The sequence below is a fragment of the Leptinotarsa decemlineata genome, unplaced genomic scaffold (genome assembly GCF_025532065.1).
Source record: "Leptinotarsa decemlineata unplaced genomic scaffold, Ldec_3_MD MMD2_tig00026314_RagTag_RagTag, whole genome shotgun sequence".
NCBI classification, from domain to species: Eukaryota; Metazoa; Arthropoda; class Insecta; order Coleoptera; family Chrysomelidae; genus Leptinotarsa; species Leptinotarsa decemlineata.
The window spans coordinates 18,253,530-18,391,560 of NW_027412684.1; the positions used below are offsets into that span (position 1 = coordinate 18,253,530).

At 34.5% G+C, this 138,031-nt stretch overlaps 8 protein-coding genes and 3 long non-coding RNA genes across 19 annotated transcripts; 4 read left to right on the top strand and 7 right to left on the bottom strand.

The window, feature by feature from the left end:
• The first annotated feature begins 376 nt into the window (after positions 1-376).
• On the top strand, positions 377-29,468 carry LOC111502204 (G1/S-specific cyclin-D2). Its single transcript, XM_074181429.1, has 4 exons — positions 377-883; positions 1,427-1,642; positions 10,823-10,979; positions 28,548-29,468. The coding sequence occupies exons 1-4, from the start codon at positions 686-688 to the stop codon at positions 28,826-28,828; spliced, it is 852 nt and encodes a 283-aa protein (XP_074037530.1). The 5' UTR covers positions 377-685; the 3' UTR covers positions 28,829-29,468.
• Positions 29,469-29,610: 142 nt separating this feature from the next.
• On the bottom strand, positions 29,611-34,894 carry LOC111508984 (lipase 3). Its single transcript, XM_074181428.1, has 7 exons — positions 34,753-34,894; positions 33,519-33,708; positions 32,721-32,835; positions 32,422-32,668; positions 32,184-32,339; positions 31,881-32,111; positions 29,611-29,845 (listed from the first exon to the last, which is right to left on the bottom strand). The coding sequence occupies exons 1-7, from the start codon at positions 34,891-34,893 to the stop codon at positions 29,687-29,689; spliced, it is 1,239 nt and encodes a 412-aa protein (XP_074037529.1). The 5' UTR covers position 34,894; the 3' UTR covers positions 29,611-29,686.
• Positions 34,895-35,161: 267 nt separating this feature from the next.
• On the bottom strand, positions 35,162-37,836 carry LOC111508982 (tRNA (carboxymethyluridine(34)-5-O)-methyltransferase alkbh8). Of its 2 annotated transcripts, none has more exons than XM_023164643.2 (4): positions 37,667-37,836; positions 36,459-37,559; positions 35,637-35,786; positions 35,162-35,588 (listed from the first exon to the last, which is right to left on the bottom strand). In XM_023164643.2, exons 1-4 carry the CDS (start codon positions 37,769-37,771, stop codon positions 35,166-35,168), a joined length of 1,779 nt encoding a protein of 592 aa, XP_023020411.2. In that variant the 5' UTR covers positions 37,772-37,836; the 3' UTR covers positions 35,162-35,165. The 2 variants fall into 2 exon arrangements, with proteins under 2 accessions (XP_023020411.2, XP_023020412.2); XM_023164644.2 differs by having other exon boundaries at positions 37,663-37,801.
• A 2,276-nt stretch (positions 37,837-40,112) lies between these two features.
• On the bottom strand, positions 40,113-62,432 carry tho2 (THO complex subunit 2-like protein). The gene is made up of 22 exons (XM_074181430.1): positions 62,297-62,432; positions 61,588-61,753; positions 61,394-61,525; positions 61,217-61,332; positions 60,856-60,989; positions 60,415-60,668; positions 60,039-60,358; positions 58,186-59,013; positions 58,015-58,132; positions 55,045-55,389; positions 54,405-54,986; positions 52,514-53,041; positions 52,395-52,452; positions 51,268-51,376; positions 51,028-51,211; positions 50,770-50,965; positions 48,745-48,779; positions 40,959-41,114; positions 40,717-40,795; positions 40,571-40,656; positions 40,443-40,501; positions 40,113-40,269 (listed from the first exon to the last, which is right to left on the bottom strand). Exons 1-22 carry the CDS (start codon positions 62,380-62,382, stop codon positions 40,239-40,241), a joined length of 4,602 nt encoding a protein of 1,533 aa, XP_074037531.1. The 5' UTR covers positions 62,383-62,432; the 3' UTR covers positions 40,113-40,238.
• A 470-nt stretch (positions 62,433-62,902) lies between these two features.
• LOC111508981 (uncharacterized) lies at positions 62,903-64,030 on the top strand. Its single transcript, XR_002722591.2, has 2 exons — positions 62,903-63,111; positions 63,164-64,030. It is a non-coding gene; the product is annotated as an uncharacterized lncRNA (long non-coding RNA).
• A 1,579-nt stretch (positions 64,031-65,609) lies between these two features.
• Positions 65,610-102,781, bottom strand: Bap170 (Brahma associated protein 170kD). Of its 8 annotated transcripts, none has more exons than XM_074181602.1 (17): positions 102,078-102,781; positions 101,918-102,011; positions 89,008-89,105; positions 87,125-87,276; positions 83,337-83,555; positions 81,639-82,868; positions 81,291-81,540; positions 80,566-80,647; positions 78,391-78,627; positions 76,680-77,007; positions 74,896-75,684; positions 71,922-72,498; positions 70,070-70,235; positions 69,812-69,991; positions 69,479-69,577; positions 66,383-66,474; positions 65,610-66,322 (listed from the first exon to the last, which is right to left on the bottom strand). In XM_074181602.1, the coding sequence occupies exons 1-17, from the start codon at positions 102,167-102,169 to the stop codon at positions 66,208-66,210; spliced, it is 4,800 nt and encodes a 1,599-aa protein (XP_074037703.1). In that variant the 5' UTR covers positions 102,170-102,781; the 3' UTR covers positions 65,610-66,207. The 8 variants fall into 8 exon arrangements, with proteins under 8 accessions (XP_074037703.1, XP_074037699.1, XP_023020403.2 ...); XM_074181598.1 differs by having other exon boundaries at positions 78,454-78,627; positions 80,239-80,647; XM_023164635.2 differs by having other exon boundaries at positions 69,497-69,577; positions 80,239-80,647.
• Positions 102,782-105,964: 3,183 nt separating this feature from the next.
• Positions 105,965-110,812, bottom strand: LOC141485231 (uncharacterized). The gene is made up of 2 exons (XR_012467105.1): positions 110,161-110,812; positions 105,965-107,040 (listed from the first exon to the last, which is right to left on the bottom strand). It is a non-coding gene; the product is annotated as an uncharacterized lncRNA (long non-coding RNA).
• Positions 105,993-109,698, top strand: ArgRS (arginine--tRNA ligase-like protein). The gene is made up of 6 exons (XM_023164633.2): positions 105,993-106,134; positions 106,213-106,362; positions 106,848-107,643; positions 107,823-108,067; positions 108,125-108,373; positions 109,124-109,698. Exons 1-6 carry the CDS (start codon positions 106,093-106,095, stop codon positions 109,649-109,651), a joined length of 2,010 nt encoding a protein of 669 aa, XP_023020401.2. The 5' UTR covers positions 105,993-106,092; the 3' UTR covers positions 109,652-109,698.
• Positions 110,813-111,198: 386 nt separating the features above from the next.
• LOC141485229 (WD repeat and FYVE domain-containing protein 3-like) lies at positions 111,199-135,251 on the top strand. The gene is made up of 4 exons (XM_074181542.1): positions 111,199-111,342; positions 129,783-129,934; positions 130,307-130,418; positions 130,907-135,251. Exons 2-4 carry the CDS (start codon positions 129,880-129,882, stop codon positions 131,196-131,198), a joined length of 459 nt encoding a protein of 152 aa, XP_074037643.1. The 5' UTR covers positions 111,199-111,342; positions 129,783-129,879; the 3' UTR covers positions 131,199-135,251.
• On the bottom strand, positions 113,667-127,974 carry LOC111508977 (guanine nucleotide exchange factor for Rab-3A). The gene is made up of 8 exons (XM_023164634.2): positions 127,642-127,974; positions 121,357-121,981; positions 117,017-117,212; positions 116,261-116,403; positions 115,041-115,255; positions 114,279-114,378; positions 114,124-114,190; positions 113,667-113,916 (listed from the first exon to the last, which is right to left on the bottom strand). Exons 2-8 carry the CDS (start codon positions 121,960-121,962, stop codon positions 113,840-113,842), a joined length of 1,404 nt encoding a protein of 467 aa, XP_023020402.2. The 5' UTR covers positions 121,963-121,981; positions 127,642-127,974; the 3' UTR covers positions 113,667-113,839.
• Positions 135,252-135,401: 150 nt separating the features above from the next.
• On the bottom strand, positions 135,402-136,283 carry LOC141485233 (uncharacterized). Its single transcript, XR_012467107.1, has 2 exons — positions 135,954-136,283; positions 135,402-135,891 (listed from the first exon to the last, which is right to left on the bottom strand). It is a non-coding gene; the product is annotated as an uncharacterized lncRNA (long non-coding RNA).
• Positions 136,284-138,031: the final 1,748 nt, after the last annotated feature.

Below are 138,031 nucleotides of genomic sequence, written 5' to 3' on the forward strand. Positions count from 1 at the left end.
GGTTTATTAATCTTACTTTGAGCTAACACATCGATCACTCTGTAGAAATGATATCTCAAACAGGTTTAGTTAAACGGTAACAAATTCGAATTGTATTATTATTTTCCATACAAACTCATTCAAGTTTCAACACTTTTTATTTTTTGATAAATTCATTCTTTATTCCCAACCTGTAGGAGACAATGGAGTATCTATTCATATTTGAGTTAAAAATTTTTATATAAAAAACCTTTTTCCTAAAGTCGATATACCTACCCTACATATGCCTCATCCTTTGGCAACTGAGAGATTATAAACGGCAAAATATACCTACCTACAGCTTGTGTTTGAACATAGCTGGTTGAACGGAGATACAAAAAACTCATCAAAGTGACATAATATTCCTGAACATCAAACAAAACTTGAATCTGGCATGTACGACTCGAACATCATATAAAAAAGCAGCTGTAAGAATATTACCAGCAAGGCAGGTAGGATAAAGACGGGCTTCGCAGGATTCCCGTAGTCCAGGTGTAATTGAATTCGAATGCGCGTGCGCAACTCTTGGATTCTCGGAACAAAACTACTTGTTGCCCTTCGTTGACTAGTCAGTTTGTCTCGCTCTCGAATTAGTGCATTTAGCTACAGGAGTTCTGCGGCAACGTGTTAAGAATTAATATTTATCGTGTGAAGTGACATTAACAATATGGATCTAACCTGCAATGAAAATTTCTCGAACAGTTGCACTGCCGAAAGGGACGCAGCAATCTTCGATGATTCGCGTGTTATGAATAACTTGCTCAATGACGAAGTATTTTCTATACCTAGTTGTGATTATTTTCAAACGGTCCAGAACGACATTCAGCCGTTCATGAGAAAAGTTGTGACGACTTGGATGCTGGAGGTAAGAAAAAAGAGATTGTTTTGGTTCACAACTATAAATACGCGCATGCTAGTTAGACAGTTATACGTTTTTTTGTGCAAAATTGTTTTCAAAACAATAACAGAACAGAAAATAACAATCATCGACCTTATGTCACAGTTCCTTTAATTTTGCTACAGGGTTTGAAATTTTAGAGAATTTAATTGATTGCAACATTTGAGATGTTTTTATTATAGTAAAGTGAATATGGAAGGTTCGAAATTAATATAAAAAGTATGTTTGTTGACATTATTGCGATGGAATGAGATGTGCTTTAGCATAGTTTAACAATAACATTTCTATTTTCTGGGATTTTAGATTGATTTCCCTACATATTTAACATATTCTATAAATATTTCGCATACAAAGTTTTCATAAGAATTAACGAGGTCTTATCCTTTAAACTGCGATTATTAGTACGAATAATTGACATTATTTTTATCAATACTTTCAAACACGTCCTATCAACATATGTGAGAATCTGAACACGTTTTTTGTGTTTTGATTTCGATGTATTATCGACAGGTTTGTGAAGAACAAATGTGCGAAGACCAAGTCCTTCCGTTGGCGGTCAACATCATGGACAGATTCCTCTGCGTGTGCGTTATCAAGAAGCAACAGCTGCAACTTCTTGGAGCTACCTGCTTGTTGTTAGCGTCGAAAATGAGGACTACAAATTTTCTACCAATTGACCTGCTTTGCGCCTACACCGACTACAGTGTCTCCTACAAACACATATTAGTGAGTATGAGTTTGATTTTCAATGTATACTTTCTCTATTTCCTCAGAAAAATCTATGGGCAATAGGTCCGGCGATTTTGGAGACCATTTCTTTTTTCCGTTTTCTCTTGACAAACGCGTGGTGACAATACACTAGGCTTACACAGAAACGTCTATGGGCTTAGATTTGGTCATTTTTGAGGTCATTTCTGGGTAAATTTTCGTTATGCGGACACCCGGCGATTTTGAAAAAACTTTTGACTGTACTTACGTATTTTGATGCGTAGATTACGAATCCGAAAGAAAAAAGCGGCGCTCTCCCTTATTTAAAAAGTTACGACCCTTCAAAGTTCAGAAAAGGGCAACTTTTCAGCCTTTTTTTCACTAAATAAACTATTTAAAAACACATGCATTTATTCACTAGGTCACCTTTACACCTTATTCGTCCTTCTTTAACATTTTCCACTTCAATAATCAACATTTTTCTTATAAAAATGTTAAAAAATGTACGGAGCTGCTTTTTGGTTACATATCACTGTATTTTACGTTTTTAAGGTTAATGATATGGTTGGTACGACTGATGCAGTCCATATTCCTGAAGTAATTCAAATGTTTTTTACCTTCATTCTTTAGATCGTAAATTGGTTTTTGGTGGTGTATTACGAATTTGAAATAGTAGGCGACGGCAAAAACCAACCGCTTTTTTCTGAAATGTCACTAGTAACTAACCTAAAAATAGAATAATGTCACCAGGAGAAGCATTCGTTTTTAAATTAAGTTTTTTATAAGAAAAATGTTGATTATTGAAGTGAAAAGTGTTAAAGAAGGAGGAATAAGGTGTAAAGGTGACCTAGTGAATAAACGCTTGTGTTTTTAAATAGTTTATTTAGTGAAAAAGAAGGCTGAAAAGTTGCCCTTTTCTGAACTTTGAAGGGCCGTAACTTTTTAAATAATGGAGAGCGCTGCTTTTTTCTTTCGGATTCGTAATCTACGCATCAAAATACGTAAGTACAGTCAAAAATTTTTTTCAAAATCGCCGGGTGTCCAGATAACGAAAATTTACCTTTATCTGATAACACTGAAAAATATTCGGGCTTTCGGTCTGGTAAATATGGAGGCTATACCCTTTTGATGCATTTCCATTGGCATTAAATATGGTGATTTTGGAGGACATTCATTTCACCACTGTTCTTTTGAGTACAAAGCAAAGTGACAATACACAACACGTTCTTGACTCACACACAGAAACTTTTATGGCCTCAAATGAGGTCATCTTGAGAACTTTTCTCTTGATGAATGTATACAGAGAATAGACAATACCTACCATTTTTTTCATTTTTATTTCGATAAATACGTGATGATAACAATAAATTTGAGTAATATCAAAAATATATAAGCATTAGGTATGGCCATTTTGAAGACCATTCCTTTTCAAATTCAGAGTTAGGTCAGGTGACTTCGGAAGTTATTTCTTCCAAGGAAAGCCCGATGACAATACACCTTAGGTACTTGCCTTAGACAGAAGCATTATGAGTTTTCGTCTGATCATCTTGGGGGCTATTTATCTTTCACATTTTCTTTTGATGAATGCATAGGTTCTAGGCCATTATATTGAAAAATATGTCAGCCTTAGGTCTGGTGAACGAAGAGATATACTTTTTAGATTCCGGATGAATACACACAACTCTATAGGTATCAAGCCTGGAATTTTTGGAGGTGGTACCTTTTTTGATTCGTGTTTGATAAACAACAAACAAATCTATGGACCTTGTGTCAGGTGACTCAGGAGGCCATTTTTAATGGATCTTCTAGTAATTTATTTGTTCTAATGTAAACGTCAGTATTGTTGTAGGTGCTACTCATATCGTACCTTATCGCAGCCGGCGATAAGATTCTTTTGTGCTAACCCAGTGCCCTGGAACTTGAATTAAAAGTAATTTGCGTCGACCTAATCTCGAAGAAGGCTATCGGATTATTAAGTATATCATCTTACCTGCGTTCGCACAGGATGTAAGGTGGGTGGTCACCCCTTCGTCGGGAGATAGTGAACCAATTTGCGGTGTGCCCCTATCAATTTTTCGAGGAAAACGACAATCAAAGTAATGTCGCGACCCGGGGCACGCGGGCCGGGTCGAAAGATCTCAAGATACGAGTCGGAACGAAAGATTATTTAAATTTCCGGACGTGTAGCTTTATTGTTGTCGCGCGGCAGTCTTGATAAATTTGTTACATCCTTCCGTTCGTGACGTCAGGCAAATTGAGTTGTTGGGGATTGATTTGTGAGAAAATAATAGCAGGATATTGCGGTGAAAACCGTATATACCCGAATGTTTTGTGGATAGTTCATTCTGATCAATTGTCAAAGTTTGGAAGACCCTATACAAAGAAGTAACAGCCTGAATTGAAGTTGCACAAAACCCCAATTTTGTTTGTAAAGTTTTCGGTTGGGATTTTTCACGACATTGTCGTAAAATATTGAAATTACGGTGATGTATGAACTCAGGGGACTTATACTATTGTAATACCCTCTAGGAAATGCATGAAATGCAAATGATGAAGTTGTGAACCGTGAAAAAATTCTCAAATACCTCCGAACACATATAGTTTCGTATCCAGCCGGTCTTTTGTACTCGGATGCCGATAATTTAAGGACTAGTTCCTCAGACGTATCCTTTAGGGGAGGCGCACCGTGTAAGAAGGACCTCAGTTCCTGTGGCACATCCTTCCTATCTGTATTCGTCGATGAATCCTTTGTCCTCATTTGATATGTATATCGAAGGGAAGACGAGCTGTCTGTGGATTCTGTTCCGGTTTTTTGACCCTTTTCGCCTGCCTTCCCCCTTGGCCCGTATCGGAATCGGATTTTCACAAAAGGGATTCTCACAGTTGGGGTGCGTTGCGTAGGTCCATGGGAAATTTGACTAAAAATCGTTTTGCCGATTCAACCACCTGCTTTCGAGTTCTCACACTTTCCGGGGAAAACGTGAATTGAATGATTCAGCGCCAGGAGGAGGATTCTTTTTCACAATGAATATCGCTCGTTAAGAAGCGGGGTTTTCTAATATACGGGTCGACTGTTTCTGAATTGGTATTAATTTTAATGGCTTATTTTGGAGATGGTTGTGGGGCCGTTAATTTGATGTATTGGTTTATTTTCGAGCAGTATTGAGCATATATATATATATATATATATATATATATATATATATATATATATATATATATATATATATATATATATATATATTTCCATAGGGAATCTTCTTTTCGACGTTTAAGTATTTGCGGAAATATCGAAGAGCGTCGTTGCTGAGAAAAAAATGCAGAAACTGATACATTTTTAATTCAAGGGGGATACTTTTCTATCATAACCACAACCGAATGTTCACTTTTTTATTTTTATGAAATAGTGAGTAGCACTAAGAAACAACTCTTTAGCAGAATAGCCCCACAGAAGCAGTACAGTTTCAAATTCGAATTTATGATCTACTGGACTTAGTTCTATTCGTATTACATAGTTATTATTGATCTATGAGGTATCTACGGAATTAGAGGAGTTGCCCTTGAATGGTGTAATTCCTACCTGTCTGGTCGAAGTAACACGTATAGAAAAAATAGCAATACTCTCTGAAGAAGCGAACATGACGGCTGGCGTACCTCCAGGCTCAATACTGGGCCCACTCTTCTTCTTGGTGTATATCAATGATTTGCTGAATGTCGAAATATCTGGACATTTTACAGTGCATGTCGATGACACCACCATAATGTGGCCTAGTTCTAGTTTACTGTCCTTAAATGAAATAATTCTTAATGAGGTCAACGTAATCTACACTAGGAGAAGAGTCAGTTGAGTACAAACGTCATACAAAATTCCTGGGTTTGCACATTGATAGCAGACTGAATTTCGATAATCAAATTGAGGCTCTCAAAAACAAACCAGCATCTGAACGAACGAACGAACGAACTAGGACCGTCCAAGGCAAACTTGGTTTAACATTCAATAATCGAATCTTACCTGCGTTATATGCAATTGCCTTCTGGGGGGTTAGAAGCAACTACATACAGGGCATTTTATTTCAACAAAAACGAAAAATACGGTACATGTATTAAACAAAAAAAATCGAGATTCTTATCGACCATCATTTATTATGGCAGCAGTAGCATTATTTATATTGGAAACTGCATGTCTGACATTAACACATAAACCCATTAACAGCCATCCAATTGAATTATAGTACCTACTTGGAGGACACAAAATATTAGATTAGGTACCTATTCTAACCTCAAATCTTGTCAAATACTCTCTTATTTACAATGGTTATAAAATATTAAACTTTCTACCACTGAAAAAGAGGGAAATTTAAAGCTCAGCAATTCAATTCCAATACTAAAGTTATATTGTGTTAGTGTAATTATCTTGGTCTGATGCAGCATTCGATATGATTTAGGTACCATCATTCATTATTTTTTTACTAATTCATGTTCTGTCATACGTCTCCTTTTGAATTACTCCGGTTTATCTACTGACTGTTATGTATGTAGTAGAAAAACTACAAATATCACTCATATTCTCATTGGTGAAAACCACCTTTGTCATTGTGCTTTGTTCTCGAGCGCCATTCTAATTCACTGCCTCTACAGATTCTTTCGAAATTGACATTCAAGTCTGCAAAACGTCTAGACCTTATGTAGGTTAGTGATTTCACTTATCTTTGTCGTCTTTTTCACTGCATTGAACTAGCGTACGATTTTACACTTCAGCAGCGAATAATATAATACAGTAGTACCCCAGAGCGAAGTCTTTGTCGGAAGAAATTATTTTCGATGAGTCCTAGGTTCTCGAGGTGTTTGAAAGAAATGATTTTTGTTCTTGGTTGAGATAGAGAATTGATAATGGCAAGGCTTTGTCAAGATTTTTGACGATGTTAGAGACATTTTGAATTTTTTGAATGAGTAAGCGAAGTGTTTCCTAAATACGTTCGGCTAACTGAAGATTTTTCAATACTTCAAATTTGTGACACTGAATCACAAGAGGCAGCCATTGATAGAATATAAATACACCCAGAAAAATACTAGTGGGGGAACAAAATTGTGGAAACGGATGTCATAAAGAGATGAAAAAAAGCCATGAAGCTTCAGTGATTTCTGGAGACTTGGAGGGATTTGAGACGTTTTGCAAGCAGCCAAAAACCAGTACAATAACTTTTTTAAACACGTTTATAGAAATTTTTCCTAAAAACTTCTGCAGCAATGTAAATCAAGGGTAGGCAACAGCGCTGATGTTTTGTTGATAAACGAAAGCTTTCGACTGTGTAAATCACATAATACTGCTGGAAAAGCTCTTGAGAGGCGTTTACAAAATGTGTAAAACTGTTGTGCTCCAAGTGAATTGGATATGCAAACAGGAGTAGGTGACCCAAAGCCCTATTTTGAGGCCATTACTATTTTTAGCGATGGAGATCTCCACATAAATATTTTTCGTGGCCCTCCTCAGATAAAAAATTGTGTTCATGCAAATCCATTGTTTTTTCAAGTGGGAAAAAACAAAAACAAGGATTTTACTTTTCTAGAAGAAGATATCTGATTTGATGCTGGAAAAAGGCGCCATTCATAACAAAAATTCTACAGAATTTTTGGGCGGAAACATAGACCAAGACCTTAAGTTTGAGAACCATGTAAGAGCACTGGACATGAAATTATCATTGGATTGTTTGGATTATCAAAACAGTTGTTCAACTTAGTCTTTCCCAGTTCGTTGTTAATAAACGATAAAACCACCATTCCTCCACAGCTTCAATATCTGGAGTAATTCTGCCTGTAAGTGTATTTGCAAAAACTGCGAAAACTGTAAATTTTCCAGAAAAGTCAAAATTTGATCGTTAATGTAAAACCGAGAGTAGGTTCAAATATAGAACCCTGCGGAACATCACAACTAAAGTTATTTCAGATTTTCTCAACTTCACATCTCAGTTTTAGTTTAATTATGTTTGTCGACGAAATATTTCCTTCTTCTCAGAATCATAGTGTCTCTGTCGTATTTTTTGGTCGATAATTCGGCTAAACGTCGTCCAATTAGTGAAGAAGGTTCTGCAAGACGGATCCCTTTCCAACGACATCCTCGGATGGCACTTTCAACGGGCCGTATCCCTTCGACTACCGTAAAATTAGTGCCGCTCGAGTGAATCCCCGACCGCACCGCCGTTTTTCTTCTTCCCGGACTTGAAACAGATGCCGGGACGTCTTACCGCCAAAAGAAACGGACTGACCATCTTGAGCACCCACCGTTGCCATCACGAATTATCAATTACCCGGCTACTAATTATCTGTCACCTAATAACTATAATCCCTGGAATAATCATCGATCGACCACAGGAATGTATCGGCGTATAATTTTCTACTGGTAATCGACATTTCCCACGATCATAAAACTGCTTTGCATCGACGACCCATGGCAAGGCGATAAAAATGCTGGTGTGGCCCACTTATCGGGTTTAAAGACGAAATTTAGTCGTATTCAGGGACCTGATTGTTACTAATATAGAAATAACCAGAGTTAAGACACCTTTCAGAAATGTACGCAATATTATTATCGTTACATCCATTATTATTACGATTTTGAGGTTAGAACATAAAATATGCTTCAATTGGTTATCATATCTTACGGTGAGAAATTACTTTCGAAGGAGTCGTTGTCTAAAAATTCCATCGAAGACGACGCAGTTTTTAGAGACAAAATCAATTGATATTTGTATAAGATGATTCGCTTGTAAAGTTTATCATTGAAATCGTCACCTGAAGTGAGATTATGTCTCCAACGAATTGATTTGATAAATGGTGTGTGAAACAAATCAGTTTTGTTACAACAGCATATCGTTATAATGGGTTTTTGATATTAAGTTACGAGGAAATGCATGAATCATTTGCATACACATACATATATACACAATGTTTTATGTACTTCGAGTAAAATCATCTCTGATGAAGTGTAAACACATGCATTTGTTGATTGATTTACCATTTATTCGTTAGTCGTTACTTTTTGAATTTACTAGTCATTACGAAGAGTATATTGACATTTTTATAAAATATTATTACAATAGAGATAATATGTAAAAACAAATGAATGTTTATTACAGTTCTTTATGGCAATCATCAATGTTTTCCTTGATTTTGCGTTCAAATTATAACACCAGATGTCGCTCCTTCAATAACCTGAATAATTGAAATCTAACGTTCAATACTTCAACCATTTCAATTAACTTGTAACTTAAAGTATCCAAAACTGTATTTTATTCCACCTATTTTTTCCCTAACACTCTCAAGTTTCAAAATTTGTTCAGGAAAGGTGGAATGTTTATGTTTTGATAGAAATGTTTCTTCAAATTTTTATAAAATTGAAGAACACAGTGATTCATAAAAAGAAACAACTCGTTTCAATTATTAATATGGAACATTGCTGCCAAGGAAAGCAAACAGTCTCAAGGTTCAACCTTGGGGCCTCTATTCTTCATAGTATATGATAATAACAATTTCCATTACCTAATACTCGTTAGGTTCAACTTGCTCGCAGAGAAACTCTGACATTTATACCTATTAAACAATCAAGACGCAAAAAATTCTCGCCACCACAATTATATTACTGTGAATCAACCTGGGCGTTTTTTAATTCAGAGATTCAGCACGTAACTATGAATATTTCCTTCTACAGCGAGCTCCCGCGGAAAGAGACTGTAGGATAGATAGTTTAGTACGTTCTTTTGGGTAAAGTCACATGAGTCATATAATTTTTAGCAGAAAATAGTTTTGTGAATGGATCGCTTCAAATTTAGGCTATTGACCTATGACGTCGATGCCTAAAGACCAATTTAATGCCAGAGATGGTCCAATTATGGCATTTTTTTAATACCGGGTCATACATTCAATTTTTCAGGATACTGAAAGGACTCTATCTAGCTCTACTTCTAGATTCATTCCGATTGGAAGTTTCAAAATGTCCAACCGGTACGTAGAGCAGCAAAACTGTTATTCAATAATATTTTCAGTTATAAATCATTTCTGTCTGAACAACCGGTCATCCCCTGCAGTACGATGTCCACATAGAGGCCAGTTCTTGTAAAACTACACAATCACCAACGAAATTTCCTCCCTTTCGCCAAATTCCCTACCAATATTTTGGTTTCTATTATTCCAGGAGAATCATTTTTATATTAATATGGTAATTTATGTTTTCTTTGCGCCAGACACGGCAAGCTGTTACAGTTACGTCTAGGCCTTTTGACCCTCAAGAGAATCCCCAAACACAAAAGTATCTATGAATACGTAATTTGCGAAAGAGCGCCTAGAAGAGGGGTCAATTAATTTCGCCTTGTAAGCTAGACTAGGCCGTGCACTTGGCGCGGCTTTTTCTTCCCACAGACTCGTTTCTGGAGAATTGTCGAGAGTCCTGCATTGTCTCTTCACCCTTTTTCGCTGCACCCTTGAGACTCTTGTCGCGGAATATGATGGCATTCTGATACTGTATCGGTCGTCTATAACTGGACGCCATAAAATTTGTCACAGCAGCGAGGAACTGACCGCTTTGCGGTTGTTGTTTATTGGGGGGTCGGTTCGAGATTCGTGACACGACGTCATTAAGGGATGAGGAGGTTACTCCTTTCCCATCATTAGCGTTATCTTGTCAAGTAATTACCTATGGGAATTCCGGGACAAGTATCGATCTGCTCGTTAGTCGGCGGTATGTGCAACTTGAAATTTGGCACCTGATGGTGGGATGATTCAGTTGCGAAACATCTGTCTCAAACTACTTGATCTTTATTTTAAGGAATACATATCATTTCAGTGGTTATCGAATACTTATAGAAACTGGTCCAGATGTATGAACAATGAAATTAAAGGGTATTTCACTCATTCGGGATATTCCTCACAAAAATGTATGTGAACCAACTAATCAAAAATAATTCCAGGGAAACAGGTACTTAAAAGGTTGAAATTTGTAACAATGGCCTAGAGAAAATCTTGCGAAGTTGACATTTTGAAAAGAGGCTATTAATGAGGTCTTATTTTTGTCATGAATAAGGGTTCGGTAGATTCAGTTGTAGTTCCCGGATTTATTTCAATTACTGGATACCTAGTAGTATACTAAGTTGGTCCTTTGCCATTACTTTTTTATTTATATTTCAATCTTTTTTATTTCTTTTTTAGAACTGGGAACTCTTGGTTCTCTCGAAACTCGATTGGAATGCCTCCGCTGTGACCGGATTCGATTACATTGACCAAGTCATAGAGAGGTTTCCGTGGGGCGCTGAGAACGGTTTGCTTAGAAGCCACGCACGGACCTTGGTATCGATCTGCTATACAGGTAAGTCTTTCATAGCAAGGTTTAGCGAACATTTTTTTATTAGAATGCATATTGCTTTTGAAAACATTTCAAGATCCAAAAAAGAGAAATTGAGAATGTCACCCCAGAACCACCCCATGTCTTATTGGAATAACAAAGTACGCGGTCTTTCGAAGGGGTTGAATTCAGGTGGCTGATTCAAAGGGTGGTCCTGAATAATTTTCGAATATGTTGAATCAAACGGCACCTCAAGAGGCATCGAGATGGAGTTTCCAATTAGAGTGAACACGTTCGCTATCGTTTGAATGGTTAAGTGAAATAAAATATGAATTTTCAACATTCAGCAGTAAAAAAACGGTTATCAATATATATTATATCATAAAATCAGGAAACGGAAAACTATTTTTGGCACTTTTGTTTAATTTCATTTGGTATCTATTAGTAGTATTTCACTTAGTATAACTGAAATAATTCTTAATTGAAGGTCATCACAAGAAAATCTGCAAATAGAAATGTGTAAGATCCTATTAAATATAACAACAAAAGTACACACATCGGAAAAGTCTAGGGATATTTTTAAAAATGGCAATAATTTTTTTTCAGATCGCTTTATGGAAAAAAAAGGTGACGGGTGATTATTAAACGAATGTAACTTACAACAAAATTTATTAAATGGTCAAAAATACTGATTGCGCATATAAGCAAAACTAAAAAAAAATATGGCTCTTCTTTGGCACCCCAAAAAAAAATCATAATACAAAAAAAATTGGAATTAGTACAAAGTATGGCCTCCACGCTGGTTTATTACGGCCCTACATCTATCGTGCATCGACAAAATGAGATTGTCAATGTCTTGTTGAGGTACATTTGCCCATTCAGCAATTAAAAGCTCTCTCAATTGAAACGTTGTGTGAATGTTCCCCATATGCGGAGTAATTCTTCGTTGAAGCATGTCCCACACATGCTCGATGGGATTCAGGTCCGGTGATTGTGCTGGCCATGGCAATACATCAACTCCTTCGTTGGTGAGCCAGTCAGTCACTAGACGCGCGACATGTGAACGAGCATTATCGTGCATTAGGTGGAAGTTTTCACCAACAGCACCAGCAAACTGACGGACGATAGGTAGAAGAATGGTGTCGAGGTACTGTCGAGCTGTGAGGGAGCGATTTGGAAAAACGAGATCGGTTCTGCCGCCGATCATGATTCCGCCCCATAGCATTACTGTACCACCTCTGTATGTGTGGACTTCCTGGACGTGTCTCAAACGTTCATTATTTCCAGGTCGTCTCCACAGTCTTACTCGACGAGAATCTGGATGAAATCCAAATCTGGATTCGTCTGTAAACAAAACTGTGGCCCAATCATTTGCATCCCAGTTTTGATGTTCTTGACACCACTCTAATCTTCTACCGCGATTGCCTCTCGACAAAGGTGGACATCTAAGTGGCCTTCTGTTGTGGAGATCTGCTTCATGCAGTCGATTTCTGACAGTATCACGACCAATGGTTACCTGGTACGTCTGCTGCAACACGTTAACCAACTCAGGTGCTGTGAGTGTCGGTTGTCTTCTTGCGGTTAAGACCAAAAATCGGTCTTGAACTGCAGTTATAGCGCGTCCTCGCCCTGGATGTTGTTCGGCTGGACTGCCAGTTTCACGGAAACGCCGCCACAATCGACTGATAACACTTTGGGAGCCCCCAAACGAAGAGCTACATCATTTTGTCGCATGCCACCTTCAAGAAGCCCTAGAGCTCTATTCATCTCAGCCAATGGTAAGTGATGGCGTTCCATGTTAAAGCACAATATTTCCAGTTTAATTGCTGAGCAAGAACTGCATAGAATGTACAATCTCGACACTTTCAGATTATTCATTTTAGCCGAAAACCTACAGTTTGTAAAAATCTTGATAATAGATTAGTTACCGTTTTTGCAGGCTTTGTTCAACCCATAGAAATCTACAGGGTGGTCGAGTGTACCAATTTAATCGAAATTAAACGACCTCATGCATTTATTTTTATGATATTTAGTATGTTATAAAAATATCCCTAGACTTTTCCGATGTGTGTATAAATTGAATACCCTGAAATTCCTTGGACTTTTCTCATTGCTAAGAAAACCCCTGTCGTGTGTTTTAGAATTTCCAATCAAGTTTTCATCAAAACTGAACCTTTTCAACAATTTTTACAGGTTATTTTCAAGTTTAATGTCCGGGACCTTAGCTCGCGATTATATATATATTTTTTCCCAAACGCACTCCCTCTGTGTTTATCGGTATCGAAAAAACAACACGGCATCGCAATTTATCTACTCCGTCATCTCCAGCTGCTTCGAGGGCCTAATCGAAGCCCTACGTGCTATATTTGTAGAGGGTGTCAGGCACGGTGGACACACACATTACTCCACATCTGTCTGTCATTGGATTGGATGGAGCGCCTGTAGGATTCATTTGACCAAACAATAATTAGCGACACAAAAAATATGATCTGCTCTCATGTGTTATATCCCTAGTGCACTAAGTTTAAACTGTTTAAAACGTCACAAAATGTGTGCAAAGCCACAACTTTTTCAAATTTTACCAGGCAAATCACTTGATACAATGAATTAGATAATATTCGCAACTTTTTCACAAAGTAAAATTCAATGAGCCTTTTTCCTGAGAATAGTACAGCGAACGTGTCACGAGAGGCAGCACTAGTAGTAGGGACAAACATAAACTATTCACATGTAAAACAGTGTTGATTACGTAATATTAATTCATTATTTAAAAATATAAATCTGATATAAAACATTATTTTGTGCTAGTATAATGCCAAAATGCCAACAAAGCATTGCTGTTTTGCGAATTGTACGTCAGATAATCGATATCCGGAAGAAAACGTGTTTTTATACCATTTATAAAACTTCATAATAATGAGGTAAGACGTAAGAAATGGATACATGCTTGGAGGAGAGTGGATTTAACAGTGTAAAAAATAAATAAATATTTATATGTGTGCTCTAAACATGAAATGAATAGTAAATTTTCCATAGTTAATTACCATTGATTAAAATGATATATAACCTCAATCTTTTATTAAATTATATTTATTTATTATATTTGAATACATTTATTTCATATTTGATTGATATTTCACTCTGAAATAAATCTGAAATGCATAATTGTTTTAAATTTCTTTTATTACAGTTTTAATCTACCGCTACTCGTTTACTAGAGTCTGTAACTAACCTGCCTATTAATTTTTCACTATTTTTCCAGTTACTTTTAAATTACGGCATGCAAGAAAACGTTTTAATGTTACAACATTGTTATCCTTTACAGTTGCAAATTTTAGTTTTGCTCCAGGAACATCTGTTAAAAACATTTTTTTTCAATCGTACTTTACCATGTGTTTATATGAGGATTATAGGCAGTGTTTGTCCCTACCGAACTAATAGCACTGCTAGTCAGTGATTTTTCATTAGGTATTTTCAAAAACTCTTAATTTCAATCAATGTGACTACGCAATAATTTGTAACAGCTGCTAGATTCCCCGCTTAATTATTCACCGCCCATTCGGTCCAGTATTCACTCCAGTTGTCGGATTCCTGCTGAAGACTGCAACGCGTTGGACCAGTTCTGCGTCGCGTTATGCATATTTTCGTTCTTTTTTTTTTTCATTGTCGAACAAGAGCGGCGGGCAGCAGATGCTCTCTCGCATTTACTCCGGTACTATGTACACTTTTTCATTGTGAATTTAATCGCGTGGTGATGTTGATTTTCACCAGGTGCGTTCTCCTGCACATGCCGCCTCTTAGCAGGACTTTTAAATCGCGGTCGCCATTTTTAAAGGGACTCTTTGTTTTGGCAGTCGCAGCCACGTGTTCGATTCTGTAAAGGGGGATGCTGGATTTTAGGAAAAACTAGTTGAAGCTGAATATCTGAACAATGCTAACTACCGCATTATGTTCCTGTAATATAATTGTTTTCAAACACTTTTCAACTATTGATGGTAGAAGATCACTCTTTGAACTTCATTTAAATTCTTGATTAATAAAAAAATTGATTCAAAGTAGTATTTCTTTGTTGGTCAGGTGAGATTCACAGTGAAATAAAAAACCGTGACAGCTTCAAAAACTGTTGTATTAATGAAAAATGCGAAAAATGAGAATTATTCAACAGATATCAAAATAAAATTGTCAAATTGATTTATATTAAGAAAGAGATTTCTTTGAAAAGAGGCTGTTACCGACAAAAACTTCAAAAAAGTCCACAAAATAATTTTGAATGACTGATAAATAAAGTTGATCGAGATAGCTGAGGCTCAAAAGATAACACATCCACAAAGTACACTGAGAAAAAAATATCGCATTATTATCTTTTCCATTTACCGACTCTGCACACCTACCATTTTTCAATATGATACGCTAATTGACTGAATTAGTAAAAAAACAGAACCGTCCTAGTTTCTTAAACTGTCTGAAGGGGTGAAAATAGGGTGGAAATATTTGAAAAAATCGTAACATGGAAAATCGACTTTGTACGCCTACAAAATTGAGATATGTTATTCCTGATGATCTACTCGACAGGAAAAACTTCACGTCATCGTGTTCCAGGCCGTCTGAGGGGCTGAAAATGGGGTGGAAAATCGAAAAAATCGTATCTTCGAAAATTGAATGAGTGCACCTACAAGTTTGAGGTATGTTTTCCATCATGATCTATTCGACAGAAAAAAACTTCACGTCATAGTTTACCAGGCCGTCTGAGGGGGTAGAAATTTCAAAAAATCATATATTTGAAAATTGAATTTGAACACCTACAAGATTGAGATTCTCCTGATGATCGATTCAACAAATAAAAACGTGTCAGAGTTTTTCAGTTCTGAGAAGACCGGAAACTTTTGCACCATATTAGTTGTTTAATGTAATGAATTGATGAATGTTAGTGTAATGTATGTAGGACTAGTTACTTCGGAAACAGTCTGACAACGCTGCAAAGTCAGTATCTTTCAGATGCCTCAAAGAAACATATCAGCCTCTTGATTTTCATAAACCATAAAACCAAAGCAAAGAAGAACATTAGAGTTAGAGTAAAAGCATGTTTTTGAGAATATTTTGCAATATTTATTAATTATAACAATTGTAACAATCTTGTAGGTGTACAAACTCAATTTTTGAATATATGATTTTTTCAACTTTCCACCCCATTTTCCCATTTAGTAACGGAGAGTTATTCAAATCTAATTGATAATTCAGTAAATTACCTGAATTCCTGAATCTATTGATTTGTAAACATTCTAGAAGATTGAGTTTTAAACTCTTCTCTTCTAAATGTAACACATCGTATTCATGATTGATCTCATGTCCTTTTGCTGAAAGGTGGTTTGCAAATGTGGAATTGGTCTTTCTATTTACAAAACTACTATGCTCTTTAATTCTTTGGTAAAATGTTCTTCCTGTTTGGCCAATATACAGTTTTGGACAAGAGCCACAAGTCAGCTTATTTACTCCTGATCTATCCGATACCGAAGTTTTGTTTTTATTGTTTTTAATAAATTTACTTAGATTATTATTCGTTCTGTAAGCTAAGTTTACGCCTTCTTTCATCAAAAACGGGCAATATTCATGGTTGGTTCACCCAAATATGCCAATGTCCTATAAATGACGTTATCGCATCTTGAATATGGGTAGATCAGGTCCATGGCTTGCTTTTGTAGATTTTTGGAAAGAATGGCGTTTATAATATCTATCTTATAACCGTTATTAACCGCGATTTGTTTGATCAAATTCAGATCTTTCTGTAAATCCCTATCAGACAGTGGAATATTCAATAATCTGTGAAGCATACCTACTATTGAATGCAGCAACTTTATGCTGGTTGTGTAGAGGAATTATGTATGATAATGTCCGTATACGATGATTTGTGGAAAATTGCAAATTCATATTTATTGTTATTTTTCGTAATGGTTAAGTCAAGGTAATTTATTGAATTATTTACCTCTCTCTCGGTGGTGAATTTTATTGACGGGTGGTAAAAAATCAGGTACTTGAAATTCAGGTACTTCAAATTGTAGAATGAGGTATATATATAGCATTGAATGTGTAGAATTAGTTTTTAAGACACGCCCGAGGAAGCCATTGTATGGCGAAACACGTGTTGCGTTTTTGTAAAACTGTCTAGTGAAAATCACACAGGAAAGTCACTAAATATCATCACCAGTTGACAAATTGCTACTAGCATTTACACAATAGCTCCCAATCAACTAACTACCCAGATCGTTCGAAGCTAATCGTGATGGTCCATGTTTATTGTGGTATATTATTAAGATCGAGGAAGCTGCATAAGATCCCGATAATCTTACCTGAGGTCCTTGGTCAACAAAGGACGACTTTTCATCGAAAGTGAATGAAGCGCGCGGGCGTCTCCAGACCATCTGACGCTCGCCAATAAATCTCTTCTCGCGTGTCTTTGTATCCGTCTGAGGGTCATCGGAACAATCGGTCGCGCATCTCCAGACGGTATTGTTCCTCCAGGATTCCTGCAGCAGTAGCATCTCGGAGCGGGTCTCGTGCGCCCCGACCAGGTGCAAGAAAGGAACCCCGTCGGAGCATTGTTCGCCGATGAAAGGCCCAGGCAAAAAGTCTTTACGAAATGCATTCGGCCTTTGTGCGATTATCGCAAGACGTCTAATCGAAGGGAAAAAACTCGGGGTCGTTTACTTTTACTACCCCTCGACCGGTAGAGAAACTTCAATTGTGCACCGCGAGGACAGGATATTTTTCTAAGGGTGGCTCTGCGAGCTGGTTCGCCACCCTTGAAAAAAGTCTACCGTTAATGTTTTCGTCTTCGTTTTTCGTGCATATGTCGTTTTGTTTGCCGTTAGATTATCCCTAGATATCGGGCTTTTTCGTATACAGATGCACGATCTTATCTTCGGCTTTCTAATGGGGCCCCAGTGTCAAGAAATTATTCGGTCATTTCGAACTGTGAAGACGTTTCCGTGTTTCGCGGTATCTCGCATTTGGATCGTTTGGAAATTAGTATGCATCTCGTGTCGTCCAATTTTTTTTTTAATTACCAACGAACGACAGATTGATAGTAATGTGATTATTCTTCGTGTGGCAACACATATAAATTGACTTGGACCACATACATATTTAACTAGTTTAGCCCGTCAGGCATTCCACTACATTTATTGTAGGAATTCTATCTCAATTAGAATAGTTTTGAAACACATTATCTATAAAATACCGGCAAGAACAATGTTCAGTTTTGTTTTAATGATTATGTGTTAATTGATTTAGAATGTTACTGTAGAAAAGAATAAACAGAGTTGACAGTTGTTTTTCTGTCAGATATTGTCTAGTTTTGATTTCAATACTTTAATTAAATCAATTTCTTGGATTTTAAAACGAATCCATACAGGTGGAATCGTTCTTGATAATTCTTTGTTAATGTGAGCACTGCTGACTTATTGAAATCAGATTGAGCAACAGACCACGTACACATATCAAACCTTCAACCAGACAAGTCTAGGTATATGGTTAACGGCTTCAGGAGCTTAGGCCTCTTTCACTGCCTGTGACAGTTTTGACAGTATGACACAGTTCTGATCAAGACAACGGAGAGTTGAGAAGATCACTGTCATCTGTCAAGCTCTCAGTCAATTCCCAATATACCCTTTTTTGAACCGTCTAAAAATAATAAGTGTTCAACACAAGTGGGACATTTTGATGACGTTTACATGCCTGTGACAGTTTTGACAGTATGACACGGTTCTGATCGAGACAACGGAGAGTTGAGAAGATCACTGTCATCTGTCAAGCTCTCAGTCAATTCCCAATATTCCCGTTTTGAACCGTCTAATAATAATAAGTGTTCAACACAAGTGGGACATTTTGATGACGTTTACATGCCTGTGACAGTTTTGACAGTATGACACAGTTCTGATCGAGACAACGGAGAGTTGAGAAGATCACTGTCATCTGTCAAGCTCTCAGTCAATTCCCAATATACCCTTTTTGAACCGTCTAATAATAATAAGTGTTTAACACAAGTGGGATATTTTGATGACGTTTACATTTTTTGTGCTGTTTCATAGTAAAATGCTCTATTAACATTTCATCAAATGCAATCAATATGCTTACCCCAATTTAGATTTGTTTCGAGAAATATAACGTCATTTTCAGGTTGAAATTCATCAATTACACAAATGTCTTGTGTACATTTTTTTTCTGAAATGAAATTTTACGGAGATTATGAATTTTGTGCGAATTGGATGAAATATGACGAAGGTATCAATGATAAATAGGCAATAATTATAAAGTATACGATTAGTTGAAGTTTGGTGTTTTTGATATTTCATTAATATTAATACAATGATTGACATTTAGAAATCTACACGTTTTTGACGGAGATAGAATCCAACAGTAATGTTGATTTTCAATCTGAACATATTGAAATACTTTGTACTTATCTCTCTCTCTCTCAAATCCTGAACAATTTCATCGTTTTTCAACCTTTTTGCGATTACTGGGTTCCAAAAATGAGAAACTTCTTGATCTCTTATATAACTCGGAGAACATCAAGCCAGCCTGGAGTTAATAATGGAGTGCGATAATGTCTCGCCGGAAAACTCTTGAGCTTACCTTTCCTAATTACAGGCGAGCATAAAGAACCGTGAAAAGTATGCAAATTAGAGCGTTTCGTTCAATGAAACTCTCGCGCGAAGTACATGTCTAGGTGTCGTAATGCCCAGGTGCGTTCCTACATCTGGATCCGGGGTGTTTTAGGGTGTTGCCCGGAGTTGAACTCGCCACCACCCCACCTGATCAATTCTAATAACACATTCGAGATAACTTTACACGAAACGCGACGAGAAAACACCGGACATTTCCCCGAATCCGCTCATGCGGCCAACCCTGTGACTATTAACTTTTTACGATAATTGGACTAATGCGATGTTTAAGGGGCTTTATTGGTTTCGCGCGGGGTGACAGAATACCCTCGATGCATTCCAAAAGTCGCCCCGAAATTTTATTACCACGAAAACACATTTTTTCAGAACAGAATTTATGTTGTGGAATTGGTCGATACTTGATGAAGATTCCCACATTTTTTGTATGAAGATGAAAAAGTAGAAAGCGAAAACCTTAGCATTGAATGTGTAGAATTAGTTATTAAGTCACGCCTGAAGAAGCCATTGTTTGGCGAAACACGTGTTGCGTTTTTGTAAAACTGTCTAGTGAAAATCACACAATAAAGCCGATTCCATCATATAACGAAAACCTTTCTTCCCATAAGTTACTGAACTTTCGCTTTTGACGGGTTTTCTAAGAAGTTTCTACCCTTGTTTCTCCACATTCGAACGTTCTGCAATAATCAAGACACTCTAAATGAACAGCCTGAGTCATCGAACTTTCATTCATCCGTGAAAACTAACGCAATCTTAAACCATGACCCGCTAACATTAACCTTTTGGGGGTTTCGGTTTGATTGTATAGAAAGTGAGTCCGTATTTGAAGGAAACGAAAATGATCCTCTAACAATCCTGAGGAATTATCAGACAAAAGGAAGTTCCGCAGCTGTTTCTATTATCGAATGTGGACCAATCCGTTTATTAGATGACATTGAAAGCAACGCAAGAGGTCGATTTACTCGAACCGCTGCGTCTTCTTATTTTGGCTAAGGTTACTTTCTTGAAACTTTTCAATGCGCCGGGCCTGCTCGAAACCTATTGTTAAATTTTTTCATTGTTGTTCCCGGGGTCGAGATTGCGAAGTGACTTATTTTTGTGTGTATAGGGTGTTTCGGAACGGCAGGGGTATATTTGGAGGAAGGTTGATTGTAGTGAGATCATTTTTAAGGGCTTATTTTGAATCTCTAACGAATTTTTAGGGTGGTTTTATTGAAATTGCCGATCAGGATAATGAACACATTATTGAAGAACATTTCTTAAGATTCCTGTGATAATTTTAGATACTTTTAACATGTTTCTAGCGTTTCTTCGAAGCAATTTTTTTAAATCTATAAAGCATAAGTAATCAATAGCCATTGCTTATTTTACGAAATATTGATCATTGTTAATGTAACTTTCAATGTAGAAAATGAACAAATATTTTAAATCTCAAATGAAGATAAACTTAACTGCATTTCATTTTAGATTGTTCTATAAATTCTGGATCCCTGAAGCCTATTTTTCCTTTTTACATGAATAAATAACATTTCAGTTATCGAAGTTGAGGGGTTAGGCATCGAACACCGTTTACAATTTTTTTTCTCTGGAAAGGTTACGATAGAACTTTACATTGCCATATTAGTTTACAAGTGTCTGAGAACATATGATGTCATAATTCAACGTGACAATTACTGGAGTTTCAGAGTCAAATTTTAAACCAAGTTCTAAATACAGACATTATTTTTAAAGCAAAACTGTATTGTAAAAACATTTCGTCAAAAATTTGGGGCTATATTAGGTCGCAAACACGTGTGTCAGATCTTTATTGGGACGCATTGTTTAAAACGCGTGTTGTAGAAACTTTTCGAGCTTCGAGTCATTGACATTTAATTTCTTCACTCGCTTCATAATTCCGCGGAACAATATTTCATCTAACCCAGTGTCAAATTTAATTATATACTGTGTATAGGCGCACTTTCGAAAACAATGAAACCGAAACTAAGACCGAGCACAATGAGCACGTTATTTTCAAGTTGTATGATCGGTATCTGGCTAATATAAATTTAACTTTTATTTTAATTAAACATATTTCTTTATTGTTTCCAGCGATCGTTTATCTGTATAAAAATCTGAAATTTGAATAAAATTATTTGGCCAAACATTTGCATGGGCGAGCGTACATGTAAAGGCACTTCAGTTGAGTGGAAGAGTGTAATTTCACCCGTACTTTTTGTAACCGGTTGATAATTTTCATTATTACAATCTAAAAGTTAGTAATTCTATATGTGTGTGATCGAGGGATATACAATAAATGAGGAGATATGCAATTAATTACCAACTTAGTTATCAAAAAAGAGAAGAATTATTCAATTCCCAAAAAATTAGTTTCAAATATCTTACATTCGTGATATCTCATAGTCAAGTTTGAACTCAACTGCCAAAAGATCGTTTTTCAATTCACAAAAAACTACCACTGAGTTTGTATTCTTATGGAAAAATGTCTCCCCGTTTGACCAATATAAAATTTGGAACAAAAACACCAACTTAACTAATATACTCGTGATCTGCGTCCCTGAAGTTTCGTTTCTGTTGTATCATATTGTTATGTTTTAGTTTTTAGTGGCTTAGATGGAAATAATGACTTTTGTAATGAGAAGTATATGAAATTGGCCGGAAACGAAGTGTTATTATTTGTGTCGAACAAAATTCCCAGCTTTATTATCTTCCTAAACACATTTGATGCACTAGAAAATACTGTAATTCCTCGAGAATTAAAAAGATGCCTCTAATGCAATGCCAGTACCCTGAAGAACACCCATATTTCCTGGGATCAACGTCTTCAACACAGATATTTCACACCTGCCCATTAAGCAAATATATTCGAATATATCAGAACGATTTGTTGCGAAAACCGAAAAAGTAAAATATTCTCGAGCCGCACAATGATGGAGTCATCAAACTTCCAGGTGTTTTCTTCAACAGAAGTCGTTGTGCCCCTATATATCTTTACATTTTTTTCGGTGCGAGTTCCTTGACTGAACGCCGGAGTGTAAACAGCTAAGGTTAAGAAACTACGAGAACATGCCAATGTCCGAAGCCAGGCAGGTGGTTGGAGAGCGTCTTTTTGTAATCGAGGTTCCACCCTTAAACCTGTTACGACTTGAAGCTAATGTTTTTTTCTATGGGTCTCTGCTGCTTCTAGACGACCCCACATATGCCGTTAACTATTTTTTAATTCGCTCATTATTATTTGTGACAGGGCCCGATGGGGCCGAAACTTGATTTTTCGGGTTGAAAAATTGATGCGACTTTTCATACAATGGAAAGTTGCTGATGCCGAATTAATAACAAAGTACTTTGCCCTAACAGTTTCTCCTCATTCGATGCATATATTTTCTCTGGTAGGAGAGAGATTCTGCGCGTATATAAATCTACAGGGTGATCCTACGAGGAAAGGATACTATACGCATTTCTGCTTATTTATAACCAGTCTAGCGGTAACATATTTATGTATGAAACTTAGTATTCCAAGTTAATTTTTTTTATGTGATCATTGTACAAAAACCTTGTTATCTTATTCTAAACATCGAAGATTTTCGGAAAAGAGTCTATAATAGTACCTATACAATTTGAATGTATTTTCAAATTGTTTTGTGTGACTCCATTTTCTTTCTAACAAAATATACTTTATTTCCTTGAAAATTATAAAAATGCCTTAACAACATTCAATCTCAGAAGCCCGATGCTTACTCGTCGAGCTATAGTCATTAGCCACATGTCGACGCGGTGGTCCACTGCTGCTTCGACGCGACGCGACGGCAGGTGTTTGGCGAAGACGCGGAGGAAGAGAGAGAGAGATTATTTTTAATGTCTCTCGATTTTAATCGCAGCCGCATCCCGCGACCTGGTGCAAGGTGCATCGGGCTACTACGACGTAGAGCACCTCTACCTGCCTTATGCTCCGTCTGCCACCTGCTCTCTAATTACCGACGGCCTTTCTACCTTTGACTTGAACCCCAACAACGAAAGGAACGTCCAGGAGTCACGAAGTTAGAAGAGTAAGCGTCGTTAACAGTCTATGAACTAAAATAGTAGAAAAACATTAAAGAAATCTCTGCTTTCTATGTGATATACTGATGGACCCTATAATAAATATACCACAACATCTAAAGCTTTCAATGCATAACTATTACTCAAACGGTATCAACACATACTGAATAATATTTCAATATTAGGAAATACAGGGTGTAACTAAATAAGTGTAAAACATTTAAGGAGGTGATTCCTCATTGAAAAAAAGATAGGATCTTTCATATAAAGAAACTTCATTGAAGCATCCCTTGTTAAGATACAGCCTCTTGAAGGGGGTACATAAAATTTGTATAACCATTTTTTTCACAAGCACTGAAAAAGTTACAATATTGAAATTGACCTGACGTTTTGTACTATCAAAAAGACACTTAGGCAGAAATTTATTTGGTTCACCCCATGGTTGTAAGGGGTGGAAAACGCAACCCCTAAAATTTATTTCCAATGTAACTTTTTGTCTCATCATTTGTTTACCATTTAAACATTCATTTCTGATAGCCTGTTTCATTCTAAACAAAAAATGTCTCTTGGATTTGGTTTTTTGCCCAAAATATACCAGTTCGCAGCAAAAAATTATTTTAGGAACAACTACGAGATACCTCGTCATAAATGCGAAAATACGAAACTAATCTATCTAGTAGGTCGCTATTAGCGATAGTGACAATTAAATTGGTATGACGGTGTCAGTTTGTGAATTATTTTCGAAATTGAATTGATACTAATTGTGTTTCGTTGTTCTGTTCTTAATTTGTTACTTTAATAATTCACTTGTTATTAAAATGGCATACACAAATGAGGAATTGGCTGATATGCATTACGTTTACAGTCTGTCGCAGGGGAATGGGTTAGAAGCTTCTAAAAGATATGCTGAAATGTATCCTCAAGCCCAGCATCCTTCACATAGAATATTTGCTCGACTTGGTAAATTTTCGTTATGTGGACACCCGGCGATTTTGAAAAATGTTTTGACTGTACTTACGTATTTTGATGCGTAGATTACGAATCCGAAAGAAAAAAGCGGCGCTCTCCCTTATTCAAAAAGTTACGACCCTTCAAAGTTCAGAAAAGGGCAACTTTTCAGCCTTCTTTTTCACTAAATAAACTATTTAAAAACACAAGCATTTATTCACTAGGTCACCTTTTAACCTTATTCCTCCTTCTTTAACACTTTTCACTTCAATAATCAACATTTTTCTTATAAAAAACTTAATTTAAAAACGAATGCTTCTCCTGGTGACATTATTTTATTTTTAGGTTAGTTACTAGTGACAGTTCAGAAAAAAGCGGTTGGTATTTGCCGTCGCCTACTATTTCAAATTCGTAATACACCACCAAAAACCAATTTACGATCTAAAGAATGAAGGTAAAAAACATTTGAATTACTTCAGGAATAATGACTGCATCAGTGGTACCAACCATATCATTAACCTTAAAAATGTAAAATACAGTGATATGTAACCAAAAAGCAGCTCCGTACATTTTTTAACAATTTTATAAGAAAAATGTTGATTATTGAAGTGAAAAGTGTTAAAGAAGGAGGAATAAGGTGTAAAGGTGACCTAGTGAATAAATGCTTGTGTTTTTAAATAGTCTATTTAGTGAACAAGAAGGCTGAAAATTTGCCCTTTTCTGAACTTTGAAAGGCCGTAACTTTTCAAATAAGAGAGAGCGCCGCTTTTTTCTTTCGGATTCGTAATCTACGCATCAAAATACGTAAGTACAGTCAAAAATTTTTTCAAAATCGCCGGGTGTCCACATAACGAAAATTTACCATGTTTTACACTTACTTCTGTTACATCCTGTATAATAGACATAACCTCCCAGAATCATGTTAAATTTGTAATGATGGCGTATTTTTTTCAACTTTTTTATTTTCATGTTCAAAATCTCGATGTGGCATATCATTTCTATTGGAGATTCCTTAATTTTTTTCTATAACGAGAAGAAACGAACATTCGTCGCAGTGGGTCGAGTTAGCACCCGTAAAGCCAACTGTTGCTTCTTATTGAAATTAATTGAACGTCTTGCAGAAACCGTAAACCGATATGTCGTAGAAATTGCACCCGAGCATAACGTCGACAACGGAAAGCTCCTTCTGACCCATTTGTTAGCAAGTCCTCGTGGGGTTGTTGTCTTTTCTTTCGTGGTCATAAAGAAGACTCTCTTCGATACTTGCACCTTTTTCAATCAATTATCCTCTTCTATTCTTTCCTCATTCTCGGCTATTAGCGTTAATAAGGCCTGACGAAACAGGTGGCTGGAATATTCGTTGGAGAAAACACAATTATAATAAAAACTATGGCCAACTGGTGCGCGGGGTGAATTTTGTTATAGTTGGTAATGACGCAGGTGAATAAAACTTTGGATTTTTTAACGCTGACATATTGCTGTACGGTAACATGTGTTCGATAAGCGTACTTTTCATAGGTAGAGCGTAATTTACTGGGCCTTATAATAACTGAAAGCCTTAATTTTATTATGTTGAGCTTTTTGGGATCAGGTAGCAGTAGTGTATAAGCTAGGATAAACATGGGTATTGTGAGCCTATTTCAAATCGCAATACTTGCCATTCGAACTGTATAATATACCTACCTGAATATTTTTTCTATTATGTCTAAAGCAGGGGTGCTGGTTTCTATTATTATTTCACTTGTGCTGTCTATTATAGCGGTACCTTATTCTCAAAAGGTGAGAATTTGCTGATTCCCACGATTGCCAAATAGACTGGGCAGATTGTGCAAAGTGTGAGAATTTCTCTGCTCTTGAGTTTAAATTTTTCAATAAAAAAATGATTTTATACCTAGTATTTTTTTGTGTTACACAAATAATTGCATTGATTCACACACAAGTTTATTAGTTATTTATTTTTCATTATCATCTATTTTGTGTTACTTTTCAATAGTGTAATCAATATTTTTCGAAGATAAACGCTTTATAATATATTCAATGCCGTAATAAAACGAAATATGCGCGTTTGTCACGAAAGTATCATGTTTTCTATGATAACATTTCACGGTTGTTAAGATACTGCAAATGGCTTCCTGTGTGAAAACTCATTGTACCCTATTTTCCCGTTCTTTTCGCGCATTAAACGCACTTTTCATTATCGATATCAGAAACTCCTCAACCATCACGCCACAATCAGAAGTTTAATGTTCTAGATAGCGTAATGTTTATGAATTATAATAGATACAATGTATAGGAATGCTCGAGAGAGGCGACAAAAAATATACTATCGCAAGCAGCTTTCTTTGTGGTCTAACTCGAACAGCATTACCAATACGAGTGTGTGGAACTGAAGGACTTTTCATCACATTTTTTTCTGTCCGCAGCCATATTTTTCGTACTGTTTTTGTGTAAACAAACGTGTTGAAATGTCCGAGTACAAATAGTAAAAAATATTAAATGAATCACATTTGATCCGAAAAAGTTAAAAGAAAAATAAGTGTTCTGTTGGAAAAAAACTAAATGATTATTATGATGGTACCTGATGTCTGAAGACGAACAACAGAGTCGTGCTGTTATGGAGTTTCAAATGATATAACACTTAAGTCATTTGAAACCCTATTATTTTATAAACTTCACAAAACATTGCTTTGAATATCTGTGAAAAACTATTAACGAATCAAGTAGTTCAAGTTTATATTAAACATTCTGAAATGCATGAAATTCGAGTTAAGAGTAAAAAGAATCAGCCGAAGTAACACGGGTTTTCGATCGATTAATGATGTTACAGAAGTTACTTACACTTGTTCGAATCAATAAAGCAGTTTATAATTATTAGTACTGGCTAAATGCGCCGTACGGAAGCAAAGGCGTAGAAAATATAGAAATTTGGCCCCGAAATTATTTTTGGTCGGTTTCTCTTTTACTACTACTATTAGTGACAACGATGAATTAATTATTCTAGTTTTTCATATAAAATTATTCAATGATCATTTACTTTATTTTTGATTTATATAACATTGTATTGATTATTAATTTTTATTACCCTGTATCCCTCTCAACCAGCTCATTTTTTGCCTACTTACGAACGTCTAGGACACTTGAGTGGCCTTTTTAATTGTTCACAAATATGTGCTCCGAATTAACTATAAACAAGTAAAGCACCACAGTTTATTCTGATTGATTTCATTCGAGGTTTCCCAGCCGTTATTGCACAAAACACTTAGAAACCTTCAAACTAAAACTATTCTGACTCAACTGTCCTTATTTCAATGTGTTGAAAAACAATTTTGATAACTTTATACTGAATGGTAACAATATCTAAAACCAACAAATTGTACACGAGGAGTTTTTATCCTTGAGACAGTATTATACTTGGGCTGTTGAAAAAAATAAGGCGAATGTTCAAATTTCGCGGGCATAGTACATTCGATTAGCGATTTTTTTATGTTGGTACACTCGTTTCGAACACATGTTCGCAGTTTCAGTTCATTAGCATGTGAGAAGCATAAAAGTTCATATAATTCTACAAATGTAATGCATATTATAAATGGTATATGATTTGAGAGTTGTGGAACAAATTTTTTTTATACAAGGATATAGTAGGTACTATTATAGTTATTTTTCTGTGAGAATATGCGCTCTGTATTTTTTGAAAATCAACGTTTTATCGCCATCTCAGCTGTCATCCTCAAAATGCGATACTTCTTCCTATGGATGTAACTGGTGTTAAATATCACTATCACTGACGACGTCTGTCTTTCATCCGTGAACCAGCTGTCTTGGACAGTAAAATACATGTATCTCAGCTCGTACCTTTATTAATATGCATTCTAATTCAAAGTATTTAGCAGCATTTCCTCAACGACAATTCGCTAATTCCTGATACTTTTTCCAGAACCGAGCTTGATCCAAACGGCCCCTTCGGTCATCGCTGCGTCCTGTCTGTGTTCTGCAGTACGAGGCTTGAAGCTGCCCTCGACGAACCAAGCTATCAGTGACATCTGCGGCATCTTGAACGTCAACCCTTCTTCAATCGAATATCTGGTCACAGTGATAGATGATGCAGTGGCCAAAGTGTCTACCGCCAAGACGGGAACGAAGCCAGCCCAGGGGTACGAATGTCCGCAGTATGGACAGCCCGAGACGCCGACGGAAGTAGAGGTCATCTACTTCTAATCGTTGCGCTTGTATACTTAGTTATCGTTTTGCTGGAAGAGCGATTTTGTTTGTGTTATTTATTTTTTAAATTGTTTTATCGATGAAGTTTGATGTGTTAAAACTGTATAACCAAAAATTTTTTTTGAAGAATCTCTGATCTCTCACGTACCAGTTAAATTCGTAGTTTAGGGTTTATATCCTTGATTTCATCAAGATGTAAATTATTGATCTCAAATATTATTAATTTTAAATCTCACTTGGTGATGCTAAGCTGCGTGTTTTGTGCTGTCATCGTTTTTAGTATTACACATGAATCTAATTCTGTGATCCGATGAACCTCTCTTTAAATTTTTGCTAAATTGCTGTTTTCGGACAAGGAAGAAGAAAAACGTTTTTGGAATTACTTTTTAGTTGCTGGGTTTGTTATCTAGTCTCTAGCTGTCTTTTATGTTATTTTCTGCATCCTAGAATAATATAATGATTTTTCTGACTAGTTTTTCTCGTAGGCATTATGTTATTCGGGGATGATTACTTAATAAATGTAAATTATTTTAAGACCAAAGTTTGTATGAAAGTTAGTTTCTAACAATATTTATTTTTATAAAAATTGACGCCGTCAATTGACTGTACATATTTTTTTAATAAACTATATTCTAAACATTTGGATTTTAATAACAAATAGATAGATTTTGATTTCAATAAAAAATAGAAATTTCATGTAGTTTATAAAATTACTATGGATCTTCATCAAGTAACGACCAAATCCATCAGAAAAAAAAATAGAAAATAAAAACTCTCACTTTCACTTCAGAAATAACAACTTTATTTCTCTACCTGGCATAAACTAATAATCACTTGTATTGAAACTCCTTACTATTAAAATTCGGTGTAATTTTGGATGACTTTGAGCATAGGAATATATACCAGTTCTTCAGCATATTTTCCAAATACAAAGTCAACGTGGTTAAAGGAATTCCTTTTGATTTTGTATGCCCCGACCAAGTTCTTGATTTTACTTGCCAATCGAAGGACATCCTGGAAGAAAACGAAAACACTAGATTATATATATATTTTTAAATATATGGTAGCGATGTATATAGGCCCTTCTTGTTCTTAACTTTTGAACGGGACAAGATATCAAGGTCGGACGAAATTGTGTGTGACTCAATGTTTGAAAGTAGTTGTTTCGAGAGGATTTTTCCTCCCAGTTTGTGTTACTTCTTTGTATGATCTACACATCTGTGTAAAGAGTTCGTTTTGAAATTAATTGCTCCCTTCCTCTCTTTCCACATTTTTTTTTGTATAAAGATGGAGAAGTAGAAAGCCAAAACCTTTTTTAAATTGTTTTGCGTTTTTTTAAGGTAAGAAAATGTGGGAATTCCAACATTTTTTTAAATAAAGGTGAAAAAGTAGAAATCCAAAACCTTTCTTTCCCAAAAATCAATCTGTCCTAAAAATGAAGCCTTTTGACGTAAATTTTGTCTCACCTTGATATCTTGTCTCATCTATACTGTATTTCTTAACTACCACTGTTCACCTAAAGAAATGCCAGGGATGAAAAGGTACAGAAGAATCATAAACTTTCTTACACAATTAATTTTTGAATTATACGAAAGATGAATAGATTGGAAATTTATATTAAATTTAGATTTCTTTCAACAATGCACTTGATACATTTTTGATCACAAAGTTACGTGGTATTGGGCTCGTAGCTACTCCCACCAATTTGAATATCATCTGTCATAAACACTGCTCACCAAGTATTAAAAAAATTATATATTGTATAATATATACAAAATATATTAATTCGTGGTGTCGAACCTACTCTATTTTTTTTTTGTTTTTATAATAAACTCAGAACTATAGAATACAAATCAATTCACTAAATGAATTTTGTAAAAAAAGTTGAAAGGGTTCAATCTCAGGGTTTTTTGAAAAGGGGTTGCTGCTGATCCAATGAGACACAGGATAAGGTGTGAAACAATCTATTTTCAGTTCGAAGGGAAGACGGAGTACTTATTTGGTTGTTGACTCAGTTCTAAAATAATTACAAATGTTTTAATAAAATAGTTAAAAGTAGTTAATAAAAACTTCACACACGTGTTACATCGTTTATAGTAATAAAAACCATTACCCACTTAAAATAATCACAGGCACGGGACTCGACGGTGAATCTTGTCCTTAAGAACCACAGTAAGGTAATTTAGAACGAAGTTCACTTTAAAGAGCAAACAAGAAGAATCTTCGAACAATCGAGCAAATATGGCGCATCAAAAACCGTTCCCCTCAGGTCTCTAGGAACGAAAATGAATCTCGACAGTCGTTCATAAAAAACCTGACCCTGGAAATATTTTGCCAATGCAAAAAACTTGTCAAAATGAAATATTGGTTGCCTATCCCGGAGGGCATGAGGGACATCGCTACTTATGATTAAGGACGGTAGAAAACTGTAAACAACTGGAATTGGCCTTCACTGCGGCGGATAAGTTACCGAGAAAATTCACCAGATGGCGAAACGATACTAGTTAAAATGGAAATTAATGAAACAGATGTGATTTGTCACAAAGTCTACCTCATATGTCAAGAAATTGATATCTATATTAGTAGCAACCGTTTCAATTTGAAAGTTTTGAATTATAAAACGAATTATTGTAATTTTCTGATACTGAAAAGAAATTGAAAGAGAACAGCCAGAAATGGAATGCATTTTATTAAATAATAAAATAACACCCCATGATATAAATTCCACTTAAGTACCTTCCGAAATGGAAAATATATATTAAAATGTCTGAAACTTTTAATAATGATGTTGTAAATATAAAAAAATGTCTTCAGTTAGCATAAAAATTAGGGCACACCAAGAAGGCGGAGCAGCAAGATGACAGGATCAGCATCGGAAATTGCATATGAAGAGAATATAAATATTAAATTAAAACAGGGCAAGATATTCTGTAAACGTTAACAAATTGCAAAAAAGGTAAGAAATATTAAAGTGGTGAGTTCACATTCAAAAGTGAAGTTGAAACAATTCATACAGAATTATAATATACGAATTTCTAGAAGTACTTACTACTTCATCAGCAAGCCAGTCGTTCATTGAGTACATCAAATAGATCGGTCTTCGTATACTAGTAATATTATAGGTTGGAGGATTTTTGGTTCCATATTGAACGATATTACCTTCCTCTCCATAGTCAAATTGTTGAAAATTACCATTGTTTTTAATTTCTTGGGCGTAGTGTATCACTGTTTTGGTGGATGTGCCTGCAGGATCCTTGTTCAACACTACGGGAAGAATGTCCTGAAAGCAAGCAAAATAATTTTTGAGGAAACGAATCTATTAACGCTTTTTACTAGCATTGATGGTACCTACCTGGTTGAATCCATCTTTGTCGAATCCGCAAATAGCAAATATAATGTTTTCACAAATACTTTTGTCGATTTTAAATATTTCGCATTGGAAAGACAGCAGTTTGAGTATTTTGTTATTAGGTAAAAACTGATCAATCCCCAAATATTTCGTCAACCACTAAAAATTTGAAAAATGTTTTGAACTATTTTGTTATGAAACATTAATCAAATGTGAAAAACATTTGTTCACAAGAAATCACCTCAAAATCATTTGAAAAAGGTGCCAAATATCTGATGGGAGATTTCATGCGAGACACATAAGCTACTGGTGCCAACCCAACCATGATTTTCACATTTTTTGCTGCCTGCTGTTTTAGTGAAGCAAATACGAAGAACATTGTGGTGCCCATTGAGTGACCCACGTAGATGATTTCTCCAGGTTTGTTTGTCGAATTGCTAATATAATACATAGCAGCTGGTAAATCTTTAGTACCCATTTCGTTGAAACTGAAAATTCAATGAATATATCAAAAGTTTACTCGTTTTTTTTATATCTCACCTGAAATTCCAGAAATTTGAATCTGTTACAGGAATCGAAATGTGTCCTTTCGAATAAACATTACCTCTTGCATTCCCCAACCAGACATCATAACCCTTATCGGCAAGCAGAAAACCTAAAACAAAATGGAAATATACGAAAAATAAGGGCTACGTACATTTGATTAGCGATTTTTTTATGTTGGTACAGGCGTCTCGATCATATGTTCACAGTTTCACCTGCTAAACATATTTAGTTTGTTGGTGAAAGGCATAAAAGTTGAATTTGCATCAAATTTTGTGGTAGAAATGTTGACAGTGGCATATAGTGATTGTACTCTGAGTCAGACAAATGTGATAGAAGCTTTTCACAGGTCGAGAAGATGTGTATGACGACGCTTGCTGTGAACGTCCCAGCACCCAAAAATAACACCATAATCATGCCTCAGCTACCGTATTTACCAGATTTGGCCCCCTATGACTTTTTCCTCTTCCCAAGATCGAAGAGACCCATGAAAGGACGACGTTTTGCGACGATTGAGGAGATATAAACTGAATTACTGAGAGAGCTCAAGGGCATACCAAAAAGTGCAAATCATAACTGCTTCGAGGATTGGAAAAAATGCTGGCACAAGTGTATTACATCTGAGGGGGAGAACTTTAAAGGGGACAAAATAGAAATTGATGAATAAACAAATATTTTTTGATAAAAATGAAAATCACCTTATATTTTAAACAGACCTCGTATAGTATCAAGTGTCAAATAATTTTTGGATGTCATATAATTCCTAGTTTGGCATTGGTAAGACATTTCACCAACCTAGAGATTTATTTCCGTTGATTATAAAATCCGCACTACTACCCAAAAGGCCGTGTTGAAGAAAAACAGGTTGTCCATTTCTGCTTCCACTTCTTGAACCCGGAATTCTGTGTATTTTCAATAGATATCCGTCTTCTGTGACTACCACATGCGTTTCTGACGGATAACCATGTCTGGCAATTATTTGGGGCTAAAACAGAATTTTCAATTTTAGTATTCTCTAATCGGTACGTTATATTTAAAACTTTATATTCTCATAACCAAAGTCTCATCACTGAATTCGGTATCAACTGAGTTGGTCACAATAGTACTATTATTTTTCGTTCGTTATTGTTTTGAGCTTATTTGAAAAAACATTTTTTGTACTTTTTAGTTCGATGTTCTTTAAAATCGTGTTTTTCAGTCTTCTCAAACTATATTTATTTTATCTGAACTTTGGGATCAATCAGCCGTATATTGTTTAGAAAAATGACCATTGATATTTTCGTACAGCGTCATCTGCCCGCGAATAGATCAAGCAATGATGTCGATATATCAAGGAGGTTATGTACAGCGCCACCTGCCCGCGAATAGATCAAGCAATAATGTCGATATATTAAGGCGGTTTTAGTGGCTTTCCCAGCTAATACCACGCTGAAAATTCAATTATATCCGACAGACATTTATGTAGTAGTTGTTTTCCGGCAGGCATTTACCAGAAACTATGGTGTAGGTAATTGGGAGAAATGAATATTTAGAGATTTCGTTTTGAAATATTCATTTTCTAGTAGAGTATATCTCTCCTCGATACAGTCTTCAGACACGGTTTGATTCCCAACAGAGTTTTATTTTTTTTTATATGAGGTGACATTTCTAAATCTCAAGAAAATGTGTTAGTACAGCTTTATTATTTTTACTGAAGTATTTGTGTTTTTACAATGGTAATCTATAATGTTTTTGTTTGTCTTTAAGCTTTATAAAATTGATGTTTTTATTTACAATAATGGACTTTGTACCTAAAATCATTTATCTTGATTTTTAATACCTAAAGTAAAAGGTGGCTTACTTTAAATCCAATATTATTTACATTTTTTTTATTTTGAATTCATTTCATAAAACATGAATCCTTAATATAATGCAAAATTTGAAAGGCTACTATTTTTGGCACTGTGGTTTGAATAAATAATCAATAGGTCGGATTCATATGAGGTCAATGTTGAATAATCACAGATTTTTGGAGAAGTACCATACTTACCACATCTAAATATGTATCGGGATTATAAGCACAATATTTTTCACTGGCAAGGTACCTGGCAAAGACACTGCAATCACTGTATTCTTCTGCTTGCGAACTGAGTAAAATACCCAAAACCAATATGACTGATTTGAATAACATCTTATAGAGAATTTCAGAGAACAAGAATGTTTTATCATTTCATTGCAGAAAAGTCAAGGAAGGTTAATCATTATATACTATTTCAAGAACTCTTAAATAGATTATTCTGTGACACAATATTATTTTCAAAACATGACTAATACAATTATTGATAACAAAACAACAACAAAACCATTACACATCTTCACTTTGGGAGTGATGTGTAACCTCAAACCTGATAAAAGGGTTAATAGTTCATAACCTCAACCTTTAGGGCGAAAATAAAAAAACTATCACTTTTTTTCAATTATAATACACCAGTTTCCCTGGTCATAATAACTTTTGATAATCTCTACGCTATTTATTTTCCTGCACAAATTTTCCAACTCTTTCTCATCAAAGACGTGGTAAAACCTCAGGAAAGTGTCTTGCAACTTGTTATCGGACTTGAGCTTCCAAGGCACCAGAACGTCCTTATGTTTGAACTGTGTCCTGTTAACGTGAATTGGCAAAGTTACTCGGTCCGATATAGGCACTTCCTCGTTGACTTCGTTGAACAAAATTTCCTGCTCTGCCACTCGATTTTTTCTATCCTGCATGATGTAAGCGCTCTTTTGTTTTCCTTTGTGTTGATCTTTAGCCCAGACATAAATCAAGGCTCTTCCTCCGACTTTCAGGATGCGAACCATCTCCTGAACGGCTCTCAAGCGTCTTTCCTAGAAATAATCTCAAGAATTCTGTGATAGACTTGTGTACAGACTTACTTCAGTTGCTAGATGGTGGATAACAGCTATGCTGAGACAGCCATCTACGGAATTGTCTTTCAAAGGTAATGCCAGACAGTTGGACATGAAAGTTTCAAATCCTTTCCGACTGCATACGTCAATTAGTCCAAAGCTTCTGTCGCAACCAATCTGAAACCATTTGATCATTCAGCCTAGGAGCATAAGCCTGTTACTGAAAATATAAGCCTACAACAATGAACTGAATAACAAAATACAGAAGGTATAATTCACACATATATCTACTAAATGTGTTGTTGATGAATCAAAGTAAAAAGTACTTTAAAACGCACCATCTTTTATTGAATATGATCCAAAATGTGCAGATTAAAATGTTAGATATTTATAGACAATAAAAAAAATCATTATTTGGGTATGGAGTGTGACAAATTTCTGTGTTGTGTCCAATTTTGTTCAGTATTTAAATCGATTTTATTTACTGATTGTGATACTGTTGGTCAAACTGAATGGTCAAACTCTGGTTCACAGAGCACACAACACATATTTTATATAATAATGTATAATAACTATAATACTACTATCTTCTTTTGATATTCAAAGATAGAAGCCTTATAAAATTTTTTTCTTTTCCTAATTAGTCAACACAAGTTTTTGTATTCCACTAAATTGTTATATATTCATTAAACAAAACTGACAAACTTAGATAAATTGTTAACATACAATAAATATAAAATGGCTTAACAATAAATTCTGAGCCTGAGACATCAATTATTTTCTTTGTCGAAGTTGTTTTCATTGAAAATCTCACAATGAAGTGTTACTTTAATATGCCATTTTACTTACATCAAAAATATCTCTATTCAATCCAAGATATTTTCCGTTTCCGCAGCCGACATCGACAAGCATGGATCCGCGATTGAAGGACATAACAAAGTCTAGTACATTGGGCCAAGGCTTGTGCCTTGTATCGCTGAAATGTAATGCTATGTTCTCGTACACTTTATGAACATGTTCCTTCTCCAAGTCTGACGCTACTATGTCTCCCATTTCAAGCTCTAATGATTGCTCTCTGGACGAGTCGCAGTTGGACCTATAAGAGCAATTGCATTTCCCTTGTAAAACCTTACGGAAAGTCAGCGAGACTCTTGTTCCTCTCTCTAGAGAGTTGAAGCTGCCGAGGGAATGAATAATATCAAATTTTCTAGGCGTGATGCCATGAGACCAATCGTAACGACTCTCACCTGACATTATAGCCAAAGATCTTTGAGGTAGAGTTACGCAGAAGTGCTTAGCTCCCCTTTTGAAGTCCATTACTACTGGCGACTGCAGAGACAGTGAAACTATAGGATCCTCGAAGGCGCTATGGGTGTCTACATGATGAGGAATGCCCTGACCAGGGCTGTAATGGTTGACTGTTAGCTGGTCAGGACGGAAATATTTGAAATCTGTGTTTTGCAATCGGGTCCAGAGGTAGTCACACTCGTTTGGAATTTTCTCTTCAAGGGGTTTATCTTTGTCGATGTTATTTATGTCGTATCTGAATTCATATCCAAAGTGTCTTACTTGGCGGTGTTTCATTTGGTTGGTAGTTGTTGAATCGAAATTGAACAACTTCAGTAAGTACTTTTCCTCCTCTGGTGAAATGTAATCCTTTAATATTACCAGACCCGGAGGCATTTTGTTCCAAATTTTATCTGGTTCGATAATCGGTAACTGATCTGTATATAGTAAATAAATGGGTTTATCATCTTGGGCAATATTTAATTTTCCATTATAGTATTTGAATGCTTTTTGTGCAGAATCTAGATCCCTATAAGTTACAAAGCTGCAAGATTTGCCAGGTATTAGCATTATGTTTTCTAGAGCACCATACTTTGAGAAGTGTTCATAAATGATTTCTTCGGATAATCCATTCACCAGACCGACATTGCAAATTACCAAATTCTGAAAGTTTACAATGCAAGTATATACAATTCTGTTATTCTTCATATGGGAAAAGAAGAGCTTCAAAAACAATCATATTGAAGAAATATTACTTAGTACATACCTACCTTTGTTGGAGTTGAGACACAAGAAGTGCCAGTTTCCTTGAATATAACATGTTGCAGTTTTTTCAATTTCTTTTCAGCTTTTTTTGAAATTGAAAGCAGATCCATTACCAACAATTTTCATTAAACATATAATAAAAACACCAAAACCTAAAACAGATGAGCAGGTTATAATTATACGACTTCTTCTTCTTTTTTAGTGGTTAGCAACACGTTACAGAGCCCCTTTCCAGTGTTTATGCCTCCAGGGACCAATTACATTTCTTTCAAAAAATCTTCTGTTCTCTCTTTGAGTAGTTGAATATTCTTCAATAGATATTTCTATAACTGTTGATATTTGCTGTAACTACAGCCAACTCAAGGGCTTGGTGCCCTCGAAACTGAATTTGGTTTTCATGCCTTAACAATTGTGTCACTCACAAATTGTTTGGAATATTATATATATCCTATTTCCAGTTTGGTTAAGGCTGCTCATCGTTTCGAGGTTCAACTCAGTACACCTCGAACTTCACTTTTAAGAACTCCTTCATTTGGAGAACTACGTTTATGTGAAAGAAACTTTATGAGAACGTTTTTCCAAATGGATTCAATCTCCAGCGATTGAAATCCAATGTGAATCGCTATTTTCGCACAGGCACCGGTCTTATTACGCCTTTAGGATTTTTTAGTAGTGCTTGTGTTTTGTCCTTAGAAGAAAAAAATTGTTTTGTGCATCGTTTGGGTAGAATTTCTATACATATAATTTTGACAAACTGCCTAGAGACCAACGTTCGTTTGGAGCACAATGTCTGGAGACAAACAACCATTCTTCGCAGAATGTGTAGCGGCAGATAAAATGAATAGGTCTAACAGACGGTCATTCTGAACGGTGCTGAGTAATTCTGATAACAAAAATCTTTTTGGACGGAATGTCCAGAAACAGACACCTTTTTGGTGAGATTTTTCAGAGACCACCAACTGTTTTAAGCAAAATGTCAGAGAAAAATATTTTAGTCATCTATAGGTGTGTTCGTTCATTACAAATCTGAACGCTCAATAAACTCACTTTGCTAGTCAAGCATTTGATGATGCCACCTTGTCCCAATTAAATCTGCTCTGTGTTCGGTATCTACGAGAGCGGGGAAAAAATGTAATCGGTTAGCTCCGAAATCAATGTTAGGATCAGACAGATTGTTTATTGGTCAATCATATTTTTTTTAAAAAAGGTGAGTTTTAGATATTTTTGGACAAATGATAAGTCTCTAGACAAGTCTACTTGGATATGACCAAAACATGTGTTTGTCTCCAGCCATTACTATATTTCCAAATCAACTGTTTGTCTCCTGTCATACCTATATTCCTAAGACTGTTGTTGGTATGTAGACATTGCTTATATTATTATCTAGAAAGATGTTCGTAGGCCAAAACCACTGTTATTTGAGATAACCATAATCTGTTGTTTGCCTCTAGCTAGATACTAGTGTCTTTCCAAACCTAATAATAACTCAAGAAAGACATTTCTAATTTGACTTAATTGCCTGAATGGAAGCAAAAGCCAACAACATAGAGAGATACATTTCTTATTGGAACCGCGGCGATTCTATTTTCGTTAGTCTCTATAAAACTGTTTTACATTCAATAAAATAACTCGTTTACTCTTCTTACCTGGTTTTCGAGATATTTGCGAAACTAGGCATTTTCAGAGCGTTTTTCCTGTTTTGCAAGGATTTCACACGAAGATATCCTAACAACTAAATAACCAAAATCAATTTTGTTTTTCAAAATTAACATCCCGAAAGATTTTTTAAATATCCTGATGTATTTGTAGAGCATTTCACGACGTATTGTGAAGCATGTAACTAGTTTTTATGTATATAATTTAGTTTTCATTAAATAGTCTGGTTAATCCATTTTTAAGGTTAGGTGATCAGCAATATGCTTTCAGCTCGTTCGATTGATGACTTATTTATTTTGTAGAAATTCATGTTGAATATAGAAAATACTTTTGTCTAGTTTCTATATTTATAATTTCAGCTATTATTAGTTGCACACCCAGACATAATTGAAGGGACAAATTTTCGATCAGCGACACTTCTAAATAAAACGATGTATCCGCATATTTTATCATTCAAAAAACATTTTTTTCCTTTGATTGTATTTTGGTGTGGACTATGTGAACTGAAAAAAAAGTTGTACCCGATCTGAATACCCGAACTTTTGTGAGATAAGGATTACCTTTCAACATGCAATTCCTAAGATGGGGCTACGATGTTGCAGACGTTTCCAAGTAGGAATCGAACCAACTTTCAATATCAAAAGTAGGGCTAACCGACAGTTGAGCACACAACCCGTTTTTCTCTATCTGGCTCACTTTTCGAGATATTTTGTGTTTTTGTGAAAAACTCCAAAACCAACTATTCCTCGAATATATTTCATATTTGGTCATGTCACTTCAAGAAAAAATATTAAAAACACTTTTTTTCAGTTTTATTACATATAACTCTTGGGATCACATATAAAATTAAACATGTAAAATCAGTTTTCTCCTGCATTTCAACATTCGGCCAACAAATATTCAGTTTTGTATTGGTAATGGTTATCTCCTTTTGTTCTCCGAGCTCCTTCTGGTAAGTTTAGTTAAGAAAAATATTTCACTAAATTGAAAGTAATACAAATTATGAAACAAAATTTCATAATTTTCACCAAATTAAAAAAAAGAAAATATACTATCGACAGTAATCGTGATAAAAAAGTCAAATAATTGATAATTCAAAGTCGTTATTTTGTTCTAAAAGGATATTGCTTATCTCGTGGCTCGGATTTTTCATGCGACCTATCCCTCTGATATGGTGAGATTTCCTAAAACAAAAAAAAATAATCATTCATTGAATTAATTCACATCAGGAAAGAGTATTTGTTGAAACATACTCTCGTTCGGTGGTGCTTATCCCTAGGGCCAGGATGAATAGGGGGCTCAATTATTTCTCCATTGGGTGACGTCATCATTTTGAAGGCTGTAAAAGCAATAATATATAAAATCGTTGAACTCTAAAGATTTTATTCTTCAAAATCACCTTTTTCTTCCTCCCGACGATTTTTGTCTTCCTCTCGCCTTCTTTTCATTTCTTGCTGCATCGCTTCATCAATTCTATCCTGTAAAAATGAAATTTATATTCAGGCATTATACTTCCGTAGAGGTAGAGGGCATCATAAGCGACTTTTTGATCGAAACTATTGTTTTCTTTCACTCTAAATTGTGAAAGAAATATAGAGATTTGATAACTCAAAACATTTTGTATGAGAAAAAACTACAAACCCTCTTCCTTCCCAGCTTCCTCTCTTTGCGCAGTTCCTTTTCTTCTTCCGTCAACTTTTCGCGTTTCTCTTTTGGCTTAACAGCTCTTTCTCGCTTGTCTTTTTCTATTGGAAAATCGATGAGAGGCGGCACTTTTCGTTCTTCGTGCTTGGAATTCTGCAGACAACCACGGTTTTGACATTAGAAGTATATTGTCGACTGGGAGTTGCGCCAGACCCATCATTCGATAGCATTGACACAACACACAGGTTTTCTTGACAAATTTCTATACAATAAATATTTTAAAAGTGAGAGAGGGAAGCAGCCTTTGGTATAATGAATTTGCGAAAATAAAGTAGGTACATTCTTATAGAGTCAATTTTTAGGCATTTACTCTATTAAAGAATCTTGTAATTTTCTTTTCCAATGCTGGACAATTCAAAATATTCAATTACTTACTTCTATATAAACATTTTCAAAAATTCAACTTAATTTAAATATTTCAAATTGATACATTTGAAAGTTGGTTATTAATCTAATATAAATTAGATATATGAACAATTTAATTTTTTCACACACATTTATATATATATATATATATATATATATATATATATATATATATATATATATATATATATATATATATATATATATATATATATATATATATATATAATATACTATTAATATATATATATATTAATATATTAATATATATATATATATATATATATATATATATATATATATATATATATATATATATATATATATATATATATATATTACTGTTTTTCATTGTATATTATAGTTAGTGACACTTCCAAAACTAATAACTAAAAATTAGTTTACAAACAAAGAAAATAAATGGAAAACATAATTTTTATGAAACCAAAAAGTTACAAGAATTTGAATCATCCAGTGATCAGTTTTCCATAGAAAACATAATAAGCCATACATACAAAGGAACAAGTAAGTTTCGTTGTTTATCTCGCAGAAGAGGACCCTTTTCTTTTGAATTATTTTGACTTGTATTTCCAAAAGAATCAATCCATGTGTCAAAAAACTATTCTCACTGTTTTCATTAGTGGCTCCATGAGTTTGGGCACTCCATATGAAAACTCATTAATTTATTGAAACATCTACGAAAAATTGAAAATACATGGTATCTCCATATTAAAATGAAAATACAAATTATTACACACATTTCGGAATACAATATAGTCTATAAGAGAGAAACAAGATTATTATGTTGGTACAAAAATGGACGCAGAATATAAAACCGAGGTGCTATACTCATGAAAAGAGGGATTGTAGATTCAATTATTTCTTTCTTTTCAGTTATTATTTTGTGCACCTTTACCAATATTAATAATATACATTTATTCATGGATGAATATTTTTGAACAAATAGATTATAATGAATGAACAATCTTACGAAGAGAGCTTGCTGTAAGTTTAACTCAACATAAAAATCAGAACATTCTTCAATATAAAACATTGCAAACCAGGAATAGGTATTTGATTATTCAAGAGATCATCAAATTTTTTTAGTTGTAAGGTTAGTAATAACTTCATTTCTTTTTTTCAGTTCATCTGGTATTTCATCATAAAGATGATCTTCGGGAATATTTTTAATGACTTTAGTTTGAATCGTGTGACGTGTGTACGATCATCAAAGATAATATTTTGTTCATTTTTGGTACCAGTTATCTGATAAAGCCATTATCTTGGTCTAACTGGTATTCCTACAAAATGAAGACTGATAAATAAATCAAAATTTATATATTCATGGATTTAAAAAAATACAAAATTGAAATAACCATGAAGCAAATAGTCGATACCACTGAAAATAATTTTCATTATAACCTAAATAAAGGAGCAATTTTCAGGTACATTAGTACACAAAATTTTAAGAGTATATGAAAGGGAATAGCATTGTTTATCAAAATTAATACTTGACACTTGGTGAATATTTTCAATAGCATTTCTTGATATATTCCCATGATCTGAAAAATAAATGTAGAACATCAGAGGATCTGTTCGAGTGTAATATAAACCACTGAACAGTCCAATTATCAAGTCATTGGTCGTTTTTATAAATATTGCCTATCGAATATAATAATCTGATGAAAAATAAATGTCCAGGTTTTACATTCAGTATTCTGAATAATCACACCTATACACAAAATATTGTCTGATAACTCAACCCAAATTAATATTTCCGTCTTGAACCTCTTGTCTCATCAATTGAAACAGGTACAATCTATTTCCACATAATTGGTTGTCACTTTTTCGTGAGGTTCTTTCGAGACAATTTTTATTTCATTCTATTTCATAGTATGCACCAGTTAATTTTTAAATAAAATCCACTAACCCCTATACTGTCATCTGTATTTTATTTATGTATTCATGATGTTTGTTTAATCACATTTAGGGGTCTTGACGTTTCACTTAGATAACTTTAGGTCACAGGAACAAAATATGCTATAAACATATCCTTCCATTTTATCATTCATATTCTCAGGTTTTTTATATGAGATCTCAGTGTATTAGCACTTCTAAAAGTTGTTTTTACATCATATCTGTAACAAATTCGTCTCATTAATTCAGAGAAACTGGAAATATAAGGTATGACGTTAGTTATCAAGTATGTGTCATGAATCCTACCTGGTTACCACTGCTAAGACAAGAAGATAAAGACAAAAATATGATAATGAAATACTTAAAATTATAATTTTCGGATGTCCATCAACTGAGATGTTTTTACAAAGATTTTATTACGTTTTGGAAACAATAGAACCTGCTTTTCGCAACATCAATCATTAAAATTAAAAAGGAGGGTTGATAGTTTGTACTGGAACCTCTGGCGTAAAATTAATCTTTCGAAAACACTTTTACAACACCAGAACAAAAATTACAGTCTCTCGACTCGCGTCCTCAGGAGAGGACAGTAATTTTTGTTCTGGTATATATATATATATATATATATATATATATATATATGTGTGTGTGTGTGTGTGTGTGTGTGTGTGTGTGTGTTCTGTGTATTTTATCCTCATATGAATTATTTTCACAACTTTTCGGCAAAGTCTCATTTGCCATCTTCTAGTGATGTCTGGAGTTTTTCAACTGGACTCACCAAGAAATGGTGAGGATGGTGAAACACTTTGGAATGAACAGATGTTGATAAACTTTGCACTACATTCAATTTAGCAAGAAACACTCGATCTTGGCCAATGATTATTTTTTTCTTTTGATGAATATACAGGGTGTAAACATAAGGCAAACATTTAAGGGACTATTCCTTGGACTATTCTAAGAATATTTTGTCCTTTGATGATTTTTGATAGGGCGCTTTGTACGGAGCAAAAAAGGATTTTGACAATAACAATTTATTACCAAAAACTACATGTTATGTTTCTTAATCTACAAGAACTGTTGAAAATTACTTCCCTCCGCTTAGATGCAACAATCCAATCTTCTCCCCATCGACTCCCGAACTCTTTCAAAAACACCAGGATCGTTTCTAATTGAGTTACACCCAGCAATTATCCGATTTTTCAAATCTTCCACATTTTCCACTGTAATCGGAATGTTGTTGATAGGTACCAACGGAATTGTTAGATTTTTTATTACTTAGTAGATCCAGTGTAGTACGCTATACTTTTATTTCGGCTACGTTAATAATTTTAAAACTACCAAAATTGTTATTGTCGAAATTTTTTTTCGCCCTGTATCTTCAAAGCAAAGAGCCCTATAAAAAATCATTAAAAAACAAAGTATCTGTAGAATAGTCCCTTTATTTTTTTTGACACATGTTTATTAAACACCCTGTATTTGGAAGCAATAGCTAAATAATTTATGCTTCCAACAGCGTGTCGAGAAGAGTATTGCATCTCTGGTGATTGGGAAAAGTGCTTGTTTTAGGTTTTCAACCTACTGAAATAGTTAAAAAAAAAGGAAATGAAAGTTGAATTACATTGGGATATTTCAGTAGTTTGAAGGAAATGACTTATAAGACTATCGAAATATTTTGTCTGAATATTGTAGTAGTTGAACAATAGTCACAAATAGATTCAATCCTGTAATTTTTCTTGCATAAAATAAAAACGATGATAATCTGTAGATATGAATAGAAAACTTGACGAGCTAAAATAAATACAAAGTTGTCGACAGGGTTATTCATTATCTCATAGTCAAGCTCCTGGTATTAGGTATCAAGGGTACTATATTAAAATTGATATATAGTAGCTATTTAGTAAATAAAATTCAATTTATAAAGTATGTTGGTTCTATATCATCGCAAATTTCTGTAACATTCGGAGTTCTCAAGGATCAGATATAAGTTCATTACTCTTCATTCTATTTGTTACTGATATGTCGGATGTCATACACCACAGTCATCATTAAATGTTCGCAGATGATCTCAACTTTATAGGGTGGTTGACAGCGTTTGTTTTGTGATGCAGAACTGTTAAAGCTACACTTAAGCAACTTATCTCTTTGGTGTGATATAAACGTGCTCCACCCAAATATAAATCAGTATTAGCAAATAAAATTCTCGAGAGTTGTGAAGCCTGTTGAATATTCTTATAAAATCAAAAACATTGATATGCCGTTAACGATAGAGTTCGGTCATACTGATCTACTGAGATTTGTTCAATGATTCACATACCTCAGAGGACCTGATATTCTGCTACTTTTGAATTTATCTACTTTGGTGCATTATCAGGACAGAATTGATTTCAGACTTCTTTATAAAATCTTTTATTTATTCAAAAAAAAAACTAATCAATAGAATTTATTCTACGATTTTCACTATAAGGGTTTTACAAAAACCGCGACACGTGTTTCTTCAAGCATAACTATAGTGAAAATCATAGAATAAACTCTATTGATTAGTTTTTTAAATATGGATTTTCATCAAGTATCGGCCAGTTCTATTCAATTATTTATTCAACGTGGAAAGTTAACTATTCTAGTACCTATATATTTAATAAATCAACCTACATAGAAAAAATTAAAATGAAATTGTGATAAAAAAATAAATCTATACCATGGAGAGTATATCTAAAAGTGCTCTGAGAGGTGAAAAAAATTAATTTTGGTCTCATTGGCATTTGATAGAATTTTGGACAAACGAGAATGTTTTCCATAGTTACATAGTTTGTCAAAAAACAGTGTAGCAACTGAATTTAATAGATAACCAGCTCGGACGATAATTTTAAGTATATCATTTGAGTTTTATATATTAACATTGATATATGTCTACATACAACGTTAAGTTAGTTTTAAGAAAATACTGTATTTGTATTATTCATTTTTCCTCATGTGGATTACCTGTAGACATAAATAAATAAATAACCAACATCATGACAACACGTAGAAAAGAGTCAACGAACATTATTGACAATTTACTCAATCCAGGTACAGGTATTATCACACCAAACTACCTGAGTCAACCTAAATACGCTGTATGCAGTCGTAATACCCAGTCATTGCAGATAAACTCGAGATGTATGAACCTCTGAAGAAGTTAGCCACTAGCATAAGGGTTACCAAAAATACTTAAAATCCATCAAAATGATACAAAAACAACTTCAACGTTGGTATCATAATTTTCAAGTGAATATCTAATGTACTGTTATTATATTTATCATTATATGAAGAATTTAGAAGAATCCAAGCAAAAAATTAATGTATTAAAGAAATTTCATACATATTGTAGGTACAATATAAATACGTTTGCCTGTAAACTAGATCGAAAAGTCTATTAGTCACCATCTTAATCAATAACTTAGGCAACCTTTTTTTTAAATAGAACCGTACATGAGATAGACCTCTGGCATTAAATGAATCTATTGAAAATACTATTCAAACACAAAAAAAATTCTGTCACTCAACCTAAGTTTCGCTAATCAAGTTAGCATCATCAGTATATAACTTATGAAATTGACTGAAACACATTTCGTTCACTACGGTTGTCTCGTCAACATTATCTTGGCTACCTGACTACCCAAGTACTTTGCCTCAGAATTGGTTCGAAAGGAGGGCATTCACAACATATCACAATGATAGATTTTCTATTTCTGTCTATAGTTCTTCAATTTTTGAGGCACCCCGCTCTTATTTAGTACATCATCTGCTAAATAATATGCCTTCAAAGTATCGTAATTTATCTAATCTGAAGATAAATCTCCAAGAGGCTATCCCAAATAGGCAGCTGAATTCAATGAATTTAAGCAAATTTTAATCCCATCAGTTAGTTTGTGTCATATGATTTTTACCTGTTTTTTTCGCCTTGGTTGATATCATTTCAATATGTACTTGGTCCTTTTCTATGTAATTTTGCATTTTATGACACACTAAATACTTATTATTATCAACTAAGACTGAGATTGTCTTAGACATCTCCCTAATATGCTAACCTTGTTGGGAAAACACTCGCCCAGAAACAGTATTTCAGAATTAAATAGAATCTTGTTTCACCATGTGAAAAAAAATGCTGTTGAAAAATTCTTGATAATGGTGTAGATTAGAAGCTTCGTCTCTTTTGTAATAGAACTTTTGATGTAGTTTTCAACTATTTCTTGATCATCTTTCTAACATTTCAAATAATAAGTAAGAATATGCCCTCGTGGAACATACTGTCTAGTTGAAAATTTTCTTAACAAAGAAACATCATTTATAAAAATAATAATCTGGATTGACAACTCTGATTGCCAATTCAAAAATGAAGGTGGGAAAACCTTAAGAGCTAATCACCTACCTTGAGGCTGCATTCCCATCCCACAGAATAATTACAGGGCGGAAGATTGGGCTGAGTCCGACTGAGAGCAACAGGGCCCCTCTATTTAATTAAATCGATACACATGGATGAACTTTCTTGGACTGGTATGGATGCTGCGTCTTCTTAAATGACAAAGTGATTGTATTCCTTCCACTGTTAGAGTTGTTCGGATGGCAGCAAAAACTCAGAGAAATGGTGACTTCTTCACATTATTCTGAAGCACATTCTGATATTTTTTAAACAGGATCAGACGAACTGTTTCAATGTTGTCCAACTATTTTTGATAAACATTTCAATTCTTTTTTCGTAACTCATTTAGTACTGGGATATTTTTGAAGTTTTCATTATTTTCACATCCCGTCATACTTTTCGATTCTTCTCATAATATCAATTATTTCTTTCATTCCACTGTAACCCTCAATCTCTTCCTTTTTAAAACAATTTTGTTGTTTGCATTGTGTGTTAATTTCCTTTTTATCTTTTTTATCTATAATTGATTCTCATCATAAAACAAAATAAGTATTTTGGATTGAATAGATTGCTTCCTTGAATTTTCTTCTCGGTATCGAATAGAAGTAAGAATATTCCAAGTGATAAAGAGATTTTAACACACTCTTAGGTAATCATTACTTTTCATAGTCCACATTCAATTTATTTCATCTTCAGACTCTATTTTCTTCATTTTAAAAGATATTTCATCATTCTCTCACAATCAAAATCATCTGTGATTCGTCAACGTATAAAAAAACTGGGCTCCAACTGATGTTGATAAAAAACTTTGGACTTTCCTCCTTGAGAAAACGGTGGGCTCTTTCCTTCCTCTTTCGAAACTTAGCAAATGGAATGTTTCTCGCGCACACTTTCAAAGTTCACAAACACTATTATTAAATCGACACTTGTTTTTCTGAATAATTTTATAAATTTTCAGCCCAATCTCCCAAAAATGGAACTCTTTTAGAATGGCATGGAACCCTAAAATCAGCATCGGTGTTACGTCACTTCGATACTAACCTTCGAAGAATTGTCGATTTTTCTTCTTTTGTTATCTGAAAAATAAAGATAGTTTATTTTCTCGCTAGTCCTGAGTTTATTTAATATGTTTATTCATTGCTAAGTTGTATTACATACCAATTTTAAGTTCTATAATTACACAACCGAAAAGAGTCATTAGGATAGTCATTGTTACTTTTATAATTTTGCCTTTTAATGTTTGTTTAAAAGCATTGTCAAGTAGCAGTTAAATGAATTTAGCATTTACCAGAGATCTTTTCTCATTTAGTCAATTGATGACCTATTTATTTTGTGGAAATTCATATCAAATATAGGATAGAGAAAATAACTTTTGTCTAATTCCTACAAAGATTTGTTATGACGGTATTCGGTTTATTAAACCATTGTAATGGTTCTAATGGTTTAGGGATTTTTCTATAGTGCTTGTGTTTTGTCCTTGAGAAAAAAAGAATGAAACAAGTTGTAACAAATAAAAAATCTTAGTTGAAATTAGACAAAAGTTATTTTCTCTATGATATCTTTCGTTTATTTCAAAGTGTGTCAACCACCTCTGAAGGTGGTTTTGCACATCTCTTTGATGAACCTGTTTTCATTCTATTCATTCTCATGAACGCCGCTGATCAATTATTTCTACATTCCATACCCTCATAAACATAAAAAGTTGATAAAAAAAAATCACGTGCCTTTTTCAATGAAATTAAAAAAAAAATGTAAAGAAGCATGATTTGAAGTTTGTTCAAAATTATTATTTACCTGAAAAATAAAAAAAGCAATTTAAATGTTTTTAGGAATGAATATGCGAAATTTTCTGATTGAATTTTCAATGTGAAATCTTGAAAGAAAGGTGTCTCTCTCAAATATGTATAAACAAAGAAACTATCACTGAATAATCTATAGGTACTTTAATTGAGGGTTATCAATGATCTAGTGACTAAATTCGAGGAAAAAAGAAGATAATAAAAACGAAATATGGCACCTACAACTAGGATAATTAACGGTGAAATTTTGTGCAAATATAACAAGCCTGAACCACATACAGGAATATTAACGTTGCAATGTTTCCTAAATACAATGTTCATATTTGAAGTACCTAATAAAAATCCCCATATTCTGAAAGAAAAGAATACATCCACAGCTTTCAAAAACTGAAAGGGGAGTTTGGATAAAATTAATGGCAGAATATTCACCTGACTAAAAATCCAAAACCAAAACAGTTTCAAAAGATGGTGATGTTAACTTGACCTCACAAATAAATCATATGTAACCCACCGGGTTACATACAAATATTGCAAGGCTTACAAAATACCAAACAAAATAAACTGTTTCAATGTGACCACTTGACGAGTTAGAACCATTAAATCATTACTTATAATCGGCTACCAGAAACAATGAAAAATATCTATTAGAGACTAATAGATATATTTTATTGTTACTGTTACAATTATTTTTGAGCAATTTTTATTTTCTTTTTTATATGATAAATTCAAATTCCTAATATAAAAAGGGTTTGTTTTTTAAAGTAAATAGGGGAATAGTTCAATAATACTCTCATTTATAGTTCCACTGTTACATGTTCGTTGTTGCATACTCCATTAGAGTTAGAAATCTTTGGTATCTAGACCAAAGCAAACAACAAACTTTTATTAATCAGATCAAGAATGCATAAGTTTTTCACAGAAAAAAACTGCTATTACATTTGAGTTTAAAATTTTTATTTTTGAAATGTCTGGAAGGGAATAGGAGTCTCTGGATTTTCCTTTTACTTCTATTCGTTACAAATTTTATCCTAGCCTATATGAGCCTTCAACATGTTTCTTGTTAGTAATATGAAAATATTTTCAAATAATTTTATACTTTTCAAAAATAAAATTAAATTTCGTTATTCCGATCTTTGTCACTAGTTCAATAAATTTTTGAGTATTTACACTTCTTATTACCGTACATGTCATACTTTAGCAATGAATAAACTTGTATTATTCTATTAGTTTTTACAGGTCTATATTATATATTTGTGAAATGAATTACCTCTTTCTGGCTCGGGTTCCTGGCTGAGTCTCCCTATATTAATGCTGCCACCAGAGGCTAGCTCTCGCTCGTCTCTCGTCTCACGATAATAGTGGCCCCCACTGCTCCTCTCGTCATAATATCTGTCAACTTGCTTTTCGCTCGAGTGTCTGGCATCTTCCTTGGGGCTGGTCAAGGCATATCTGTCGTCATGCAACTAGAGGAGGCAAAAAATCAATCAAAATATGAAAATACTTGAAATCATTGCAAACCACTCACCCTACTGTACTGCCTATCGTGCCTATCTTGTCGGTCTTCCTTGTTACTGGTTTTTTCCTCCCTCCTCTCCCTACGCTTATCTCTGTCTCTTTCTTTCTCCGGATCATCCTTTTTTTCAGTCCTGTGTTTTTCTTTAGGTTGTTCGTCTTTATGTGATTTTTCAACTCTTTCCTTTGAAATGGGTCTAGAAGTATAACAATAATATATGATATGTTTCTTTAATATTTCCAAACAAATTACATTATCGTCTCAACTGAAGGTACTTGGTTTTTCGTTGTTGTTCTGGTATCTTCAGGTACTTGACGTGCTGTCCTTTTCTCAACTTTCTCTTTTTCCTTTGACGTGTCATCTGAAAATATAAAAACCCTTCTGAACATTTTTCAGAATCACAGTCGATAATCAACACACTCAACATGAAGTAGCGCCACCAAAGGATGATACTAACTTGTTTAGCGTCGAGAAAGAGTATTTTTGTTCTGGAATTTTCAATGAAATGAGTTGCTATTGAAAATTAGCAGTCGAGTTGTAAACAAACTGATTCAGTTGCTATTTTGAACAACAATGCAATTTCTGAAGCTATTGAATCTCGGGCCCAATATTATTGATAATTTATATAAGGCTGAAATGGTGAAACACATAACAAGGATCTGACTGGTCTAAACATATTGGTATACAAATTTAAATACCAGAATTTGCAATCTAACATGGCAATACAGTTGATGAAATCTAAGTACTTTGGGATTAGGGTTCATCTAAATTTAGATGGATAGAACAGAAAATAGTGATGATTACCGAGGAAATAGATCTTTTTTTCAATGGTGGCCTACTAAACATTCAGCCAAAATGGCAGAATTGAAGCATGGGAATAATATTCAAGGTCAAAAATTGAACATTGGACAGAAGCTGTGCAGATTTACATTACAGCTACACCCCAGTCAATACACTCAGTCTTCCCGGCGAAATTATTTACTATTTTGTGATGTGAATGGAACAATAATTGGAGGCCTCAACAAAATGAACAGATCTTGAGTAATACTGAGACTAGACTGAAAATGAGGACTGATTATTAACTGCTTCAACAATAGCAGGGATCGGCCGTGAATAATTATTAAAGTCAAAGGACGCTGTTCATTTAGAGGAAACTTGCACAAAATAGAACTATATAACTTGTATGCTGCAAACTATGCAGAGATTAAAAAGATGCTTGGTATATTTTATATGCATGTCTAGAAAATCAGACAAACAAAATCAAAGAAAGCACCTGCACAAATAATAAAGAGAAAAAGATTGAGCCTATGAGACCATGAGTGCTGCTCTCAAGCAGAAAAAAAACAACTAACTTTTGAGTTTGTTATTAACTAACATACCTTTCGGTTCCCCATTTTGTTGTTTGTTATTGTGTTCACCTTCATGGGTCTTTGCAACCTGTAATGAAAAACAAATATGATAGTACAACTTTAGCACTTCCGATGTTTTTATTTCCTACCTTTTCCTTATCTAAAGGTATATGAAAATCGCTTTCTTTTATCATCTGCCCACTGGACATCCTTTGCTTAAGCAACCCTAAATAGCTGCTGGAAAGTGTGAACAAATCCTGTCGGTTATTCTTCTCTTCATCACGAACTTTCTCGACCCTCTTCTCAATAAATTGGCTCAGTTTGAGGAGGATGGGAAAATGAGAAATGATCTTGATGAGAATTATCAGCGAATTCCTAATTTGCACGTAGAGCTTGGACTCCAGGCAAGTGACCATTGCCTTGGCCAGTTTGTAGTGCCATTTGTGACACACGTGGCGGTAATTCTCATAATCAACGTTGTCCAAATTGTCGGCGTGCTGATTATTCTTTCTGTACTTAGTCACGAAGCCTGGATAGTTGGCACACTCTTTTTGAAAGGTTTCTTTTGACTTGTGCCACCTCATGACCGTTTCCAGCATGGCAAAGAGGAATCTTCCGTAACGCATAGCCTCGTTTTCTGTGCAGGAAGTTATCGAGTAGGTCACATCACAAAACAGCTGTCAAAAAAGTTGGTTTGATTAAGATTTGTGTCTATAATTGAAATTATTATTCATGTAAGTGTCACATTTTTCTGAGGATTGAACCTTTATTAAAGATTCTCTACAACTACCAGAAGAATACTGACCAATCAGTCGGGTCACATCTTTTGTGTGGAAAGTCACTATTTGTAGTGTGCTGTTGGAAATTTTGAATTTGTTTTCATGTTTTACATTCCTTAAGTGTCATTTGAATTTTAACTTTGAAAAATTTGTCATTTAGAAAATTTTCTCAAGACAAACTATATTTTAATTCATTGATTAGTAGTAATTTGCTGGGATTTTTGTAAATATACAGCCAATATAAAAATATGTTACAATATTGACTTACTTATATCAATAACATTATTTTAGATAAAAAAATTATTCATATTTGGGTAAACACCAAATCACTCTCATAATTTATTACGGACTCTTCCTCTTTATTTTCACAAATTTAATGTACCTCAATTCTATTATGTGAGCATATGAAAAAATCACTGTAAATATTAAAAAATTGTACACCGGCTGAAGGACTTCAGTTGATGACCCTTTGGAATTCACCAATAAATGACATTATTATTATTATTATTTGAATTCATTCACCAACACATAGCAAGCCAAAAAACAAAGTAAAATGCTTATAACTTAAAATACTATTGAAATATTCTTAATTTTTTTAATTGAAAATTATAAACTATAAAAATTATTTCATAATGAAAATTTCTCAACTTCATATTTGAATCTAGGTTGATTTTGAATTTTGGAATTTATAGCTCATTTTATATTGTTACATACTCATGTTGGATAACTGTTAAATATATTCTTCTATACGACTTTTCAAAAAATTGATGCAATGTAGAAAATATAGATCTCTTTGTGTTCTTTTTCGGAAATGTTATGACAACTTTTAACGTAATTAGTAATATTGAATAGAAGACATAATTTATTTTCAGCTATGAAAACTGTGTGCCAGTCAGTTACTTGACCCCAACTATATTGTGGGACATTTGAATAAAAGCCAAAGGATAGTGAAAGTTAATTTTTTTCTCGTCCAGGTATAACTTCATCAGAAGAACAGCAAAATAAGCTTTGTTCAATTTTGAACAAATATACTTAGTAACTGGAAGTTATATTTCAATGAAATTATTGCAATCATTAGTAATTCCAGGCAATCTTAGTATTTGAAATAAAGTCAGGTAACTGACGGCTCAATTCAATATTTTGTTTCAATGAAGAAAATATATCTCCTTCATTTTTCCTGCTGCTGTATACACCAAGCAGTATTTTGTCAAATTTTGTCACTTTTGTAAAGTTAGTTTTCGAAAGAAAAAAAGTCACTTACCCTATCATAAAACAGAAGAGTAGAGAAATTGGGAGTCTTGAGCAAATGAATGGTATGAACAAACTTGGCACAATACACAGCATCAATCTGCGTAAAAGTGCACCTGGGGAAGATGCAAAGCTGCAAGAATCTGGTGATCGCTTCATTCTTAGCTACTTTCGCAGACTTCGATACAAACCAGTTGTCCTTCTCCTGCTTCAACCTGTACATAATCTTATCAACATGCTCGCTCTGCTTCTTCTTCTCGTCTTGCAGCTTCTCAAATAAAGTCTGATAACGTTCCTGCTCTTTCTTCCCTTTAATGCCACTCTCCAAGTTGAGCAGAGACTGAGTTTTAACTTTATTAATGACTTGCAGATATACGTCTTCTGGCACATACAAATCATACATGGTCAACGACCAGAAAGTAGATAGAAATTGCGGAGAAATATCTTCCCATACACGGTGAGGATGTAGAGGAATCAGAGAAGTATGCACTGGTTCCATTATTTCATTTATTGCTTCCACGTATTTTTGATTCTTCAGTGAAGAAGACATTTTTTTGTAATTTGGGTCCGATTTGCGTATTTGATCATACCTTTGCTGAAATATACCATCAATTTTACTAATAAAGGTGTACACAAAATATATATCAACTTACATTAATTGCGTGATTGAACATGGGCCTGGCCAGGAAAAACGCCACCTCTAAGGGAATGTGATAATCGATCAGCATACTTTGTATCGAGGGAAGTTTGTTGATGTACTCCTCCACGGATAAAGTGGAACCTAAGAATGTCCCGAATTGTACCAAAGTATCTTGGCATTGATCCGAAAGCTTGCCGACCAGTTTCAAATGACTCTTTTGTGTTTCTTTGTAAACGACACAATAGTTTTGTTGTGCCATCAACAAGCACAAGGCGACGGCCAGGTCGTTTTCTGCCATCGCTTCCTTCAGCCTTAGAGACGATTTTTTGGTATTTCGAACTTGGCTGAAGTAGCCAGCCTAGGGAAAAACAAAAATTGTATGAGAGAATTTGGAAACAATGAACAGAAACAATTTTAAAATATTGCAAAAAATATACATTAATATAAACGTTTGTTATGAATAAATTATATTATGAAGAATACATTGTTTTTTACAAAGAAATGTGCTAGAATATTCATGAAATTTTATGTCACAAAGGATTTGATCCATACAGTAAACTCCCATAGATAATTGAAAGTAGTCAAGAATATTTTTATATTAAAGAAAGATACAATTTGCCAAAAAATTCAAATAATTTTTAATTATTATTGTTTCTATGTTACTGTTAATTATGTGATGCATGTTAGTAATATGGATATAATGAAAATGTATTGCTGTTTCTCATTTCTAATATAGATTATTATCACTTAGAAACAACACATTCAAAAGAAGATTTTTACATGTTGGCATTGATAATTTGAAACTTCTCTGCACTCAATTGTAATAAAACATTATTGTTTATATAGGAATGTAGGCTTTCACGGCTGGCGTCAATGTTTGCAATGGTTTTCGGGTTTTGCCGTGGTCTTATTTGGTTACAATCTCCAAACATTTCAACTGCAACTGCGGCAGTCATCTTCAGTGGCTTGGCCGAAGTACTCTTATTGACGTATGAACAGTTTCAGTTGACACGTCAAGAATAGTACTTCAACCATGCCACTGAAGATGACCGCCGTAGTTGCAGTCGAAACGTTTGGAGATTATAACCAAAGAGGACCACGGCAAAACCCTGAAACCAAATCAAATCAAATCAAAATATGCTTTATTACCCAAGATATAAACATCTTATTGGCAAAGTCTAGTAAAGTAAAACATGTATAAGGGACAATTAACAAATATAAACTATAAAATAATGCTTAAACACCGGAGCAGAGTATATGGACAGAACAATATTAAGTCCAGCTGAACAGCTACAAATATAAGTACATGAATTTATGAATATTAAGTAAACGTAAATATATAATTCTACATAATGAACATTGATAGCCATTTTGTGTTGGTTTCAATAACTTGTTTACACAAAGCTACATGTCAATTATTCGATAGAGCCTTGGTAGAATTCGTCCACACTATAATAGGGCCTCCCAACAAGGTATTCTTTCACTTTCTTTCTGAATTTCTTTCCATTATATATTCGCCTTAAATTAATGGGAAGGTGGTTAAATAACTTCTTGCTATTGAAAATAATAGAATTTTGTGTAAGGGCTAGAGAAGGTGTGGGAAGGGAAACGGAGTAAGACTGACGTGTACTATAAGTTGCGGTGTTCCCAAATTGATTTTTATATTTTTTGTGGATAAGACACACTGTTTCCAAAATAAAAAGACATACTAAGGTCAGAATTTTTTGCTTCACAAATAATGGGCGGCATGAATCCCTGTAGCTAGCCTTGCATAAATATCTGATGGCTCTTTTTTGTAGAGAGAATACCATATTGAAACGAAATTTTGCACAATTTCCCCAGAAACAAATTCCATAACGTAAATAGGATTCAATTTGTGCAAAATAAACTGATCTTGTGATAGTAGTGTCCAACTCTCTTGCAACAACTCTCACTGCATGACATCCTGCTGCTAGTCTTTTACATAAGTAGTCGACATGGAAATCAAAATTTAGATTTTCATCAATGAAGAGCCCTAAAAATTTGTTTTTCTCCAAATTTTCAATTTTTACATTTTCCAAGTGTATTTCCCCATCCAAAGCATTATTGCTCATTTTCACAAAGTGCAATTATTTGTGATTGAAGCCAGATAACATATTACATTGCTTCAATTTGGCCTGCAGTTTGTTATATTTCAGAAAACATTTGTGGAGTAGAGAATTCATTGTTCTTGAATAGTTGGAACGGAGGTACATGATGGTTTTACTATTTCTTATATAGCAACTATGAACATCATACTGGTATAGAACAAACGGCTGGTACGGGTAATCCTTTTGTTATTTTGAATATAAATATCACCGAAAAGTAAAACAACATGTCTCTTACTGATAACCACTCAAACACATTAAATGTTGTTATGGTATATCGATTACACCTCAGAATAATTCACAAACCTCTATTTAGGAGTTTCTGTATTGATGCTAAAGAGTGATTTTCAAGCAGTGAAAATAACGTTGGACAACACCCACATTGAGGTTGAATTATTCTTTTGACTAATGTTAAGAAAGTTAAATATTTATTGATATGGATACAGAAAAATAATTTTTGTACAATTTTATTAGATATATAATGGAAACGTTGTTTGAGGCTCAGAGTATCGTCATTGGAGAATGGCAAAAAAATCATTATCACTACCAAATAAAAACTTAAAATTATAGGGTGCATATTCAAGTAACAAACTCAAAAGAGTCACTTTTCGCTGATGATTACAAATTGTATCGATAAATTCATTTTTCCTTAGAATTTTAGTGTTGGACTATATTTTTATTTTATATTTACAATTTCCTCTTTATGTGTATTGTATATATTTTTTCGCAAACTTGTTTTGTCATTATGAGTAATTCTTTGGACAATGAAGCATATTAATCATTATTTAAATAGGCAAGTAACTTCCAGCTTTGAAGTAGTTCCACATTTTGAAGTAGTTAATTCATATGCATCATACCTCAGATTTGAGCAGCTCTCCACCAGCAAGAGCATTTAGCTGATCCATAGTGAGATCTTCAGCAGCATCCACGCCGGCCATTTTCTGCACTACTTCCTTCAAGATCAACAAATCCAAGCTAAAACATACCTTTTTCTATTAAGAAATCACAAATCGTAGATTTAAAATCACCTCTTCTGTGCTTTGAGCTGGTTTGCAACGAATTGCAACAGTCCTGTCAACTCGATGGTATACTTTTTGTAGACTGCTCCACAAAAGCTTGATAGACTCTGTAGCCAAGTCGAAATGGAAGTACTGTCGTGCTTCACACGCTTTTTTTCGGCATTCGCAAGTGATTCGATCAAGCAAAATCCCAAAACGTCATACGAGAGGTTAGTCAAGTACTTGAGGGAATCGACAACAGGATTTATCAGATTGTTGTAGACTTGGATCTGGAGGAGAACATAATCGAAGAGGAATCCTGGAGAACAGTGTGTCAGTTTTCCTATCAGTCTACCAACAGGTTTCACATTTTCTTTGCTGACTCGTTTCATGATGTTCTTGATCTGCTTCTCCGAGTCAGCCCGCTTCCTCAACAGCTCCGGGTACAAATTGTAGGTCTCGTTTTTCCACCTCGAGTACAAACAGTACCGAATCTGATATGGGTACAGTTTGAGAAGAGTCCAAATCTCCTCGGCTATACAACAGTTACAATCCAAGTAGGAGAGAGCAGGCAGAATGGTCTCGTCTACCAAAGATAGAATGTCGTTATACAAAGAATCGCAATTAGGTGGAGGAGACTTGGCATTATCGATTCCATACGAAGCTAGAATGGCTTTGGCCATTCTGACTATCTTGCAAAGCAACACAGGGTCGTAGCGCAGTGAAGAACCCAGCATAAGGAGCATCGGAATAGCTGTCTGTCGAAGGTCTAAGGGTGTTTCGGCCTGCTTGGGAACCATCATGCCATCGTGGGGTGGAGTGGGTTTCCTCGGTATTTTTGAGCTCAAGACCCCATACCTCAATAATTTATCGATTATTAAATTGATAAGTATCCCAAAGAAACATTAATAGATGAATAAACAAATTTGGTAGTCCATTGTTTCATTACAAGAATTCTGAAAACAGCTATTACTATATTTGAATGATTATGGTCGATAATGTTTGTTGATGAATGTTGGAGATTCAAACTTCCATTATTTACAAAAAAGTTAAGATATGATGATATATCAAAAATATTAGGACCAAAATATTTAGATGAGTCAGAAACATAGGGATCCAAAACAAGCACTTTTCCCAATCACCTGAAATACTATAATTTTCTTGACGTGCGTTTCTCCACCAACTCGATAACTCTTTCAAAAGTCTGAAAATAGCAAAGTGTGGCATGAGAACTATGGACAGGTCCCATTGTTTACCTCACTCTGTAAAAATTTGCAGAGACATGAAAAAATGTCCCGCACATTTCTACCCAAAATCACTAATGTGTATCGAAAAGTGCAAGAATTCTCTTTCAGGTATAAATTGAAACTAATTTTAGAGTAAGGAATTAATTTCCTTCATTTCTTCAAGACCCCAACTTGGTTGGTGAATCACATATTGAGTGTTTGTTGCTTTTCTGATGATTGGGGAAAGTGCTTGTTGTATTCATTCATTGTATTCATTCATAAGAATACTTATTAATGAAAAACAAACAAGTGTAACCGAAATGGAAATTATTGAATGGGTTCAGCAATAAATAATTCAATAAAAAATGATTCACTATTTTCTCCTACTAGATTTCAAAACTATAACACAACAATTAATATTCCATTATTATATCATTAATATTCATGATGGTACATTTAAAACTTCTGAAAGGGACTCAATCATAAATGATTGGAATATGTCCGTACTATCTAAATAATAGACATAACTTTCAATTTTGTCTTTCATCCCTTTGGTAGTTCAAGCTAGCAAAATGTGTACTGCTCCACTACTGATAAAACAATGAACTTTTGCAAAGGCGACAATGAACAGAATTGCGAAACATGAAAACCACTTACTCTCTATAAACTGGTTCGATTATATGATGGATCAGCCCGCATAAAGAAATTGCTATTGGTTCATAACCAACAGCATAGCGATCCGGCAAACTTTTTATCAAGATCTTGGCACTCTCCCAATCTCCAACCATCAACAGTGCCTCGCATAACCCGAGTTTCTGATTACCTACATATTTGTCATTATCAGTATCAGGCTCTTCGGGTGATCCCTCTTTTTCTTTATTATTGAGGCTTATTACTTGAAGTTTCCGAACATACTCTCTGGCAACTTTCATATCCTTTTCGCACTCCTTCACCAGAACTTTGTCTTCAGGATATAACTAAAAAGTTCTGTCATGAAATGACTTATTCAACAGGTCAATATGAAACTTCTTACCCAATAATAAATGTCTTCGAGTTTAATTATTCCATGCTGGAGTAGTTGAGCTGTCAAAACATAAAGAGATTGAGGTATATTCTGTTCGTTGTTTTTTAAGAAAGCAAATTTTGTTGACAGAACTTCGCTAATAATTCTAGGATCATTCATGTAATAATTGATTAACGGAACAAATATCCTAGCTTCGTTTGGTTTATTTTCAAAGCTTTCCAATATCACATCCAGTACTCTATTTGGATCCAAATTGAAACAACCTGAAATATTGTTCATATAAAATCTATACAAAAAAATATATGATTTAGATTGAGAACATGTAACTTTCTTGAGGAGGTATCAATTTTTCTTGGTATCAATTTTTGTGAATAGTAGTCTTATATTTTCCCTCTCAAGAAATTAATGAAAGTAATCAAATATTCAATTTCAATTTTTTCTGATACTTACCAATCAATGACTGCACTATGCTAATCAATTCTTCCGGAGAAGTACTCTCGGAATTCCCATTTGCCAATTCTGTTACCAGTTTAGCAAAACCTTCACATTCTTCTCTGAACAGATTAAACTTGCGTTGTTTATAACTGAAAAAGGTTACTCATAAATTAGGCAATTTGAATGAAAAATAAATTTGCAACACCTCAAATCAAAACAATTGCCATTAAAGAGAAATTGTGTCATCACATCTTAAAACCTTTGTTTATAAACTTTTCAACAAAGGCAGTCTTGACATGATAATTTTTTAGCACCCCACTTCAGGAACATATTGAATGTTCAGATGAGTGCAATCATACATTTCTGGAATACTTACTATAATTTTGTCTTGACCTTAATGAACTTTGAGTAAAATGAGTTATTTTTCAAAACTCCCACCTCCTGTAAAGTATCTATCTCTAAGCGCTCTTTTAATAGCTTGTCAGATAAGAACTGAAATAAAAAAATTAATATTTTTAAAATGCCAACAATAAAATAAAAATATTACTTTTACCTTTTCACATTCTTTAACAATTGCACAAAAATTACTTCTATCTTTAGAATCTTCACTGTCAATTAGTGAGGTGTTAGCATCTTCTAAATTCAACACATCCAATATAATTGAGGGAATATCAGGATGAAGAGTCTGAAAGTAAAAAATGCAACTGTGAATCACATAGTTTTTCAAATTTCAGTGAAATATCTCACCACTAATTCCTGCAATGTAGATACTACTGATTCTTTTTTAATGACACCTTTGATTCCTTTATCAACTAATTCATTAACATATTTAATAATATTGGTTGGTTTTCCACTTTTGTCAAGTACTGGATTCCTCGTTTCATCTTTAAGCAGTGGAATACAAGTTTTGATACTGAAATTCAAAAATAGAGTAAATTGTTTAGAATAAATCTTGTTTGTAACAACTGGTAAATTCAAAGTAGGGTTACGTTAACGTGTACTCAGTTACTTCTATACAGATCCTGCCCCTTATTGAAAAAGTCACCTTTGAAAGGCTTGGAGTGTGTGGTTGTATGGGTATATATGTGAAACAAATACATCTCTCAGAAATATTTGATTCAATAAATGAATTATATTAATGAAATGCAAATTAACTGCGCGAGCTTTGCATATGATCGACCCAGTAGTCACTCCCAACAAGGCAAAAAATGTCCATATATTTTAAATCATTGAAAAAAGTATCAACAAAAAACTCAAGCCAACGTTTTAAAAAGATTTTATGTATTGAAATCATTTCAAATCAAAGGAATAGCGATACGTATTGGTTACAGAAGATTTATATGTTATTAGAGCTGCAGTTTCTCGTTTTTGTCGAAAAACGTAGTTCGCTATTTAACGAAGGTGAAGAAAAATATTGTTATCATTTATGTTCAATGAAGATATTTTGAATACATACAATTCCTGCTTTCCGTTTTTATCCCAGTTTTTCCAAATATCGTTGCCGAACGATCCAGCCATTTTCGCACTCAAACGATAAACCATAAACCGGATAATGAACTGTCAAATGTCAAAGCACAATGTCTTCTTCTCTTTTCATCTGGCCAAGAAAGATAGGGTAACATTCTTCAACCTCAATACATCATGAACAAAATAACAAATATGTTTTATCTACTAAAACACCTATATATATATATATATATATATATATATATATATATATATATATATATATATATATATATATATATATATATATATATATATATTGATCCATAGGATTCATCTATTGATCCACTGAAAACGTTATTGCGTTTTTTATTGGTCGAAGCAATCCATTGGAGTTTTTATGTTGATATGGATAAAACATATACATCATAATATATCTATGGTAATATTCAGTTATGTCGATGTTTCTCTCTCAAATTAATCATTTTTAGTAGATAAAACATATTTGTTATTGTTCTTAATGTATTGAGGTTGAAGAATTTTACTCTATCTCTCTTGGCCGGATGAAAAGAGAAGAATACATTGTGTTTTGACATTTGACAGTAGTATAATAACATTGAATTCTGATTGTATTAAATGTAAATTTTCAAATTGATAATACATTTACATCCTGATATCTTTTAATAACAAAATTATTTTCTATAAACAGTTTAAACTTTTGGGGGAACTAACTGACAATAAACTTCAATTCGCTGATCACATTGTAACTCTCAATAAAAAAAGTTTCAGGTTGTTTTGCAGTGAGAATAACATATAAGGAACTTGGTTTGTCTGCTGCTAAATCGGCTTATTTCTCACTCATTGATTCTCATTTAAGGTATGAAATTCCTTTCTGGATAGTATGTTGCAAAACTCAATTGCATACTATTTTCATTATTCAGAAAAAAGCTACAAGATTCAAGTGCAATGCCAAAAGTCGAGAATCTTACAAACCTTTGTTTGAATTAAATAAAATGTTGACAGTCTGTGGAATATTTATTTTAGAAACAGTCTAGATTATAAAGCATGAACTGATATTTAGCAGCTACTTCAATAATTATGTCCTTTGTCAAGATAATCACCCAAGATTACCCATACCAGCCTCTACTTCAGTCAGACTATATAATAATTGTCTTAAAATGTTTAATCATTCACTTGACCATATTAAAATTATAGAAGATAACTAAATTTCGAAAATCAGTAAAAAAAAAATCTGATTGATTCAGCTGTTACTTAATGAAGATCTGTAGTACTAGTACATTACTCACTACGAAAATGTGGAGATCAAATCGTAAGGTGTAGTTTATGAAAAAAGTAAAAGATTTATTGTGGTAGACCCTATTACCATTGTATATAAACACGGTTTAAGAGTTCTCTGGAGACAGTTTTCTCTAATTTATTTTGAAATCTGTATTTTTAATATATAGACAAAGAATGGTATACTGCATTTTTGATATTTTAAACTTTTCTGGTATAGGTTCTTTAATGCGTAATATCTCTCCTGAGTATGTGTATGTATTGTATGTGTTTGGATAAAATTGTTTAATGTATGTCTATATTTCCACAGATATATCTTTACTCTGTATTTTAATATGATTTGTACTCTATATGTTTCTATATATGCATATTTATGGTGACTGAAGAAAATTTGCAGTTTTGTCAATAAGACCAGATGTTCTTTGGACAATAAAGCATATTGTTATTATACGATTACTTGGTTCCTAAGTTGATGAAATTTAACTGAAAGGTACATATAAAGAGACGTCAAACGTATTCTCAAGTATTTAGGATTATTGTCCCACTGGTTTATTTGAAAAGTATTTTACCCCAGATTTAATTACATGATCCCCATTTGGCGCACTGCCACCCAAAACAGTTTTAAATTTTTAAACCCTTAATAAAACGATTGCATTATGAAAAGTATCTGGAACAGACTATAAATTTATATAAACCAAGAAATCTTTTTGATATTCAAACTCTTCATGAAATGAGAATATGTATATTTATTTATGTACGAAGTGTTTACCGATCACAGAAATTCCAACATAATTTATAAAAATTAAAAATGTCCATAACTATAATACCAGACAAATTAATTGTTTCCATATAGACCAATCCAACAGGTCATCATTGAACCAAGGTATTGTTATTTATAATCTCTAACCAAAAAGAATAAGAAATACAAATCCATAGAGAAATTTAAAAACAAATTGATTGTTTTAAATAAACATGAGTGGAGTATGTGGTGTAGCTGATGAAGATTGGAAAATGCTTGTATTTCTAGCATTTTCTGCAATCGGAGAAAATCACGATAGTGATATTGATGTGGAAGATATATTAGATATTTCGTCATCATCGAATAGCTCCGAAGATGAACTGGTTTACACAATTCTCGTGAATTGTGAGAAGTGAGGAAAATTGGAGCTTAGACCTCGTATTCAATGTTACGTCGAAGAAACTATTCCCAGATTTTCTATCTCGCCAGTTTCTTCAATTGACACGGAAAAACTCTCTGACATTTTAATAAATTTCATTTGGGACGCTTGAATTCACAGAAATCAAACACTCGATAGTTCAAATAAATGGTGTAAAATAACGTCAATGTTCACAGTGCTAACGGTCTGATCTGTGAGCACTATGGTGTGACGTCATAGCGTTCACAACGCTAACGGTGAGCGTGAAAAGCACGAATCGGACCGAGCGTTGGTACGCTATGAGAGTGATTCGGACCACGGCCTAACACTTCGTGTGATTTTTGTAGAACAGTTTACAAAACAGCAACACGTATTTTGCTTCCTCGGGCGTGTTCATACACACATATATTATGAAAAATACACCTGTTTCCTAAAGTCTTCAGTGAAAATCTTACTCATTATGAAAAATTACCAAGTGACCTTGAGCATTTCAAAAACTACATTTTTGAAAATTGGTCTAAATGCTAAGAGAAAAAAATGCTTTCAAAATTGTTCAGAAGAGTTCATATTTCACGTGATTGATATGTTAGCAAAAACTTGTGCATTTAATGAATTCGCCTGCACCACCTTTGTTGATTATTTTTGAATGTTAATCATTATTTGTCAAATGATTCTTAAAAACTCGTATTGGTTTTCCAATAAACTAGAAAGATCTGTCTGGAACTTTGTATTTACAATGCAAATAATTAATGTAAATGTAAATGAGTTTCACGTTTACAGTGAACAGTCATAAAAAGGAGTCTTTTGATTGACTTGGGGAGAATTGTTTTTTAGAAGGTGAAAGGATAAGGAAACGGATACATACACCCACACATTAAATGCAGTTTATTTTTTTCCATATAATTATTGTAAATATTTTACAGATTTTACCGGTAAGTATGAAAAGGGGTGGATATGATATATAAGCACATGAAAACTTAGTAGACGGGTACTTATTTTTACATAGACACGAAGAAGAAAAATCAGTCAACTAGAGATTCGGTACCTCGCTGAAGAAATAAAAAAGCATCGACGATGATACATCTTCAGGTAATACTGATAAACGATAAATAAAATGATGTGTGCTCTCTATCTTCACCGTGTACGCGATGGACCACAAAAATCCATGATAAAAGTCAAATTATTTACAGGACAGTTGAGAGATAGCCAACACAAATTGCACAGATATAAAACTGTTCGTGTTCATTTGACGAGAGGCGGGGCGGCGGTTTTCCAGACAGTTCAGAACACCTCCTTTACACTAAATAATATAAAAATAACAATTAGGCTCAATTAAACCTACTATATACTAGCTTTTGTACACATTCATTGAATAATTTACACACACTTTCCGTTTTTTTTTTCATATTCACATCTCACTCGAGGTCCCCGCCGCGATGACGAACTGGACGACACCTTTGCGTATAGGTCACCTGTGAGTCGAGCCGTCGTTCATATCGTACAACACTTGCGCGATCGTTCTAGAAGACTCCACGTTGCTGAGGGCCACATTGGCCAGGTGCCCCTCGTATGATTTTAAGTACCTGCAACAAAAACAAATGAAACCTGTTGCGGAAAGTTAATTCCTCGAACGAGTATCTTACCTTTTACAATGACTACTGTAAATAACAAGATTCCTCAATATTAAGGATGCCGTCAAACGAATACTCTTCGTAACAGGACCCTCGTTGTCGTCCTGAAAGAACAACTGATAATGTAGGGTTTCTTTTGATAAGAAGAACAAAAAGAATCGTCATTTCAAAACATGATTCAATCTAGCATGCTCGGTGGTCTAGAAATTATTGTAAAAAATCATCCTATCAAAGAAGACATTTTGAAACACCTGTCCTAGGTGAGGTAACAATCTCAAAATTATTTCCATGTCAGAGTTGATTAATAATAATACTTTATTCAAATATTTATTCTCTTGAAATTGAGAAAATCAATAGAATTTGATTATAGAAGTAATTGGTCTAGCTCTATATTAGATTTTTCACCTGAGCTAGACAAAAATTTCAATTTTCTTTCTCAAAAAAAATACAAACACCAATTTCCAATAACTCTAACAAAAATTTTCTATACCTATACAAAGATGTAGACTGACAAATACTCGGACACCTTTAAAAAAACTGTATAGGCAAAGTCTTGTCAAATTATTGAAATATTTACAATGATATAATTTAATTTAGTGATACAAGTATGACAATTTGCTCATTCAATAAAAAAAATCAAAATTCCACAATTTTAAAAATCTCCAACATGCTCACTTTAGTAAACTTGGATGTATGTTATTTTTAAAACACTCTTTTTCATTTACTAACAAAAGGTATTTCTTCCAACGGTATTTCATACATATCACTTCTTTGATTGATGACTTGTTTATTTTGTGGCACTTCATGTTCACTGAGGATACACTATGAAAACACACATAGACAAAAGTGTGTTTTTATAGTGTATCCTCAGTCATACATATTTTATTTATTTATTTATTTATTTTCTTTTCAGCAATTAACTTGTGAAAAAATACAGGAAAATTGTGAAAAATGTCAAAAAGTAGTATAACAACATAATACAATACAGATTTAAAAAAATTGTTATAGATATTCACATAAATATAAATATAAATACACATACATGTTTACATACATAAATGCACATTAGTTTGGTGTAGCAGTTTTTGCGGAGTAAGTGTTTTTTCAGGAGATTTTTGAAAATTGTTAAAGAAGCTGCATTCTTTATGTGATCTGCCAGAGAATTATAGTATTTGCATCCAATATATTCAAAGTTTTTTTGATACCGGACGGTGATATGCCGGTGGGGTAAAATAAGGTTTCTTCTTCTGGTATCATGTTCATGGTGTGTTCTGATGGCATTATAAGTGGCCTTATTTTTGAAAATGAAACAACACGCTTAGAGGATGTATGTGTAATAAAAACACCCTTTGTACAGAGGAACTTGCTCCCCAGTTTAAAATTCCGTATCTCATATGAGAATTGAAGTGGGCAAAGTATAAACACAGAAGGATATTTTCACTGCAATGAATCGACATAAACTTGAGTGCATAACATCCTTTTCTAAGTTTGCCGCAGACATTACTTTGAATCAAAGGTAATGCCTAGCATTTTGATAGATTCAGAAGAAGACACGATGTTATTGATATTTTCAATCATATCTGACAGAATTGGTGGATGCTTGATGAATATCCATAAAGTATTCAAGTATCACCACTTTATAGTGAGATTGTTACTGAACAATAGGGAATTTATTGCACATGAAAAACATGTTACGTTTTTTTAAACTATAGTATTGTGAAATTTTCTTGAACACAAAACTTTTATTTTTACAGATATTTTTATCATACTTGAAGACAACAGAAGCTAAATAATATTTTTTGAAAATAGTCAAGTAAAAAAGAGTGGTGGTATATGAGTGCACAATGAATACAAATCATCTACTAACAAATCTTATCATGCAAAAAACAACAGTTGCCAATAAAAAAAATGTTATTTAGTAAAATTGTAAAACAATTTCATTTTGACCATATTACGATAATATACCATTCAGAAAAAAATAACTTGAAATTTGTTTCAAATATAAATTCTAAAACAATAAAGTTTTACAAGTTTGCATTACTGTCCACAGAAATGTTTCAATTGCAGTTAATCTTACCTAAATTAAAAGATCACTAAATATTGTGCTAGAATTTTTCAGCCGAAACAAAAAAACCATGCATAAGGGTGTTTCACTAATTTAAATATTTGGAAAATAGACCCTATCTTGCAACACTGACATCAAAATGAATCACAACTTGGTTGTAGTTTTCATAATCATTAGTATACCAATGAAAAATGTTGAATGATGAGAAGGATTTGTGAGTATTTAGTTATACATAGAAAACAAAATCTTGTTTTTTGATTTTCCAATGAAAGAAACGCATTCAACTAAAGGAATATCATAAAGGTTCTTGTCCCCAAAACTCCTTTTGAGGACAGTTTTGTGGAAAAGTTTTGAAAAGAAATATTTTTTATTTCATTTGTTTATGTTATCTTTAGAATATACTTACAAGTTACTCATAAAATTATTCATCAATTGTAAATGCTGAGAGATAACAAAGTTGTTTATTGCTTTGCACATTTGCAAGTATGTGTTTAAAATATCATGACTATTGTTAAAAATATGAACATTTTGCCGTTTGACTGCTACGATAATTATCAGTAATGTAATATTCACACAAATTCTTGGAATATTCCTTAGCTGAGCAAATGATGATGATGATGATGAATATATGTGTTGTAGGAAAATAAAGAAATTGACAAGTTGAATGTTATATTATTAATACCAGACTTCAGCAAGGATTTAAAAAATAAAGATATGATTATTATTACTAGCTATTATATATCTTTATAGAGAGAGAGAGGGAAATACGTTTATTGTTCTAAGAAAAAGTTCTTGTTGACAAACGATTATAAACTATGTCAAAGTAGTATAAAAGTAATTCCTAAAAGCCCATTTATATAAAATAGGGTGTTGCATTATCACATAAATTAATTATAAACACCCCCATTAAAAAAAACTCTCATAGCAACATATTCAAATACTGACCACTACCATACTAGCTAAAGAAAAAACTCCATTTAAAAACAACTGATCACGAAAAACAAAAACAGTTGAAATATCAAGCAGTAAATATTGGCACTCACTAGCAAATGACACCTCACCTGATCGGGTGGAGGCGGAGGGCCAGCACGGGGTGAGACTGACGTCAGACCCATGGTGCTCGACTTAGGTGTAGGTTTCAGCTTGACAAAGTATTTCAAATTATTATTATCGGAAGCAAAAGGGACTTTTTCAATGACACATTCAACTTGATTCATGTCAGATTCAATTGTTGGATCAAAAATGGTAATCAAAAAAAATTGAAAATTTCCTAAATATTAAAACTCAAACATGAATTCAGTCAAAGTGTACATCTGAGGAACAAAATTCGTGACCGGATAAACGCGAATTGGCCATAAAATAAAACAGGTACTTACTTGCAGCTCTTTAGGATTGACGAACTCCAAAGCATGCCTCTTAATGGCATGCAATGCTGCATCTGCCGCATAACCGGGGTGCTGGGCAGTCGTCGATGCCGATGATGATGTTGTCGCAGAAGTCTCTGCCTTTGTACTATGAGCTGCCTTTTTCCTTCTAGTCAAACCCTGTTTCATGATCTGCAACACAAAAAATTTAGTTTTGTATACATCCATAAAAATATTGTTTTGATTTTACTGATTGATAATTATTTTTACCTCTGTGGTACAGTGTTTATCCTGCAGGTGCGTCATTAGAGAGAAGCGTTTTCGTTTCATGTTATCACATCGATCCCATTGACAAATTACTTCCTCGTTACCAGTCGGACAATGGACGGCGCAAGCGTGCAGAAAAACGTCATTTGCTGATTTGAACCTTTGCTCTCTACAATTATTCAAAATAAAATTCAATGAAATCAGATAAGAATAGATTCCTTCTCTATGTGCACTATCAAATGAAACTGATTACTTTCAAAATTTTATTTTATTTGCTCCTGCACTGCAAAATCAATAATTTTTTTTTCAGACTCTGTACGTTGATTGGCCTAAAATTACAAGCTTCAATGACATCTCTGATATTTATATGGGTATTACTGTATTGAGCTATGATGAGAAAAAAATGAAAAGAAAATAAGCAATTGTGTGAAAGGTACTTACATTTTTTTGTCGCGAAAAACACTGAATGCTTATAATTGAAGACTATATATAACTAGTTATCTTTGAAATATCGTAATATAACTAACACTTCTTGAAAAAAGAATGAAATGTAGTCAGAAAGGAAATCAGTTTCACAAAACTATTTAATTCTAAATGAGTACATGTTGAAAATGAATTCAAGGATAATAGTAAAAAAATGCTAATTATGAATATTGTTTTTTTTTCAATTGATATTTGAATTTCACAATGAAATAGTGCTTTTTAATTTTCTCGTGAATTATTATATCATTGGGAAAGAAAGTTTTTGGCTTTCTACTACTCCATCTTGATACAAAAAAAAAGGATGAGGGAGTCTTCCAAAGAAAGGAAGGAAGTCTTTCTTTGTTTGGAAGACTCCCTCATCGTTCTTTTTTTTTGTATCAAGATGGAGTAGTAGAAAGCCAAAAACTTTCCCAAAAATTAATCACTCCTAAAAAATATAACCCCTTCAATTCAAATAAGATTCCTCTTGGCTGGGATTAAATCAAATAGGTGAATGAATGTCATTACGATGTCATCGATGACAATCAGATCAAGCTTATTCCGTGACATTAAAAAATCGTAATTCATGAATGAAGTGTGTGTATTTTCTATAATGTTATCCAATTTGGTACTGTAGAGCCTTAGGGCAAGTGTCTTAAGGCGAAACATCGGTGTATACCAGTGAGGATGGCAGTGTTCCATGTAAGTGCAATTTGTTACCATTCATTTAAAGTAGAACTCATGTGAATGATATCTGATTTTTATTCCACAACGAATATTTGAAATACAATCTTAGTAGAGAAAACTATCTTCTGTATAATTCAGTGTTCATATAGAAGTATTTGTTTCGAAAGAATTTTTTCTTTAGTATAATTCAATGTTTATATGAAAGTAGCTGTTTTAGGAGGACTTTCTTTCAGTTTGTGTCTGAAAGTTACTTCTTTGCATGATCTACACACCCATGTATAGAGTTACTTCCTTCCTTTCTTTGGAAGACTCCCTCATCCTTTTTTTTTATCAAAATGGAGTAGTAGAAAGCCAAAAAATTTCTTTCCCAAAAATTAATCACTCCTAAAAAATATAACCCCTTCAAATTATATTATATAATGCATTAACTTAATACCAAAATTTACTCTGAAAAAATTTGCAAAAGTACTTACAATTTCATATGGAGAATCAATAGTGAAAAGTCTACCACAAAGATTGAGGATTAGATAATCTAGATTCTAATATGGTATTCAAATAACTATCATATGCAGATTTGATTTGTTTTTGATGACAAGTCTCAAGCTATTGAATACATCATTGTAATGAATATACCAGTTTTTTTGTACTTCTCACATAGTTTTAGCTTTATGAATTAGCCAACTCAGATAATTTGAGAAATACTCACACGCAACAATCGCCCCACTCGCAGATGTACGGCGTACTTAGGTCTCTGATAATCCTGCACTTGTTGCCCTCGCTAGTGGTGCCGTTGGCCGCCGTCTGACTGCTCGCGATCGCCTTGACGGCTTTTTGGGCAGGCGCGGTCACATTATTAGAAACTGTTGAGGCGTGGACGACTGGCCTAGGAACTTGCGTGACGACCATCTGCTGCCCCTGGGGCGTCACAACGACCTTCTGGTGGTGCGTGGCCGCCGTTGGAGTCTGCTGCTGTTGCTGCTGCAAGATGATTATAGTCTTGGCGCCAGTGCCCTGCTGCTGGGACGTCTGTGCCACCAGGACGGTCTGCGGCTGCCCATGGACGACCGCCGTCTGCGGCTGGGCTACCACGTACGTGCCCTGCCCGCCGCCCCCCTGCAGGACGTACTGGCCCGGCTGCGAGCTGGCCACCAGCTGCATTTGGCCCTGCAGCCCCTGCGACAGCAGAAATTGGCCAGTGTTCGACTGCTGCAACATTACGGGTCTCTGAGCTGCAGCATTCTGTACAATCACCGTCTGGCCTGTTTGTGTCTTCAGCTGAGTGCCTAAATGAGAATGAAGTTGCTTGTCAATCATGCTCTACCATATCACAAATGAGTTCAATAATAGATTAGCTATACTCAAGCAAACAATATATTTTGGTCTTAATAGCATTTGGTGAACAGTGAAAATATCAGTTGACTGAAATTTAATAAATATGGTTGTTGACTCTAGTTTGTCTTTTGATATTCAATTTGACTAAGGATTGTTGGACTGTCAAAAAAAGAAAATGTTTGAAATACTCAAATGTAAAATACACACATGAAAAAATATTGTACATAAACAAATACAATAATCAAAACTATAAAATATCTATGAATTTATTATAGAATCTTATTTGTTGATAACGATATTGCTTCATATCTCCATGACAGACAACAAATAGTGGTGATAAACGGTAAAAAATCTAAAAAAAATATTGTGAACATTGGTGTCCCTCAGGGGTCTATATTGGGGCCAGTTCTCTTCACAATTTTTATAAATGATATGGTTTATTCATGCTCTGAGCCAAAATAAATCATTATGTATGCTGATGATACTAATATTCTGATTTCTGAGAATAAATTACAGGATACTGTAATCAAGGCAAATATTTGGGCTAATGATTTTCGTGAGTGGTGTGTGTTCAACGGATTGCTAGTGAATTTGTCCAAGACATTTTTTATGGTGTTTACAACAATAAATATAAATTATGATTTCAGTCCTCCAATAACAGTTGATCATCAAACAATAGAACAGGTGAATTTTATCAAATTTCTAGGTATCAAAGTAGATCAAAAAATGACATGGGATCTTCATATTAATGATCTAACAAATAAATTAAGCACAAGTTGCTTCATCATCAGGCAATTGAAAGGTACAATATCTCTGGAAACCCTTAAACTGGCTTATTTTGGAATAGTGCAATCGACAATAAGTAATGGAATAATGTTTTGGGGTAACTCTGTACATATGAATAGAGTTTTTGTTATGCAAAAAAGAATTATCAGATGTATGGCAGGAGTGCACTCCAAAACATCATGTAGAAAATGGTTCAATCAACTAGGAATTCTCACAGTCCCCTCACTTTATGTGCTGCAGATCATATTATATGTCAAAAAAGATGAAAATTATTTGATGAAAAAAAAAAGATATACATAATTACTGTACAAGAAACAGTGAAAGATTATACCAGCCATACTCACGATTAGGAGTTAGTCAAGACTCCCATGTATATCAAGGTATTAAATGTTATAACAAACTCATGGCTATTCATCCTGAGTTAAGTTTAATGAGTAGGAATGAACACTAAAATGTTGGTTGAATGAATTTTTAAAAAACAAGGTGTTCTACTCTCTTCAAGAATTTTTAAATTGTTGATGTTCATTGTATATTTTAATATTTTACTTATCAAAAATGTATATGTATAATTCTGTAAATTTTAATTACTTTTAAGCTCTCTTTGTGACTAGTCCAATAAGTTTCATGTATTTACACTTTTTTTATGTTGTACATGTGAACTTTAGTGATGAATAAACTTCTTTAGTGATGAATAAACTTCTATTCTATATGAATTTTGAACCATTGTTAGTCCAGAGTAAGATTGAAAAGTTGATTAACTTCTAATTTAAAAAAAAATGCCTATTTGTTTCAAAACAGAACAAAAAGAATTGGTGTAGTATACCCCCGCGAGGTATGTCAGTATTGGATATTCTTTCATTTCCCTTTTGATGTCCATGTTGATACATACTGAGTACATTATTAATTTCAAACAAATTATTATTTCGACATATTAAGCAAAAGTGATTAATGCATGCTATTATTTTGTGAACTTTTGTTCATCTCTAGTTTCACAAAGTGGTTTTGCTCTTAATGTTCAACTTTTTTTTAAACAGATTTTTTTATCAATTAGGTGTTGATATTCGGGATTACGTTTATATAACTCGTTATATATTTTTTTGGTTTCTCTATAATGTTATCTGTATATCTTTCACTCGACTTTGTTGTATATAGAGGAGATCTAATCTTGCACTTTCTCAGTGATCTCGAGATCATGAATATTGTTGAATTAGATTTTTTGTTTCTATTGGAACTAGAGAAAAAAATAGTTATTGAAATGAAAGTGAAATATTTCGTGACATAATTCCCATTATGTCTGATAATACCTTCTTAAGAAGATTCCAGTTCATATGTTGAAACATGTGAATAATTTAGTTTCATTTTAAAAACTTCAAAATATTATAAATATTAATGTAAATAATGATTCAGACCTTTTTCACCAATCTCATATATAAAAATTGTAAAACTTAAATAGAAACAAAGAAAGTCATTTTTAAACAACTACTGCTCCCTATAGATATTGAATTATAAAGAGGTTTGGAGAAGTAGAAAACCAAAGAAAGAATAAAGAACAAGAAACTCACCTGTCGATATAACGACCTGATTAGAAGTTTGCATCTGAGATTGCGAAACAATGATCTGTCTCTGCAACATCATCTGTTGATTGTTGTCTACAATGATCTGCTGTAGAGGGGCCTGCACGGGCATCTGAACGGGAGCCGGAGCCGCCTCGATTATTTGCGGAGTTGCTTGTGCTTCCTGCATCAGCTGTTCCTCGTCCTCGTCTTCCAGGATATCAGCCGCGATATCGGCGAAGAGCTTCGCGGCCGCCGTCGACACCGTAGAGGGCCCCTCGTCCCCGTTCGAACTCGACACCGAGTCGGGGGCCGGAGAATTTGCCATGGAGGAGCCGTTCACGTTCGAAGACAACAGTGGTTTCTTGCGTTCGATTTCGACGAGCTCGTCCGATGCGGACCGCTTCAACTTTGTCACCTTCTCCAGAGGTTGGTCTTTGATTTGGATTTCTTCGATGTCCATATCTTGTTTCACATCGATTTCTTGTTTGATATCTCTACTCAGGGCTTTTTCAATGTGGTTCTCTACCAAATCCAGAGATTTTTCGCCCAGGCGCAGCTCCTTTCCTAAACTCCCGTTCAGCATCGGCGAATTCTTCTCGAATTTTTTCTCTAGAAGATCGGCTAATCTAAGAGGCTTGTCCATGGTTATCTCGCCACCGGCGACCAGCTTCACGGAATCTTTCGAGTTGCTGTCCTCGATCAGTGGGTGTTCTATATTCGGGATTCCGTTTAGCAGTCCCTCGAAGCTCGTTAGAGAATTGTCGCCGTCTTCTGTCGAAGACACTCCTCCTATGCCTAGAACGATGATTACACAACAGTATGAGCATATATATTAACACTTGTCAATTACATAGTATATTTATTAAAAAAACACAAATTTACATCATTATCAAGAATATCATCATTATTTTTAGTACTGAAGGAAATACACTGCGAAACATTGCTCTATTGTGACATAGAATAGTTTATGTTGACAAAGCTCACTTTACTCTATTAAAATAGGCAACTAACCTTTTTTCAGAAAAATTATTGGATCACTAAACTAGTTAACAGAATAAGTAATGTTTATGGGGATAATAAACATGAACATGGTACCAAACAATCAGAGAGTATAACAAGAAAGTGAATTCTTATGAAATACTGAAATAATATATCATACAACATTAAGGTAGAAAATAATAAGACACAGTAAACTGTTGAAAGCACCTTATAGCAAATCAAAAAGTAAAAAGACATGTATGGTTTGAAATGGTTGAAGTCTAATTTAGGAGAAATAGAGTATGGAGTACCATAAGGTTCAGTTCTTGTACCATTACTTTTCTTATTGTATATACCACTGAGCATCTCGGCAAAAATTACCCTTTTCATCATAATATGATAATTTTGTGCTAGGGCTTAGTAAATCACTGCAACAACCCTTCAGTACAATCGAAATATAAATGAATCGATAAAACAATGCTGCAACTCAAATTTTTTGACTTTCAACTTGGACAAAACCAGTCTTACCACATTTTGCTGCAATAAATAACAATACATCTCAAACATTGTTTCTTGCTTACGAAATAGATAATAAATTAAAATTCAAAAGTCATATTAAATATTTGGATAAAAAACTAAAATCTGGTTGTTATGATATTATATTGATCTCTAATGACTTGAGTTACTCCGCAGATAAAACTGTGTACTTTGCTTTGATAACATCAATAAAAGATATAATAATAATAATAATAATAATAGGATCATGTTCTGTAATAAATATAATAATATTGCAAGTTTGAGGACTGACTTACCCACTGTCCCAACTCCTGAACTAGACGCCAGAGAGTTGTTTCCGATCGAATCACTGTCTTCGTTCTCGATTCTCTGAGACTTGCCGCGCACGTTGTTACTGAGCGGCGCTAAAGGAGGAGGAGGCGGCTGAGGGGGTTCCTTCTTGCCCTTCATCAGGCCGGTAAACTGTGTGGTTGAAGACACAGACGGATCGCCTACTTCGTTGTCTGCAAAAAGCTGCCGGACTCCGTTCAGCCTCGAACTTTTCTGGCTCTCCTTCTTCACTTGGATTTCCGATGAATTGCCGCCACTCTGTTGGGCCAGCAGCCTCTGTTGTCTGGCCGCCACCTGCACATTATTCAATGACTATCCATTCAACAGTGACTACATGATTGCTTTCTCTATTAGATAACACTTTCATATACAGTTTCTCAATAGAAAGCTGACCGTTCTGATATAATGTAACCACAGCAAATCCATCCAAATCAAAATACATAACAGAATATTGTTGATTTTGTTATTCACAACACTTCTCATTCGGTTTGGGAAGATTTCATTATCAAAAAAAAATGATTTGCAGCACAAATCACTTTCAAAAAATTAATAAATTTTTCTATCATTAGTCAGGTTTATTAAAAATAGTTAAAGCGTTCGTTAGTTTACACTAATGACAAGTCATGCACCAAAAAGAAAAGAAATGGCAATATTCACAAATCTACTGTTAATTGAAATAGGGGCTAAAATATAATCAATTTTGCAAACAACAGGTATTTTAATATATAATGTTATCCATTTAATCTCTAACTGACACTTGATAAGTGAATCTAGCAATTATGTAAAGTAAATTAATGTGAAGATTCAGTTCAATTAATTCGGTATTTGATAGTCACCAATAAGAATTTGAAAAAAGAAAAACCATTATCGATGAATGGTACAATGTTTTCATTTGAAATGTTTGGTCCACCTCATCAAAGTGGAGCTAATTTCTTGAAAAAAGTTTTGTCAAAATAATGAAGTGTATGAAGGTTAAGCTGAAAGAAGTAGTGAAGAGAATGCACAATTTGGTTATAAGATGATCATCAATTGAAAATAGCCAAGATAGCAGATGTTCAATAGTGTTGAACATAAAACAAAAAAAAAGCAAGTTGAGAATGTTTTATTGGGATATTTATCGGTGTTTTGAAGCAACAAAACATATTTTTTGCGATAAAGAACAATTTCATCAAGACAACGTTCATAAATTTGCTATCAGGAAGATGGAAGATTTGACAATAATATCAGCAGTGTATTGAACCAACAAAAGATCAATAATAATATTTCTTTCAGTGTTCTCTATATATCTGTGATTGAAAAGTTATTAAAATATTTATTAATCGTAATGAACTGAATACCTCAAATGAATTAATGTTTTGAATAAATAATTTCAAGATGGATTATACTCTAAAATATCCAAAATATTAAAATAAAAAATGAGCCCTTCTTCAACTACTCTAACATATATTATAAAACAACAACTTGGAACAGAAGTCATTGAATACATATCAACATAGGATTTCTCAAAAAAAAATAAAAAATTGTCGATAATACGTTACAGTAATCCATAAAAGTACTTTTTCAATTAGATAAAATGTGTGAGTTTTTTTACGAATTTGATCCTATCTCTTGAAAGAGATTTTTTTCAAAAACTCCTATGCGTGATCTATGTATAAGGCTAGTGTATTAGTATGTTACCTGAGCTACATTTTGGCAGTCTGTCGCAGTCCTCATGCTCACTGTCGACATGCAATCGTTTACCTTTGTAGCCAGAAGGCTCTTGATCAGAGACGTGCTGCTAGCCGTCTGACCTACTTGACTCTCCTTGCTGGCGTTAACCCCGGCCGACGTGGCAACTATCGTGGTGGACGTCGTCGTCATGTTGCTACTGCTACAACCGAGCAGCGCCTGGCTCAGGTGCGGATGTGCCATCGCCTTTTTATATAAATTCAAATTATTCTCCTCCTCCTTTGGGAGCTTTTTAAAAGGTCGCGAAAGAACCGCCGTTTTTTCAACTTTGCTTTATTACTAATTCTAAGAATACCAAGTCGAAATTATAATTCTGAACCTTGGATTTGAGTTGCCAAATTGGAATTCCAACTTATAGAGTCGGAATTTTTATTGTCTCATTTCAACAGTCTTGATTTAGAATTTATAACTTGATTTTACCAATTAAAGCCAATTGCCTCACCGGTCTCGATTTCTTGACTGGGTTACTTTACAATTGACAAATCAGAACTCCACCATGGAAAAAAGACCTCATTTCAAAGACTGATTTTCCTCGTCGTTTACATTTTCCTGATCCTGATTTCCTGATCGTTTACATTCAAGTGATATTCCACGTAGCGTGTGAGAATTGAGATAAATTCAGAGAGGTCTGTTATCTCATAGATGGCAGAACAAGTTTCAACGTAGAGACACCAAGTTGAAAATTATATTAATTGATTAAAATTGAAAAATAAAAAACCAGTGGTTCTTCAACTCCCTCTCATTTTTCCTTTGGTAAAACAAAAGTGAACTTTTTGATATGATTGCTTTTTAGAAAGTTTATTACTTTCAAGATTTCAAAGGAGAAGACTTTTGCTGAAATATTCTGTGATCTAGAAAAATACTGACAAAATTGAAAACCACAATAAGATATCAGTAAATCAACCATAGCAAATCTTTCACTTTCCTAATAAAATACAATGTTATATATAGAAAGACTACTTCCACCAATATATATTAGAGAGGTCAACAAGATTTCAACAAGTGTACTTGATTTAGTATCTTAATCTTGGAGGATATTCATTCTATCTCATCTACCTCAATTAGTGTCTGTATTGAATTTGAAAAACATAGTCCAAGAGCAGGTACAACCACACATTCAAGATAATAACATGCCAGGAAATATTTTAGTAATAAATAAAAATTTTTGGGTTGAATATTGTACTTTTCTAAAGAAAAGTCATTTGGGGTTTGGAATTATCAATAGTCGCAAACAAATCTCATTGAAGAATATTTGCGGTTACCTACTACAAATGTCTCATTTATTTCTCATCCCTAATCAAAGTTGAGAAAACAAAGAGGAAAAACCTTCTACAGAAAAACATAACAGACTTAACTACAGTGATTAAAAAAGCACAGGATGATATGAAAGAAATTACCCGACCACCTGATAGACAATACAACTGTCCAGAGTTTTATTCACTTCGGAATGTTTTATTTTAATATAACAAAATAGACATGTTCGGAACAATCATCCAGATAATTTTCATAATACACAATTTTTACTTTTTTGATATCTCAGAGACCAATTATTTCTATATTCTGATTCAACCTAAACACAAGATCTTACCTCTGTGTTTGCAACAAATTCTATCTGGTTTATGTGATAAAGTCGAAGAATGGTCTCATGAACCGGATTTTCGCAATAACTTTTCTAGTTGTATTGTCTATCATAAGAAAACCGAATTAGAGAGATGCCAACCCGCAGCAAATAATATACCTGGAAAGAGATGTGTGAGAGCAGGCAAATTACGAGTCTGACAAGAGGCAACTGATTACCTGGCTTTTGGTATCGCCCTTACTCGTGTTAGGTGAGACAACGCCGCCCCCCTCCCTGGTCTGTTTGGGGGGAGCGCTGAGCTGTGCCTTGAGGATTGGCGAGGCGGGAGACATTGGCGTGCTTTCGCTCTCGTCGGCGTTAATTTCGGCAGGCGCCGCGACGATCGCGAGAGCCTGCGCCGGCTTCATGGGGGTTGTTGTTACTAGAACGGGTTGAACCGATTTGCGGCGCACTTGTTGACTACTTTTAGAGGGTGTCGTGTTTGTTTTGAGAAATGAGGAAGAGGAAGAGGACGGCATGTTTATTAGGAGGGGCTTGTCTCGCACCTTTATCCCATCGTAGTACTGTGGGTCACTCGGGTTTGCCGGTTTCATCGGATTTGGTCCCACTGTCCCACCGAAGATTGATCTGAAGCAAAAAAACCTCTTCTTAGTCCCTGCAGATATTTTGATAGTAATCTTCATTTTCCGAAGAAACTATTACAGTTAATGTTAGGGAAAATTATCAACAGATACGTAATTTACTTATAAGAAAATAAAAATAGGCTGGTAATAAAAAAATTACTGTTTGCACCAATCTACTGGAATATATGAGTTTTAATATATTTTTCTTAAACTACTTCACACATTCAGTGTTCATAATATAATAATCTATTAAATTCAGCAAATTTTTTAAACATCAGTGATGTCAAAGAGCTGGGCAACCTGCATTTATAAACAAAGTAAAACCTCAGGTAATCAAACCCAAGTCAACTAAAACGATTTATTAAAAAAATAAACAAAAAATAGGACGCTGTAGTAAGCAGATTGAGGCCCTTGCAGAGACTTGCGACGAGACCTGGGGAGTAGATTGAGACCTCAGTGTACTTATATCTGCTTAAAAATAGCTTCAAAGTCAAAGCCAAAATTTCTGAACAATTAAAAACACCAGACACGGTTCAACTTGGAATACACATGCACTAAATTGATGAATTTGTTTGAGCATGGATTTTACAAAGGGCTTTGTAGATGTTGCATATATATCAATATTTTTGTTTCTTATTGAAACTCACCTCACACATCTCGGGAAGTGCAACGGAGATATAACGCCTCTTCTGCCGATCTTGGAGCACGAATTCAGGTAGTGCTTGTAGAGTTCTTGGTGGTCGATTCTACCATTGATGCACGGTTCGTAAGTCGCTCTGAGCCAGGCGAGGGCGAACTGTTCATTCTCGTGGATAGCCTGCTGGTGGGCATGTTGTTGCTGGATTAGTTGCTGAGGCGTCATCACCGTATTTGACTGGGGTACTGTTGTCAACGTGACTGGAATACAACAAAAAATCTCTCTCTTTCTCTCTCTATTCCTTAGATCAATTCGGTAAGATCACAAAACAACACTCAATCAATTGAATGCTACTTACTGGACGTGGTGGACGTTGGCGTGATTGGAATGAGTCTCTGCGGAGCGATCTGCACGGGTCGGACAGGAGTGGCGGGTGTCGACATTTTTGGAGTGGGAGAACTGCTGACGATGGGAGTACTTGCGGACGTCGTCACGGAAGGCGTGGGGCTGCTGGCAGCTGATGTGGTGCTGCTGGAGGTGCCTCCAGTCGTCGAAGACGTCGTGCTGCTCTGTTGTGGCTGCTGAGGCTGACTATTGCTGCTGGGTAGTGTCTCTACCAACTTCATGCCGATGCACGCCTTCGGGCCGTAGCTCTTCCCTTCGACCGTCACCAGTGACACGAGAGTGTCGATGACGCCGTGGTTGTTGACGATGAACGTGCACGACCGTTCACCTAGCGAAGATAGCGAATAGAGACACTCGAGCGTGTAGATGAGCATCATGACGTCGTGGATGGTGAGAAAGGAACATACGCGCTTGTAGACGGTTGACTGCAGTGAGCGCATCATCACGTCCTCGTTTTGTTCGTTCTGGCTCAGCTTGTTGAGCACCTCGAGCGAGCACAAACATGAAGCCCTGTCTTGGCTCTTGAGGCCGTTCGTTGCTATCTTGATCATATTAGAGGCGAGCAGGTCGCCGTGCAAGTCCCTCACGACGAATTCGGCGGCGATGTTGCTGAGCATGTCAGCGCCGAGGTTCCTCAGCACATTCCATCGCGAACTACTGCAGAGCAACAAGAACCGCACAAACGACACGCTCTTTACTAACACGGGGATGTTCTCCTCGATGAAACTCAAGTTCCTCAGGATCGTCGCAATCTGCAGCACTCGCTGGCCCACATAGTCCTGCGTGCCCAGCGACCTTCTCAAACAAAACAAGTCGTAGTCCTCGGGACTGTCCAATTTCAATTTGAAATTATCACAATTATTATTCTCTCGATCGAGTTCGCAACCACTGCCAGTCTCTGCAACAATATCACACACGTTTTCTTCAGGAACTCTCAACCTTTCGTCGGCTGGTTCCGCAGGGATCACTTGCAGGGCTAGAAGGGCCCTGTTGAGTTCGTCGCCGACAAGAAGGGACTCGGTCTTGGTAGGTTCCTTAGCGGGGGCCTGCTTGGCGGGTTTGAATTTGTTTTCGTCAGTTAAATCCAAGAATTCCCGCGACTCGAGCACGTCTTTCCAAAAGTTGTGAATTGGCGTTTTTCTTATGTCGTTGTAAAAGTGCAAAAACAACTGTCTTAGAGAGCCTGTAAAAAAATATCGTATTTTTTGAGTTTTCTACCCTGTGTGTTTGTCATTAGTGTCATATATATACACACACATATACACATATGTACACATACACACACATATGTATACACGATGTATACACATACACGCATATATACAACATACACGATGTATACCACATAAATATAATAATAGATAATTGTTTTCCATACACACATATAGTATTAGATTACAAATAAAAGTCATCAATACTGTAGCAGTTCTTTGATAGAAGAAGTTGCTTCAGTCTTGATTTAAAAATGTGTACATTTTCAGAATTTCTGATATTGTCGGGGAGTTTATTAAAAAGTTTGCAGTATAGATATGATATGTATAGATATGATATGTATAGATATGACAACTTGCACTAATGACAAATACACATGGTAGCCAACATAGAAAAAAATATATGTTGTTCAAATGAAATGCCACCTCGATATACTCACTATTACTAAATATACCAGCGTGTCCAAGTAGATAGTCAACTAATCTCGGATGTTTCTCCAATTTCAAAGTGTGTTTCCCATCGTTGGAAAGAAGCGTGCAAACGTTGATGGCAAAATCTTGTTCGTTCGGCAGAGGAGATATCAGAGACAAGCCTAGACGATCATAATCTGACGGTTTGTACAAGTTGGTGGCCAGATGGTGAAATTCTCGGTTTGTGTCTAAAAATAAAGTTGAATTTGTACAAATTACTATGACCTTCGTTTAGAAGAAAACATTATGTTCATTCGCTAAAAGTCTAACGATTATTCTTTTATAACTTTCTGAACAACATGCGGGGAACGAGGCTACAAAAATAAATTAGCTCTATTTGTCCCATAATGTCCCATGGAAGTTGTAGAGGAATAAGTCTTCTCTCAACTATTTCTAGTTTGTTTGAGCTCAATATAAAACACCAGTATTTTTCTAATTACATTATTTACACTTGAACTCAAGAATAGAATAGAATAGAAATTTATTCATCATTAAAAGATTTTATACATGTGGTACATACAGTATAAAACTTTATCAGACTAGTCAGAACCGAACATAAAGCAATTGTGCTTATCTATAGTTACTGTATATATACATGTTATTAGAAGTTAAGTAGACATAATAAAAAGATGCAAGAACAGTGACAGATAATATATGCAAGTAGCTTAAATTAGTTAAAATTGTGAAATCTATTTTTTTTTTTTTGTACAAGTAAAATAAAGTAACTATACAATAATAGCTAGAGTTGAAGAAATTCTTCAGTACTATAAAATGCATTTTTGGTAAGGTAATCAAGTAAAGCACTTTGGAATTACATGTGTTTCCAAATAGCTGAAGTGCTTTATTATAGCAGATGATACCTTGATAACTTGAGGATCCCTGACCAAGAGCCAGTCGAGAGTAGGGTAGTCGCAGGCAGTCGATAATTATTTCATTTCAACTTATATATTATTTTAGCTAATCAAATTCAGTACTCTCTCTATATAATCACTGAATATTTTCGTCGAAATTAACTTTGTATTTTGATTTGATTCGACTCGAAATTCTGATTAAAATCTTTGAAATAAAGCAGCCCATAGTAATCGCTGACGACATTTTTTTAGTATCCTGATATATAAATATAATATAAAACATTAAACATGATAAAAGGAGATTGCTTGCGATGATAACGCGGCCCCTAACAGCATTTTCTCATGATGTGAATGTGTTTATTCTATATGTAAGCGAAGTATGAACTAGATATTTATAACTCGGTATTTTAATAACACTATTTGGGCCAATATTGTGATTAGCTAATAAAATTTCATATTTCCATGCTGCAAATCGTTGAATCATTGCTGAAACATCTTAGTAAAATGAGTCGTTGCAACAATTTTACACATTTAACAACATTCAATATTTGAAATAAAGACTACATTTTTCATCTTCTAACTGGCTCAATTATGACGCCTATGGAGTAGTAGCCACTTGAAAATAATTGCTCACACCGTTGCTAAAGAAAATAGATTGTAGTCATATTTATGTCGGAGTGCGACGGTAAATAGCTCTAAATTGCAAAATGCATTTCCTATCATTGATTCCGCATAGCGCGTGGGTTGTTCGGTATGCGATTGCGATGTGGTAAACCGTCTGACCGACCGACCGACAGCAAACCGCACAACATGGTTCAAGTGCGGAAATTCTCGCCTGAAACTCATTCCTTGCCACGAGAGGAACGATCCACTTCCAAGAAATTCTATTTCGAGATGAGGTGTACTACTCTCGAATTATTACTGTAGAGATTTACAATTTGAAAGCTACATTCTGGTTCAATATTTTACATGAAACTTGGTAATTATAAATAACACTCACACAATCAGAAACAGATTCTTTCTACCGATATTTCAAAGAAATTGAGTTATTTGCCGTTTTCCCATACAGATATTAAGTAATGAAGTTGTGAACTGAAATAAATATTTTGCTAAAATTCAAGAGGTACATATATTATTATTCCTTGTTTTTCAAAGAATACCAATCAATTTCTGTATTCATTTTTGAACGTACTCTGTATGTTTGCCCCACGTCAATTTTGGTCAATAAATTAACTTAAAAATTTTATCATTTCAAAATGATTTATTGAATAACTAGAAAATTTGTAAAAACGTCATAAATTTTTCGAAATATTCATGTAAGTAGGTTTTTTGAAAATCATTGTTAATTTACGTTTGGATTTCGTTGTAAGTTTTTGAAAAATAAATTGTTACAGTGACCGTCCCTTTGATTGTTAGTTTTGAGAAAAAGGACAGGAATAGAACAGGCTCAGTCCTTACTGAAACTTGAAGATATAACTTTCATCCTCGCGGTGAGCGCCCGTACCATTTTGATGTCTGCTGCAATGGCGGACGAAACGTTTAGTGCTTCAAGTTCCATTCAACCACGGCCTACTATCCGGGATTTTATTCTGGTATTTTCACCGATTCACATTTGTTTTTTCAAAAACTCTCGACGAGATCAAAGAGATCAACCCAACTTTGTACACATGTTTGTAAGTTAGTGCAAAATTAGAATTCTGCAACATCGATTACGTTTAAAAGAAACAACGGGAAGCGCACCGCGTGTATTTAAGCGAATCTAACCATTGGTAGGATGGTGGAAACAAGCGAAATCAAGCAAAATTTAACAATTTGATTCTTGTTTTGACATATCCAATTAGACATACATGCAGTTACAATTTCATTTTAACTCAACGATTATTTCATTGTTCTTATTAATTACTTATTCGATTACCGTTGCTCGTTAGAGCTTTATTAGTTGCTGACGTATAATAATGGATTACAAACGTTTGTGGATATTCATGGATATACTACAGCGGTTACTGTGTAATTTGTTCTTCACCGGAAAATGTGGTAGCTTTATACTTGCATTTACAAACATTTATGATAGAATTCAATATCAAGATATACTTATTATACCCTCAATATTCATATATTTGAATCATGTTTTCAAATACAAAATTTGCAAGTGTATATAGTGATGACAATAAGATTTACTAAAAAATGAGTGATAAGTTATTCAACTAACACTTTTCACTGATTTTCACTGAATAGTTTGCAAAACCGCAACACGCCAGAGGAAGCTATAGTATAGCGAAACACGTGTCGCGGTTTTTGTAAACTGTCCAGTGAACTCACAATACGTACAATGTTACTTGAATTCGTTATGAATTTTCGTCAATTCAATCACATAGATTATCCAACGAGAGGATTCGAAATCATCTCCATCTCCTGAAGACGCCACATTGGTTGGTGAAACGCATATCGAGAAGAGTATTACATTTCTGGTGATTGGGAAAAGTGTTTGTTTTGAATATAAACATGCGGATGGAATTGTATTTTATCCGTTGTAGGGGGATACCTATTTTCAACTATAAAATCAAGTTGTAATGTAGTGGGACTTTTCCAAAACCGTTAAGTAGGTAATATTTACTAATATCAATACATTATTGTTCAATGATTTCATGCATTAAATATATAACACATCAAACAAGTATTGAATGTGAGAAAAGCTTTCCCAAAAATCGATTATTTCCAAACTATCCATTTTTTTCTTTCATTACGATATAAATCCTATAAAGAATAACGATTGCAGCAGCTATTAAACGATAAAAATCATCAAGATTTTCTACGAGGGGAGCGAACAAGTTATATTATACGGGTGTCGCGCGATATATATATAAACGCGCTTCAGTAGGAGAAGATAAACTGAAAAAAATACTCACCCGTGACATTGTGCTGGGAATAATTGTATGTGTACGGTACGGAATGGAGGGACCTCGCAGACCAGCGCTTGTGCCTGCTCTCCTCGTCGTCATCGCTGCCCCGATCCGGTTCTTCGTGGAGGAAATGCACCTTCTCCCACCTGTCCAGATACCTGCAAACCACGAATGCTAATTCAGTTAGTACCTATACGCTGTACCGAAGCGAGATAATCATATTGGACGGGGTCGCTTCGCTACTGTCACTGACCTCACCCAAACAAACAAGGCTGGCACACGGAGAGCCGACTAGATAGCTCTTGCTTTTGTCGTCGCCTCGGTGGAATCCTCGTGGCGCACCACGTGAACAACGAGCGGGCAGCAGACAGCGTCTCCCGTGTATGTGTGAGTAAAACGAAAAGAGAACGGAGGGGTGGGCCCATTCATTCGCGTGCCTGCCGCACCGGGGACGGGACAGGGTGCTAGGCCGAGAGCGCCGGCGGTGCACCGAACTAGTGAACACCCGGTGAGCGGAGAAGGAGCATCATCGTCACCGGCAGGCAACACCAATTACAAAGCGACGTCGACCGTCCACCAAACGGTGTCTGATCCGACTAGACTGCTTGGCTTGGAGACACTCGGACTGGCCTGGCCTTAGGATCGCTAGGTTGCGGCATCAACCTTCACTTTCCTTATCACACTCGGCTCTCTGCTGCAGCCGATAAGTAGCGCCACGTCGCGGCGAAAAATCACTATTTCCGAAACATACTCGGGCTGGCTACTATTCCATCAGTAGAACAAACGCTACGGGGGATAGATCTCGGTTTTCCAACATTTACAGATACGCTTCCGGACTGAGCAAGCAGTCTTTATATCCAAATCCAGATGATCCTACGTTTCTATGAAAATGTATTCGACTATACGATTCTTGCTTTTCATGACATTCATTCCAAAAATATATGCAAACAATTTTATAAACATGTTTTTACTGACTATTCCTACACAAATAATGAGGTTGTTGGTCGATGACACTGATATGTATGCTTATATTGATACAAAATGCACTGTTATATTTTCCTAAGATTGTTCACTTGCAATGAACGCGGATGACTGTCGAAAAAACTCATTCGAATATTTCGTTGAAATATTCAGTTGACAGTATGCGAGTAATTTACTTGTTTTATATTATCCCAATAAAATTGTTAGTGATTTTTCCAATAGGAACTACTTCAAAGTTTATTCTCACTCATTTCAACATATTTTAACAGAAACAAATTAACTCAGTACACCAACCAATTCTTCGAAGCATTATATTGTTCCATATTCTATTTTGAGCCTACTCTTGATCAGACCACAGCAATATTTTTACATACTTTCATTTTACAATCTTTGGATGTTTGTGAATAATGATTTTATTTATTGACTCATTTCTGAGTTGATAGCCTCAAACACAATTGTGAATGTCTCAACTTTAGCGATTTATAACACCCTCTTGAATTTCGATCCGTAATACAAACTAGTCTGTAATCAATTATATTTTTAATGAATGCATCCATTTCCATGATATTTTCATATATCTTTTCTGGCAGGGCCAAGTTGAAAAACTTTCCTCTTTTCTCAAATGCACAGTAATTAGTTGCAAAATAGATGATAGCTTACATAGATACTTAAAATATTGGATCACGATAAAGTGTTACTTGAATAAATATTGCATTGTAAATTGTACCTCATATTTTGTTCAGTATATGGCACAAGTAACGTCTGTACTTGAACTCCATAATTATTGACATCAAGGACCTAAGTAGTTGTCGAAATTGAAATAATTGAATTAGAAAAACCGAATTTGAAGTAGTGAAAAAATTTATATATTTTGATAGAAAAACTTATTATTCATAAATTATTCTTACCTTAAATAAATCTGCTTAAGTGCTACGCTTCCATTAACACAGGATACGGGAAATTTCAAAAATGGCATAAGTTCCGACCAAGAGTTTTTTGAATTTACCTGAAAAGAAACAATATGAGCGTCATTTTTCATAAAAAAGTCGAACGAAAAATACAATTACATATTACTAACATGCGTATGCTCCAAACAAAAAGAATATAGAAGTTAAAACAAAATACTCAGTCTACAATTATGTTGGTCTGTTTTATCCATTCAGAAAAATATTTCGAAATTGAAAAAGTTATATGTTTTTCATTGGTAAAAAATGTCTAATATAACTAACGTACATTTTTCAATCAACTTTCGTAATAATCTATACAAAACTGTTGTAATTGGAAGAAGTGTTTCCTGGAAAGCGAAGTTAGCGATTTTCTCAATGAGAGCTCTATATGTAGAAAAAATAAAATAAAAAATCAATGATATATTTATAATACTAAGAATAACAGATGAGTTAGTTTGAAAGAAATGAATATCAAAGATGGGAGACAACTAAACAGTGAGTATAAAATTCAAAAATTAATACCTAATTTTGAAGAAAAAGGAATTATTGTAACCTGAAATAAAAATGAATTCGTTGAACAATAAATGAAATTTCAAGTATGTATACAATAAAATAAATGAAATAGTCATAAAATAATGAAGCTGAATAATGAACAATGATTAATGAATAATGAATGAATAATAATCAATGAATATTTCAAACCAAGTTACTTCACGACGTTTGGATTGTTAGTATCCACAATCGTCCTTACATGACAGCCTTTTCCCACTTGGTTAGAGGTCGTTGTTCAATATAGTATACGCAATTTCTTCCCATTTAATTTTAAACCAATTTTATTTCACGTAGATGATTTCTCCTCATTTGATGTTCTTCTTGTGATCGTCAATACGGGCTTTCAACGCTCTCATGGTTTTACAGGTAACACTCTAGTTTTGGCCGCCGTCTGCATTTGGTGGCTTGCTTTTTGTCAGACTACTACAAATTTGAAGCAGGCTCTAATGTTGTACTTGGATCGAATTCTCATTAACCTCTTTCTCTGACGCAAGGCTCTTCATTCTTTCGGGGATCGGGGATATTTTTGAATTCCATACTCATTGTATATTTATTTTTCTATAATTTTTGATATCAATTTCTTTCAAACTAATCAATCAAAATATTCGATCCCTGATTTTTTAATATTATTATCAACTAGCTGACCCACTAAACTTCACATCGCCATAAAATTAATAAATGGTGTGTAAAGTTATAGTCGACTCATAATAACTGTATTATATTGTGTTTGTGAAGTATGGAGTCGGGCCATACTAACACGGCCAGTCATTTTTATACTTGGCAGTATATTTGTGTCAGAAAAACAGTACATTGATACAAGACACAACTGAAAATATATTTTATAGATGCGTACTACATACATGAGAATTTACACTGTTTACAGACATTTATTGATTATTAGAGTTCATTATTTGTAGAATATGAATTATTGATAAAGCCCTTGCGACATTGGAGGTGTTGATGGTTTTGTTGAGGGCGGTTTATTGATGTTGAGTTCAAGGATTCTGGCGATTACCATAAACACATCAACGGCGATGTGTTCGGAGAATATTTTGAACAAATATTAGATCTCATTTCACATAACTCTGTGATTGTGATGGATACTGCAATGTACCAAATAATGCCAATGTATCAAAAATACTAACTAATGCATGGAGTAATGCGGATATCATTGAGAGGCTTCGATCATATGGTTGAAAAAAACTATTATTCATACTATGTTCAAATAAAGCTCGTTTTACGGTGCAGATAGCACATAATCGAAATATTATTATTCTGCCTCTGCACCCTTATCATTACGAACTTAATCCCATTGAAATCGTTTGGGCTAAAGTGAAATTGTGTCGTTGCAAAAAGAAACACGACATTTAGAGCAATAAATATCAAAATACTCTTGAAGGAGTCCTTGAGAAATGTCGATTCTGAAAAATGGCGAAAATGTATTGAACATTTTATAAAAGAAGAGGATAGCATGTGGAAATTGGACCATTTAGTTGAGGAAATTGTAGAACCTTCAATCATAATATTCGACGAAGATTCATCTGATGGCAACAAACATTTTTTGCTTATATTACCTAATATCTTCTTAAATAAACCTGGCAGCTCCACCTACCCGTCAATACACATACATTCCTCATTTACAAAAAGCTAAATTATATTTATGAAAGATCAAATCACAGAATAATTCGAGGACACGAAACCGTCACACTTTTATTATTCCAAAACACTCGACAGCCTGCTTTTCTCGTAGTTTTCTTTAAAACTTTATCAAACAATATAATGCTCTGTCCAGAGAATTCAGACACTACTCGATATATAATTTCAAGAAAAAGTTGAAAACATATCTGAAGTCTTCTGGATGGTTTTCCCTTTTCTCACCTTTGTGTATGTTTTGCTATATTTTACCTGATTTAAGCTAAATAGATTTTTAATATTTACTTTGGAATTTATAATTTATATATAATATAATTTTATAAGATTCATGAACTACTCACTTACCAATGTATACTAGGTAATTATTTTTATATTTCTATATAAAATATGTTATCCCCAGGTTAAGTTGTAAAACAGCCTCGGCTGTTTCATTGATTTTTGTATTTGCTTCTTCTTTATAAACAATATATGTCAATGAATGAAGCCCATTTATTATTATTATATACCTATTTCTTATGTAAATATTTTAAAGTAAAACATTGAAACAAAATTAATTATAGGTATACAAATGAAAAAACAATTATTAGTTTCAATAAGTATTTCATTGAATGCCAAAACGCATACCACTACAGGTAACAAAATGACCCGAAAGCTCATAAAATCTTTATAAACCCGCCTATACCTGCTGTGGCAAATCATAACGAATTCACAAAATTTCCTTTGAGCACTGTATTAGCGTTTTGCATTAATAGTGACCATTTAAGTGTTTTTACTATCATAAAACAGGATATATATATATATATATATATATATATATATATATATATATATATATATATATATATATATATATATATATACAGTGGACGTCCAAGCCTGTAACTTTTTTTTGTACGATTTGTAGATGCGTAAACGTGTATTCGAAGGATCATCGTTAATTAAAAAAGTTTATAAAAGATGTGAATATTCCATTATATTCGGATAATCGAACCAATTCTATTGAACCCCCGAACTGTCAACTATCCCTTGAAAGTGCAAAATGAAAAAACTTCAAGTCCGAAATAGTAACAACCCCTTGAATAATCTATGTGCCGCCCCTGAACGTTCCTGCAAGCAACCCTTTCGAAACAACCACCCGAGCAAACACCTGCGAAAGCGTAACATCGACAAAAATCCTCCACACTGGCAGGCCACAAGTTATCACTTTCCGCCGCCGCCGCCACTTATGCCAGTTTGTCAAGTCATCGATAAAGGCGGCGCGGTGGCATGCGAGACACGAGAAAACCAGAATAGAGTACAGATGTACATGCTGCACGACAGTGTTGCCAGAGCTATCGATATATTGTCAGATTTGGTGATTTTCACGAACATTTGGAATCTCTATTCATTTTCGCGAAATAACATAAATATCTGGCTTTTACGAAATTCGAATCTTGCTTGTCACTTTATCAAGTTTTTATTCCTATTCCAGGGTTAGTATATATGAGGGGTTACGAATAGAGCCAAATTTGAACTGATGAGTGTAATTCTAAAAACAAATCAACTCACCTCAATAAGATCAGTGCTAACTAACTCATCTCAGATGGTTTTTTATTGAAAAAAATTATGACTTTTTTTTCACCGTGATTTTTATGTATGAAATATTAAACCACTGGCACCTGAATAACTTTCAGACGTTCGCAGTTTTTAATAAAGGTGAATAATAGTTATAAAACGCGTGAAAAGATGATATTCACATTACCAGTACAACATATCGAAGCACAATGAATTCCTTATATTTGAAAGGTTTTAAAAAAATTATCAAATACCATCAAAATAATTACTATTATTATTACATTCGAATAGATACAAAATACAAATTAAGCTCCGTTTTCTAGAACGAATAGATTTCTCAGATATGGTAAATAAAATTATATTTACATTAAGTATTACAATGAGAAACATTACGATACACTTGAATCTTAGCAAAATTTAAGAATTTGACCGCAGGTACCCCCCTGACAATTTATTTTTGGCAACACTGCTGCACGAGCAAGCGCCCATCGTTCACATCACAACAACGCCTTTGTGTTTTCAATTATCACTGGTGTCGAAATTGTTGAATTGAAACCACAAAAAATTGAACAAAAAATATTTTCTTATAAAAAATTTACCTGAGACCAGGTTATTGACAAAATTCACCGATCAAACAACTCTTTTTGATAATAATTGTCACGCAAAAAATCGTCGAATTATATATACTACTGTCCAGAATTATCGGTGTTGATAATATGAAAGATAGCAATGCAGTGTGGTCATAAAAAAACTCCCTGTTAACATTTCAACGGGACAATAGGTATATAAAACTCGGATAAAGTTTGAATAAAAAATCCACTGATTCATTTTTTGAAATCAGCAATTTGATATTGTTTTCAAAAAATCTGTAAACGATAAATATAATTTTGATATGGACATATTTTTTCACTAGTTGCTCCGAATGGAAGAGAGATTAAAAATGACCTCTGATAATGTTTGTAGCCGATAGCAATGAAAAGATATTCTGTAATTTATGTTCGTGACAAAAGAATATAATAATTCAGAGCGTTTATTCTCGAAAAAAGAACATAATATGTACATACTGATGGTAATTTTCAAAATGCAGTTTAAAATGCAAATTCCACATGGTATACAGTGTGTCCAAGATAAGGATCCTAAGCATGGGAATCTCAGTACCTGTTGGAGATACAGCTTAGGTTAAATTAGGAAAAAGTTGTGTTCTTTAAAGCTTATTTGCATGCCGTTTAGAAACTTGAAGAATTTTCATGGCCTGCTGAGATATTTGGGAAAAACGAGAATTTGACAATATCAATTTTATTTTTTTCTGACTTTATTTGAAAAGATATCAAAAAACGAATAACACTTTTTCATTGGCACTTTTAAGGTACTACACGATGGTATTTTTAGATCCGACGTTTCGTTTTCAAGAAACCATCATCAACTTTATTTTTTTATATGACCCGAAACAAAAGTACACCCTGTATCTGATTCCATTTTTTATTACGAATTCAACGATGTATCACATGCCATTGTGTTACAAAAATTAAAATTTATACAAAAAAAAAAAAATACGTGTAATTACTGCAAAGCGCGAAATCTGATATGCGAAACTTCGAAGATTTCTGATTCTGTGAGTAATGTTTTGTCAGCATCTGGAAGAGGGTGGTAGTTTTGCTTAAATCAGTGTCTCAGGTGGTGATATAATTTGTCATTTTGAGTAACCATAGAAGAGTCGTGGATTTAGAATCCGAAAGATGAAATTAAACAAACATTGAATTATGTGTTACTTTGGGCAAGTGCCTAGAATAACTCATACGCCTCCCCGAATAATATTCAAGTAATAGACTTTATAGCTTTTCTACATTTGTTACGATGTTGGCAAGATTAGTAGAATTAGAAAAAATGATAAGTTGAAACGATATTAGATGAAGATCTACATCGTTCGATAAAAATTTGTGAATTCAGTTAACGGTTCGAGAAATCGGGAGAAAGTCGATGCCCCAACACAAAGTTACCGAATGAATGAATCGGTCGGTCGGTGTTGGTAAATTGGTAATCACAGTATCACATGCAACGACCTTGGGAAACAGCGGTGCCAGTTCACCGTAGCGATACGACATCGTTGCACAATTTGAGACTAGAGAATGCTTATCGCTTTGCGAAAATCCGTCGAAAATATTTTTACCTTTAAACTGCTTTGAAGCATTCGCCTTGAAAATAGGATGAAATATCTGTCAGTTGTTCTCAATATTTGCACAAAATTGTTTTTATTCATTTCATTACAGTACTCAATAATTGCAAAATAAGTAGGTATTTAGAATCCTACTTCAATTACATTAAAAGGGATGTTTTTTATACTTTCTAATTGAATATTGTTGTTGGGTGGTACACATAGACAACACATTGTATAAAACAAAGTTGCTTTTCGCTGTCTGTCCGCTGCGCTGTAGGCATAGACCATTAAAACTACGCAATGGATTCCGATATGCACAATATTTCATTACAAGTGACGATCCGATCCAAAAAAAAATCAAAGTCGGTCAGCTAACTTAATAGGAATGAAATAAATAATTACTGGAGTTTTTTTTCCAACACCAAATCGTTATTTTTAACACCTCGACACGTGTTTCGATCACCAAGTGATCATCTTCAAAGAGGAAGATTAAAACTAGAAACTGATGCGAGCTAACCCTATTTATCTATAGATAAGGCAAAATTGTAAAATTAATTTAGGTTGGTATATCTTTATGGTTGGTACGCCTGGATGGTTTACCTGTATGGGTTACCTTTATAGCATAAATAGGGTTAGCTCACATCAGTTTCTAGTTTTAATCTTCCTCTTTGAAGATGATCACTTGCTGATCGAAACACGTGTCGAGGTGTTAAAAATAACGATTTAGTGTTGGGAAAAAACTCCAGTAATATTCATTACTACACCAAAGGTTCCAAACAGTGCATCATTAGGAATGAAATACATTATGTTATACTCGCCAAGTTTGTTACTATCGATCTTTTAGACATGAATTATTGATGATTTGGTTTTACTATCAGTCTGATATATAGAGTTGAATACTTGACGACGAAAATAATTCTGCCAGAAAGTTTTCCGAAATTACATAAAAAGCTACTGGTCTATCGTTGGACACAAATGATCGGTCGCCAGATTTCCACTCCATTCCTACAGATAACTTTCAGTAAAAACAGTCAAATTGAAGATATGGGAAAGTGATACTATCAACAAAATGACAATGAAACTTGGCATAATATATACTTCAGAAGTAAGTCCATTTAAAAAATCGTATTATTCGTGAAAACATGAATTTTTTCAGATTTGAAAATCCGTTATGAATGAAAGAGAGAGAGAGCTGTTCAAAGTTCTTAGTGCTGGCTGGTATGTTTGCAAAAGTTCACCGACACCGATTTAAATCGTCAAGCTGCGCAACGTGTTCCACAGAAACTCGCTCGCTCACTCTTACATTTATTTCAGTTGGTATTCGGTTTTTTCTGCAATGACGAGTGAACAGATGCATTATTCTGATGCAAGATCCATGAATTGTTTTTCCACAATACCGGACGTTTTCTTCGTATTGCTTCTCGCAAGCTGCGTAGAACTTCTTGATAATACCTACTCCTTATTGATCGTACGACCATGTGGCAAGAACTCCTGATGCACTAAGTCACGGCAATCGAAGAAAACAGTGAGCAGAACCTTCACATTTGATCGAAATTGGTGTGCTTTTTCGGTCTTGGCCCTCCTGGGCCTTCATTTTGATGATTTGATGCAACCTATATGCCTCTCACCAAGAAACTAAATATGCTAAACTGCTGAAATATGTCCTGTTCCAAGAAATATGTAAACTGTTGGACATTCGAAAGACCAGAACCACAGCCTTACATCCACAGTCCGATGGAATGGTGGAACGAATGAATAGGACTATAAACCGCCACTTGTCCAAGGTAGTCTCTGACCATCAAAGAGACTGGGACCAATACCTCCACCTGTTCCTGCTGGCTTATCGTTCGGTAGTGCACGAGTCAACCGGCCAAACCCCTGCCAGTATTATAATGGGACGAGAGCTGCGGCTTCCTTGCGACCTAAAATTTGGGATGCCTCCAGAACAAGACACTGCGGGGGAAGACTACGTCAGCAAGCTTCGGCAGAGAATGGACGACATTCATGAACGAGTCCGTCTGAACATCCGGAGTGCCAGCGATAGGATGAAGGAGGCCTATGACATCAAGGCGAATGCTGGAGGAGTCGAAATCGGCGACCTAGTTTGGCTGTACAATCCTAAGCGCCGCCGTGGTTTATAACCGAAGTTGCGGAACTCGTGGGAAGGTCCGTACAAAATCATGAAAAAGATTAATCCGAATCCATAAGCCACCTCGAGGAAAGCCTAGGGTCGTCCATTTTAATAGACTGGCTCCTTATGCTGGAAATCACGACCAAGTTCGCGCCCTCAGACCACCAGAGGATGAAATGACGTTCCGGCAATTCATGTCCTTATACTCGAACGGACAGAAGGTCGTACATGGGGTAACTCGAGAAGAGCCACGAGACCTCTTCAAGGTTCCAGTTGATTACGCCTTAGCGCACTGCGTGGCAGAGGATCTCCAAATGTCCAAGGGCATCGCTGTGGTATTCAACAAGAAATTCGGTCAGCTACAAACATTACGAGAACAGAATCCAGAAGTCGGAGGAGTGCTACAGTTGAAGAAGGGTCAGAAAAACATCTTCTACTTGGTGACCAAAAAGCATTCTCGAGACAAACCGTCCTATGAAGATGTCTGGAGGAGTCTTACTAGACTGAAGGAGACGATGCTCGACCAGAATCTCGTGGAGTTGGCGATCCCGAAATTAGCCTCTGGGCTCGACAGGCTGGACTGGAGAATTGTGAGAAGAATGTTGGAAACGATCTTCAGATCCAGCGGCATCCAGATTTTGGTGTGTGGTAACCATCTTCCACGACCGATCATAAAGACTGTGGAGTGTTACTTCCATCGAACTTCACAGTGCAAATATGGAGAGTTCTGCAGGTATCGACACACGGCAAGGATGACATTTCGGGGTGAAACGTCTTTAAGGAGGGGGCAATGTAATGAATCTGAAGCCGGCCCTGACCGGGGTCCCTGTCAGCCAACGCATGACGCATACCGCGAAAACTCCGGATGGGTCCCGAAATCCGCAGAGGGATCCGGAACGTTCGTTGACGATATAAAAACGTCGCTATTCGTCCCGAAGAGCAGTCTGTACCAAGAAAGCGAATCGAGCGGTTAACAAACGGTGAAGATAAATTAAGCGTTAGTTACTGAGTGGTGTAAATAAATTAGTTGTGATAGTGAAGTATTGTTACAATAAATTTGTTTAAGACAGTTAATTCTTTGATTCGTTACAATATGCTAAACAGCTGAAATATATGAACATATATGTTCGAGACGAGTGTACCAACATAGAGAAGTAAAAAAATCGCTAATCGAATGTACATAGACCGCGAAATTTATACATTCACCTCATTTTTTGAACAGACCTCGTACAATTAATATTGTCAAAACGATTCTATTGGAAATATTTCCAAAAATTACACATCTTGCAAACACTTTTTTACGAGACGATTTTACTTTCGTGAAACCTTACTTTCGTCTAATCGGTTTCGAGTCCTGAGAAATGAATTCACATGACAAAGGTAGATAGATGGAAGATTTTTCTTTGATACTTTCAGGAGAAAAAACCCTTTTCGTATCTGAGAGCTGTAACTTCCGGCTCTACACAATCTTATACCAACTCACGGTCCTATCTCATAGACTACCGAAGGGAATCCCGATTACAGGGTGGGATAAACATTCTCCGCGCTCCGCCTGTCTCTCGCCATGGAGTAGGTCATGGTCTGTTTTTATCCGTTCGTTCCGGAGTTCCAATCGTGACCCCCCCCTCTCCCCCTGCGTCCGCGTAGAAGCCAATGCGACGACCGACAACACAACGAAGGTGATGATGGGCGATGGGAAGAAAAAGCGAAACGGCGCGTGCCGCCGGAACGAGGAAATCGGCGACGACGACGACGACAAGATTCGGTGTCATCTAGAAGAGGTAATGAGCGTGTGATTGCTGGCGCCGCAAAAAGGAGGGAGGCGCTAATCTCGGACGCGTCAGGTCTTTTGATGTTTAGGCCTCTATCAAAGTTGCGGCGATTTAAATGCACCGGTGGGCGTTCACGAGCAGTGGCGGACTCTGTTTGAGTGACTGGTTTCAGAAAATGGGACTTTACTCACCGCGGACGGAAGAGACCCCTCTCTGTTAACCTTTGAACTAGAGATGATATCAAGGTATAAATAGACGGTAGGGCAAAATTCACGCGAACAACTATTACTATTTGACCTGAAATACAATGGCGTTGCTTCACTCGTTGCCGAAAAAATGCTACACTTTTTTTTTCAAATGGAAATAAGGGCTTGTAATAACTCGTTTGATGGGTATTTTCAGTATGGTTGAGGCCCGTTTATTTCTGAAAATCGAATCAGCAGTTACTGAGTAATCAGCAGTTCAATATCAGTTTCAGGAATTCACAAAACAAACGACAAATGACACAATTTTCAGGTACTTTTAGGTAGGAAAAGAGATGTTCGCAATGAAATTATTCCAGGAACATTTTCTAGTGCAAGAAATAAATTTATAAACTGACTTCAATATTATCATAAGTGAGAGGTAAACACTTCAACATTTATTGAAATAAACGGCTGATCCGATTTCCGAAAGATTTTGGATTGAAAATTACCTCCAACTGAAACACTTAGGTATTGAAAGACCGTCTTTCCATTGAAAAAAACTTGGTGGAACCCTCTTGACGAATGGTTATGCAACACTATCCTCTTTCTTATCAAAAATACCAAAAATGATAGATATCTTTTAAAGTTAATTTTGTTTAGCCTAGATATCTTCTCATTTCAGAAGTTAAGAGAAAGGAAAGACTATTTATGTATGTTTATCCTGAGAACTAGTAAAAACGTTATTGGTAGGTCACCGATGACTGTACACAGTGAAAGAAACGCGTTCAAATCGTTATCTATGAGAGAAATGACCTTTTTATTAGTTGTGAAAGAGTTCATTTTAATTTTTCATTTTCTTAAAATAAATTCAAACATGGGAAAAAAAGGTTTTGACTTTCTACTCAATACAAAGATGTGTAGTTCATTCAATGAAGTAACATTCGAATACAAACTGGAAGAAAAACCCCCCTCTTAACAACTATTTTCATATAACATAGAAATGCTTGTAAGAAAAATCCTTTCGTATCATCTACTTTTGTTTGAACATTGAATTATTGAAAAAAAAATTCTATTCAATTTACTCCAAACATTCGTTATGGAATTAATTCAGATATCATAAAGAATATTTGGAGTACAAACTGAATAAAAAAGTGTATAATTCAACGTTCAATTAAAAGTAGTTGGTGTAATTCATTGTTTATATGAATGTAGCTGTTTCGAGATGACCTTTTCTTCCAGAAAATGTTTGAAACTTACTTCTTTGCATGATCTACAGACTTTCTTTGAAATATTCCCACATTTCTTTTGTATAAAGATGGAGAAGTAGAAAACCAAAACCTTTCTTTCCCAAAAATTGATATATCCCAAAATTATACCTGAAACCTGAAAAAAAATTTCAATTTGAATATAAATATGTTGTATAACAACCGCTCGAAACTTAAAAAAAAGTAATCATTTGGTATTGAAGAATGGATATGTTTAATAAAATATGCCTAACTGCTTTTGACCATTTACAGAAAAGAAGTTATTACTTATTTTATTCATATGTCTTCCGTAGTGAGAAGGAAAAATAATATGACCTCGAAATTAACTGAGATCTATCAATATGTATATTTGTTTCTCATATATAGATACTTTGAAATTAAAATATATTTATTAATAATGAAGACAAACTAGCAAGAAATCAAGGAATAGTCTATACATTGATTTAAATAACATTTCATACTTTTGAAATGTTCGATCATGATGCAAATACTAAGCATTCAAATATGAGACGGTTTAGGTGTTGTATGTTTTTTTATAAAACCATTTTCATTCGTTTCAAATATGTACCTATCAAAGAGATAGGATGATATCCTGGAGAAAAGATGAAATTGAATACCTAAACTCTCAAATATTATGTTCAACAACAGAGTAGCTTCATTAAAAAATAGAATAAGTTCTCGAGTAGCATTAAAATTACTACAATAATAGAAAAAATTATTTCTTGTATCAAGTTTCACAAAAAAGTGGTCACTAGTGTAATCTCTTTTGATGAGGAGACCTTTAACAGATATGAACAGTTTTTCAATGGCAGTTTTGGATTTGCAACTTTTTCTTGCACAAGTAGCTAGGTATAAAAGATGATGAGATTTTTTGCTCACTTTGTGAAACATATTTATTCATCAAAGTGTTCGTATACTTGAAAAAACGCAAAAAGATTAAAAATATTGAAAAAGAAATTCATAATCGAATATTTCAATCATCTACTTTGAGGATGTCTCCTATTTAATTTATTTTCATTATAATATGAAACTAATATTCTATAATAGTAGCTACTTAATTCTCAGAAATGTTATTGCAATCAATCAAAAACGTTTTCAAATTGTGATTCTATATATTTCATCATCTGATAAAATATATAGAATCACAACCTGGCAACAATGTTTTCTTTTTAATGCAATACCAGGGTACAACCGCCGGTGATACTCCCCTGACTAGTACCGGAGCTATCTGTTTATGCTCACTAGAAAGTGAAGTGAGAGTTGGCCGAAGTATCTGAACCTGCTCACGCGTGAGAATCTCCCGCTCATGAGATCGCAATAAAATTACTTTTTTGTCACAATAAGAAAATAAATGGGAACCGCTCGAGAGGCCGACAAAATGTTTATTTCATCGTCATTCAGATCACGTTACACATTAACAAGAGCACAACCATAAAAACTAAATTGTGTAAATATTATATTTCAAAGCTGCTGTTGCTGAAACCGGTGTACAGCCAACAATTTCGTCAAGGACATCGACTCTGGCTCTGTTCACGACGACTACTCTGTGTGGGTAATAGTAATAGTAACAGACGGTGGTCGATTTATCACAAAAGAATACTCACCCTAATCCATCCTCCTTGCGAAGTGACGAGAGTATAAAGGAGATACAAGTCAACCTCCTTACCACCGAGAGTAGGGGGCCGCTTAAATGGCGTCCTGCAATGACGCAAAAAATCGTTAATAACGGTTCGCTTTTTTTTCGGGGCACCACTTCTTACTTACCCTCTGATCTCGTGGAAGTGCTGCAGGTCTCGAAGGAAACCCTCGCGTTCCTTAGAGTACGTGGCCTGGTCCTTGCCGAGAATCTTGGCCATCGTAGCTCGAATTGAGTGTTTACGGCCCCGCACGTGTCATATCGGAATCGGGGCGACCCCGAGACGTTAGTGTAACGGTCCTCCCGACGCCCGATTAGTTAACCTCCCGCAATTGGGGATGCTGAAGCTCGCAGTCGTTAGCCAGGCCAGGCAGTAGACGACTCCCTGCGCTACCACGACGTTGCACTGCTGACCGTAATTATGCGCAGAGACATCACCTTCGCGGCCGCCTCACGCTACGCTATGATTCCGCTTCAAAGTTACTACGTTTGTGGGCAAAATGCACCGCCCTGCATCGTTTCCGATTGATTTTTTCTCGACGAAACGGCTCTTTGCGACCGACACTTATAACCCATGATGCCCGACAAAACTTCACAACATGGCTGCCGGTTCCCCGTTATTGTCAAGGCGGTAATAAAACACTTTATTCAACGCGTTCCCAACACTCTACGGGCTATAACTATCTTTCGAACTGTCCTGGAGCGACCGCTGCTATTCCTCGAGAGTATTCACATTTTTCCACGGAGAATTTCACTCGATAATCAAATCATAAAAATCTCTAGTTATATTTTTGACAACATAAAATATAGGTTCAAATGACAATTAATAAAACTTCAGGGGCGACATCTCTACGAATCTACGGGAATCAGCGCCAATAAGTCGCTGAACTCAACGGCCATAACATAAAACATGTACTCATTCACTGCGCATACGCGTTCAACTACTTCATTCACAGGGTTGCCAAAATATGATGAAATACCTATTGTGAGGATTTTCCATATCGTTAGAGTTATGTGAGGTTTCAAAATACCTGAGGATTCCTTTAATTTGAAAATTATTCACGGATAACAATGCATTATGAGTTGATATTGAGTCAGAGAGAGTGAAAATTTAAAAATAATTTTTAGTTTCATATGCAGATTACTATCTTTCAATTTCACTACAGGTAGACTTCAATACATTCATGAATTATTGTTTGCGTTTTTTATTTTTTAAATATGTGTATTTATGATCGAACAAGAAAACAAGTTTCTAGTTAGAGTTTGTTCAAAAGCAGCAATTGCATCATCAGTTATTTTTTTAGATCACAATAAGTAGGTAATTATTTTTTGAAAATTATCGTCCGAACTATTTTTACTATTCATTTTTATGTAACTCAACCGAATATTTCGGTCCGATTGATTTCAGTATTTTCAATATTTTAGCTTTTCATGATTTTTTTCATATTTCCATTTGTTCTTCCACAGAATTCGAATCTGTTGACACATTTTTAGACAATGAAATTCCGAACTTGTACCGAAAAACTTGTAGTGAATAATGAATAGATGTTTCAACTGAGAGCATTGAACGCAGTCATCATCAAAATTTGAAATTTTTTAACATAGATTTAAATGAAGCAAAACCGTGTTTATAACTGAGATTCCAAAAATGTGTGTTGAGATGTTTAGATTTTTTGTAAATAAAATCTAGAGATTTTGAGGATTTTGCATTGACAACTCTGTTCATTTTAATACCTACCTTCGAAAATGAAATTTACAAAGTTGTTATAGATACCTAACTCAGACAAACCAACAGAAAATTTAATTAAATCGGATTAGTTTTTATGGAAAAAGCAAACACCATATCTGAGAGGACAAATACATGTAATAAATATTAATAACCTAATTACTCATTAATATAAAAAATCTGGAAATATCTACCTACCTATGTATTAAAACTTACTATGCGGCTACAAATATTCTAGATTCATTTTGGACTTTCGTTACAAAAAATATTCCTTAGATGATTTATTATATAGCGTTATTAGCGTTGCTTGAAACAATGTTATTAGATTAGAATAGTGTGAAAATGTATTATATCGTGATAACTTTGTATTACAAAGGTGATGATAATATGTGGTAATTTTTTATAACAACGGTAAAAGCTGTAAAAGGTTTTCGGAAAAGATGCTAAAAGAAATCTGTAAATGACGTTTGAGTTGCTTTATGGGAATTCGTTTGTAGATGTCGCTGGATGAAGGACAATAACAAAAAACTTTTAACATGTTTTTGCTGATATGAAAATATATTTTTAATAGTTCCTAGTAACACTTCTAAAAAATACACATAATGAAGTTATAAAACAACAACAAAAATTAATTGGCGCTCCGGGGCGACTTTATTGATTCCAGTGGCGCATTTGCTTTTTCTGCTGCAGGAAAACCCGGAAAAACCTGCAGCACCACATCATCTGAAGATCTTCATCTGCTAATATATTTTCTATCACAAAACAAAATGTAGGGTGTCTCCAGAGGCTCCAATAAATTCAATGCATCGCCAGAACACTTAGTGACATGACTATCGTCAAACTCAAACCAGTCCGTTTCGTCTTTGACCAAGGCGTAATAATGACCAAATTCAACGCCAGAACTACAGTGAACAATGACTGCATGAATATTATAATAGTTGGTCTGCTATATTGAAGTGTTCATCTATTTCGAACCTTCGCAAGAGTTTGGTGCTTCTGTCAGATGTTTGAAGATCATCAGTGTTATTATTAGACTGCTGATAATATCATTTCTGATCATTTATAACTGTTGGTTGTAACATATTCATAATAGTTTGAATCGTGATTAAGTTTCAATAATCTAATGTAGAAACTCAATAATGCCTCAAATACGGACAAATTCTTTGTTATAAAAATGAATCTGAAACCTATGGATTGGTCCAGAGAACACCTACCAGCTTAATGTTAAAAGATGTTTGATTTTCAATCCAGATGAGGGTTCAGAAAATTTCGTTGAGGTTTTTTTGGAATTTGTCTGAATTGTACCAAGTAACTTAAAACTAGAAAAATGAATCTTTAATTACACTTATCATTGTAGGTATTTTCATTATCAACCGGACAACTATTTTGAACCGTCCTAGAATCGTTCGAACTGCGAACCAGAGTAAGCATTTTATATTAAACGTTTTTTCAACTAGGTTGAAAAATCTAATCGAAGTATAACGATAAGAATACAATACCTAAACCAATGCTTTTGACACCAGAGAAAACATAAATACGTTTTAGCTAGAGCTCAAGATAGATCATACCTCATTCTTGCAATGTCAATTGTAAGTTCTAAAATGATGGATAATTGTTTTTCAATAGGAAACAAAGTATTCTAATCTATGGAGACCGTGATCAATTCTAGGACTAAAAAGCGTGAAATACTGTCTAAAAGCCTTTTTGAATCGCGTTATTTTCTTTTTTGGCGACTAGAATCAAAACATTAAAAGGTAGACCGTAGACCGACTTTAACCGCTGGAAAGTTTTTGCGAAATTCTAAAAAACATCTATGAATTTTTAAACTGACTAATAATGTTTTCTACTGAAAACTTTCTTGAAAAATGGTACTTCAAAAGAGCGGAATTCTCGTTAATTTTGCTGTTCTGTGATTCTATCCGTCATTTAATGTCGTCAAAGAATAATTTTTCTGTGATGTCCTCTGAACTCTGAACATTCTGTGTAAAAACACTTTTGTTTGATTTTAGCAGTGACGTAATAATAAATATTGGCTGGACATTAAAGAGGATCTGACTCCAACAATAAAAAAAGATGAAGAGATTTATGTCCTGGCATTGACGTTATTCTTACACTTAACGTCAGATTCAATGTCACGATGTTTTACGTGTTGCATATTTCCATCTAAAAAGTTTAGGATTTGATTTGTCACAAAATACTGTGACGCAGTGGCAAAGACTTTTTGTGATCTGCAGGTTGAATATATATAAAAGTTACGTCACGTCTAGTCCATATTATCATTTCTATGAATTTTAGAGTTATGAATTTAGGTTATTTCACTTATTTCGTCATTCTCATTCCTTATATTTTATGCTTAATATCACTGTAGATTATTTATTTACATTTCTCTTCTAACTAATTTTTATTCATTTAGTATTATGGAGGAACTCTCTGAATTTAACCGAGAAGCAGACAATGCGGTAGGTAAGCTGAAAAAATGTGTTTTCAAAAATATAACCTTATTGGAAATCTCTAACAGAATACCATTACCTTTACAGCAAGAGCAAATCGACAAACTGAGAAAAAATGTAGCGGAAGTTGAGAGTAGACTTAAATCTGGGACAGTACAACTCACCGATGATATCGAGTTGAACAAATTGATTACAGAAAATATCAAGTTAAAACATCGTTTAGCAATACTGAATAGAGTGAGTTGAAATTAATAATAGCTCAGTTTAAAAATTTATACTTTCCATAAACTACCGATTGTTTTGAGGTGATTCAATGCCTGACTCGAGTAGTCCTCAATATTTTGCATGATATTCTTTCAACGTAGGTATTTACATTCTAAATTAGCTACCAACTGCAATAGTTATCTCATGATTTGTGGGTTGGTTGCTAATTGTAATGCATTGTTCGGAACCTTTGGTGTAGTAATGAATATTACTGGAGTATTATCCCAACACCAAACAGTTATTTTCAACACCTCAACACGTGTTTCAATCACCAAGTGATCATCTTCAAGAAATCGATTAAACTGGTTGCTAATGTCTGAATATTACTTCTCAATTTTAGATATAATAGAACAACAGTTAATAAAATTAAAAGTAATAATTGATTACCTGAAGAGACGGTTATAATTCTGGTGTTCGGAAAATAAATATCTATGGATGTGTGTAATCTTTATTTTCAGGCAATAGAGGATCAGTTGACTAAAAACGGATCTGAGCTTTCAGTTAGTCAAGGCGGAATGCAGAGCATAAATGAAATTCTCACCAATTTGTTTTCTGTAGCAATAACCAATGCCTTTCCTGACATTGTCGATCCCCCAATTGTTATAGCTTTATCTGGATCTAATCCAAAGTTTGGCGACTACCAGTGTAATTCTGCAATGCAATTAGCTAATATTTATAAACAAATGGGAAAAAAAGTTACACCGCGAGACATTGGACAAAAAATTCTCGAAAATATACCTCCTCATGAGCTCATTGACAAACTAGAAGTAGCTGGACCTGGTTTCATAAACATATATTTGGATAAAAGTTTTGGACTGAAAAATTTATCTACCATTTTTGAAAAAGGAGTTCAACCACCACATATTCCAAAAAAACTCAAAGTTTTAGTTGACTTTTCTTCGCCTAACATTGCCAAAGAAATGCACGTGGGGCACCTACGATCAACAATAATTGGGGACAGCATTTGTCGATTAACAGAGTTTTTAGGGCATGAGGTACTACGAATCAATCACGTCGGAGATTGGGGTACCCAGTTTGGAATGTTGATTGCTCATCTACAAGACACATACCCTGATTTCCACGTGAAAGCCCCTCCTATCGGAGATTTGCAGGCTTTCTATAAGGAATCTAAAAAAAGGTTTGACGAAGATGAAGAATTCAAAAAAAGAGCCTATGCCAGTGTTGTTCAACTGCAGTTGTTCGAGCCAACTCATAAAAAGGCATGGGAACTGATTTGTGAAGTATCTAGAAATGGTTAGTTTACTATATAAATTATGAGTGTTGAACTTAGAAATAGTTCTATTCAATTAAAAAATTTCAGTTCATAAAAATCATCCTATCTCACGGGCCTAGGACTTATAATCAATAGTACTATGAGTTGTTACTATTTATTTATATTTAAATTGAAAGGGTTATATATTTTTATTTTTTAGAATTTCAAAAAATCTATGATAGGTTAGATGTATCTTTGGTAGAAAGGGGTGAGTCGTTCTATCAAAGTAGGATGGAGCAGATAGTTAAAGAACTCGATGCCGGAGGGTTTCTGGAGTATGACGATGGCCGCAAAGTCATGTGGGGTGATCTAACGATTCCACTTACCGTTGTAAAATCTGATGGGGGTTTCACCTACGATACGTCTGATTTAGCCGCTATTAAACATAGAGTGGAAGAGGAAAAGGTAGGACAAACATGTTGCACTTATTCTCGTTCATTCAAAACAAAAAATAATCCTTAGGCAGATTGGATCATATACGTAACAGATGCAGGACAGGCTACACATTTTTCTCTATTGTTCAGCTGTGCCAGAAAAGCGGGGATTTTAAAGGATAATGTTCGTGTCGATCACGTTGGATTTGGAGTGGTTTTAGGAGAAGATAAAAAGAAGTTCAAGACTAGATCTGGAGATACTGTTCGATTATCAGATTTACTCGATGAAGGACTGAAACGTGCCATGGAGAAACTGAGAGAAAAAGAAAGAGACAAGGTTCGTTTCTTATGAATAATCTTTTGGATTTGAAACTTTCACAATAGTGAATAAATGACACAATTTTGTTCAAGTAACAGTTTATTGTGAGATTTTCACCGAACACTTTACAATACTGCAAAACGTATTTCGTTATACAATAATAGCTTTCTTAGCCATGTTCATAGTACGTTTTATGTGGTTTTGTAAACTGTTCAGTAAAAATCTCACCATAAAGTGTACCTTGAATAATATCCATGATAATAATTATACAATTTCCACAATAAATTTTATTTTAGACACGTTTCCCTACAAGGTAGCTTCATTAGTTGAAGTGATATATCAAACTATTCTACAATGTTTTTTATATAAAAGTAGACAATGATGAAACTTATTAGATAAATGATTAATTCTGGTGAAATAGAGGTATATTTTGTAAAAACAATTACAATTCAATATTAGGTGCTTTTAGGAAAACAGGTGGTTTATAACAGTGACCCCTTACAACTGGTCAGTGTATTTATATGAGTAATTATATTACAAGTACACCAAGTTTGATCTTTTAAAATGAGTGCAAATCCATAATTAACTGACTGGCTTTCTCAATACTGCAAATATTTTTGTGGTTACAATTCTAGTTTTTTACTGCAAATATTGATTTATCATTCACTGTTATTTCCTTGTGAATTATTCTATTCAAACAATTTCAAAACATACACCAACTAATATTTCTCGGTGAAAGAGAAACTCACTTCCAAGGTTTTGTTTTAGGTTCTGACCCCCGAAGAGCTCAAAGAAGCTCAAGAAGCGGTGGCCTATGGCTGTATCAAATATGCAGATCTGTCTCACAATCGAAATCACGAATATGTATTTTCATTTGACAAAATGTTGGAAGACAAAGGCAACACTGCCGTTTATCTTTTGTATGCCTGCACGCGTATCAAATCAATTGCTCGCAATGCTAACTTCACTCCCGAAAAAATCAAGGAACTCAGCAAGACATATACAATTTCATTGGACCATGACAAGGAATGGAAATTAGCAAAAGTTCTGTTACGATTTCCAGACACACTCTTAAAAATGACAAATGACTTGTGTCTGCATCATTTGTGCGAATACGCATATGAAATCGCTACAACATTCACGGAATTTTATGATAGCTGTTATTGTATAGAAAAAGATTCTTCGGGAGACATTGTCAAAGTTAATCATGGAAGAATTTTGTTGGCAGAAGCCACAGCAATGATTCTTGAAAAGTGTTTTGATATAATAGGTTTGAAGGCTGTTACCAAGATGTGAAGCTCTTGTTTCTGTTGGTAAATAAAAACGTTTCTATTATTTCTGTATTGAGGTAGACTTCTATTTTTCCCCATTCATACTATTTTATTATACTAATGAAGGAACGAACATCATTTCAAAATGAACACTGGCAAATTTTAAGAACCTGGTAGGATAGTGGTCAGCTGTATCTAAATTGGTCCTAAATGTGTTCCAAAATATTTCAAACTTCTCTAGAGCAAGTTTGGAAACTTAGAAGACTAGTATCACAAGGAAAGCCGATTTTCTTTAAAATATCGGTCTCCACATCGAGTTAACATGCAAATGACACAACTGTAGCCAAAGTTGAGATTTTGTTACTATAAATATTAAATAAACTTTCAAGAAATAATAACTTAAAAACGAGGATTATGTTGGTGGACACTCCAAAATTTCCCGAGTACGAATAGAGTTTGAATGCAAATTAAAAGGAACTATCATTAGTATGAGTAAGAAGCAAAACTTCCTACCCAAACTTTCATAGTACCTACCATCATGCGGAATCCTCCTATAGAACAGAATTTGTTGGCTGTTTTAAAAATTTTGACATTGTCACTTTTAACTATATTCAGCACTTCTGTGAATGGGAGGCTGAAACTTATACCATATCTTTAGTTCCTTATAGAGTGACGTAAGTCGAGAATTTTCGACAAAAATATTTTACATGGTGAAGGGGGTACAAGTGATCACATCACGGATATTCAATGCACCTTGCTGAAAAGTATTTGATGCAATCCTGAGAGTCGCCAGTCGCCTATCAGAATTATAAAGTGTCGCCCTCCTACCATGGAATTTCAACTTTTATTTTTTATTACAACTTTTGCTGGGTGAACCATATTTACTGTAATGTGATGTAAATGTTGAAAAGATAGATTTGGTTTTCAGTATCTTCGAGTTTAAATTGTATTTTATATGTTAAATGAGAATGCTTGTCAAGTAGCAAGTAGGTAATGGCACAGAACACCCTAATTTAGAATACACGTGTAATGGCGGATCATTCCGTAAGAAATTTTAAAAAATTATGAGATATGTAACATTTTCTCTGATAAATTATGATCTCATGAATACATTCAATTGTCCAAAAGCCAAAATTAGTGAAGTTTCTCTTAAAATTCTCTGTAAAATCGAAATAAATATATATTTTTAGTGAATTTATTGTTTAACAGTTTGTGGGTTGGTAATAAATCTAGATATATCCCTGAACCAACAACCACTTGTTTTGATTATAAGCTGTCATTCAGTATCTCGTAAAAAATCAAAATGAGTGATAACGATCAAGAAATTTGTGCTACCCCACCAGATATTAGCGAGCGAGCAAATATTGCGATGAATAATTTGCTGCCAGCAAAATCAAGAGAAAAATACGAATATAATTTCGAAAATTTTATGAGTTGAGAAAGAGGAAAAACAACTTTGTTTTCCGAAAACGTTCTTCTCGTTTATTTCGAAGATTTAAGAAAAACTTTGAAATCATCGTCATAGGCAATTTACTCTATGCTTAGAAGTACACTGAATATCAAGAAAAATGTGGACATCAACAAATATTCCAAACTACGTTCCTCTCTAAAACGCAAATCTGATGGTTACAAACCGAAGAAATCGTCGACGCTTACTACTGAACAAATAATCAATTCATTAAGGAAGCTCCAGATGGCAAATATTCGTTTTCGAAGGTAACACAACCCCGCTTTTTTCCTTCTATTCATTTTTTATGAACTTTTTGCAACAATTTTTGAAATATCAAGACCCAGCATAAAGATTAAAACTGAATTATTCAACCTCACTAGCCAACAGCCAATCGTATTTCTTTTGCCAAACGCCTCTAAAGCAAAGACCTCTTCTGATAATTCTATGAACTATAACAGACAAGAAAAAGGATTTGAAAACATTTTACAGAGCACTAGCAAATAAAATAGTTTGTAGGAAATATTGCCACCAATTTTTAAATCATTCAATTAAGTAATGACTGACTGAGTCAGCAATAATCTCAAAGAAATATATTTTACCATTCCTTACTACGGTCAGGCGTAGAAAAACTATAGTACACACCTCGGGGATAAGACCAATTACGTCTACTCGCGAGTTACGCACGCAGCTAACACCTTGTGCTTACTACAATTTTTCGCTCGTGGGTAGTATACTATAAGATTTGTAAAATTGAAAATGAATTCCTTTCAATATTTTGCATGATTTTTGTGAGAGTGATGACACTTAGCTTTATGTAATATGTCAGTGAGTGTCTGCTCAGTTCAAAACGTGTTTGACATATGAGTGATGTACATTTTTCAAACGAGTGATTTTGATGACTTCGACTTTTATTGTAAAATTTTTGTGAAATCAGCCGTTCACTACTCGTCACAAATTAAGGGATCGAAAAAATCAAAATACACTTTTTCTCATGAAAAATATAGAACGGATAACATTAATCATAACAAAATAAGACAACTTCAGGTCCTTTCTCAACTGTTACTCTATGAGTCACAGATTGAAAAATCACTAATATCACAAATTACCACACACTGTGTGCGTCCAATAGCTTCCAGCAGATGAGATTGAGTAGAATTAAAGCAATTTAAAAGCAGTTTTCTCTGCATTCAGCGCAGCACTTGTCCTGGACGCACCCATTGTAACTGCACACATCATTAATAATAAGATTCGCCAGAATGGAATGATTCAAGTGTCAGATGTCAAATTCAATAATAAAAACAAACTTTTTAATTTTCTCTTACTAAATTATAATCGGATATGTACAAGTGGTCATTTTCCAACTTCATTTTATACATCCTTACAACGTATTTGATGAAAAGTTTTCAGCACTTTATAAACTATAACAATCAATATAAAGTAGAAACTGACAACTGACGTAACGTAATGACAAATTCCGTTTCAAAACCAACCTCTCGTTAGTTTTGAATCATGATGAATACCTTTCAAATCATAATTTCAACGCCAAAATGAATGTATTTGAATCACAGACGAATACGTTTTGAATACATGAGCGCCAAAAAACGCCTATGAATTCATAATTGAATGGATCAAAACAAAAAAAACAAAAAAAAGCAGTCAGCGACTGCTGGCTAACCATTTCTGTTGATACTTACATTAAATACTGACATCTTACTGCCATCGCCCTCTGAAGGAAAAATAATTCTATATTATAATAAGAGATGTCAGCACTAGACACGGATACAAAATGGTCCCTCATGCACATATTTAATTTTATACATTTATACTTAATACACTGATGATTTTCAAACAAGACTCAACCTCTAATGGAAGCAAGAAACTCTTTGGAAGGTTCGAAATAGATGAACATTGCAACCTAGCAGACCACTATTATAATATTCATACAGTCATTGTTCATTCGTTCACTGTGGTTTTGGCTTTGAATTTGGTCATTATTACGCCTTGGTCAAAGACGAAACGGACTGGTTTAAGTTTGACGATAGTCGTGTCACGAAATGTTCTGGCGATGCATTGAATTTATTGGAGCCTCTGGAGACACCCTACATTTTGTTTTAAAAGAGAGAGGACATTGTTAGATCAAGATCTTCAGATGATGTGGTGCTGCAGGTTTTTTCGGGTCGCCCCGGAGCGCCAATTAATTTACTACAAATTTCTCAATCTATGGAATCAATTAAATTTCTATACTTGACTTTCTTTAGTTTCAGAAAAAAATCCTTTTTTGTTTTCAAAATCCAAAAGTCACTTGTGAACAACGTCTCAATTGCAAACAACTATATTTTTTCAACACACAGATTGTGGAAGTTTATACATCCAAAAAACTGCAAAAAACATTGTCTCCTCCACAAAAAATGTCTTTTACAGAATAAAAAATAAGATTTGTACATACGGAATATATTTCTCTTAAAATATCTACTTCCAACCGACAAGAACTTTTGCCTCCATTGACTCCTCAGATAGTAAGGAAAAGAATACCCAATACATAAAACATGTCTTATTCTTCATCAAATACTCATGACATGAATAAAAAATGTTCAGCTTAAAATATAAATCTATTTATCATTATATGCAACTATTAAAATATTTACAAAGTACTGATAAAAATTTAGAAACTTAATATTAGTCTTTGGTTTTTTTTACATCAGATCTACTTAAATGACAAAAGCTTGCAGTTTTGGCACGTACAGCTCTAGCTTTGATGATGTTTCATGAGAATGTTAGACCCAGTCTAGCGAGAGCCATATTTCTACGCAGTCTCACAATCTCCCAGTAAATATCGTGAGCTGAAACAAAAATAAAGACTTCAGTAATAATTAAGTTAATGTACGTGAGGAACATTTTCCAGCGTGGGTAACCAAAAATATAACAAAATCTAAAAATAAGCAACTCTGAACTTGAGTGTGTCTGGCGTCAAGTTGAATCAATGTTTTTATTCATTTGTTACAACCGTAGTGTCAGATGAAAATCAAGGTGACGGTACGGGAACTTACCAGAACTTTTTACCAATCCTCTTTGGATGTATTTCAGATAATTTAAAAAATCACAGACAGCAATTATCTGCAAAATAAAATAATATTATTGCTTATGGATTGTGAGCATTAGTTAGAAGATTTATTATCGGTAATTTGGTGTTTGTGGTGCTTACCCTATTTCGACATATTTGAGATATGCTATACCAATCATTTGGTTCTCCAATATTCATTCTATAAAAACATAACCTTGACACGTCCAGCAATGCACATTTTCTGAAAGACAAGCATAAACATCATAAATCTCTGGAATGTTTGAAAGTTTGTCATGTTATACAATAACTAACAAATAATTTTCCTTAAGAGGTGTTTTGCTACATTGTAGCTTCACTAGTCAGAATGGCACATCAAATTATTCTACAATGTGTTTTATATAACAGTAGTTATCACAGAACTTGATTAGATAAATGATTAATTCTGGTAAACGTTGAATATTAATATTTTCATAATGTTTTTTAAAATCTACCTGTTTTATCAGAATCAATCATTTATCTCATTAAGTTTTGTAATTAACTACTGTTATATAAAATACATTTTAGACTAGTTCGATGTTCCAGTTTAACTGATAAAACTGCTGTGTAGCGAAACACGTCATAAATAAAATTTATTGTGGAAAATTCATAATTATAATCGATAGAGTTTTTTATTAATTTTCATCATAGAACGGGTCAGTTTATTCATAAAATATTTATAGTGTGTAGGCTTTCACAGCCGGTATATAATAAACTTAATAAAAAAACACTCTGAGAGATTTTCACTAAACAAAAACTTCAGTCGTGTCTTCACACGCCTGAAGTTTTTGTAATATATAACAAATAACCCCGACCAGCTAGTGAGTAATTAACAGATAGTCGGTAGCAAAAGAAAATATTACTCACTTAGGAAACATAGCCTTTGTTTTGTCACTGATAGCCTCTACCAGTATTGTTCCAGATTCAACAGCGTGACTGACTTTTTCAGACAAATCTATGTTACTGAAACACAGACATAAGTTGATGTCTTCCCTGTATAATTGTTGAATAAATGGATCACTTTTTTCCAAAACTGGGTTTTTACGCCACAACAGAAATGCTTTATGGAACACTGGATCGACCTGAAAAAAGTTATCCAAAGTTGAGAAATGGAAGTTGTTTAAACATATGGATATGTTTTTTGATTAGTGAAATGAAGCGCATTATCAAGTTCTATTTTGACTAGCTGTTGACCGCGACTTTGTTTTTAGGTTTAATAACTTTGTTTTACAGTTTGAAACGAAATGAACTAATGTTTTTACAGAAGTTGCGAAACAGAGATACGAGAGTGATTCTTAGATACAATGTCTTAAGGAATGCAATAAACTTCCACAAAATCTGAAAGACATTAAAAATCCGAAAATCTGTTTTCTTTTACAAATTATGGATCAAATTTTTAGCCAAATCAACTGAACAGTAGATAGGTATTTTTCCAAAAAATGTTTGACGTATTTCTTTGAATTGACATTATGTTTTCATTGACTAACCGATTGCGATAAATCGAACACTAAATGCCATGTGAAGCTTACCACAAAACATTAATAAAAATTGCTCCTAAACCGGAGAGTCGTTTTTATGATTAACGCATAAGTAGATACACATATTCATGCTGGTACCATACCAATTCCGAAAAATATTTTTCAATTTTTAACTGCAATATCATTTCTTTTATTTCTTTGGGTGTATTCGCGTGAGATATATTGTTTAGTGAGTTTGTTTTGTACTTAATTCGTCGTGTATATCTTTAAATTATTTAATTTGTCTGTCATTTTATTATTCATTTCAGTAAAATGTTTATAAAGATCAAATCTGAAAATTCTATGAGATTATTAGTTGAAATTCCATCCATTAATTTCAGTTTTTTGTTTTGAAGACTTTGAAAATGTTCAACACATTTCCATCATACATTTTTACCGAGGTTTTTATTGGCCTAAATTTTTCAGCTGCAATATTCTCTTTTTGCCGTTTTTATTTAAAACATCATTATTATACTTATATAATACAGAATATTACACTAGATGGTAAAATGCTTTAGTGATTTGTATAATGAATAATTATTAATTCCACCATATTGATATTCTTCTTACCTCTAAACCTTCTTTGCTTTCGACTTCGCAAGAAAAATGAACCACTTCTTTGACCGGCGAGTCAGGTGGAGAGCTTTCCCTGCCATATTTGAGATTGAAGTGCGAAGGTGATCGACGATGTTTTTTCGTGAATAAAGCCACACCTGAAACAACATAAAACCGTTTTTGACGTATCTGAAACATCATCTATTATCTATTAGATTACATAGACTGAACTATGTTTATTATGATTATTTCTCCCAATGCATAAAAACGATGAAGAAGTTGAAGGCAGCTTTGACAGAGTTCTACAGCAATTATTTGCACTAGACCTGTTTAACCGGTTAAAATGAAAACAATTCGGTAAAAGTGTAAAAGACATACTATCTAGAGATCGGTGCTCATGACGCGAGCTGCCAACACAATATTTTCGAGTTAGTAACAACTAATTTTGAAAAATAACAAAACTGAAAATTGATTTTCGTGTCATGGCCGCGAATACTAAAAAAGTGAACAATTATTATCTCCAATTTATTCAGTTGATCTTGTGATATTACTCATGATTTACTATTATTTTGTTCGGTAATAATTGTTTAAGTTGAGGATACTTGCCGACAATTTCATTCCCAAAAACCAAATTATTTTAATGTTGAAGTTAAATCCAGAGAACATTATAATATTAACATCCTATTTGGGGTGAATTAAAAAATTACTCAAACTTGAGACTACCTAAGCAGCTATCGATAAAGGAAATAATACTTGATTTTTCTTACTCACCAGCAGCGTCATCCTTAGAATTTCCGATTTGAGGGTGTAAATGAGGATTTGGAGAACTAGGCGTCGATGTTAGGACTAGAGTTTTCAAAGCTGCAACTTCGGCTGTGAGCACATCTACTTTCATTTGACTTTCCTTGAGAGCCTTTTCCGCGCTTGCCTGCTTCTCGTTCGCCTCTCTTACCATATTGTGTGCCTCCTGAAAAATATTTCTCATTTTATATTTTTAATAAACATATTCCGGAGAGGTGCAGATACCCAGAGGCGTGACAGATACCCGACGGAAAAACAACAGCTAATGCCGCACAGAAAACTTAAGTAACCATCAGGCACTTGTGCAACGTTTCCCATTTGGAAAATTCGTCACAAGTAACTTTTTTTGGTCGTGATGACCACCGATAGATTGGTTTCGGAGTACTAGCTCTTCGTTAGTACTGGGTTGGTTATTTCAGAAGGAGTGAACCGTCCAAATATCCCGAACAAACAAAACTAATTACATCACGTCTCACGTGAGGGGCAAGAGTGTAGTATTTTTCCCAGAACTTGGACATGCACGACGTTACTTCTGTTATGTTATGACAGGTGAATGGTGCGAGCGAAGACAATTAGGTCATGGCATTTGTGGTTTTGCACGCAAGAGTAATTTTTATATCACCATGGCACACGAAGCCCTAATGCAATTAGACTGTGGATATCGCGAATCAATCCACTGCAGGTGAAGAAGAAATCTCACGGGAGGAACGCCATGTTCAGTATTCCGAGGTCTACTTTTTTGTAGTAGATATCTTGTTTTGGCTCTCGAGTTACTGTTTGAGAGTTCAAATCTACTAATGAGTCAGTTGACTTTATATAATAATCATTAAATGACTGTTGAAAGTGAAAAATTACCATGTATGTAGTATGTGTCCATAGTAATTTAGATTTATGCTGTTTTCTTGTATCAATCTATTTATTAAACATGAAAATGTCCTGGCCGTGTTAGTACGACCCCACTTCGTGTACGTATGACCCCACTTTGTGTTCACAAACACAATATAAAAACAGTAAATATAACTCAGCTGATAACTCAATACAATATTTATTAATTCTAAGGCGGTACGAAGTTCGCTGGGTCCATTAGTATACATATAATCATCATTTTCATCTATTCGAATCATCGAAGCTTATTTGAAATATCAGTTTCATTTAGAATATTAAGAACTCTTATTATTCTGAAGCGATTAGGCGTAATTAAGAGCCAGAAAACGATGTTTCGTAAAAATCTACGTTACTGTGGGAAAGTTGAGAAAGAATGCATGTTGATTAGCAAGCATGAATATGATATTCAAAACTTCAAACAATGTGAAATTTGCATAACGTGCCTGCGAAATCATTGAATAAAATGTCCAGTGGCGCGACCTGAAAAGATCGGAAAGCAAAAAGAAGAAATCAAGGCTATCGCAAAATAATAAAAGTTATATTGATGAAGTTTTATTTTAGTTATCACGAATATTTTTCCTTATGTTTCTTGAAAAATAATTATTTATAATACTGATGATAATAGACACTGAGATAATGAGGCAAATGGACATAGTTGTCAATTCCATAATGCAAAAATATATTAGTCGTTTACATTTCTCAGTTGAACATTATAAACGATTCATTTAGCAATATATAATTAACTTATTGTCTGTAATCTGATTATACGCAAATCTTTGAAATGATTGAACTTACGAAATCACTATCTGAAGTATATTTTTCCAGTTCTAGTTGAAGCTCTCTCAAACTAAAACTGAGTCCTTTCTGTATTCTTTGCTTTTGCTGAGACATTGCAAAATGATGAACAAGTCACTGTACGCGTCAATGGTACTCAACATATCGTTTTAAAACGTTCTAGTTTGTGTCAAAACGGAAACTTGTTTATCCATATCAGTCGACCGCAAACTATCATAAGTAGAAATCTATTTCAATGGTATATTTTGGATGAATGATGTGACGTTGGACCTATTTTTTTATGCGATACCGAGTAACAACTAACCATGAATATTAATTCAAGTTTTTAATTGATTAACTCATCGAAATTTTAAACGATCTTTTCATTTTCTGTCTTTTTTTGTTCTACTTCAAAAGAGACTTTGGGTGCTCTCAGAAAAATATCTGTTCATAATTGTGTGTAACTATGTACCTACTTCGAGAAATTAGTTTCAAGAATAATATATTTTTTCACAAAAACAAAAACTAAAACAATGACTCTAGAGTGATGAATTCCAACATTCTACTTGGATTATTAGTATAAACGTAAGTTCTATTTATAAAAAATCAATTTTTCCGTTGTAGCCACTTTCTGTGAGCTCATTATACTCATATCGGTAGTCAGTGAAGCACGCCAACGTCCACTATGCTAATTGAACGTTTCACTATTACTTTCACAAAAATATGCAATTCGAATGAATAGTCGGGAAAGGGGAATTTGCGTCAATAAGAAGTAACGATATCCTCGAATTAATTATTAACCTAACAAAATTATCTATTTCCAATCGTACTTGGTACTAGAAAATGTGATGTGATTTTGCTTAGATATACACTGAAAAATTATGAAAATTCGAACCTTTAGAGGTCAATATAAGGGCTTTGCTCAATCATATTCAACAAAAAGTAATGTAGAACCTGAATTACATTAAACCTTAACACTGAAAACAGATTTTATTTGAGTTTTATCATTGACTAAATAACAATTAGAACTGTTTCCTGAATAAATATATTTTGTCACCGCTTGTTTTCCACGCCTTAACTTTCATATTCACTATTCGAATAACTTTCGTTCAGAATTTCGCCGACTGCGTGATTTCTTTCGTGGATCTGTGGAGAAAGCAGCAGAAAAAGTAAGGTTACAATTTTGTCGACAATCACCATTGCAGTCTCTTTCAACAATCAACAAGTTGAATGACCCAATGCTTGTAGAAGGAATGTCCCAGAGGCTAGAGGTTACATTCTGAACAAGTTTGTGATATTTAGTAAAAATCGTAGTGCTTTAACTGTAATTACAGGGTGGTTCACTACTGAGGACACCAAGCATTTAAAATAATCGAAATGAGATTTGGTTTATGATTTGTATTTGAAATATATTATCTGAGTACTAATAAAAATACATTTTTCCCGAACGACAGTATAATTTTATCATAAAAAAATTTTAGTCTCTATAATATATTGTCGATACGCCTGAAGAAGCTATTGTATAGCGAAACACGTGTTGCGTTTTGATTGAACTGTAATATTTTTTTTTAATTCGCTATGGATTTTCATTAAGTATCGGCCGATTCCATAACATATCTGAAGAAAGCCCCTACAGGATTTTTGTCCATTTGGTATTATGAACTAATATGTTGTCTTCTATTAAATGCTTTTGAATAAAACGGAGCCTCATCAAATACAATATTCAAAACGAATATATAATCCTAATTCACCAAACCGCCGGATTGTAATCGAAGAATCTGAGAACCACTAATGAGGTATTTCCGTTTTTATTTGTAGTTACTATACCTACTCAAATTATTATAATGGAATTTATTATTGGAAGTTCGGAATGTGATTTTCCCACCGGATTTGGTATCAGATTGTCAGACAGACTATGTGAAAAAACATAAGATGAGAAAACATGAAAAAACATAATAAATAATCATAAAAGGTGACAACGAATTCATTGTATACGGTGTCATTCAGTTGTTTGTGGGATAAGAAATTTGAAATTTGGAAGGAACTCATAGTTTTCAACGAATCCGATCTACCAATGAAGCAATTGAAAATCTAAACCACTTTACCCGAAAACGAACCAAACTCAAAAATTTCAATAGAACCCATGTATTTTTGATAGGATATAAAATGTTTCTTTTCAACACTATATACCACAAGTGGCCATTCCTATTCAAAATGGAGCCATTTTCTCAAAATTCAGTTTGGCAACATCATGAGACATCTATGGAAACAACTCAAGTACATTCCATTTATTTTTTCAAATGTCTTTTTCACTTTATTCATCTCGAGAATGTTAATCGAAAGAGCTATTTTCGAAACTCTAACATTAAAGTGTGCCTCTTTTACTAGAAAAAAAGTTAAAGATACTATGCGTTAGTTATAAATGAGTAGATATCAATTCACGATGTGAATGAAGCAGCTTTGAAATCGCATAGTATCTTCGACATTTTTTGTAGTACACGACGTAAGCTTGTAAAGTTTAAAAAATACCTTTTTTTCATAAAGATTTTCATGTTAGATAAAGTGAAAATGATTTGTGCATAAATTGGTGAAAATTTGAATACTTTATTTTTTCCACACACGGGTGAATAAGGAAATATCCCTATACTCGCCTGGAACAGACTAGCTGTCAGATCTTCCAGTTCAGATTCGACATCCTGTCGCATTCTGCTGAGCCTAGTCAGCTCTTGGTCGCGCACTGTCAACTCGCGATTGGCCAGCCGCAGTTCGTCCTGCAGCCTGGCAAAGGCTTCTTCCTTCGACCCAGCCGCCCATCCCTCCCGGCTGCTGGCCCCGCTTTTGCTGTCGCTGTCGTTGTCTTTGGTGTCGCAACATGAAGAAATGCCTCCGTCAAAATCTTCCGGACCTCCCCTTTCGCTGTACACCGAACTGTCCGAACTGTTCCGGTGCATCACGCTCAAGTGCCGGACCTTGTCCGTTATGGTGGCGATATCTGAGAACGATCCGAAATCGCTCGGGTCATGGAACAGTTTACGGGTCACGTGATCCCTGATAGTGATATCGGGCTCGTCGATTTCGTCCTCTTCGTCGGTCGTATAGGACTCGTCACCGGTTGTGCCGGTAGAGCCGGCTCTTTTGTGCTGGTTCACGCCGACGACGGGCCTCAGCAGGGAGACTCCTGGTGCCCTTCTCGGAATCATCAGCAGGCCGGCGTTCAAGACCGACTGATTCGATGAGTCATCGTTCTCGTCCTTCATGTTCCTCTCTCCGTACTTCCTGAAACAATAACATACATTCAAACTGCTGAAAGCCATTATGGAAATTCTATTTGAGATATACTTGGCAAGTGGTTGTTATCTTGAATAATGGTTTCAATTATCGTGTTCATGTCAAATTAAATATATTATTGAATTTGGTTTTATTTTCGCCTTTCATAATTCGAAAATACGTTACACGATTTCCATGACGTACTTTATTTACTGACGGCTCGGATAATTACCAATAAAAATGTTTTGAATATACTGACATGACAAGAGTGTAAATCCACCATCTGTTGAAAATAATCGAATTCCAATGAATGAAGATATCATCTGAGTACTTTTCCCTTGGCTAGTACCAAATATACTACAGAATGTCTTTAACGTATTGTTATTTTTCGCTAGAGAGCTCCGATAAACGCGTGCGATCGCTACATAAAGTGCTATAGCGCGAAGCGCGGCTTTCGACGAGCTATAACATATTGATTTTAGAGCAGAGTCATTTTTTCAGCAAACCTTTTCATGCTCCTTCACCATGATGGTGCAAAAAAACTATTCCGTCATTTTGGATGCTCAACCACTTAAAGTGATGACCGGACGTTTTTTGTATTCTTGTATTTAGCAAACCCTATCATTTGATAGGGGGTGCATGAAAAATTAATCCGCCATATTGGACGGTCCTCCATGTTAATGATTCGTAACCACAATATCCACAACAAGCACTTTTCTCAGTCACCAGAAATGCAATAATTTTCTCGACGCGCGTTTCACCAACCAAGTAGGCTTCAGGAGGCGAAGAAAACTTCCTTCATCTCCTTTCTTCAGGGACAAGCTGATGTGACAGCAAAAAATGAAGGATATAAATTCTGCAACCGATACGATGCCGGGTCGGATCGCAAATTGTAAACAATTACGCATTTTCAAACAAATTGAAAAATATGAAATAAAAACAATTATCAAGATCATAATGAATTCGTGATTAGTGAACAAACAACTCAATAACAATAATGAATTGTGAATTATACCTCGCGCGAGATTTTGAGAATGTCGACCTTGGATAAGATCTTTACAAAACAATATTAGTCGTATCCATTACAATAGGATGTTAGCATTATTGAACAGAAATTGAATGACATATAGGTATTCTAGAAACTTATAATTTTTGTAAAACAGCAGTGCTCTTTACTGTCATTATGAAAACTTTGTTTAATTAATAATAATAATAATGGTTTGTATTGATATTTCGATACAATTACAACCAATCAAAAGGCAGGTTTCAATATCTTCCATCTAACCGTAAGAACGAAAGAAAAGAAAACAGTAATTTATCAAGAACAATGCAAATAGTATATACAGCGAAATTGAAATACAAAACATATATATTTTTTTGAGCTTGAAGAAAGGTTGATTGATTTCGACATAATTCAATTAGTTGGATCTATTTATTGTAAGAGGATATTTCTTCATCTTTCGTTTGAAGTTTCCTCTTGGTAAATTTTTATATATTCACCAAGTATCCGATTATATGAGTAGGAAATATGGTAAGTGAAAGATTAGCGAAATAGAGAAATTTCATGTTGTGATATTGTTAAATGGGTCCTGAATCTCAAGATCGGTATTAATTTGTCATTGGACCTCGTTAATTGAATTCTCGTCGAATTTTATGTACAGCTGAGTATCGTCGGCATAACAATGCATAGTTGCAAATTGCAGGGACCCATGAAATTGAGATGTGTATAAAACTAACAAAAGAGGACCCAATATTGAACCTTGAGAAACACCGTTTTTAATTTGTATTAAATCAGATTTTTTGTTATTGTACACAACTCTTTGAAAACGATTGCAAAGAAAACTTTTTAGTAGTGCATGCATTGAAAACCTTAGCCTTAGCCCAAAATGGTACAAAAAAGTTGTTCATGGTGTATGCGATCGAACGCCTTGAAATAGTCCAATTAAATCAGAAGACAGAGTTTGTTGTTATCAATAGATCTGTGCACATCCTCCACAACTTTCAAGATGGCAGTCGTACAACTGTGTCAGGTCTGAACCCTGATTGACACTCGGGTAATATATCCAAGTCGTTCAGATTATCACGCATCTGAAAGTTCAATATTTTTTCAAAAACTTTTGATAGGGCACATAAGATGCTAATTGGCCGGAGATCGCCTAAACTTTCTGGGCTAGAATTTTTGGCCAACGGAAGAACATTTGCTTGCTTCCAGATGGATGGAAAGGAATTAGTCGATATGCAGTGGTCGCGGTTTTTGTAAAACACTGTATAGTGTTGTATAGTCATACAATGAACTGTATCAATTAGTTTTTTTCGTTGAAATAATTAATCAGAAAAAACTTTTGAAGTATATCCGTTTGTCAAAATGAGTAACATATTTCTTCGTCAAATACTCGAACTGAGTCAAATGTGTGATTTCATGCCTTTGTCTGTTTTGTTCTGGCCGTGCCTCTCATTCACGTTTATAAGAACTTGATTTAGTCACGTTTCTAAAAATTTATTGCTAATAGGTGATAGGTGAGGCTGTTACGAACATTGTCTAGTTCTTTGTAATATTCTTCGAATATGGTAAATGATAATGTTTCTGTTCAAATGGAAAAACATTTACCATTTTACCATTACCCGTGTTATGAATCACACGTTAAAAGGTAAGACCTCGTTAATCCTTAGCTCGCACAAGTTTCGACTTCTGAGGGTTGTCGTTCGTAGGGGTGCGATAGCTGGTTAACGGAAAAAACATTTTAAACAAATAACGGAAATTTGAGTAAAAATCAAAATCGACATGTTCTTTGAAAGACATTTTTTTTGTGGATGACTCAATATTTTTAACTGTGTTTTTGGGTATACAATCTTTCACAATCTGAAGAATAAACAAATATAAATTAATAGAGAATCCACTAAAATATAATGAAGGCAAACTGAAAAGTTACTGCGTAATATAAACCACTGAAGACTCCAATTAGTGAGTATCTTGCCGTATTCATAAAGTTTGCCTACAAATTGAAATAAATAGAAGATAATGAAATGTTTATACTTGCTTTTTTCAGTGCTCGACGGTTCGGAAAACGTATGTCGAAAGAAATACAACTATTTATACATTTTTTGACGTATGTCAAAATAAATAAAGCTATTTACAATTGAGACGAGCTTTGAAGTGAATTTTGGGAAAAGATTGTTTTCCGAAACATCGACTAGTGAAGAATGCTAAGTATAGAAATTTTAATATTTTTATTGATTTTCCTAATTTGTAGTCAAAATTCATGAATACGGCAGGTTACTGATATTGGACTCAATGGTTTATATTACGTAGTAACTTTTCGGAGTGAACTTTAGTGTGCCCTCTATCACACTTCAGCAGATTTTCTATTGAATTATATTTGTTTATTTTTTAGATTATGGAAGGTTATGTACCCAAAAAACACTAAGAATTATTTCGGCATTTATTGACCTTTTTTGGGTGTTTGTTACCTTCCACAATCTGAAAAATATAAAAATTATTATGGAGAACTTTATACAAGTGTAGAAGGGCAAACTTTTCAGTTTACCCCGATAAGTTACTGCGTAAAAATCAAAGTATTTTTCTTTGTGAAAAATACTTTTTAGTTTACCCTTCTACACTTGTATATAGTTCTCCATTATAATTTTTATATTTTTCATATTGTGGAAGGTAATAAATACCCAAAAAAGGTCGATGAAAAACTGATTTTTCCTCCACAAAAAATGACTTTCGTTGAATATTTCGGCATCTTTTCAACCTGATAGGGAATGAGCAAGAGTCTTGTGGATGGCCGTATCTCGATACTAGACTAATTCAATTTAGCCCGTTTAGATTTAGACGTTAAGGCCGGACGGATGATTCATATCCAAATATATGAAGGATAACAAGTTATTAGGCAGGAAGGGTTTGTCTGGTTTTTACAAACGTAAATGCTATATTATGTACCAGAGTTTACTAAAAAGGTACGAAAGAATGCATTGTTAGAATTTTTTATATCATTCATTATTGTCAACGAAAATATAGGTAGAATGTTCAAATGAATATGTTAATATCGTTTGAGTATGATGAAACTTATGAGATAACAGCGAGCAAAATATTTTACGAAAACAGTCACGTTTCTGAGGAGGTGACTAGTATACTGATTGGAAAATTTCACTTTGTTATATCTCTGCCCACCTTCATTGTGTCTAATCAAATATTTTACTCGTAAAAAGAATCACTACAACTCAGTCAAGTCGATAAATTGAATCTAAATTGATATAAACGCGATAAAGCGAGTTTAGTTTATTGGACAACAAGGGCAAATTTAATAAATGTAATCGTTCTTGTCTGACAGCTGAAGAGCAATTATCTAATATAACACTGTTCCGGAATTCAAAGTGCACGACCCACATGAAGAGATAAACGTATATAAGATCATGCATTTTTCCATTTCATTTGTTCTTTCAAGCAGATGCAGCTTATGATGATAGTAATTTCAATACATATTATAATTTAACGTCTCCTGCCGTGTCTGTCTATTTATTTGAAGCGATAAACTCAAATATTCTGGACTGTTCTACATTCTGTCCATCTAAGCAACAGAGTGCTTCAAAACATTATCATACATAGTGTAGCTACATGATCCCCCAGACAGCGTAAGGAGGCTTGTTCATTTTACTCAAAAGATGCAAATGTTCGTGGTGATCATGCTTTAATCACGCATCTATCTTTGTTTGGGTTACTTTGTTTGTTGGATGGATATAGTTTAGGGATTTCTTGAAAGCGAAAATTTCAGATATTATATTTTCAAAAGTACGGCTTTCAGGTAAAAATGGAAACCTTCTTCATCGAAAATCTGATATGAAACTATGACGAAAGAAAAAATGTAGGCATAAATGTTCAACAACCCTTTTGAATCTCGAGTTGATAATTAACAGTGAATAACATGAAGAATTTTGCATTGACTATTAAAATTTCATTTTGATTATCATACTTAGTGATTCATTTTACTTAGAGGGGAGATAAGAAATCATATTGTTAACCTCCCTCTTTGAAAATTTTCTAAAATATTACAAAATTTCGTTTTCCATATTATTACAAAGGAAAGTGAGCTCATTATGAGTTTTGCATGTAACTGTACATTTCGAACGTTATCTTCTATCAATTATAAATATGGTGTGTAGGTATTTCACTTCGATACAAATAATAACTAGACATCAGTAAAAATGTGACTTGAAAATACATACCTCTATTTCATCTAATTTTGAATATTCATGTCGGTATGTTTTCACTAATAGTGATTCAATAAGTATAATTGCGTGGTGGATTTGCCCAGATTTTTGTCTGGTAATTTCATTCTAAATGAATTATTCATTATCACAGAGATATTGAGAACTAATTTTCATTTAATCCTCGAATGCTTCAATACCCCATCATGCGTACTTGCTACAAAAAAACAAATATTGAACAATTCAAGTTAAATATTTATGAACAATCAAGGTTCAATTTGATTACAATTAATTTTTGGCATTTTCAAGGTTCTTGTTAACAAGTTTTCACAATTCATTTTTAAATAATGTTCTAGGTAATGAACAAATCAAAATTGGGATTTCTTTTTACATTTCTCAAGATCAATAATATACTCACACCCTAAAGAAAATGGAATATGACAAGGAACGAAGAATTTTACCTTCCTCAAGAAATGCCCGTCACTATCCAAGCTCCATGCAGACCAAAGAGACAAAGAGGAATTATTCACAAGGGAATCCGAGTCACTACCGTAAGCGCAGACAAACACCCGTTGAACTCGCTACAGCGTCGACATAGTTGACCTTTAGAGAAAAATTCCTAGCGAGGTATTCGAGCGGTGCCGGAGAGCAACAAAACATTCCTTTTAACCAACACCACGAGAAACCTGCTCGCGCCTTCCAACCACAATCTACGCGATCGACCTCGCTGCACGAACTGAAAATTCAATCTGAAATTTCGCCACGGCGTCGGCCTGCTCGACCTGCGGACGAACTGCTCCGCAGGAATGTGTACAAGTTGCTAGCCCGGTCACAGAATCTATTCTATGGCCCGGTTGTTTCGAGACCATCACACAGAAACATTGGGGAAATTGATCATTGCATAATTAGAATTTTTGTTTTTCTCAAGTTGAGAAATTTTTTATTTTGCTATTTGTCATGAATTTTTATTAGTAAAAACTAAAAAACTCAAAGATCTTATTTCATTTTATAATTTCTGCTATTAGTTCCTCTTTCATTTTAATTAACTATTGAAGATGAAATTACAAACTTACTTCTTGCAAACTGATAAAATTATACCCATCAAAATATGGCACGCATGTATTGAAAGTGGATTCTGCAAGGATTCAGTTATCAATTCTCAAAATGAGAAAATGATTAGGTATCAAAACTTCTAGCCATATTTCTGATTTTTCCGTTGCATTTCGACTAATCTAACTTCTTTAGTATTCAGGAGTGCATATAATATCATCGTTCGCGGATATATTTATATGTACAATCTAAGACTTAAGATTGCTACTATAACAATAGGTACAACCGTTCGCTTTTAGCGCCTAATAAATTTATCCAAATTGAGTGAAAATCTCTTTGAATCGTCTTCGATCTTATTATTTCAAAAAATGAAATCAATTAAACATAATCAATCATATAATAATTGTGTAACTCTATTGTATTTTTGTTCGCGCTCATCTTAAAAACTCCTCTGCAACCTTTCATCGACAACGCTGCCTAAAGCCTTTGAAATGTAACAAAACAATTCAAAACACATTGTTATTCTTTTATAGGTCTACAAAAAAATTCTTAGTGCATATGCAAATGTTTATCTCTTGAGAATAGCTTGACTATGCTCATTTTAATGTTCAAAAAATGGTCCTAGAACAACCTAGACTACTGTGAAGTGTCTCTTTAAGTACCTAATCCTATGTAATCAATATGGTTAAAAACATTATTATCATCATGATTATATATTATTTTCATTATATCGTGTGACATCCCTATATCACCTATTCAAGATGAATGTCCGACGTGAATTAATCTCTTTTGAAAGAGGTACTCGGCATTGCAATAGAAAATCCTTTCTCTCCGTGTCTGACGTCCGTGTATCACGATTGCACCGACTGGTACGGACGTACGAGTTGTGAGAAGTAATTGGGACAAAGTTATTTACTCTTGCTGATTTGGTTCAAATTTACGCAGTCTTAAATACACCTCTTTCAATTTCGCAATTGTTTCATATTCAAAATGATTCCTGACTGAATTCCACTACTTAAAATTGAAACCATTACTTCGAACACCCAAAATTTTGACTAATTTTCATGTGATCTGATGCAGAGAGAATAATTGTATGAGATATTTTTAAAAATAATAGTCGTTCTCAAGACTTTACATTTTAAGCAATAACTCAACAACGCCGTAACCGAATTTCAAAAACCAAACATGAAATGATATCAGAATTTAACGTAGCATCTGAATATGTAATGATATACAGGGCGTTCTATTTTAAAAAATGGAATTATTGTCTCTAGCACCTACACCAAACACCCTGTATATTTAAAAATTATATCAAAATATAGCTCTCATGAACTCCTGAAACTTTTGTATGAAACATTTTTGTGAATCTATATATGAAATAATAAATATATATATATATATATATTTATTATTTCATACCTGATATTGAATACTATCGAAGTATGTGAAAATATCGTAGTGTCAATGATATTACATACCATATATGTCAAATTGATAAACTCCTTTTTTTCGAGGTTGACAAAAATTGAATTTTAATTTTTTTTTTATTTAGGCGGTAATAGCGCCGAGTGTGCCAGCATTGACAAAGGATGATGGATCAGGAATGAGAACTAGCAAATCAGTTACAAGCCTCACAGATTTTTTTTGTTATGATTTCTGAAGCCAAAAAGAAACCAATTAATCCATTGAACTCTCTTAGACCCGGTAAGGATATTTTATTTCTGCTCATTCGATTTTTGATCACACTTTCATATTTTTCTGTCATAAATCGAAAAGATTCTGATGGTACATCAATCGATTCTACTGAAAATATGTTTGAAATTAACCAAAATTCAACAAATTATTAATGTAGGCTGACAAATTGAACTATTTTCAGTAGGAAAATTCATCAGTAGGAAAATCTAAACGAAATAATCCTGCTTTGTATTGATTACTTCAGAATCAATAAATTATCTATTTACATACAGGGAAAAAAGAAAAGATGTTCCTGTCCTTACAAGAGTACCTTGAAGTACGAGAGTACCTTGAAGCAAAAATTTGTTAGAAGCAGTGTATTGTTTTATTTAAATATTTCAGGTTTCAAATGGCAGAGACAGTTGGTATTTAGAAGTAAACTCACCATGCACACAGCTTACGACAGAAAAGATGATGCCGAACCTGCTTCTGTGACAGCTTTGGCAGTATCAAAGTAAGTAAAACTGTTTTGCTAATTGTATAACATACCCTCAATTTCAGAGACAGATATATTTTTTGATGATACAATCACTTGAGAGGTGATGAAAATGTCCCATTGTTTCAAGAGTTTGGCCTTTCATGGTAATATATTTGAGAAATCTGGTACTCGGTAGAATAATTTTTTAGCATCAATTAATTTATCTGAATAATGTGCACACTCTTGAGACACCGATACAATTCTATGAAATGTGTTCTACCGATTTTTGACTAAGGTCATTTTGCTCTTGTCATAAAATTACCAACATCACTTGAATATATCTTCAAAAATGAAATTTGTATCAGTTCCTCTAAAGGTTTTTCTTATAGTAGTTGTGAAAGTGTTATATAAGTTGCACCTGCTGCCACAATTTTAATTGTTATGTTGGTAACATAACCCCTGAATTTCAGTCTTGTAGGTGGTATGTTTCTGTGAAAAATTATTCGATTATTATTTATTTTTAGAGATCACCGTTGCGTGTACGTGGGTGATACTCGAGGTAGAGTATTTTCTTGGAGTGTTTGTGACATCCCGGGAAGAGCTGCCGATCATTGGTTGAAAGACGAAGGAGCGGATTACTGTGCTGGATGCAGCAATAAATTCACAATATATGAGAGAAAGCACCATTGTAGGAATTGCCGACAGGTATTCTGTTCAAAGTGCAGCAAGTTTGAATGTGAAATATCTCGTCTACGCATACTGAAGCCAGTTAGAGTCTGTCAAAGTTGTTATGCAGCTCTCAAAGCTGAACGTTGAATGTCATAGAAATTCTGTTGAACCTCCATTTACATCTAACAAAAGCATGGTTATTCAAGTCAATGAATTTTTTGTGGTGAATCAGATACACCTTTTTTAATAAAAAGATGGTAAATTTTCGTTATGTGGACACCCGGCGATTTTGAAAAAAATTTTGATTGTACTTACGTATTTTGATGCGTAGATTACGAATCCGAAAGAAAAAAGCGGCGCTCTCCCTTATTTAAAAAGTTACGGCCCTACAAAGTTCAGAAAAGGGCAACTTTTCAGCCTTCTTTTTCACTAAATAAACTATTTAAAAACACAAGCATTTATTCACTAGGTCACCTTTACACCTTATTCCTCCTTCTGTAACACTTTTCACTTCAATAATCAACATTTTTCTTATAAAAATGTTAAAAAATGTACGGAGCTGCTTTTTGGTTACATATCACTATATTTTACGTTTTTAAGATTAATGATATGGTTGGTACGACTGATGCAGTCCATATTCCTGAAGTAATTCAAATGTTTTTTACCTTCATTCTTAAGATCGTAAATTGATTTTTGGTGGTGTATTACGAATTTGAAATAGTAGGCGACGGTAAATAACAACCGCTTTTTTCTGAAATGTCACTAGTAACTAACCTAAAAATAGAATAAAGCCACCAGGAGAAGCATTCGTTTTTAAATTAAGTTTTTTATAAGAAAAATGTTGATTATTGAAGTGAAAAGTGTTAAAGAAGGAGGAATAAGGTGTAAAGGTGACCTAGTGAATAAATGCTTGTGTTTTTAAATAGTTTATTTAGTGAAAAAGAAGGCTGAAAAGTTGCCCTTTTCTGAACTTTGAAGGGCCGTAACTTTCTAAATAAGGGAGAGCGCCGCTTTTTTTCTTTCGGATTCGTAATCAACGCATCAAAATACGTAAGTACAGTCAAACATTTTTTCAAAATCGCCGGGTGTCCACATAACGAAAATTTACCAAAAATATTATTGACTCAGAATTTTTACACAAAACTGTAATTTGGAATTTTTATTATTGAAAAATTGTTTTATTAACCGTTAAAGAATGAGGTTTATCAAATATATTTTCAATTGGTAGACTTTCATTGATTTGAATGATTATGATATTATGTATTACTTGTAATACACGAGTCTGTATAGATACCAATGTAAATTTTTATAGCATGTATCGGTAAACCTATTTATAATTGTTTCGTTTTTTCTCGAATTTGTTGTTGAATACTTTTATGAAATATGTTTTTTATTGTTAATGTTTGAAATACTGTTTTAAAACAATAATTTTTATTATTATACAATTCTTTTTATGTTTTATATCATTAATTTTTATAATCATGTGATTGTCTAGTGTGTACAAGTATTTAAAACTAGTTGATTACTGCATTGCAAAAAAGTGAAAGCTAGCAAGAGAAAATAAAAAAGATAAGATGCACTGAACATTTTTATATGAAAACTCTTCTTACTGGGTGACTAGCATTAAGTACCGTTTTAGCAATTTTATATCTTTAAAAATATTGATATAAATTATCAGAAGACAAAGGATGGCTGAAAAACGAGAATACTGCTAGAAGTTGTCGAAGTAGAAACCTTTATTTTTCAAAAAAACTTGTCACGTTCGTTCAACTATTAAGAGAACGGATATTTGACATAGGAATGTAGGCTTTCACGGCTGGCGTCAATGTTTTGATTGGCTTCCGGGTTCTGCCGTGATCTTCTTTGGATATAATCTCCAAACGTTTCAACTGTAACTGCGGCAGTCATCTTCAGTGGCGTGATAGGTGTGATTGATGACTTGTTTATTTTGTGGTAATTCATGATCACTTTAATGAAATGAATAAAAACACTTTTGTCTAATTACCACTAGGTAATTTTATTTATACGACCAATTTCGGGTTAACCCCATTATCAAGTATAGAACTGAAATGTGAACCCTGCTCTGCAGGACAAACCGGTAGAAATTTTGAAGAAAAGCTCCGTGAACACGTCTATTTGGACAAAAAATCTACAATGTATAAACATCTTCAAGAATCAAAACACAAGATAAATAAAGATTACCTCAAAATCCTACACATATGTAATGAAGGGAAAAAAATAAATTTGTTGGAAGCCATAGAAATTAACAAATCAATTAAAAATCAGAGCAACGAGCAACTCGATATACGTAAGTCTCCACTCTTGAATTTATAAGTTCAACAACCCCTATTATCTTCAGTGTTGAATTTTAAAGATGGCACCCTGGTTCGTTCAACTACCTGTCCTTCCTTCTTACCTAAAAACTCACGATATAACCGAGTTTTCAAAGTTCACATTTCAGTTTTATACTTGATATGGGGGGTTTGAACTCGAAACCGGTTGTATAAATGAAATTAATTAATGGTAATTAGACAAAAGTGTTTTTATTCAATTCATTAAAGTGTTCAGTGGCGTGGTCGAAGTACTCTTTTTGACGTGAGTTTCAGTTGACAACGACAAAGCCACTGATGATGACTGCCACAGTTGCACTTGAAACGTTTGGAGATCACAGCAAAACTTGGAAGCCATTAAAAAAAAATTGATATTTTGACAAAATATAAAACTTGGAAAAGTAGTCACTTGATTGATGAAGAAATCAAAAATAGATGGCCAATACGTCAAAATCCATATCTGTATTAAAAAAATATGGTTTCATTGGGTGATAAATAATATTTTTAAAAAAATTCAAAGTTTTTCTTTGTCATTGAACAAATTTTTATAAAATACAACTTCACTGACATCGGAAAATTTTCAATTCCTGACTTGAAGTCTGTGGAAATGTATTCAGCTGAACTGGCTAGGTGGCGCTTTATTCTCCATGAATGAATTTGTATGATTGCTTTTCAAGTAATAAGGAGAGTTTCATTTGTTGCATCATATCATTATTTTCATTGTAAGCTCTCAGACTATAAGCACCAAGTTACCAAAAATTATTTATTTTTCTTATTTATTGGCTGTTGATTTTAACAAAAAACTCATTAAATCTTTGCAAAGAATGAATATACCTGCCCTCTCTTGAATATTCATGAAATCCTTCTTGTCTCAAAAAAATCCATTCAAATAATGATATTTTTGAGTATGATGTCTGGTGTAATATTTTCTTAAAGTGGATTACTAAAAATTGTTATTATCAATATTTCATGTAATACATTAAAAATGTATTTTTAATGATTTCATAATAAATTAGAAAACTGATAAGTTGAGCACCAGATTCTCAAACAAAAGGACATGGGGACCTTTGAAAATATAAATGTGTAATATCTATACAAATGAAGTTTAAACTGAGTTAAGATTTGGAATTTCAGAACAACTGGAGTTGTTCGTGATGAGAAATATTAGTCCAACTTGAACTTGACGATGAAAATCATTTTTCTTCTCTACTTTAGCTTGTTCTCTTCAAGTATTAATTTATACAGAGCAATATGTCTTTAGAACAATAACGTTTGTTGCTTGCGAGTGGTTTGAAAATAAAAAGTTAGAATGCTTGTGCAATGATAGAGATGGTTTAATGCGAGAAAGAGTTTGAATGAATTATTCATATATTTATATAGTCATATATTTTATTAACTATTTATCACAAAAAATAGTATTCTGATTGATAATAAAACTCACTGGATTAAAGTATTCAGCTATAAATATGTCATAAAAGGGTACAACTATAATTCAGATTTATATAAAAATTTAAAACATTTTAATTTTCAGTTCCTATAGAATTTTAATCTGTACGTTTAATTTGGTATCTTCCAAAAGTTAATTTTATCTAAAATACTTCCAAAGTATTTCTTGCATTATTCCCACTCTATTATAAAAGTGACTCCTCTAATGATATTATTTTTATAACCAACCATTGTCCGAATATAGGAATAAAAGTTGTGCACAGGCATCTGTAGACAATATACATGTGCATTATTGTGCATTCCAAAGTATATTTCCTTATATTTGATGAATGTATGTGATATCGTAGATTCCTAGCATGTAGGTACTAGTGTAAATATGCCATGTTTTGAATTGAAATGAATAAAAAATTATGACTCCTGTGAACATTTATATTTCTTCCTGAAGGACCGTGTAGGATAGACGGGCACAGTATACTTATAGAAGGCTAATATCTCCTACTTTGGGCCTATTCAAAACACTATATATTTTATAACTGCAAATAGGGGGCAATATATTTTTGAAAAACCATTAGGGGGTCATAAATGTAAGAAATATGGTGTGTGTCTTTGACATCTGCTTGCTAGCATTTTTCTACTGAATATTTTCATTGCTATTCAATTTACAATTCATCAGAAGCCTCCAAATATATGATATGTTTTATATTTTATTTGTGATAAAGTAGATGATATACTCAAAGTATTGTTTTCAGAAGAGTATTACTATACATTAATGTAAATTTGTGTATTTATTTAATATTGTTAGTTGAAACACGCATTTTTACTCTCAACTTGTTCAGGTTTCAATAATGACAGTATTTCCGATATTTTCATTAAATTTTTCTTCATATTTTTGGGCAAATTCTCCATCTCGGCCAGTTACGTCCCTCGTGAACTTATAACAGTTAATACTGAAGTGGGGTGGGAAAAATAAGTTCGTACACCAAGCAGAATAATTCGGGTTAAAAAGGTTTTATTCCCAGTTGATCGGTTGTATGACAGATTGCGTTGAAAATACGACTAAGTTTCTATAAAATAAAATGAAGAATATAAATAATATGCTTATAGTTTAGCTCGATATATTACATACGTAGACCAGGCAGAAAAGTTCAAATTAATTCCCTTTCCAAATACCGCTAAGGTTCCAGAAAAACTTATTTGCAGTTCCAATAGACGAAATCAACTAGAACGAGTCCACTTGCAGATGGATCCAACGTTCCTAAACTTTTTACCACAATACTTTTTCAAATAAAGAAATGTGTAAGAAAAACGAGTTCTAATTATACCGAGAAAGCTACTGACAGCGTCATCTCCGCGCGAATAGGCCAAGCCAAAGTATGTTGATAATTCTGTCAATACAGATCCCTAATCCCTAGCATTTACACCGGAATGAAATGAAAAATAGGTTAACGTCGATAACGAAAAGATGTAAACAAACATGTTACAGTTAGTATAAATGACGAACGAGGACAAACTGAAAGGGGGAGGGGGGGGAGAGGTGAGAGAGGGGAGGGAGGAGGGAGAGGGGGGAAGGGGGAGAGGTGAGAGAGGGGAGAGGGGAGGGAGGAGGGAGAGGGGGGAAGGGGGGAAGGGGGAGGGGAGGGGTTAGGTTAGGTCGGGTTAGGTTAGGTCGGGTTAGGTTAGGTCGGGTTAGGTTAGGTCGGGTTAGGTTAGGTCGGGTTAGGTTAGGTCGGGTTAGGTTAGGTCGGGTTAGGTTAGGTCGGGTTAGGTTAGGTCGGGTTAGGTTAGGTCGGGTTAGGTTAGGTCGGGTTAGGTTAGGTCGGGTTAGGTTAGGTCGGGTTAGGTTAGGTCGGGTTAGGTTAGGTCGGGTTAGGTTAGGTCGGGTTAGGTTAGGTCGGGTTAGGTTAGGTCGGGTTAGGTTAGGTCGGGTTAGGTTAGGTCGGGTTAGGTTAGGTCGGGTTAGGTTAGGTCGGGTTAGGTTAGGTCGGGTTAGGTTAGGTCGGGTTAGGTTAGGTCGGGTTAGGTTAGGTCGGGTTAGGTTAGGTCGGGTTAGGTTAGGTCGGGTTAGGTTAGGTCGGGTTAGGTTAGGTCGGGTTAGGTTAGGTCGGGTTAGGTTAGGTCGGGTTAGGTTAGGTCGGGTTAGGTTAGGTCGGGTTAGGTTAGGTCGGGTTAGGTTAGGTCGGGTTAGGTTAGGTCGGGTTAGGTTAGGTCGGGTTAGGTTAGGTCGGGTTAGGTTAGGTCGGGTTAGGTTAGGTCGGGTTAGGTTAGGTCGGGTTAGGTTAGGTCGGGTTAGGTTAGGTCGGGTTAGGTTAGGTCGGGTTAGGTTAGGTCGGGTTAGGTTAGGTCGGGTTAGGTTAGGTCGGGTTAGGTTAGGTCGGGTTAGGTTAGGTCGGGTTAGGTTAGGTCGGGTTAGGTTAGGTCGGGTTAGGTTAGGTCGGGTTAGGTTAGGTCGGGTTAGGTTAGGTCGGGTTAGGTTAGGTCGGGTTAGGTTAGGTCGGGTTAGGTTAGGTCGGGTTAGGTTAGGTCGGGTTAGGTTAGGTCGGGTTAGGTTAGGTCGGGTTAGGTTAGGTCGGGTTAGGTTAGGTCGGGTTAGGTTAGGTCGGGTTAGGTTAGGTCGGGTTAGGTTAGGTCGGGTTAGGTTAGGTCGGGTTAGGTTAGGTCGGGTTAGGTTAGGTCGGGTTAGGTTAGGTCGGGTTAGGTTAGGTCGGGTTAGGTTAGGTCGGGTTAGGTTAGGTCGGGTTAGGTTAGGTCGGGTTAGGTTAGGTCGGGTTAGGTTAGGTCGGGTTAGGTTAGGTCGGGTTAGGTTAGGTCGGGTTAGGTTAGGTCGGGTTAGGTTAGGTCGGGTTAGGTTAGGTCGGGTTAGGTTAGGTCGGGTTAGGTTAGGTCGGGTTAGGTTAGGTCGGGTTAGGTTAGGTCGGGTTAGGTTAGGTCGGGTTAGGTTAGGTCGGGTTAGGTTAGGTCGGGTTAGGTTAGGTCGGGTTAGGTTAGGTCGGGTTAGGTTAGGTCGGGTTAGGTTAGGTCGGGTTAGGTTAGGTCGGGTTAGGTTAGGTCGGGTTAGGTTAGGTCGGGTTAGGTTAGGTCGGGTTAGGTTAGGTCGGGTTAGGTTAGGTCGGGTTAGGTTAGGTCGGGTTAGGTTAGGTCGGGTTAGGTTAGGTCGGGTTAGGTTAGGTCGGGTTAGGTTAGGTCGGGTTAGGTTAGGTCGGGTTA

Bases quoted from the DNA above. Each gene is read 5' to 3' on its own strand.
- LOC111502204 (XM_074181429.1), top strand. From the start codon at position 686: ATGGATCTAACCTGCAATGAAAATTTCTCGAACAGTTGCACTGCCGAA. The intron at 1,643-10,822 runs GTGAGTATGAGT...TTTCTTTTTTAG, and splicing joins TCTCCTACAAACACATATTA to AACTGGGAACTCTTGGTTCT. The intron at 10,980-28,547 runs GTAAGTCTTTCA...TACTTTTTCCAG, and splicing joins GGTATCGATCTGCTATACAG to AACCGAGCTTGATCCAAACG.
- LOC111508984 (XM_074181428.1), bottom strand. From the start codon at position 34,893: ATGTTATTCAAATCAGTCATATTGGTTTTGGGTATTTTACTCAGTTCG. The intron at 32,836-33,518 runs GTTGGTGAAATG...ATTTTGTTTTAG, and splicing joins CAACGGAAATAAATCTCTAG to GTTTTCTGCTTGCCGATAAG. The intron at 32,112-32,183 runs GTAGGTACCATC...GCTTGCTTTCAG, and splicing joins ACAAAGATGGATTCAACCAG to GACATTCTTCCCGTAGTGTT.
- LOC111508982 (XM_023164643.2), bottom strand. From the start codon at position 37,771: ATGGATCTGCTTTCAATTTCAAAAAAAGCTGAAAAGAAATTGAAAAAA. The intron at 37,560-37,666 runs GTAGGTATGTAC...GTAAACTTTCAG, and splicing joins GTGTCTCAACTCCAACAAAG to AATTTGGTAATTTGCAATGT. The intron at 35,787-36,458 runs GTAAGTAAAATG...AAATGGTTTCAG, and splicing joins TGAATAGAGATATTTTTGAT to ATTGGTTGCGACAGAAGCTT.
- tho2 (XM_074181430.1), bottom strand. From the start codon at position 62,382: ATGGTTTATCGTTTGAGTGCGAAAATGGCTGGATCGTTCGGCAACGAT. The intron at 61,526-61,587 runs GTGAGATATTTC...TTTTACTTTCAG, and splicing joins CTACATTGCAGGAATTAGTG to ACTCTTCATCCTGATATTCC. The intron at 50,966-51,027 runs GTGAGTGGTTTG...TGCCTCCTCTAG, and splicing joins ACGATAGGCAGTACAGTAGG to TTGCATGACGACAGATATGC.
- Bap170 (XM_074181597.1), bottom strand. From the start codon at position 102,169: ATGGCCAAGATTCTCGGCAAGGACCAGGCCACGTACTCTAAGGAACGC. The intron at 80,648-81,290 runs GTGAGTTTCAAT...TTTTTGCTTCAG, and splicing joins CACTTCCCGAGATGTGTGAG to ATCAATCTTCGGTGGGACAG. The intron at 78,628-80,238 runs GTAATCAGTTGC...TTATATAAAAAG, and splicing joins AGGGCGATACCAAAAGCCAG to GCGATGGCACATCCGCACCT.
- ArgRS (XM_023164633.2), top strand. From the start codon at position 106,093: ATGGAGGAACTCTCTGAATTTAACCGAGAAGCAGACAATGCG. The intron at 106,135-106,212 runs GTAGGTAAGCTG...TTACCTTTACAG, and splicing joins ACCGAGAAGCAGACAATGCG to CAAGAGCAAATCGACAAACT. The intron at 108,374-109,123 runs GTTCGTTTCTTA...GTTTTGTTTTAG, and splicing joins GAGAAAAAGAAAGAGACAAG to GTTCTGACCCCCGAAGAGCT.
- LOC111508977 (XM_023164634.2), bottom strand. From the start codon at position 121,962: ATGAAGGACGAGAACGATGACTCATCGAATCAGTCGGTCTTGAACGCC. The intron at 114,379-115,040 runs GTGAGTAATATT...CTTGTCTTTCAG, and splicing joins ACAAAGGCTATGTTTCCTAA to AAAATGTGCATTGCTGGACG. The intron at 114,191-114,278 runs GTAAGCACCACA...TTTATTTTGCAG, and splicing joins CTCAAATATGTCGAAATAGG to ATAATTGCTGTCTGTGATTT.
- LOC141485229 (XM_074181542.1), top strand. From the start codon at position 129,880: ATGATTTCTGAAGCCAAAAAGAAACCAATTAATCCATTGAACTCTCTT. The intron at 129,935-130,306 runs GTAAGGATATTT...TAAATATTTCAG, and splicing joins ATTGAACTCTCTTAGACCCG to GTTTCAAATGGCAGAGACAG. The intron at 130,419-130,906 runs GTAAGTAAAACT...ATTTATTTTTAG, and splicing joins ACAGCTTTGGCAGTATCAAA to AGATCACCGTTGCGTGTACG.